We start from the raw sequence: 125,428 nt of genomic DNA on the forward strand, positions 1-125,428 counted from the left end.
TGCTCAGGATATTTAGTCGAGTCGTGCGCATTACTTCACATCTGACTGACACGTGACCTTAAGTGGTGTAGCCAATCACAACCTGCCAACGATGTTGAAAGCAATGACCACCGACTCTTCTGTGATCACCAAGGCCTTTTTTCTTTATTTATGGATTAGGCAAGGAAATAAACAGTACAGATCAAAAGGGAAGATTTTTTTCTTATTTGTAACTTTTTTCAAATTTTATGAGACATTCTTCTGTAAGGAAAAAAAAAAAAAGAATTTATTTAAAGATTTTCTCTGAAGACTAATTTTTTGATCAGTTATTTAGACGAAAGCAATTTTTTTTTTGCCTCCAAGCCGCAGCTGCGATAAACAAGACTGTTGCCAGGCAACCACATCAAGAGTTTACTTCTATTGCCCGTTGTGCTGCAGCCGCGTTGTACGTCACCTTACTTTATCATTTTGTTCTATTTATTTTTTATTCCACCTATAAATTCTCAAGTATTATCTTAAATTACTATTCCCTGTTTTTGAATCTATTAAAATGGCATATCACAATTTTACATTACCTTTGTTGACAGTGTACCTTGGGAAGCCCCCTCAATCAAAAATACGGAAAACATGAAAGAAAGAACAGGATTTGACATTTACGTACCTTCCAGGTAGTCGCCGTCCGCTAAAAGATATCTTAGCCAGTCATGATTGCAATTTAAGTCTTCCTCCATATCCATTATGTTTAGATAAGCAGCTATTCTTGATCTGTTCCAAGACTTAAGCCGAGCTGACGTCCTTACGTCTTGACTGCGAGAAGTGCACTGAATCAACGTGCCTCTGAGTTTGAGCCATGTACTTCAATTTTACTTCCGCTATGCTAATAACGCGAGACACGTGCAGACACGCGGAAGCGTCTAAAATATTGTCCAATTACAGTTCACCGAGTATTTCTGCTGTTACCGAGCTGTCTATGGAAGCACGTAGAAGATTTTCTGTGTTTTTCGCGATCACCGTTCTGCCCTGTTAATTAATCTTTGTTATTCACCAGAGATGCTGCTAGGGAAGTGAATGTTTGGTCCATTTAGTGGGACAACATTTGTGCGTGTTATTTATCCGCCAAAGCGAACAGAAAGCCCTAACGCTTTCACCCAGTTTTCGAAATGATTTCCATTAAAAACTGAAGTTTTTCAGGCTTCTAATTTTTCGAGCTTTGATTATTTTTGGCGGGCAAATATTTTTAAACCACAGAAAACGTGACTTCGCATTCACCCCCGCCACCACTATCAATCATAACATCTCACGGCTTGTCTGAATTCGATCACATGCTTCGAGTGTTTAGTCTACTCTTTCGAGTTTTTATTTGGCAAGTTTCACCGAGCACACACTGGCCTGCAAATATATTCCTATCGGAGTGAAACGAAATATTTTTTTTGATGTGTTAATTTTTGACACATGTTTATCGAATATTAGCACGCGGCCTGATGATTTTGAACATTTGTGTCGGTTTTAAAAGGCTACAAAAGCCATAAGGTTGTATTTACGAACTGGTGAGAAACATCTGACCGGAAGCCGTCGCAGCTTTTGTCTTTTGTGACTATGCAAATTAGTTGTTGTTATGATGTAAAGTATGCTTTGTTCTTACGAGACGAAAATAAATTTCTTTTGTATTTTTTTCAAAATCGCAAGAAAAAACTTTCAATTTCTCTAAATTTGACGCATGGGTTCTAGTATTTTAGAAATACACTCCGGTCGAAAGTCGGCTCGGTTTAAACGTGTAGTCAGAAAGTAATTCACAGATTCGCACTACTAAGCTGAGATTAAGAATATCTATTTGAGAAGATCACGACTGACCCAGTTTTAAAAAGGTTTCTCTAACTTTGAAATGAAAACTTTGGGCGAGCCATAGCTTTTCGATGTCTTGATAAATCAGGTTTTATTCAATGCAAGTGACTATTGAGAATTTGTAAGAGCTAATGTCAGTCACTGCTGTAGCCAGCGCCGATACCGGTTTGGTTTTCAAGAACGAGAAGTAAACTAAATGAAAAAAATTTCATATAAGATATCATTCTCTTTTGTTTTCAATGGTGAGTATCTAAAACAGGCTCTCCATGATTCGATATATTTTTAGGCTTAACAACGCAATGTCGTCAGAGCAAGTCACACGTGAAAGATTTGCTAAAAATATATGTTCTGTTTTGACTTAACAATTTTGGATATGAAAATTGGCTGGTTTTTTTTAGGTTTTGCAAGCGTTTGATTTATGCTGACATTCCGAGAAAAGAAGATTTGCTGTGATTGTGGGAAATGTATTTTTACATATTTTTTGACGATATGCAAAACAGCGCGCGTCACGCAAACCACCAACAAATAATTACAGTTTGACAAGGATCATTATCATGGAAAACAGGTTATGTGAAGATGAGATGAGCTTTAAACGTTTACGATTATTGTCATCACGATCAATATTCCTCTTTTTATGTGTATTTGAAATAAATTGTCCCTCCCGAGGGAACAAAGCCTCAAACAATTTAAATATTCAAAGTGTATTTTAAATCATCAGAAATTACTTCAATCGGCAACACAAATGTTTTCGTAATATTCCTGATGTTTAACATTCCGCCAGGAAATAATCTCAGCTACTCTACTTTAAAGTTTTCTACTTTCGGTTTCTTTTTCCTGGATTTCTTAGAATAACCGGCAAGACCTTTTACCGGAAGTACAATACATTCGTGGCAAACAATCCTACGTGACAAGTTGGTCAGACATTCAACCAGGAGCAAATATAATGAGTCACGGTTTGTTGTTGATAAATATTGCAAACCAGCGCATGACTAAGGCCAACGGCGAAAATAGTACGAACATATCTAAGCTGTTTGAAATATTTCTCTTTCTTCTGAATCAAAATCTAGTTTTTTTATAACTATATTTACGGCCAGGCGTATACTTCAATAAGAAACACTGTAACTTGGAAAGTTTGTAGCTGTCTACGTGACGTACGTGCCGTTTGACCGGGAAGCTGAGTGTTTTGTTTTTGTGTTTCATTTTCGGTCAGGTACCTCGGTTGCTGTCTGGGATTTTGATAATTTCGTCCTGTTTACCATCGACATTGGTCACGTTTCCCAGACTTTCCTTCTTAAATTAAGTTATTTCAAACAGAACAAGACTTAAATATTTAATTCATGCTCACGTATACTTGGGTACGACTTTAACCATAAAGTAAAACTGTAATATGAATATCAGAAATTTTTGTTTGATCTGTTTTTTTGTTTAGATCAAAAATTATTTTACCGCCTGATCTGTAGGAATCAAGTGTCCTACTGATAAACTTCCTTATAGCAATGCAGGATCGTTCAGCTAATTCGAAACCATTGAGGTCTTCTCACTTCCAGTTAAAAGCTTCTCCCGGTTTTGGAGAATTGAAGGGAGTCTAATGTTGGCTTGTGAAGCTCAACTTTGACGCATTGTTTTTCCTAGTGTTATTTCTGCAAGCCACCATTAAGATAGAAGAGAAATAACATGACGCTAAAATGCAAGTCAACATTTTGTATGTTAGTCAACAAATTGATTTGTCTGCTTCGCTGCCGTGCTTTAGTATAAAACGCAACGCTCCGTTGCGTGACATTCGAAGCGCGGTTGAGGAGGAGAGCAAGGATGAAGGAGACTGAAAAACGGATTGTAATGCTTAAAATTTGATATCTGTACACTCTGTCGATTGGAAACATGCAAGAGTTGAGCATGTTTGGTCACCATATCCTGCCTCACGTGTGTGGCAGTGTTTACATGTTAATGTTTACATGTCACTCATTAAAAATTTTCAGACAGATTCTAACCGAAATACAAAGCGTCAAATGAAAATAAACCGAATTAAGCGGCGGTATCAATTCCGAAGCAAAAAAATACGCAAACCGGAAAACGTATCTATAAACTGATTACAGTATTTTGAATGGTTTCTGAACGACTTGCAAAACCATCCTTTAAACCTGGAGACTTAAAGTTAATGATGTAATAAAAAGATAACACTATAGAGGCAATACTGTACTAATAAAGAGCAAGGATGGAGGAGATTGACAACAGATTTAATTGGAATAATTATTTAAGATAGACAAAGTGTGACTCAACAGCTCCTTTGCGGAAATGAATTTGCTAAAAGCATGTATAAAGGAAGAAAGGATTCTGGTATTCTTTTCAGTTTTCGTATTTTTTTTTTCAACCAATTCTTGCACCAAAGAAGACAGGGGCGAAATCAGCAGGTGCACTTTTTAGCCGGTTTCGGCGCTGCCATCATAAATTCACGATTTGTAGTCCCCAAAACTAATGTGATGAGTCACTTTGTATTAAATTTGTTCAAACATTATGTCGCTAATTGACACAGATTTCTCCGAGTACAATCGTTTCCTTAACTTCGTCGCTCTAAACAAGGATGCCCAAACAAAGAGATTGGCATACTAACCCTACCCTGTAAGGAATTTTTCTATAACCTTTAGGGGAAAAATTATTTCTAACGAAGCTATGTCAGTCATGACCGATTAATCACGCGTAAGGCACAGCAGCCTCGGCAACGCTTAGTATTATGAAGGCGTCGGAGGTGAAATCTTTCTGTTTTGTCTGGCAGAACTGTTATTACATGCAAGATTTCCTCAAACGATAAAACGATCATTGTAATACTGAGTCGTGGATGATGAAACATTTTGACAAGAAGCTAAGTACATGTGGCATGTTCGGTTTCCAGTTGTGATTTCATCGTACCAGGAAGTAATGGATGTCGGTAGCATCTGGACCACGGAAAAAATCAGGTTCCGGCCTGTGAAGGAATGTATGTCTTCCCTTTTTTTTTTTTTAATACCCTTATTATTAATGAAAAATCTTTGTTGTTTTGCACACGGTCTGTTTGCTGAAACTTATTTTGAATGTACGGAGGTTTTGGCTGTATTGCTGAAGCAGTCTATTTTTGATGGTGCTGTCAGTATGAGTCATCATCTCGCACCTCAGAAGGCCAAGCAAAAACCAGTATATCATGGATCAAGAATCCCAAAAATTTTAATTGATCACTGTACTTCTGATTCCAAAGTGTTATCTTGTCTGTATGCATGAAAGATGATCGATCTTACGCACTTTCATTACTTGTATATTTTTTCATAATTTTATTTCAGCAACTAGTTAGATGTATGCCGCAGCTTTAATCGTAGACTGAAAGATTAGAGTTCGCTTTGCCAAGAACTGAGGCTTTTTTAATGGCAGACAGGGTGTCAGGATTCCACTGGTGCGGTTATTCAAAGCCCTGTAGTATGAGTTTTGTGATGAAGTCACTGATGTTTTCTTTCGGCGCAGTTGACCTGGAAGTCAGAACTTCTGAGGCCCAAACCACAATGATGCGTTTTCGTTTGAAAACGGTGGCATCCGTTATGTTTTGATCCGTTTTCGCCAATCACCCACACTAAGACGTGTGACATTTTTGATATTGCAGACTTACAATGGAAATGTCAAAATTGAGTGATGACGAATCGTGTTGAAAACAGTTTCTTGTGTTGAAAGGTTAAATCGGATGGTTTTTAAAACACTGAGTCTAGTAAAAAGGCGTCTGTATGCTTTCGATTTCTTGACCGTTTAACTTCGAGGCGTTTTTATGTGGATGATAGCGAAGAAACATCAAAAAAGGTTTCTAAATATAAGGCGTTTTGATGTGGAAAGCTAAAAGTAACACGAAAACACTTGTGTGAATGGAATATTGTCTTAAGGCAAAAACGGATATTTGCCGGTAAACCTATTTTTGTGGTAAACAACTACATGTCTTTTAAAAGGGAAAAGAACAGATTTGCGTGGGTCTCTTATCTTAAATTCGCATATCGGTAGGTGACATTTTGCAATGGACCGTGGAAATTCCACAAAATTAGGAAATATTATGGTCGTGGAGTTCCAAAGTGAAGACATGTCTGGAATCCCACAACAAACAAGACCACACAGTTCCTTCATATAGCAGTTTTGATACATTAAGCTTAGTGGAATTCAGCCATTTACTGTAGAGGAAAGAAGAACAGCAAACAGTACGTGTGGTAAAGCTGCTATGAAGGCTGAGGATTAACGCGGGTTCTGCATTAGTAAGCTCTTAATTAGCTGTTAATTTACAGACAACTTACTTTAGTTCTGCTCATGTAGGATTTCATCTACATGTACAGAATGGTACATTCATAACGCTTTTCAAAAGCAATTCTTTCAAATACGGCTGTTTTAAAATGAATACAAACTTGAGCAGTTAGTTATTTAATCAGGGCTAAGTAAATTCCAAAATACCCATGTCAATTCTGTAACTCAGGTCACAAACTCGCCCACGTATGTGGTGACCGGAAGATGCTAGACCTTATTTGCTAATCTTGGTTTATTTTCTCGAAGACTCATTTTCTTGATCGAATATTTCACCTAGGGAAAATTTGCTGCAAGCAGGTAAAAAAAAATATTAAAACTGTCCAAATAGGTTCAAGGAAAGCAGCTCTCAGTTACATATATTAAGAAGGAAACTGTCGTCTTCCTTGAGAGAAGATCACGTCCGAAACCATTGGACAGACCATCTTCCTGTTTCGGTGAGAACAACTGAACCATGCCATTACATTTGCACACGTTTTGCAAGTGAGATATTTGTGGCCGTTACTAAATGTCTCTCGTCAATTCCTGAAGCAGGCTATTTATGGTAACATGCAGTCTGTATTTAGTATCACCGGTAGTTATGAAAACAACATTCTCCAAACCTCCTCACCACTGCCATTTAAAATGATTTTACCTCTTTATTTACAACAAAATCCTTTAATAAGAGATACATGAAAAAGACTTTTGGAAAGCTGATCCTCATTGTTTAATGTGCAGCTATTTTGACTAGATATTTATGTTGACAATTTGATCACTTGCCTAAGAGTCCCGCCATATTACAAAATTTCAAATTAGGCTTGCAGGAAAATTCATGAGTCGAATTAAAACACACTAAGAGACATGGAATTAGGTGGTCTTTTTGTCGTATCAGTGAAGTTTAGGCCATACACACCAAGGGACACTTAACTTGAAAAGACGGAAACGGTGGTCTTTCGTGATACGTACTCGAGCGGTAAGGGATTTACATATAACATACATAAACACATAAACACACACTTTATTGAGACTCCCTTCATCAGGGCTTTCGGTCACAATGTTAACTATATAATACTGGTAATTAAGAAAACTTATTTACAGTAATTTAACTAAATTCAAAATATATTCAAAATTATTTCTCTATGAAACATATATATTATTAAAAAATTATCTGCTTAAAACTATTAATTTCTTTTAGTGTTCTTAATATTGTCAGCTAGCCCATTCCTTTCCCTTGGATCTCGAAAGTAAAATGCCCTTCGTCCCATTGAAAACATATCAGGGGACCACAAAATTGTTTCATTCCCTTGTGTTCTTGTTGTGAACTGCTGAACGTTTAACAAAATATTTACCTAAATAATCTGGAGCTAGGCCATTTACACATTTAAATGCTAAAACTAAGTCATTAAATGAAACCTTCTCTGTAACATCTAACCAGCTAAGAGATCTCCTTCTCTGGGAGATGTAGTCAAACTTCCTAACCCCTAATACAACTCTGGTAGCAAAATTTTGTACTAGCTGCAGTTTGTGTATATTACGTTTAGATGTGTTCCCCTACACTAAGGAACAATAGAATAGTTTACTAAAAACAAAGCTATTTGTGAGTAATAAAAGTGTTTTCTTGTCTGAAAGGTGTTCAATTCTACTTTTCGGAACTAACTGGTTCATGCAACCAGAGGCTGGTTTAGTGATATGTACATTATAGGTAAGATATTGATCAATATATACCCTGAGATCCTTAGCAAACGAAACTGGTGTGATAGTTTTGTCCTAACAGGGATAAGGAGATATGAAGTAGCCTCCTAATAAGTTGTCTAATTTTGTCTTCTCAAGGTCTATAAGTAGAGAACTCTCTGCACACCATTTACTCATGTTCCTAAGATCTTGGTTTACAGCTGCCATAGCACTTGGTGAGTCTCTTACAGAATATTTAAAGTATAATTTACTATCATCAACATACGTAGTGGGTTGACTGTGGGTAATGACACAGGACCCAAGATTGATCCCTGAGGTACTCCATTTGTTAAGGGTCACAATTCTGAAACTTAATATTTGTATTGTACTCTTTGATATCTACTGGATATATAGGTAGCTACTAAACCGGGAAGTTAGAGAAGCTTTGAGGCCCAGTTTTCGTAATTTTTTGGACAACAGATTACAATTAAGGTTGTCGAAAGCTTTTGACATATCAAGCAGCACTGGTAACAAGGCTGATTTTTCATCAATTGCTTTCAAAATGTTGTCTGTAACATTTATGAGGGCAGTTTCTGTCAAATGCATTTTCTTGTTTTCACTTTGATAAGTCTTTTACCATGTTTTGTCAAAATTCCACAAATTGTTTGTGTGCCAGACTTTCACTTGCTTTTGATAGGATGGATAACAATGAAATCGGCATGTAGTTGGCTATTTCTTCTGAGTTTCCTTCTTTGGGTACGGGTGTCACCTAAGCAATTTTCCATGCTTTAGGAAAAGCAGCCATCTTAAAATGAATTGTTCACCAGTCTGGAAATCACTGCTGCGATGCTCTCACAACTGTCTTTCAGGACTTGTGCAGAGCTTTTATCATATTCTGGTGCTTTTTTCAGCAGCTAAATTTACTCTTAATGACAGACTTGATGTCAATTTCTTTTACATCTTGAAACTCAAATCCTTCTGTTTCAACGTGCAGGCCAGTGTCAATAATTCTCTCCCCAAGACCACATTCTTTATCCAAACCGTGTTCCCTTGTTATCAAGTTCGCCTTATGGGTAGTAAGTCCTCCTTCTGATAAAAAGTACTGTTGAATTTATTTGCCTAAGTCTCATGGTCCTTCAAAGTGCTTGGACATTTAGCTATACCACGAGACATACAATTGATTTAAGATCTTCCAAGTGGCATTTGTATTTCCTCCGCTAGCTGTTATCTGGTATTTTGGATTTGCATTGAGGAAGTCATGATGTACAGCTGTTAGAATGAAATATTCTGATTTTAGCTTAGGAATGTTTCGTTATTTTGTAAGCCATCTTATGAAAGTCTTAAACTAAATTCTACTAGGTTTTCATTTCATCCTTAGGTTTGTATGCCTTTCCCGAACATCTGATCAGACAGCCAGCATGATTTACTTGAAATAGCTGTAAGTTGAGCTCGGAAACATATAATTTCATGGACACAATCTTTGAATAAACTTCTCCCCATCTATAATAAGCCTCATTCCTCCCCCTGAAACTATTTTTCCAGTTAAAAACACAGGGCAGCCTGATAATGCTATGCAAATGGTTTATTTTATAGTATTGTTAACTTTATATTTAGGTTAAGCAGCATTGCAGTTCGAAATATGCTTGTTTTAAAGACTTAAATACTTGTTACCATTCAAAAAATATTTACTGTGGGGTTGTGAGATGAAGAAATGCATACTGTAGATAGCTTTCCTTAAAGCTGTGGAAAATTTCATTAATATGGGAAAGTTATAACATGTGTAGGGGTTCCCAGTGAGCTCTTAATATTAATGATAAGCTCCCTGCTCTCTTGGCCTATATATCTCCAACAAGGCCCCCCTTTCCCTTATCAGGAGGAGTTAAATGTAATAAACTCCTCCTCTAATATGATCATTAGAGCATTTGCATCAAATCTAAAGCAGTGTCTGAAATGCTGTTTGTCATGTTACTGCTATGACATGGGAGAATTAGAGTGAGAGGGGTACAACAGATACTAGTGTAAAAGGGCCCTCATGGTGATAGGAAATGGGGGAAAGCTAAATGTGATTAAAGTGAAAAAAACACAACTCGTGTTATATTATTGTGTTTTAATTATTATTGCTTTTCAAAATTACCAATATTCTGCGGCTTCTTCTTCTCTATAGTTTGTAATCAAAATGAAACCCCTACACTCTATAGCCTTCAATCTTTTTACGTACTGTCAGTGACTTGTAGATTTTTGAATACAGGTGTAAACCATGATAACTCTAACTTCACTTCACAAGTCTCCAACTATGCTTTTGAAAAAGTTCATACTTAGATTTAAATAACAATAATATAAGGTCAGTCTGAAGTTTTGATGGTATCTAGCTTTACCTGCAGAGAAAATTCATAGGGAGATATTTGGCTTTCTTTTGAGATATAGCTTTCATACAAAATAACTAGTTGAATAAATCTTGTTCAAGACAAATGTTGAATGTATTGCCAGGAATATTTAATTAATAGAGAAAATGCCACCTTATTTCCTGAACATTTGTTTAATTAAAGTCCATTTAAAAATCATAAATTTAGATCATAAAAAAATGCATTGCAAGTGTGTGATTTAGTTAAAAATAAATGCAGTTTTCACTTGACTGCCAAAAACTAGACTTAATGAAAGTAACAGGGCCATATATTATAACAAATTGTAATCATTGTAAGCCAATGAGAACTCAGTGAGAAATAACCAAAGCTAAGGAAAGTGCTGGTTACCATTTTTTTGTTTAGCATCTGATTGTTTAATGGGATAGAGAAAGTTTGTAAGACTAATCACAGGGTGAAATAAAGCAATAACAAAGCAATCCTGTGTAGCCTTAACACTTCATTGCAAGTAGCTAAACTATTTATAATTAAAGGAGAATAGGATTGGAATGTCTGTGGTATCTTTCACATAAACTTAAGCTTTAAACCAAGAAAATTTGAGTCTGCAAGATGGGTATTGAACTGATGGCCTTCTGGAACCCAATAAGGCATTACTCTTTTGATCCACATCCTGAGGTCAAGAGAAAACTTCATCTTAATCATAAAATCTAATGGTAATTCCTACCATGATATGTGAATTCGTAAGAGTAACACAGTATGGTAGTTATATTGAACATTTGAAATCCAGCTTAAAAGGAAGACTTGAAAATCATATTGTTACTCAAAACAAATATCAGGTCATCAAGGTTTTAAACTTGTTTGGTTTGAATTTCCACCTGTTCTAGATACATTACTTTACCCCTGAATTTATTTCAACCTAGAATCAGTTTTAAGTCCAACATTTTTTCAAGCTTTCCTGGTGTTAGCATTCATTTCCATCCTTTTGAAGTATGAACATGAGAACAACTGACCTTTTACTCACAGAATAGGATTTTATTAAGAAGAGGGAGTTTATGCATTAAAAGAATGTTACTTATTTTTGCAAAATTAAATCACATTTAGCAAACAACTCATGAATAAAAGTTAACTTAATCACAGTGAGGATTTGAGGTGCTCTTATGGTTTAACAAAAATTTCTCCTAATGAATTTACAAGAATAGGTATGGAAGCTTCTGGGGAGAACTTTATATTAGGACTTGGGAATAAGAGATTTACAACAACAGCTTTGTAGACTTCTAAAACCTTGTTACATGGCTATGGTAGACGGTCATAGCCTCCTTTGCTTTAGTTGGCAGTATCAACATTTTATTCCATTAAATTCACTTTGCAATTATTTGTTTACGGTTCATTAAAAGTTTTATGTAATTTAAGTACTTAAATTCAGTTTAAGTATGAAGAAGATATGGAAAAATCAAGGTACATTTGTGATGACTTCATAGAAATGATATCATATGCAAAGAAAGGATTTTTCCCGGACTCAGTAAGTAAATTAACTTCACATATTTGTAGTTCAAATTTTATGATAGTTACAAGTGTTTTTTTCTACCTGGTGTGTAACATCTGTGTTTTAAACAGTTTCTTGCTCTACAATACCTGATGCTTGTAATTACTGAAATGCAAGCTCATTTGCATTTTTTTTGCGTAATTGGAAACGAACGAAACAGAGCACTAGCGTTAAACGGTAGTTACGGCTCCATCAGTTTTTTTTTTACCTCCTCTTACCCCATTTTTCGCGCGTCCGCTTTTTCCTCCCTTCCGTGTTTCTTAGGGCGTGCATTAGGCTGGGTTTCGTCAGCTTGGGGCACACTTCTTCCTGTCAGGGGGAGAGGGGCTATCCCCTAGATTGGGCTCGTCCATTGCGCACCTTGAAAAAACACTACGTTACGCACATCATTTTGATGATAGTCCAAATGTGGTTTGAATTCACTCATCACTTCTTTTTGTTCCACTCTGTGGCAGACTATGTAGTTAGTAAAAGGTAACGATTGAGTCGCGAGAGTGTGTTTCAATAATCCGCACGTTTTAAAGAGAAGACGCCATTTGTTGAGACTCGGCAAATGAGTTAGAAGAAAGGCCTGTTTTTCTGGTGGAAAACGAAGATGTAAATGTGGATCGACGATACCATCCAGTACGTTTTCTCGAAGAGCAAATTGATTTTCTGGCTCGCCGAAAATCCTGCTTGAGAAAGGTGTACAACAGTGGGTTTAGGAGGCCAGTGCTAAACCTCAAAATCAATAAAATTACATCAGCCCATAATGGGATCCCTACCCTATTGCCTAAATCCTCTTGCAACGAATTGAAAAAATAGTTGAACCATCCCACGATGAAAACGCAAATCATTGCGCTGTAGATAAGCAGGGCTTTCCGTTCTTTTTTGGAGTTGTGTTGCGTGCACTGCGAAGAAATATGAGATACGTCGCGCTTTATTTGTTCGCAGTGTTTCCTTAGAGTGTAGAAAATATGGAAGTACGCCACTCCCATTATCACTAGAGGAACAACGGCTAGTACCGCCAGGCAAACAAAATCGTAGGTGATTTGGCTTTGGCTTGGTGCTTTCATTGGATCGCGCATGAATGAGATTTGGGAGAGTGAGACGCAGAGTGAGGTTAACCAGACTACCAACAGAATTGCCACGCAGGTTTTCTTGGAGATGACTGACGTAGTTCTCATGACCGAGAACACAATTGTAAAATATCTCTCCAATGTTATCAAGAGTAGGTGGAGCACGGTTGATATCGAGAGGAATCTTTGCCCCAAGTCCATAGCCACACAGATATAATAGTTATTATGGGTGGTACAGGCGATAATGAGTGGTACTGCATACAAACCCGATAACATATCGGATATCGCCAGGCTTGCCAGGCAGAAGTTGGTCACTGTCTTCAGATACTGTCTGGTACACACAAGATAAATGACGAAGCCGTTGATAACAATTATAGATAGCCCAATCGTGCACAGGATAACGAAGATAGCTATGATTACATCAAAGTCTTCTTGGGAATGAGAGTCCATTTCGTCATTTGAGGTGTAATTTACATTACTGTCGTTTGACATTGTTGCGTCAGAGAGCGCCATCGAAGCTGGTCTGCTTGTTTATTAGTTCTTGGGTTTCGTTCTTTTGAGGTTTTGCTCCCTGTTTCTGATGGGGTGGAAAAAGATTCCGAGTTAATTTTCACTTCTTCTGCTCTTTAACTGAGATAATAGCATTCACATCTTTAAGAAATGTGAAAAACAGTAATATTCTAATATTTATTTATTGTTGCACGCTAATTGGTCGCTCCTGGACAGCATATCAATCATAAGCCAATGTTAAGAGAGATCTTTCCTTTAATATTTTATCAGGTTGAACAAAAATAGGACGAGAGGTGACATTTTGTTTGCCTTTTTCATTGTACTCGCTCCTGGTACCTTAATTGTGGTTGGGTACTTTTTTTTCTTACATTTCCACAATTGTTGTCGAAAATCGTAAGAGGCAAGCGAACAAAACTGATACAAGTTATGACATTTCGATGCGATGAAATTGTGAACTAGGAAGGAAAGTAAAGTGACGGTTTTTAGCTGCGTCCTCTGATGAATGAGTGTTCCTTTCGAATAAATTAATTTCGCTCTATATGTAGAGCATTTACAATGATTTTAACCTGGGAAAATTTTTAAAGGTGACTACTAGAAGAAGGATGAAAATTATTTTCATGGCTTATAATTTCATCTTCTCATTTTCGAAGCAATTTTCCGTTGCTTTTCTGGTTGCTTTTTGACTATAGACAGTCCCTCCTTTTCGACGAAGTCCGTTGCATGAGTTGAAAAAGTGAAAGAAAAATTGATGTTAGCGAGCCGTGGAGGGTTCTTAGATGACGTCGATGCGTCGTGGGAGCTCTATAAGCCAGGCGCCTCACTCATGGAGCTCCCGTGGCGCATCGAGGTAACTTCAAGAGGCCCTCTTCTATCAATTTTTTTCACCGGTTTATTTTTTTACTCGCGCCACGGACTTCGCCGAAAAGGATGGATTGCTCGCAGTCTACGTTGTTTTGTAAGCAAAGCAACAAGCAGTTAGGATGATAACCATTTCTAAATTTTAAACGTAGCCGCCTCTTCCGTTGGCTTCCACACGGTTTATTTTGAAGCGTTCAAAAGGGTCAAACGAACGAACTAATCTCTACGAGGCCGATAAACGGGAGTTGTGATTAGTCTTCCGTTTTGCGGATCACGGTAACTTTCGAAATAGGTGGCCATCTCTACGGAGAATTAATCAATAAATATAAAGGCTTTCGAAAGGTGCTTTTACCTCAAAATGTTATAATGATTTCTAAGCAATGATACGAAAGAAGTCGATCTCCGCGAAGTGATCACGTGCTGAAGTCACCACATGCTCACCATTTTTGGAGCAATGGGTGTTTCGCAGTGCGTCAGAACTTGTCCGCTCAGACTAGCACCTGATCCCAGCCGTCTACTTAGGGTATAAGTTGTTACAATTGGTTCATTTTCAAACGATTCGTTAAACCGCCAACAAACACATTTTAACAAAAGCCCATTCAAATGACCTTCTTAATAACTCTCATCGTACTGATTTTTTTTACCTCAGAGGTAACAAATCAATAAGATGAGTCATGATTCTAAGTGTTTATGTTTGTTGATGATCCTAGCAGCATGCAGGACGCGTGTCATATGAACTTCGTAATAAACCTCGCTCACCGTGGAGTCTCTGTGGCTCAGTGGTAGAGTATCGGAGCTCTGAGGTTCGATTCCTCATGGGGACTCAAAATTTTTCGCTGTCCCATGCTCGTGACGAAAAAAAGATCTTTCTCTGTTTATGTTTGTGTTAGGTTTAACTGTTTGAGTCGTATGATTTGTTTATGGATATAAAAACGTATAGGTTACTTATAAAGGAAATACTAATCGCTTAATATAAATCATGTTTCTGTTAGAAAGCTCTCCAAGGACTGCCCATGTTTATCAATCAGAGCCAAGATTTTTTTATGACCCAGTGTTTATATTGGATGCAGTGACGGCTCACAATGATATCTTTTGTAAGGCAAGTTTGACCAAAGAATGTACGAATGAACTTCTGTCTGTTTAAGCCTGTAAAGTGAATTCGCTGTTATTGAATTTTCTTTTTGTTTTACAAGCAAGTCTTGAGAAATTGCCACAGCTCGGTATTACTTAACCATAAGATAATTTGGTTTTATCAACCGAGTTGGTAATGTGAATTGGCCATTGTGAAGAGTTTCTAGAGCTGATGTTTCGAGCGCCGGGGTTAGAAGAAAACACGATAAACACCGTGGCGCAAAATCTTTAGTTTCTCTGTCTAGTACTTCAGCCTCAGTGATTTTATCAAGTGTGTCTCTGATTGGTTGGAAGGGGCAGCCAACTGTTTAGTTCGTTAGTGAAATGGATTTTCTTTATTTGCTTAGTGTGGAGGTGGCAACCATGTGCGAATGACATCAAGAGGTGGAAAGTGGTGCACTAAACATATTGTTCCCAATTGAAATGCGATTTCGTGATTTCTTTTACTGTCTCTTCCAGAGGACAAAAAGTGCGCATTTCAAAAATTTTTTTTTCTCTGAAAAATCATTTTTACCTTCTCTTGTATTCAGAAACTGCGGCAGTTGCGCAATCAAAACTGAAAGTAATAAATAAAACAATGCTGTTTTTTTCATCGGAACTTTGCTCACTGAAGTACAATGCAAATATATGACGCCGAGATTATTTTCTTCTTCTATATTTGAGTGCAAGCAAATATTAACAGTTGGAACTATATAACTTAATAGCTTTTACACAAATGGGACTAAGGCTTTCCCTTAATTGTGAATGCTGAAATCATTTAGGTATTTACTGGAAAGACATCAGAACATTGCTCATTTGCCTCATATATTCACCTCCCAGTGACTACTAGTTAGCATTTTTTGGCTTTATAAACAAGTAATACACTTGAGAGTTACTTTTAACTAAAGCTTCTGGGTTTGATGAGGATTGGGCCTTTTTTTAGCCTCATGAACAGGGGACTCCCTTGTAAATTGATGTAAATTTGAGGTTATTTCTTTTTACTAGAACTTTCGAGCAATTTGCCTGTTTTGTCAAAAGTACTCTTCAGCGAAATTTGGAAATGCAGACATGCGATGCATACATGGTAATTAACTTTAAAAAAATTTGAAATACTTTTGTGTGGTAATTTCAAATAGAAAAAGTATTGAGGTATAACGATTGCATGGTCAATTGTCATTTTATGGAAATAGTACAGAAAATAGTACAACCCACTCAATTGTAACAAGAGCCATGACTGATCTAACTCAGGAAAAAATAACTTTGTAGAAATATGTATGATTATAAGCTGTAAACGCTGTTTACTGACCTTAAAACGAGGGATGCCTTTTTAATGCGTTGAGTCTGTCGCTGGCTTAGCGTAGTCCACATTCAATGAGGTCTAGTCAGTGACAATGCGTTGCTGGGATTCAGAACGTATCACTGGTAATGATAAAGGTGTAAATTGTTCTTTTTCGTTGTTTTTCGTTTGTAATGCATTCATCCTTTGTTATTTTAATTCAAAGCGAAAAGGTCTTGAGCTTATCGACTCTTATTGATTTCTTTTTGATATGTTAATGAAATGAATGTTGAAAAACTCAGAATGCTTATGTGAATCTCTCCTAGTTCATACAATTTTTTTCTATTTTAGTGATTGAAAAACCATCGGGAAAATCAAGAATGAAAATCAATGGGAATTGTTTTGCGTTTACAGCTTTAGTGCTCGAGTTTTTTCGCTACGTTACACAACCCTGATTGTTTTATTCAAAGAATCATCTGTTTGTCCTTACCAAGCCGGTGTGCTTTTGCAGCGTTATCTTAAGAGTGTGAAAAATAGAGCTTTCTTTATACCCGTGAAATGTCCGCAGCCGGCAGTCGTAAACGACTCTACTTAGTTTGAATTGTTAAGTAATGATACCTTGAACGTAGATGCTTTACTCCGGAGTAGTGGCATGGTCTAAAATTATCACTGGTAATGATGCAGAGTGGATTCCGATCCAATGGGATCCATAATAATAGGGAAAGTTAACAAAATCAGACGACCGCGAAGCAGGAGTCCGTTTTGTTCATCACTGATATGAATGAACGTGAAATAATGGAAGATAGTGAAATTAGTTCTTCTCTTGAAAAAAACTTGTGTAGATATCTAACCTTTTGGAATATATCCTGATAGGTCGTGGTGCGCAGAAATCAGTTTATATGTTGTGTTTTCGTCTTGTTGTGATGATGTGGAAGAACAATGCAAGATTTTGAGTTCAAGAGCCACTAATAAAATCATTGTTGGCCGAAAACAAATTATTGTACTTACATCACTAACTGAGGGAAAGTAATTAAAAAATGTATTATTCTTAGACTTTTTATCACCTTTGTGTTGAAATTCTATTTTAATGATTTTGACATTGCTTGAATTGTTTTCCAAAGTAGGTCAGCGCATTTATGCAATGGAACGAACCCCTCCTAAGATCAGTTAGAACTGAGTCTTAAATATATAGTGACAAACCTTCATTATCGGATACCCGGCCTTCACAACGAAAACGGACGCTAAAGCGCTTGGACCTCATCGTTTTCTACAACAGCCAATATGGTTAATTATCTACCGAGGAACAGTCTGGCAACCTTGCTCAGGCAGACAATCCTGAACAATTTATATTTGCCAAATGGTCAAACTGTGTTTTATATTTATTTCTTAAGGGCTCGTACCGTTAATGTTGTGAACTTTTCGTTCTCTTGATTAATAATACACATGATCTAATAACACAGTGAAAGAAGTAAATATTGTAGAACACGTCCCGCCGCTTTGCTTGCGCTCTCTCTCGCTCTTTCCGTCTTCAGACAGTAGTTATGGTAGCTCTGAGTCGATTTGTTATTTGACAGCTACGTTGCTCCTTCTGATAAATGTCGTTCTGACAAACAATCGCACTTTAATGTAAAATAAGTTGTCACAGTGTTACATCACACCTCTAACTCTATAATAAACTTGGTATAGATGGTAAAAGGTCAAGGAGACCTAATGATAGCCATCATTCGTGAAAATGATAATGGTGATAGCAATAGTAATAATGATGATAATAACAATGATGATAATTATGATGAATAAGTGGTAGAGACACGATCCATACAGAGTAGAGGAGAAAGATGACATTACATTCATTCATATGCAGTAGAGCCAAATTTGATGTGGCAGTGACAGGGAATGTATTTAGCACGAACACATGCGCGCCGAAATAGCGCAACTGAGTCTTGTTTTTGACAGTTTGACAGTAATATCTTACTCTTTTCAGCTCTCGAACTTTCAATTTTCATTTAGAAACATTTGTAATTTTGGCATCGAAGGAGTTCAGACATCTGTTACACCTGTTAATTTCATATACTATATCTCATGTTTGTCTTTTTTGAGTACAGGCAGGACTAAAGTTGCCACTAGCCCACGGAGGTTTTTGCGCTTGCGTTTGGTTGAGAAACACGTCCCCATTTTTCGCAATAGTTCTTGGTTTTTTCATACCACACAGTTACAAAATGTTTAGCCCTAGTGGTGTGAATTGTGTCTTTACTGCTTATCGATGTGAGTTTGTACTGTGTACTCTCGTGGAATGTATTAAAACTCTCAGGATCACAGTTTTAGATGCACACAGACATGTGTACAGCTAATAAGTTTAACATTGGTGAAACAGAAAGACGACAAGGTGGATGATTCCGAGAACACCTTCGCGACGTAGAAAGAAATGACAAGGACGCATCCGAACCAGTCGCTAGACACTTTAATCTCCCTAATAATTATAACAGCATACGGCAGTTTGCGGCCCTTCCCAACATCTAGGCAGTTCGGAAAGCCGCAAAACTCTACTGAGAACAAAAATTTATCTTCTAAATCGGCACTCTAAATCAAAGAGCGCTCTTCAGTCAACTAATTTATTCTTGTTTTCTCGTCACCGTATTTCCACCAATAGCGTAGCTCCATTTTCTGCATATACACCCACACAAAATTCCTCTGATCGCTCTGACGAAGGGCTAACGCTCGAAACTTCAGTCTTTAAACTCTTTACGGTGGCCAATTTACGCTTTCAACTCAGTTGATAACACTAAATTACCCTGTTATTGCCAAATGTTCTTTCATCGACAGGTGTCATTATAAAGTGCGCCAGGAAATACAGCTTGAGCTCAAATGAACCGAGCCCACTTTGGTAACTAAGTCGTTGATACCGAACACGGTGATTGCAAGGGAAAGGACGAGTCATGAATATTGAGCGATGGTCGTTTCCATCTGTTCATGGCTGAAAAAAACCGCAAGATTGTTTTAACAGTTCTAATTTGAATTTGTGGATGATTAGCTTTCTTTAATGTCAATTTTCCAGACATCTGTTCATTAGATTCTTTGAATTCAGAGGTAAAGTTGACTGGAATGGAATGGATAGACAGCAAATAACTTCAAACTTTGGTCCGCACTGGTCTCTTATGAGAACTTATCGTCTTTTTTTTTCTAAACGAGTGACGTGACGAAATAAAACATCTGTCAGACGCGGAAAACGATTCTGACTTTTCATTCATTTGGGCCCACTTAGCCGGCCACAACAGGCTCTTGCTGCCTACAATAGTATTCCATTCAACTCGTTCACATCTAGCAATGTTAACAGCTGTTTCTCTCATGCACGTATCAGTAATTGTTAAAATATGGTGGCGACGTTTTGGAAAGCCAAAAACTGATATGTTGCTAATTCTGTCACGATAAGTTTCTTTTAATATCATATTTTTTTTACATATTTTAAACAGTAATTGTTAAAATATGGTGGCGACATTTTGGAAAGCCAAAAACTGCTATGTTGCTAATTCTGTCACGATAAGTTTCTTTTATGTCATATTTTTTTAAACATATTTTCAGTTAAAGTTAATCACACTTGCAGTATTTTTTTTAGTGATAGGAATCGGTTAACTTGTGACAAGTTAACGGATGAGAGAGAGTAGTACACCTTTTCTCCCAGCTGCATGTATCAGGATATCTTTAACTCTCTAGTCCCGTCTATTTTCAGAAGGATTTTAATTTTTTTATTCATTAAATTCTTTTCAAAATCACATTGGACTGAACTTTTCTTTCTTGGAACGCTAGGTTCTTTTAGTCTTTTTGTGTTCCACGAAGTCGAAGTAATTGCGACAGAATACAAAACAACAACGGGTGTACGCGCACCCACGGTTCACCTTTCCCAGACATCATTTAGTTTATTTCTAGATGCAGATAAATGAATAAGTGAATTTGATGCTAGATAAACGTATGGATATGTAAAATCTTTCCGCAGTCTCGGTTAGCTTGTAAATTGTGGTTTATTTCAGCTGTTGGCAACCTGTTATTACTTTGTGCTTGAGCAATGACAATTTGATTTTCCGAAACACTTTTGTGTTTTAATTACTTTATAGACTCTCTCTTCACCTATTTTACCGATGGGTCATTTGTTTGTCCGCTTTCGCGATAAGAACGAGTGTTGCAGTCAATACCGTTCGAAAACTGACAAACTGTATAACATCCACTATATTTTTTCATATCAATAAAATATGTATACATTCGCACGTGGCGACTCACCTTTCACTAAAACAGCTCTTTTGCCACAATATTTTTCAGAGGAAATTTAATGTTTTTTCAACTGCTTTTGTGAGTATCTTTATGGTCCCTGTAGGAAAATCACAAGTTAATAAATAATCGATGGTTAACAAGTAAAATTTAGCATTTATTTTGACAATTATTGTGTTTAATCATGAAATATTTATCCTACATATGTTTAGTTTTAGGAAAAATCTTTTAGAGAAGCCGTGTTGCTTGAGTGCAAATTAAATATGAGCCCCTCAGTAAACAGGGACTTTTTTCCAATTTCAATAACTTTCGTATGTGATTGAGAGGAGAAAGCGTAAATTTTAGACAATGGTCAGCGATACAGTGTATCATTATTCCGTAAATGTCCGATTACTCTTTGTATCGTAGCAACATCGCAATCCCGATCACAGCGACATTAGAAAGGCTTTTATTGCGAAATATAAGAAAAGACGATTAACTTTTACTCACCCCTATGTTTAATTGATTGCGACGAAAACGCTGAAGGCAAACAAAAAAGTGGCGACTCTCCTTTATGCCACAACGATCACTGCTCAAAGTTCCTAAACAAGATTGACAGAACAAGTTAAACGTGCGAAAGCTTGGGTATTGAGCTTTTAGTACTGACGCGCTTTATAAGGTAACCCCTTTAGGCTTAGTGTTGCAGAAGAACGAAGATTTTCAGCGCGAGTTAACAATAACTTGATTCACATTTGCAAGAGCCAGTAGAGCAACAATCGGCCATTGAGCCTAGCAAAGGGCTCTTACTATCCACCATGAAAACACTCAATTGCAAAAACGTTGACACCTGAAAAGCATAATCAATAAAGGATGAGACCCAACAGCTTTATGAAAATTTTTTTCAAGTGTTACGTAATCAGTAGGTGCTTTACTTTTTCCCTTATTCCTGAAAAATATCAGTTTACTGCAATTTTTTTTCAGGGAAGTGTGCATGGCCTCTATTATTTACCACGCGCAACTAATGATGGTTATCATGTGCTTGGGTACCCATGAAACCGTGAGGTCTCATCGTTCATTGCTAACGCTTTTTAGGTGTTAATGTTTTTGAAATCGAGTATACCCCATAGCAAGGCATCAAAGCCATAATAAAGCACATCCATTTGTGGTTTGGCGTATCTTGGTAATTTAAGGTATAAAAAGAGATAGCTTTTAGCAAAAAAAGTATATCGCTCACGGAAAAATGAAAACGCTGGGAAGTGCTTCGGCTTTTCTCATCTGCTGTTTTCGCTTATCCTGAATACATTCATTTCGTGCGTATTAATTATTTATATTGTTACCATAAAGACTTACCGAAAACAGACCCACAGAGTGAAATTCATGAATTTATCTACACCTTTCTCTCATGTATGTGAGTGCAATTGGAAAAATATCAACGGGCTACTGCCACTCTTAGATAAAGCACTAAGTGTATGGGCGTTCCTGCAAAGGTGTTTAGACAAGTTTGAACAGCCTTCTGTGAATTCTCTTTTTTTTCATATTTACCGATTCACTCACAACTTAGGAGTTGATAATAAGTTGTAAGCGACAGGCAAGACAGCTGACAAAGACACACTACAATCTGTGTTTACATTTTACGGAGGAAAGGATAAGGCCTTACATAGAATTGAAATTATTTCGATGAGGTAGAATCGCGTCGAAAAATTAAAGATCTGTCGTACGGATATGATTTATCTGTGTACTGAGAAGAGGTGGTTCGTGTTTGACAAGAATATTTCAAGTAAATTCGAATGGGATGCTAAATTGCAAAAGATAGAGAGGCTTCATTCGCTCTAGACAAAGATAAAGGTGAATTTGCTTGAATTGCCAAGGCACTCAAATGGGCTGTGGGGAATCACGATACTTTAAAGATAACATGAAGCTCACTTCTTTGCACCGAATTTTAACAAAACAGCCAAATGAGCACAGTTGCGTACACTGTTACAAAACTAGTACTAGCTATGTTTTATTACTGTTCAAGTACTGAAAAGCAATATCGAACACATCGCAAGTCTTGGTGCACGTGTGTTTGTAAAACATGCCCGAAGTCACAAAATTTCTTTACGCGCTTAATTTATCTTAACCAGTAAAAAAAAGAGACAAATCAAACAGCAAAGGGAAGCGATCGAGGCGCAAAAAAAGGATTGTGACTGAATCACGCTATCTAAAACGTTTCTTCCTTCCCTAAACTCTCAGTTCGACCATCGCTTAAATAAACCTGGACGTAACGTACAAGATAAGATATTCAAACTGCAAAATAAAACCTAACATATGAAACAAACTAAGCACACAAAATAAGATTGATTAAAATAACCTGTGAGAGTGCAAAAACTAAACTAAGCAAAAAACAAAAAAGCACGAGCAAATGCAGTTATATTCTCCTGGAGCCCACAGTATGTAATTTTATGTGCACAGTGCGTTTGCTGAACCGTAGGTGAATAACAGTCTCACAACGGAAACATTTAAGCCAATACATATTTCATAAAATTTCAAATGAGTTCGGCATCGCGTTAAAGTGCATATGATCCAGTAGTACTACGTGATCAAAGAAACCATCATCACTTAATTTCAGCAGTTTATAATGGTGTCTGGAATCAATAATAACTGGCTTTCGTAGTTTGTTGATGTCCTCTTTTAAGAACATTTCCCCAGCGAACTTTATGAATCTTTGCTGGGCTTTTATATGCTGCGTTGTTGAAACTGCGGTTACGAATTTGAATTATAATGGTGTATTTTCAGTCAGGAATCAACAGAAAGGATGATCCATTTAATTTTGCTAAATGCGCAAACAAAGCCGGTAGCACAGTACTAATAGTGACAATTCCTTATCGATGCGAACATGATGTGCTACCGATGAAGACAAAGTGCATCAGTTTTGTCGGAAGAAAGTCGCTGTCAGTTACGATCTGGAATGGGTGTTTGAAATGAAATTTGAAAAATTTTGTGTCAGGTGATTTAGCGGATCGGGTTCGGGTTAGCGATGCAGAGGAGGCAACATTATCAAATTTATTATTAGATAACAAATGATTTCGCCTTGAGAAATCTTCTATAGGCGATATAGGTAATATTTCCCTACACTTTATATCAATTCCATTCATGATACGAAAATAAGGGTATTTTTTTTTATAGGAATACATTATTGGAATAAATTTGAGAAACTTTCTACTCACAGTTTCTAGGACGAAATTGCCTTGTAACGATCACTTTCTTGTGGCTGTTTGATGGATGGGCTGACTTGCTTTAAATCTTGATAGAAAGCTGGGTTTTGAGCGGAATACCTTTTTTTAATTATCTTATCCATTCGTCTATTTAAATTTGCTATTGAATTTGTATTTATTTCTCACTTTTCAGTCAAGTTCATTTCCATACGTGGGTCTGTGAACAATAGGGTCTTAGCGCCACCTTTCACATTTGACGGGATTTCGGTAAATTAATTACGATATTGGATACGATAGTTTGGCTTATGGAGTCTCTTTTTGTGAAAAGGAAAAAAACTGGGAACTGCTATATTTATATTCAATTACGGAAGGTTTCCCAGTGACTTCTTTGTTTTGCAGTCTGGTTATGGTGGCACCGAGAATGAAGATCAGCACTGATTAGTGTGAAAAGTGAGCGGTTAATTTCGCGATAAAAGCAGCTGCTACAGCGTTATGTGATTGATGGGTGATTACAGAGGCCCTTTACTAGAAGAAGCGCTTGCTTCTTTCCTTTAATTTGTGTAATAAAGATTGGCAGTTTGTAGTGAGGGTGCGTTGAAAGAAGCAGTTGGCAAGAGTTTCCAAAGCTGTTTGCAGTTTTGTAAATATTTATATAAGACTCTTTCTTGGTAAAATGAACGCTCGGGGCAAAATACTTTATTCACTTTTGACTTCTATTGAAAAACTGGTGTGCGTTTTATTTTTGCATTTATCTCGTTGCAATTAAAAAAAGAAAATTATTGCGGACCAATCACAACGCGTTGTATTTATTGGGTTTGCTGTGAACAGCGATACGGTGGCAGATCGCTTTATCCCTTGGATCTTTTTAGACTCATGAATTAAGATTTGAATACATGAATTTTGCGGGCTTTAAGGTGAAAAGTAACATTTTGGAACAAGATAACGCTAAAAGATTTTTTGTCATTTTTATTGACTCAGAGTGATATTAGCTACGGCAGAATGGACTCTTATCATGCTGTTATCTCTCGGGAAAGTACTCGACTGACAAATCTGCATATTCATTTGAGGGTGAAATGTGTTGTAGAATCAAGAACTACAGGTCGATAGGTTGGCCAAAGCGATGAGCTGTTTCATAACAAAATAACAACAATTAGGCTAGTAATACACCAAGTTTTTAAGTTCTACCACTCTAAGTGGAGAACAGGAAATTATCGGACCTTTGAATAAGCTCGCGAATAATAAGAACTATCCTCCGCAAATTCATAAACGACCTTGGAAATATTTACAAGAGTATGCTTTTTCGTGCAATAAGTGGACGGGGACTTCTTTCAGCCAAGAGTTATTCATTTTGTATTCGTTTACTTTAATGAGGGAGAGGGTTTGAAATTAGCACCGTTTATAAGGCTGTCACTTTCCTTAGTACCTTGAGCTAAAAAACCTTGCAAGGTTGTGATGTTCAGCTATAATTTCTCAAGGTTTTCCTGTTCTTTCCTGAATTGTCTCGAATTGTATCATAGTTATAGGAACTCGTGAATTATCTTTTAAAAGTGCTTTTCCTTGTATCATAGCGGCTTTTTGTAACATATCAAAAACTTATCTTTTCCTTGAAATCTTTGAGGTATCCTGTGAACGCAAGGTTCTTTCTTTCTTTAGTCTTCTTTCCCGTGAGTGAACTTTACTGCGGCTTTTTTGTTCTTTTTTCGGCGTAACGCATGGTTATTGCACCGTTCACTAATCAATCTATGAGTCAATTTGAGCATATTGCGTCACAGAATAACCATTACTCGTTGAGCAATGGTGCTTGTAAAACCTCATTAACTTCCAAATGTGCAGCTCTTGATAAATGGCTTCAATCCAGAATGTACAAGGCTTTTGGTGAAGTTTTCAGCAAATGGGATTAATTATGAGTAGAATAGTTCGGATCACAATTGGCTATATTTCAAGAGTCGTAAATTGTGATCTAGCTTTAAAGCAAGTTAAGTCCTATAACCATAATAAGTTTACCGGAAAGGGCGCGTAAGTCGCCGGAAGGGGCGTGTTAATCATGCTAGTCTTAAGTACCGCAATAGGAAGCATCTAATGACCTTTTAAAAGCCACGTAGGACTAGTATTTTTTCATGAATCCTAAACTTCCCTTTGTTCCCAGAAAAAAAAAAGTTTGTGTGTCTGTACGTGTGGAATGTTATTTTTATATCTCAACATCGATACCTGTTCTCCCCGTTGTTTTGATTCTAAATTAGTGCCGCGTGGGCAATTCTGAACTCGTTTACCATAGCATTAATGATTTGGGACTTAAGCCAACGCAAAATTAAGCACATCTTCTTAAAATTTTAAATTAATTAGCAGTTTCTCAGTCTATTAGGCTAGATATAATGTTATGTATCGGTGCACCGCCACATCTATAAAGTCTAGTTTCTTGATACGCTCGTCTCTGTGATCCCAGTTTGACAACGATTTTGCGTAGACAACTTAACTTTAACAGCACCTTCCATTTTCAAAATTTTTTGCTATTGAGGATCGAAAAGTTTTGTTAACATGTTCAAATGCTCTCCCTCTGTGGGTGGTAATTAGATAAGGCAAACTCTGAGTCGTGGTTTTCAGTTGCGCCACTTTACCGGAAGGGGTGTGAGAGTCACCTCGGTCAAGTAAGTTCCGCATTAAACATTTGGGGCACAAGGCCACAAAGATAACTACCGTGAATGAAAACTAACTTCCTCTCCTTCCCAGAAAATTGGTTTGAATTGACATACATGTCCTCGATTATTCTTTGCTATTATCCGCCTACCTTATTGTTTGGTTTTGGTCCAACTGTAATAACATTCAAGTTTCTAACTTTTAATCTCATTCTAATCGGTACTTTCTCTGACTATGTTCAAATAATTTGTGCATATTGTGTGACCGAAATTAGTGTTGCCCAGTAGGTTGTGGAATACTCAGTCCTAGAAAAGCTGGTCTTTAATAAACGTGCTTTCTTTGGTTGCAATTACTTATAAGTGTCATTTTTTGTCACGATGGAAAGGGGAAAATATGTTTATTATTTTAATTCTTTTTCCATCGATAACGGAAGGAAATATGTAATTCTCACCTCCTAAAATTCGGAGAAATTGATTCGACCTCGTAATTCACGAATTACTGCTCGTGAATCACAGAACTCTTTTTTTCCTCTTTGTTAGATGCTCATATCGTTGGTGTTTGGTTGCGCAATATCAAAGAACCTCGCTGGAAGAGCTTAATCCACATTTAAAAGAGCAGCCGAGTGTAAAATGCAGAATTCTACAGCACCTTTGATAAATTTGAATTCCACTTACATATTGTCACTGCTTTATAATCTAAAACGAAAAAATCAAATCAAATCGATTCTATTGAGGCTTGCGCTAGAGTTATAAGATTAAATAATGACCGTCATAGAAACAGATAAAAAAGTAGTAAATCACCTCAGAAATCGTTTTTTCTTACATCAGATTAAAGCAGTTTGAAAAAAATCAATAATTAAGAAACAACTATTATGTAACTTTTACACGGCGTATTGCGCTAAAACTGGAAGATTTTTATTGTTTTCAAGTCATAGCTGCAACGAATCAGGAAATTGTGAGAAAACTGCAGTTAAATATGGAAAATCCAATTTTATATTAAAAAATCGGTAGGAACTGAAAAGTTCACAACTTTCAGCCTTTTTGGCCGTAATATAAATTCATAATGGTAATTTTTGGAAAATTTTCAATGGGTAGACAGAACAACTACATGGTGAGGTTTAAGGCAACAACTGATTTATTAGTGTCTCGTCCCATCCAGTGCCCCAGGCATCCATCCTAGTCGTGATATAGAGATAATTTTATGGAAAGTGTACACAAAAGATTTTTACTCATGAGTTGCGATGCATCAACAAAACATATTATGATTTGCTCACATTTCAATTTAAAGATTGGCAGCTAACGTCGTTCGTCCAATCAGGGACCCGAACGATAGTATTTCACAGAGAAACTGTCAGTATGTAGGAAATAAATATTCTCTACAGCACCATAAGTTCACACTGGAGGTGCCATGTGGCTCGTACATGTCGGAAGCTCACCTTGCCGCGATGTGATCAGAGTGCATGTGTTCCGACCGTAATGATTTGCTCTTTTGAGCAAGTCACGTGACCTCGTTAAGACTACTTTGCTTTCGTTATCATCCCGCAACCTCGCCTCAACACGACAGTATTCCAGCGCGACAAAGTATACTTATCATGTGAACTTATTGCTGAGACAATCTTAAACCTCGAAGTGCACAGCAAACCTGTAAACTAAAGTTTAGTGCGAAATAAAAGGGCTTGTATTGTTAATCCTGAACTTCAACATTTATGAAGTTAAACCGCAAATTAAATAAACATTTTAATGATAGGAGGTACGCCTTAGCTTTTAGAGTCTTGAAGAAGCTACAAATTAAATTCGTCATTTTCTGTCCACTTGAATGCTGTTCTGCCATTCGTAATGGTCTTATTATTGTTCCATTTATGTTCTTTATGCGATATTTTACCAGTGTTTAGTGTCATGACATAGGAGACATCTCCCAATTCAGGTTGCCCAGTACTATGTGTTTCCATTCGATGGTATGTTTCTTATTTTATAAAAACTTTAATTAAAGTTGCAAATTTCGAAATTGGTATCGGTTGATACTTGGTTCAATTTGACGTCTTAGGTCCATTGTAATGTCAAAGGAAACTGACAGACGGAGCTGAGAGCATTGGTTTACAGAGTGATTTATTTAGAGAACCGTTTATCAATCGTTATCCATAGCGACTGCAATTTTATCCTCAAAGTGCAGTTGTATATCCAGCTATACTTTAACATGCCCACAGATCATTTGGTTTTACTAACTGAGTTAATGATGTAAATTGGCCACCGTAAAAGTTTCAAAGCTTACGTTTCGAGCGTTAGCACTTCGTCAAGGCGAATGCTTCGAATGATTCACCAAGACAGCACCACAGTTTCCTTAAAAAACTTACCCGCTTCATACTTATACATGAATTTATCAAAAGCCCTATGAACAGAATGTTGCATATCGAATATGACCTAACTTCGCCATCCGTTAACGACCGAAGGCAGACAACCGTCGACGGTCTGTCTCATTCAAAACCTTTAATTAACCACAGGGATTGATATTTGACATCAAAAAAGTGACAAGAACATGTCATTGAAATGGTTCCGTTTCCCTGAATCTTCTCACGTAATGCTTCCTATCTGTCCGCTCAATAATTTATGTCGACTAAGATTTTTTTCAGGTAATGCAGTTATGCTCGCCTGTCGAAGTTATTTTCTGTGGCTCTGCGGTAATGCAGTAAATGATCTCTGGGTAATAAATGGAGAAAAAAGAATCCTAGATTGGAAATGAATTGAACGACTTCCTTTCGGACGAGTGGTATGTTTTAGCCAAAATTGGAGAAACAGGAAAGATTATTCACATAAATACTGAAGATGAACATGTGCCAAATATTTTCTAAACCTCATCAATTTGTTACTCTTGCGATTAGAAACAAAACGAGGGAAAATATTGGGACATTACTTTCTCTAGAAACAAATTATTCCTGTAATGTTGATAATTTTGCAATTATGAGTCATATCGTTTGGGACTTAACAGCATTTCACTTTGAAAAAGCAATATGTGTCCACGTGGTCCTCCAGCAGATCAGCGGGGGAGAGATGGTAGGCGTCCTTAGCCTCACAAATTTCAAAATGTATACAAGTCAGACCTTGACAAAAACATCTCAAAAGGACGCTCGAGCATTAAGAAGAATTGCTCTCGAATCTTAAATGAACAGTAGCAAATGAAGGTTTAACTGAGTCCTAACTACACTGAATCCTGAGTGCAGCTCAGACAGTTCGGGATGATGAGACTAACATGAACGTGACGCGAAGAGTGTAGTTCGCGATTTGATCGTGAAATCTTACCTGCATGGAGGCATGTGAATTTAGACCGATATCCTACTTAACCAGTCCCTATATTTGACTTCGGACGTGAGATCTCGTGAATGTGCGCAGCCACCGCTTCCTATTCTCTTTTTGATTGGAAGGTCTCTGTTTCGGCTTTCTGCTCGTATGTGTTACTTAGTGTATAATTTATCACTTTCTAAAGGATGAATCTTCCACCAGAAGTTTATCAAACAAAAAAACGACGAAAATTATTTATACACAATAGTGCTTGACTCAGGTGTGCAAAAGTGTATATATGTTTCTCTTTTAATGGTTTCCTAAAATAAAAAGCAAATTAAGAAAAGCGAGATTTTCGAGAGAAGGAAGAAGAAACAAAAACAGAGGCTGTGGGAGTGTTTGTTATTATTAAATAATAAGTTTACGTCTTTGTCAGTTTAGTGTATCAATAATAAAACCATAAATACGAGAGGGAGAGGATCGGTGTGCGTCGCCAAGTGCCGACAGCTATCTTACGCGAATTGATTTCTGTTTCAGAGACGCGTCTCTAAAGGTAGCCTGATGATAGATAATTACCAGTTTAGGTCACTGCTCAACAAGTCTTGCAACTAGTCGCATTGAACCGAAAGTTGGGTTGTGTAAAGTTTTCTCTAACTTTGGATAGCTTTATTTAACTTAAGAAGTGAAGAGATCAGGGACAGAAAAATTTCCTTATTTTCAAGATGTGTATTTGTAACTTGTTCAGAGGTTGTAAGATGTAAAAACAAATATGGCAACTGAAACGATTGTAATATTATCTTCTTGCTTCACATGAGACGCTTCCTTCACGGTGACCTCCGAACTCAGCCGGTAAATGTGATGATTTGATAGTCATCTAACATGCCCTGTCCCATTTCGGAAACACATGAAAGTGATACGCGAGTAAACTGATCAGAAAGACAAACACAAAACATGACTGATATATCAATTAGTTGTTACTTACAGTCACAGACCTAATGCACATGAACTTTACTAAAGCAACGCATTACAGCAGTGAAGAACACACCCGTTTGTTGAGATCTTTACGGTTTGATGGTTTTCATTCAAAGAAGAATTAACAATCTTAACCTATTCCTACTCATTCTGATTTGTTTAATAAAAAAAATTCTTTCTTTTCTTAATACTCTAAAGTCTCATGTTGCGGTCTTTTACGACTCCTCGATTCTCCTTTATTGTTGAACTGTAATGAAATTTTAGAGGGAGCCTGAGTTTTTTTTCCCTTTTTTAATTTTTAACAGATATGATTCCCTCTTCTTTTAACTCGTTCATAAACGGACGTGTCCAAAAATATTTTAATGCATTAGGTAGTTTTTTGTTTTAGAAAACCACACTTTCAGCAACGTCCAAGGAACGAAACAGCGCATCTCATTCTTGGTTTAATCACCGTTCGAGCAGGAGAGTGTTTCTTTTTTGAAGCGAAAAAAGAAAAAAAGAGATTTGCACCTCGTGGCGGTTTCAGCTCAAAATTGAGGAAGTAATGATTAAGCGCCTCTTAGCATCCTGAAAGTTTACATCCTGTCGGAGGCTCCCTGCTGGCCATTTTTTGGGGCGAAGAAAATTCAGGCTGTTCGATTCGAGGTGGCCTTTTTCGCTTTTCTTTGCAAGCACTGCCCTTGTTAAACTGAAATTTTGTGGTTTGAAAAGTGGAGTACGTCCGTTCAACGCTCAAGGGTTTTTAATATCTATAACGTTATTCTCAGCAATAAACGAGAGTGAAATTAATTAATGACCAAGAATTTTTACTCTGGCTAACTCTGGCACCAAGTCGGACTTCAGTGATCTTTTATCTATTTTGGACAGACTTCAGTGCTGAGAGCAAACGAAACCAAGCAGTTACGTCTCAACGGTATATCGAGTGCATTGTTTAATTATGAGTTTACTCTACATGTTAACTTTCCCGTCACTGTGGATGATCTAATTAACTTCGGAAACGGTGTTGCAGCTTTGCTTGCCGTAGCTTTAGTATACCTCCTCACAGGTAAAATAAAATACCGAAAAAGTGTTTTTTTTTCAATCACGTTATTTTTTTTTTAGATGCTGTTTACAATTCAATTTCATCTTTCCTTATACGGCTGAAAGGAAGTTCACAGTCGGCTCTGGTTAAGTCTGCCTTTGAACCTGGCTCAGCCCACTGATATCACAATAGAGATAAATTTTCAATCCATTTGTTTTTGTTGTATTGATTTTAACGCGTGATATGTTGATTATACCTTGGGTACAAGAGGGAAAACCGAAACTTTTATATTCCGGTTCAGCGTTTAGGGCTTTGTAGTGTCTCTTGAAACTTTTTACCTTTTTTTAAAGGATTGTCTTAAATTCGAAGAGTAACAGGGTTAAGTAAAACCAACATCTGGCTTATTTTAAGAGGGTTAAACACTTTTATTTGCAGGAGGAGAACGGTGAACTGTGCCAAAATCCACACACACCCTGATTTCCAAATGATCCCTTATTTGGTGCACGCTTGGCGTTTCCGGTCATACGTTACCGCTCCTTTTCCGATATCATTCAACATGGCGATTTTGAGAGAGAATACAGACGGACAGAACATAGAGATCAATTGCCTCTTGAAGTTAGGAAATCGTCATAGATTGCTCTCCACAAACACAACTTGTCATGATTGGACTCGCTTGGACTTTCGTTGTCACACATTGGGATAACGAAAGTGAGAAAGTAATTCTATTAAAAAATTTCGTGACGATACACAGAGTCTCGTTAAGTTTTGCTCCCCGTCTGCCTTTCTTTGGATGGCAAATTGTATTTCCGAAGGCGCAGCCCAATAATCCAAAAGACAGTAAAATCATTGACCCTTGAAAATGTGGCACGGTCACGCAAACAACTGCTTTGTTTATGATTTTCCCGTTGTCGTTTCCGGTCATAATGCAATTCGCTCGAATACGAAACATTTTTAAAATGAAATCTACATGAGAAATGCGAGCGAGCTCAGGGAGATCTTTTTACATGAAGACTATTGGGAAGTCATAGCGTCAAGTAAAGCACTGCAGGACGACATACGGCATGATTGTTTTATGTTACATGAGTGACACGTGGCGTCTTATTCAAATTTACTCGCTTCCTGCTTCACTGATCACATATCAAAACAAGCTGTCAATCAAATGAATGGTTAAAGATATAAATTAGCAAAAGATCGTATACGCTCAAACTCTATCACTGATTCGACAACCTCAGTCTGTAGCAAGCTTCAGAGAAAACTACTGTTGACCCACAGATTTTCTCTCTGAAATTCTTCCATTTAAGCCTGTCACAGAATACTTTAGCAGTGTTGATAGCATTTATCTGAAGGCTGTTAGCCGAGCATCTGAATCACGTTCTATAATTCGCTGAAAAAAAAATTATATATATTACAAAAATGGAGATAGAAGATGGATGCTTTGGTGGTTTTCTAAGCTTTGCAGAGCTGGAGAGATATTTCATCCATGGTAAGTGTAAATGTTGGCAGCAGATTATATCCTACAAAGTAAGTTGATAATTTTTAATCAGTCCTTCTTGAAAACAAACTTGAAAATCAAATTTCTTTGATTTGGCGTTGAACTGAGCAAAACTTGGTTGCCAGCATTTTTTACCTTGACTGGAGTTGATTACTGCCGTTTCGTTGTAACATTTTTACAATTATGGAATTGTGTATCGTTTTAATCAGTAATAAAAAAGCAAATACAACATTGGGAATACATATTCCCTCTAACTTTGAAAATTGGCAACCTTTTGTCGTCTGTGGGTCAGTGACATCAGGGGTTATGTTTTTTTTTTTTATATTTGGCTCTCTATGAAAACGTTTCCTTTAAAGGAAATCTTTCTATGGCAAGATGAAATTAAGGTAGTTTGAAAAAAGTTTAGTTACATTATACAGTGTCTTTTAGTTTGTCAACCCATATCAGATTTTAAGATTCCTTTACAACAAGTTCTTCGGCGATAGTTTCAAAATTTTTTGATTTCTCAAGCGATACCACCATAATTTTTTTTTTTATGAAGACGTGATTCTCATGTAACATTACACAGTAACCGAACAAATGATATAGAATTCCGCTCTTTCCGCTTGTTTGCACCGCAGCCATTAAGGATATCCCACGAAATCAGATATAAAGCTTTTCTCAGCACGCTACAAACGTTATTTCAGCAAAAATCGTAACCCCTTATTAAGACGTTTGGCTTAAAACAGACCACATAAGAGTGATAGCAAATGTGAATGATACTGTGAACAAAGCTGAAATCTCGAGGACACAGTCAGACAACAAAAATTTCGTTTGTCAAACAGATTTTTCTCGTTTTTCCTTGTTTAGAGATTGGTCCTCATTCTTCATGATTGATTAGCTTCTTAGTGCTTAAAGGATCATAGGATTTTCTTGTTAAACCATCAGCAAAAATTTTTCCGGGACTCTTCAGGGTTTTGTTTACCCAAGAGTTACACTTCTTCCGCGTACTAAGGCGATGAAAGTAGGATGATTTCCTGTTCCACTACGTCATATCCCATAGGTGTGCTTTTCCCTTGATTTTCTGAGAAAAAAAAACCATCAGTCCGTAATTTTTGTATTCAAATCACGTTAAGGTTCCTTTGCTTGATACGTGTTAATTAGCTATTCGAGTTCGTCCAACTAGGGTTAATAAAAACATTGTGTCTGCCCCGTGACTTATACTGATAACAAAGATAGTTACACCTACTGTTCTGTCTTGTCAGTGGAAAATCATGAAGAAAATGGTTTCAAATTTAAGAATGGAAGGTTCAAAAGAAAGCGTTAAAGTTTGGGAATGAAAGAGTAAAGGGCCGTTTTGCGATGAGAAAGAGAAAGTGAAGCTGTTAAGGGAAGTAAAGGAAAAAATCGAGCCACCAACATGGAACCACAATTTGCCCACAAAAGGGCGACAAGTGTGGACAAAAAAGCTCTCTATGAAACACCAAATACCCTCAACTGAATTACAAAGAAATGACCAGTAGTTAAAGAGAGGATGACTTTGCTGATGAACGCAGTTGAGAGTAAACGGATACTTTGGAAAAATAACGAAAAGGAAAGAGGCTTTGAGCGTTTTAAAAATCTTTTTCACTATCGATTGCGCTTATATTTTTCAAAGTAGAGGTTTTCTTTATACCAGTATAAATTATCATTCTTTGCAATGCTCAAGTTTTATTTCTGTACAAATACGTCATTGCTTTATTTTTAAAGCTGCTGAAAACTATGAAACGTATCTGCTAGAGGACGAAAGGAAATCCTCTTTCGCTCTAATTAAATCGCCATGCGCATTAACTGATATACCCAATACTGTTCTAATACTGAAACAACCATTGTATAAAGAAACTCTTCTTTTACCCAATTGCTGAAGGAAGTTTGCCGTTCGTGCTTAACAGGAACTCTGACAAAAGTAAACTAAATCAGCGAGATAGTAGCCCCGCAGACCGAGCTACCAATTTATTTAAGATACGAAACATTTTTTTAGGTCTTCGAGTAGGTTTTCAAAGATTTGCCAACGGTTTAGTGAACAAGGAATTATGTCTTTGAGTAGAACCAACTATCAATATTACATTTAATATATAACAAAGTCAGACCTTCTTAAACGTCTTATTCGCATGCTAACCTATTGTTATTCTAAGTCAGTTTTACCACTTCCTGACGACGACTTACAACACGCACTCCAACGCTTGCAGATGGAGTCTAAGATCGTATCACTCTTCTTTATACTTTTATCTTAAGTACTTTATTGTGTGTGACAGGAAAATGTTCTTAAGATAGGTCTGCACGCACTCTTAGGCTGCGCGAAAAACGAGCACCTTAAATCTGCGGTCACCTTAAAATGATTCGTCACTTGAATTGAAACGAAATGAGGTAGGCTTTTTTTATATCAAGCCAAGCTGTTCCTGTAAAAAATAATTTATTTTGCTTGTGCAAAGAGAAAGATAAAAGAAAATTGTGGCCGTTGTTCAAAACGATTACGACTTATTTTACCCATGACATGTTAATTTGCCACGCTCCACGCTTGAATAATTTAACTCAAAATAATACAGGTAATTTAGTGTTAACAACTGGGTTGAAAACGTAAATTAGCCACCGTAAAGGGTAAAAAAGCTGACGTTTCGAGCGTTAGCCCTTCGTCAATCGCTCTGACGAAGGGCTTACATTTTTCTTATTAACTATCTGAAACATATACGCTTTTATTTGAGCGTTTTTACTGCAAATCGACGATCAAGTTGAAATGTTGGATACAATATTCGACAGATAATCACTTTATGTTTGAGAGAAGGAATAACTTAACGAAGGAACTGTCTAAGAGCCGTGAAATGAGTTGGGATAATTTGTTAGGAGTGTGAGGCTGGGGTACTTAATGTTCGCAGTAGAAGTGGCACTCTAGTTATAAAGAGTTTCTATCATCGAAACATCCTGTTGTTGATGATATTTAACGGCGTTGCAAATGGCTTACTTCTGATTTAGCCAGTGCAACATAGGGTTTAAGTAATGAGAATAATAACCATTGTTCCTTATTATTTTTCACGGATGGCTCAACCTAAGATATGAATGGCTTGACCGTTGTAACCAATTATTTCCTAGGAACACATGTGATTGAACTACCCGAAATCTCTTTTAATTCTTTTACCGATTATTATTCAGCAAATAGCTTCAATATACCGCTCAAGTATTTTACTCAGAATACCTTGTTCATAGCAATATTTAATAACAGTGCTTCCCATGGATATTCCATTTTTCCTTGGTTTAGATATTTCTTCCTGTAGCGTTGATGTCACTTTGTATTCATTGCACTCCCCGGAAACTGTGACATAACAATCGTGACAACGCTTCCGGTTGAATCGACTTCCTGTCTTCTTTGAGCACCAAGTTTAAGCCTTTTTTCTTCAGTTCTAGCTGACGCTCTTTGCATAATGGGTGAATTTTATTTTACCACTTTTGAAAAACCTTCGGTGCTTTTTGCAGTGTATCTGGAATATTTTTGAGCCCAATAATGAAGATCAGTTTAGAACTAACAGGAAGTGACCCTGCAGTTTTTCCGGTTAACAAAACAATCGTCACAAATGACTTTTCTTAGACTTCCTGTCATTCGCGTTACTAACGCTAATATTCTTTGCTGGTGGTATTCGTGGAAAGGTGTCTTACTAGGTAGACAACAGAACAATTCTGCATCTTTTCATTGTGAACTTACAGGAGTTGTCTGCAGGTTGAGTAGACAGCTGTTGCTCGTGGCAGGGAAACGTTCTAAGGGGACCGCATGACATTTCTCAGTATTAAGAAAAACACAAGTGAGTCTGGATGGCACGGTGCGCTCGCTGCCAGGGTCACTACACTTTATTGCTTGGTTTATAGTTAAGCATATTTATTTAGAGTGCATTTAATTAACATTCTCGTGAAGCAATTGTTCTAATAACTTTCCTTTAGTCTTAAATTAACTTAATTTTTGTTCAAGGCTTTCTTCGTTTAAGGATGAAAGAGTGAATAACTCCAGCTGAAAATACTTTTAACCCGAAATTCGTTTTGAACAACAACAAACATACCTCGTCGTGGCGTGTACTTCTCAGTCTTCAATTTTCACAATGTCTCAACTATTCCTCCTTAATCATCCGTACATCAATTACATGATTTGATTCTTTTATTATTCACGAACATTTGTACTCAGGGTAAGAATTCCTTCATGACCTGGGCTAAATAAAGGAATTTTCTTTGTTGCGTTCTTAGCTGATGTATTATTTGTTTCATTCGTAGACTACGATCTGGATGCATTCAGGGACATCAAACCATTCCAAATACCCAAGTCCAAAGATTGTGAAAGGTACAGTGACCTACCGACTAACGGCTTCCTAAACTGGGCAGCATGCCCACAGCCACCTCGTTATGCCGAGATGCCCCCTCCTCTCCAGCGCATACAGACAAACAATGCGGAAGAGGTTGTCTTTTTCAACGTGCAGAAGTGTTACGAAAAGGTCCAGTGCCGAAAGAACAAGAAATCGAAACAGCGTGTCCAAGGGGCCACAATCAATTTACGAGTCACGACCGATACACCCATCTCTAAAGTAGAAGTGTACGTAGAGAGGCTACCAAAGGCTGCTGTTCTCTGCGGAGACAGCAATGGTAGAGTCCCACTCAAACTTAAGATGGAGAATCTCATGTATTCTGATGTAAGTATTTATTCTGTTGTATTATTGAATAAAAAAGTGCGTTATGTCATTGCCCGGTTGTACTGGACGTGTAGACAATGCCATTTGAACATGATTTTTAATGGAACTAGTGTATGCAAGGTTTTTTCATCTTCTTTAGATAACACTATATCAAGGAAGTTAGGTTTAGGGTGAAAAAAGCTTGAATATTGTACATTGACCTTGTCGATAGAACCTGGGAAACATATAAAGCCAGTGGCGAGCTAGCAAATAATACACTAGTAACTCATGGAACATTACTAGTACTTGTTGTTACTCACCGTTTTGTTCTATTGTGTCATTCTGCTATAATAAATTACATTTTAGACAGGGAGCATATAGCCTTTAATGACTGGAAGTCTTTCTCGGAATTTTTCGCCATCAAGCTTGCGGTGTCCTTAGGTGAAGTCTGGAGGAACTGTGAGCATCAAAATACTGCTTTCATGCCCAGCTCTTCTAGACTTTATCTAGAGTCTTTTGCTTCTCTTTCTTCTTGGACAATTTTAATGGAACACTTGCCCCAAATTTGGTAGAAGTCTAGTATAGTTAGCTATGGTTGTTAAGTTTGGATATTAGGTTTGTGTGGTTAGGTTATGTGTATTTACTGATCCTTCATTTTCTTTTTCTTTCTTGAAGAACTACCAGAGACAGGATCAATACTTCTCTGTTGACTTGGACTCTGTGTATCATAATCCAATCACCGGTTCTCCAGTATACAAGCTGTCCACAGTGGACTCGGAAAGACGCAACCGCTTTTGGCTGTTAGCTTACATTGTCTACGCCAATGGACGTAAGAGTCAACCATTTTACAGCGAACCCTTTTTGCTTAAAAGTAAGAGAAGCTGTAAGGCCTCTCCTTATTAACACATTCTTAATTCTGACCTCCATGAAAAACTGATACAAGAAGGGTGGAACTCAGAAAGTTCAATTCAAAGTTCTAATCTTTTTCTTCTTTGTACATTCTTTTCCTTCTTGGTTCATAGTTGCCTCTTGCTTTGTACTTGCCTCTTTCTTACTGAGTTGATATTTTCCAGCCTACTTTACGTTCAAAGATAGTCAAATAATCATAGTGCCATAGCTCCCTTAAAGAAAACTTTATATTAATAAAAAGATGGTGTATCAATTTGTTTAAAATGGTCTTGAAAAGATCATGGATTTACTTTAACCGTGACGCAAATTATACATGAAGAACGATACACCTATTTGTTTTTCGGTTCATCACTTACTAGTGCGATTTTTGAAATGTTAGTTGCCTGAGTAATTGTGTAAAAAGATGTAAATATATCGAAACAATTTCTTTCCATGAAGCTCTCTCCAACAAAAGCTACAAAACTCAAACAGTGAAATGTTTGAATCCACGAGACCTTAAGCTTGAGTAGAATTGTGGTTGTACAAGTTCTGATTTGCGTCAAGAAAGCAAAAAACGCTATAAATTTTAAGCTTGGTTGACCGTAAGCGTGGGACAAAGAAATAATATTTTCTACGTCTAATTTTCAAGGGAAAAAAAGCTACAGAACCGTTTGTGGCACTAACATGCGTCTAGATTGAATATTTCTTTGATTCCTGTGAGAATACCATACGTGTAAATATTACTGCCATCTGTGCTACTAAAGTACTGAGTTGTTGTAACCTTCTTGGTTACCTTTTATTACATTGACGATGGTGTTTTCTGAAACAAGACTGAAAGATTAACACACTAGAAGTGTCATTCACCGTCATTAAAAGATGTTTTAATGATACGAGAAAAGATAAGTTGAATTGTATCAATTTAAAAGGTTTAACTAGTGATATTTCATAAATAAAGTAGTAACAGAGAAACATTTGAATAAATAAAACAACAACAGTAACAATTTAATTGTGGATTATGTTTTAAAAAACATTTTGTCATGATTGTCTTGCTTTAGTCTTTTTCCTTGAGGGGAAGCCGCAGGATTTTGATTGTGTCAAAGTAAAATTTATCTGATCTCCCCATAGGGCTACCCTCATTGACAGTCAATTTCCTGTAGTCCCCATCCCCTTTATACTTTGCTGGCGACGACTAATACCTCCTCCCTTGCTCCTGAAAACCAAGTGATTCCCCCACCCCGCAATCCTTCCAGGCGATAAATAAGGACTGCTCCATGAAACACGTCAAAAACGCCGATCACGAAGTGTTCGTGTTGTGGCTAAGTTGGCGCGAGTCCATGCTTTTCAAAATTGTCCACCAGTACCTTTGTGATAACACGGTTTCTCGTTGATACCCTGTGGTTTCCCTGTTTGCTGCTCCCCCCTAAGATATTCAAACATGCGTGATTCTCTTTACGACCCTACTCCCTTCTCCCTTGCTTATCCGCGAGACTGAGGTGTCTTCTACTACTTCCCAGTGCTTTTTCCTTTGATCGTGCCTCAAACGTTCAAGATCATGATTTCAGTTATGTGACTCCTCTCCCAAAATCTACTCTTTACTTTCCCGGTTTTTCTCCCTTCCTGTACCCTGGTTTTCTTTCTCAAATGTAATCCATTCCAATAGATTCCTTTCAATTTTGCCTTGAAGGTTCACAATCACGATTTGAGTTATGTGTCTCGTTCTCTTTACAATTTCACTCGTCATAATTATCATTAAGTCGTACATTTCAATACGCGGCCTTAACGGTTTTCCTAGGCGTTGTCCGCTCACTTTGTACTCCTTTGTACTTTCCAAGTTTTCCACCCTTCGAGTTGCCTGAATTTCTCTTTTGTTTTTTCTTTTTCCAGTGTATTCAATTTCAGTATAATCCCTATAATAGTGTCACGGACATTCACCAACCCCACTTCGAGTCACATACCTCGTTCTCTTTCTGCCCTCTCTGGCCATATGAAGTCGTTCATTTCAAGCACGGTTTTTAGGCGGTTTTCCATGGCCTTGCATGCCTGCTCCCTTCCTCGAAGACTCCTCTGTGTTTCCCAGATTCCCCCTTCAGTTACTGCCAGTCATTTTTTATTTTTTTCCAAAATGTTTCATCTATTTCTTCGATTTTAGGTGTTCACTCGCTTGTGTGTCATTCTATTGCGACATCGTGATCTGTGTTTAGATGAATTACCTGGTGGCTTCCATTTCTTTGATGACCAGTTTAGATTTTACCTTTATTTCTGCAGCGCGGCAGGAGAAATAAAGGTTAGCCATGTGTTGTATGTACGGGAAGCAGTTCGTTTATTATTTGTGGCCGCCAATTAATGCACTTTAAGAGACCGGAATTCTTCACTCAAGTACAAGTCGCATAAAATGGTACAGTTTTGATATGGGACCATGACATCATCTGATGGAAGAGTAATGAAATAGTGAGAGTGGTAAATAACAGACTGATTAGGGCTAGAGAAAGGATTGTCTATACAGCAATGAGGAAATTCCTGTTTATCCTTTTTTTAATAAAATTTGTTTCAATGGACAATTTCCCTTCTAAAAAAGACTTAAGGGGATGTTAAAAGCAAAAATACAAACTAAATGGATAAATTAGGATCCATTAAGCATGTCTACAGATGTGACAAATGGATTCGATTCAACAACTTGATTTCCTCTTGAAGCTGCAAAGGTTCGCACGAGGGTAATTTTCCTCCTGAAACTTGAAGAATATTTTTAGCAGCAGCCGCGGCCGGCCGGTGATGAATTCCCGCCATTTGGAAGTGCGGCCAGGTTACTTAGTTATTTTCAAAATGGCGGAGCTTTGAGGTCGAATGGAGACCATTTCCGAACAGTTAAGCAACTCTTTACAATCTCATGACGTGGTAAGAAGCAAATTTTATTAAGTAATATTTGTAGAATATGATTTGCCATGAAGCCATTGGTTTTGTTGCATTATATTGTTTTGTATGAAGGTATTGTTGGAATTATGAATAACTCACCGTCTAAAAGTTTGTTTATATATTTCTAGCATTGATATCTTCAAGTTCTTTTCTACCAACACAACCCTTCGCATGAATATTATGCTTCCCTTCCATGCTTATATAAAATATTTCGGCCCATGTTTCATGTGGTCAGCTAGTAAATCAAGCAGCTATGGCAGCTATGGCAGCTATGGCAAGCAGAGTACAATCGATCATCTTGGCTGTCTTTATGATCTATAATAAGTGATCGATTATTTCTTGTGCGCCTAGCTTTGCTAATCGAAAGTTTTAGCTGTTGGCAAAATTTTATTTGATCCATTCAGGGTGAATAGACCTTTTTAGCTTCATACGTATGGTCTATATTATCCAGAGATTGGTTACGTGGTCCGAATGAGTAAACAACAGTCACCGCCATAACAAATCAACTACGAAGGGCAGAGAACAGTCGAATAGTCCACGATCATTGCGTCTATAACTTCCATAATATTTCCACAAATTCAGACTTGTCTTTTCATAAATACCCTTAGGATCCTAAGCTTCACAAGTTAAATGTCCATGTTGTAATTCTTCAACTACTAGTCAAACGAATTTGTATTTTAATCTGCACGAGTAAATGGTCTGAATAGTAATATCGTCTCTTCTCGATTTTTTAATGTCATGGTTGTTTATTACTTTCTTTTTAACCAACTATGTAATTTCGGAATAAAGAAAGATCAAAATTAAGTCCGAAGAGTAGCATCCAGTACCAAGGTGTGCTCTGAACATGATTTTAAGTTTGTAGACAGCCGAACCAGGAGATTGATAGCAGCGCTTTTAATAAGATTTGATAAGGTGGCTACCTCGGTAAAGCAACCGTCGGAGACTAAAATGGGAAATAATTTCCCCTTCGCTAGCCCATTTGTTCTATTCAGAATAAACCGACTTCAAATGGAGTTTTCTGAGTTAAACTTCGGTAAATAATAACTAAATATTAGTTTTCTTAATTTGTAACAATTGTTTAATTGACCTTATCAAAATCTTCCATTTTCTGACCTGCTCCCTGAGTTACACACATAGGTCTCCTGAAAGGCCAGACGCCCGGTTACTTGTTACCGAAATTTGAGTCCTTATGTTCTTGGAAATGTCATATATGATAAGACAATATCAGTCATTTTTATCGAAACGTTTTTCATTAAGGCAAAATTCTAAAAGATCCCGAGATGTTCTAGATCTTAATAAGTGAGTTTTCTTGAAAGCTTCCGAAAAGTCACAGAAAGATCCAGAATGATGGTAATCATCCAACATCGCATAATACTAAACACTTTCGACTGGTAGTCTACAAAACCAATACGAGATAATATCCCGTGTGTATCAAATTTCCATATGAACATGTTCTCAAATTTTGCTATGTACCAAACCTTTCTTCGCCTGACCGATCCAGATTCCATTGTTTTCCATTCGACTCACTTGGTAACGCCCTGATCTTTGTTTACAGATTTTTCTTCTGCCTGCAATTGGAAAACAAACCTCTCATTCTCTTGTCTTAAACGCAGAACGATTTTTTTGTGATCGCAAGCTTCCCTTTTTATCAGGTGAAATCAAAGATAAATGGCGGTGAATTCCACGAGTTTTGTTCATGGGAAAAATTATAGGATTACTCGTCTGCGGCCTGCGGAAGCGTTAGGGCATTCGCTATCGTTTACATAAGATACTTAAATTAAATCAATCAGCCATTAAATTCTAACTGCTTTCATGATTCCGTTTTTCGTATCAGCGTAAACATTTGTCGAGCCTCCGATTGCTTCACGAAAAATAACAGAAAGTCACTTACTCATATTCTGGCAAGCCATAACCATACGAACATGGTCTTCTTGGCTTTTTACAGCAAATGCAGCTTTTTTTTTTAATAAAAGGTTAGACGCTAAGTGTACAATGGCTGATTTTGTTCCTCTCTTCATCCATTAGCCTCGGGTAAGCGTTTTTAATGCAAACTTTTAAGCATCTTTGCAAAAACGTGCCGAATTTAATTGTATGTGTTATCAACAAGTACGCTACTTATTGATTTTCAAGTATGGTTTCTAAGTAGCAGTTGAGACGAAGTATTGTTTTATTTGTTAAAAAATATTTGATGATTTTAGTTCAGTACAGAATTGCTTGAAATTTATTTTAAGTAACCGACGATGTGTACTTCTACTAGGCGCATGATGAATTCATGTAGAACACGCGAAGCAAACAGAAAGAATGAATCTAACAATCAAAAGCCACGGAATCTGAAAAATAAATAATGTAAATACTCCAATACTAAATTGACCATCATTAACATAACAATGTTATTTCATTTTATTTTTTTTTCGTTCTGAAGACTCGACTTGAACGTGGCAAAGTATACCCCGCGATTTAAAACAGAATGCCCGCCGGAGCTCCGGCGGGTGCCGACTCTGTTTGAAAACATTGACTTGGGCTGCCATTTTGAGTTGTTGTTCACCCGCCAAGTGACCTCAATAGCTATTTATGTAAAAGGAGTATTTGTCAGGAGTGGGATTCGAACCCACGCCTACAAGAGTAGACTGCGACCTGAACGCAGCGCCTTAGACCGCTCGGCCATCCTGACTTCCGTAACATCATTCGATTTAAGTTATTTGTTAATACTTCAGGGTGGGAGGGGAGGGAGAAGAGAGGGGGGGTGGGTAGTTAAGCCGAGTAAGGCGTTATGGGTCGGAACGAGGTTTATGACTATGTTTCACTCGAGCTGAAACGAGGTCAATCTTTTAAATCAACTCACCACCCGAACCCCCACCACCTCCTCAATTGTTTGCGTGACGGTTCCATCTTTGATCAGTGGCACCCTCGTTAACTCGAATTCCCCGCTAACTCGAAGCAAAACTGATTTCCCTTGAATTTGCCTAATATATTTACTGTAATTTTAACCCTATAACTCAAAACCCCGATAACTCGAAGTGATTTTTACTTCCCTTCAGGTACCTCGATAAGTCGATTTTCACTTTTGTGAACTAATGAGCCATAATATTTTACACCGGAAGATTACATTTAATCTTATTTACTTGTGTTTTCATGCTTTTGTTTTGTTTTGCCATTTTTATGCTCTTACATTGCTAGAAATCTTTCAATAAAAAATGATGTTTAGGCATAAAACCTCTTTAATCAAGTGTTTCTGGTCTTTTTGTTCAAAACCCCAATAACTCGAAGTAATTTCAATTTCCCTTGGCAATTCAAGTCACCAGGGTTCAACTGTACATGTAATGCAACAATTTCCGGCTCAACAATTTCGTCTTGTTAGAACCATATCATTTCATTCAGTGAATCGTGTGTATTGGTTGAAATTTTAAGCACACAGTAACCTCTGGTCCTTTAACATAACTTATTTCGAGTTCAAGAATGACATGTTTCACTCGATTCGCATTGTCAGCTAGATCTTTGAAAAACGAGAAATGAGATAAACTCCTTTCCCCTTCCCATCAAATTGATGGCGCGATAGCTCGATAATGTCTTATTATGTCTGAGAAAATAAAGGTTCCATTATATTCTCTTGGCGTGAATCAATTGTAATTCAATAAGGACTATGTAAAAGAAACTTCGAAGTCCTTCGGTACATCTCAAGTGTAGCTATAAAAAGTTTTGGATGTGTACTCCTTGTTAGGTTTTGCATTTCATAGTTTTGCGAAATTACTTGAACCCAAAGTTATATACGCAACAAAACGCTTGAATTTTGAGAATGCGTTATGTGCCATACTCAGCTCTACTTTACACCCCTCCCCATCCCATGAGGAAGTAACTTCGCGTATGTCAGGGTGGCCGAGTGGTGTAAGGTCGCAGTCGAATCCCACTTGTGACATAAATGGCATTCTTTCAACAATCCATCTCGAATGTTTCAATTTAGTCAAATTTCGCCACTGATTCACACTGTACATACCTCAACCGAGTTCGGGGTCCTTACTTTCGGACCGAGCTATTTCCTCCATCAAGTGCGTGGGCCTGAAATCAGCTCAAATGATTAAAAGGGGAACCCACAGCCAACAGAACGGCCCAAGAAGAGGATATTAGTAAGATTACCATTTATAAAATCCCAGTGGTGGGTTTGTTCCTAGTTGCGCGAAACGGACGCCCATCGAGATCCAAATGAACCAATTTGAGATTTTAAGTCGTTAGTGCTTTGAATATTAGAAGGAATAAAAAGAAGTGGACCTCGACTTCGTATTCTTCGCCAATCGTTAAAATATATTTTTTAAAAACAATTGGTGATCGATGACGGTAGAATTTGGCAACCATAGCGGCTTTAGTAACTCACAATTAAAAAAATAAAACGAAGGGGTGTTATTTCACTTACATCTGGGGTGCAATTCGCTCTCCGGAGACTCTCATGACCTAAAAAGTCAAAACAAAAATAAATGTATTGACTGCTGAATAAATAATGAAATAAATAGGGGCATAGTTACGGCAAACGGCTCGAATTCTCGTTTCTCTAAATGAACGGGATCTCTTATTTGTCTGGTCTTGCTGGTAATCCTTCCTTTCCCTCCCCCCCCCCCTCCCCCTTCACTACAAATTCTACGCGTTCAAATAAGAAGCGAAACAGATGACCTACTGACCCCATTTAAGCTCTGCGGCTTTGTTTGAGTTGCTGTAAACAGCTGAAACAGGAAGTTGAAATAAAAATAGCTCGCTTGATGTGGTTTTACTGGCATTCTTACTCCAACCACATTGATCTTCTTTTCTTTATTTTTCTGACTTCCTTTTACTTACATCACATTTCTTGATATGCCAACGAAAACATGTGAAAGAGATAAACTACATCAAGACTGCTTGTTCTCTAAACCGGTAAAGTGCGAGAGATTTGTTTACATCCGATCGACTGACCGTGACATTCATTTGTGTCACGCGGGTGGCGGCTTGTCAGGTATGGAAATCAAAGAAGCGCTCTTATGTTTTTGAGTCTCTGATGAAAGGCTGTAATTTGCATACATTTTTTTAGTGTCGGTGTTTAGAGTTATAAAAGAAAATGAGCGTCCAATATCGTCGTCACGCTAGTCTGATATTATTTAAAGTATTAGAAGCACGACAACAATTATCATCTGATAGTCTTGTGAGCCTACGAGCATTTTGAACGGAAGAGTTAAGCCGGGAAAGCCCCTTATGTCGCCCTAGTAACGAGAACTACATTATTCAAGTGATGCTTATGTCTTAATTTATTAGCTTGTTGGAGTTAGTCTGAGCTATTGTTAAAAAGGGCCCCGTCTATTCTCAAGGTAAATGGACCAATCATTTGTTAAATAGACAACTACACGTAACAGGTGTCAATCAATTATTGGTGTTTGAACTGGGGTTGGATCTCAAGATCGTGCGTGGTTCCCATCCGACATTTTTGCAGAGTTGTTCCACCAGCTGACAGCAAATATATGGAAGATAAACTTCAAGAATTCGCGCACGGAAGGGACTGTAACCTGATTAGATCATACACTGTGGTCGCGATATTGGAGTTAATGGCGAACTATTAGAACTTCCTAGTGAATCTAGATTTTTATCCTTGAATTCAAGGTTAAATCGAAAAAAATATTCTCGCCTTTACCGGCGAGGATGGAAAAATCTGAACCAAAGAGCATGGATTGTTTTGCGGCCTCTGCAGAAGCAGAGAGAGACAAGTTGCTAAGTTTGTTTAATACCTCGATACTGAGAGATCTTTTTATGGCCAAAAATTTCCCTATTAGTGAAGAAGGTAAGTGCAGCATGAACTGTTCTTCTACTTCGCCCGAATGTGTGTAAAGCGCGCAATCTTTCATTCAGAAAACAAGATGAAAGTACATTAATATGCAAACATTAGGCTTCATAGATGTCATATCAGTTTCTTGATTCACATCGAGGATAGGAAGGCGAAGAAAAATTCAGTTACTTAACATTGGGCTCAGTATATATCATTGGGATTTGCCACTGCAAAATCCCGAAGGGCTGATAAAAATTATTATGAAATCATCAATTGAGCTTTCTTGACTGCGATGCTCAAGATTTAACTGTATTGGGTCAGAGATCAAGCGGAATTGAAAGCACAACCAAAAACGTGAAGTTGAGTTTCCGACTATTTCGGTCGAGCTGAAACAAGGTCAAATGCATTTATCGAGAGGAAACTTTCTTCTTGATGTAAACATGCCAGGGAAAGGCTATGAAAGGGTACTGAGAGGTTAAAATTTGTCTCTACGCTTCACTGCTTTTTCGTTTCAGCGCAACAGGAAGTTGTAAGTCACGTGACATCGTGATAGCTCACGCAATATTTTTGCTTGTGACCGGTTTCTTCCGCGTTACTATGTTACGGTTTGTGATTAAAGCAACTGAGTCTAAGTTTTCCATTGCAATCCGTTTCAATCTGCTCCATTAGTAGTCATCCTTAGTCCTATCAGAGTTTTAAATGACCCTTCTGTGTTTTTCTATTCAGTTGCACTAAAATTTCCGTGTTTTCCTCAAGTTTAAGGTATTTTCGCTCAGCTGATGAGACTTTTTAAAAAACTATTGCAGTGAAGCTCATTTTCTTTGGACATATAGTAAACCAATTTTTACAATTTGTGTTACACTTTTTGACCTATAAAGTACTTTAATGTGACCCACTGGAAGCAAAGTGGAAAATCACGCACCCGTCATGATTTGAAAGCATTTCAGCTTTAATCAGCAACTAGGGTTACTATGTACGAAGATTTGTAATATCTGCCGAGTCTTTTCTGTAGAATTGTGGCCAGTATGATGAAGGATGCGTGTCCTAATACCTGCTTCTTCATTTCGAAATGAAGCAAATTTATTCCAAAATGATTATGGATACCAATTCTAATTTATTCGGTGCGAAATGTGTTAAATTTCATACAACATAAGTAATGTGCATTTTGATCGAAACCGCTTCCAGCTATCGCAATTTCTTCTCCAGATCAGCGCTGGTTATATTCTCAGTTCTTTTTTCCGACAATTTCTCTTAAGAATAATGAAAATCCTGTTTGTACATTTGGGCTTTATGGTTAGGGTACGATCAGTTACTCTGCAGACTCACAACCCATTCCATAGTGGATCTTTTGGATTCAGGATTGTTGTTACTTGCCGCAGTTTCGATACTTCTGTTCAGGAAGTTTAGGAAATAATGCATTGACAAAGGGAGTGAAATTCTCCTAATATGGCAGTTCTTTGTGATTTATGAAGAGGAAAACAATGCAGTCCGTGGGAGATCCAGCTAATCGTGCAAACCATCGCTATTATTGCTATCATCATTATTTTTTATTCCTATCCTTTTAGATGACCAAGATGGCACTAAAACAGAACCTCAGTCTCCCACCAGCTGCTGTCATATATTTGAGAATCTGGGGCTGGAAGGGGAGGATGTTGAGATCAGGGTGGACTTTCCTGATCTGAAGCTCGTCTACCACAAGACACAGTCCCGTGCTAACCGTCAATCCAGACAACGAGTCGTGAAAGGAAAGATCAAGGTGCGTGTGCTCACTCAAGGTCATCAGGTGCAGACCATTGAGGTTTACGTCGAGAGAACTCCCAATGCCGCACTCTTGGTTGGAGATAAATGCGGCAGAGTGTACCTCAAGTCCCAGCCAGGACCCTACTTTCCAAATAAGGTAAAGAAAAAAGGTTACGTTAGACGTCTACTTCAGGCTGGTGACTGTCACAATTCGTCAAATTGTTTCTGGGGGGTGCGGGGAGAGGGGATCACGTCAAACATAATCATCTGTATGTTTTCTTGGCTTTCTTGTGTGATATTTGATTTTTATTGATATAGTTTCGATACTTAAGCTCGTGACAATATTCCTGAGGCGACTCCGTAAGACCTGTTAAATGAAACAGAGGGGCTAAATGCGGTAATTCATGGTCTATACTAAACATGATTACACCTACTTTATTGAGACGAGGGGGAGGTTGATCATTGATTAATCTTCCCTTCCCATTGCACATGCACATCTGTGTTGTTGTGGCAAGTTAGATTTCGGACAAAGACATAGGCATCTGTATCACGGGAAACGTATGCTGGACACTGATGTGACTTAAGTATTTTTTTTGCCTGGCGCTCAAGTAAATGCGTATGCTGGCCTTGCAGTTGATTCAGAGGTGAGTAAATTGTGTTTGCTAATCTTTAGAAAGTGTGGCGTGTCCTTGATAGCGATCATTTTGTTCAAAGCTTTCCCGTCAGAGGTTTACGGTGCAAAGTCTACATAGGTAACCTAAAGGTAAAGAGCGAGTTCTGATCTCAAGATTATCAAGGGGTTAAGTTACATGAGGAGAGGAGGAGGGAGGGGGGGGGGGGGGTCGAGGAGGGGGGGGGACTGGGAAGGGAGAGCCTGAGAAAAAAAGAGAATTCAGAGAGTTTTTAGTAGTGTTTGTCATCGAGTATGTGCCTAAACATTTAGGCAGATTTCGGACCTTCAATAAAAGTAGAGGTAATAACAGAGAAGAGTGCAAATCGTTGTTTCTACAAATCCTACCTTTCGCCCACCAGATATTGACATACGTATTAGAGAAAGAGGCTCAGAGGTCCACCGAGGCTAAACTCTTTCACTCAAAAAAGGGACTGTAGAATATCAATTCGCTTAAAGAAGTCCTTGAATTGCCAATTTAAACCGAGAAAAGGCCTTCGTGCTATCTCGCCTCTTATGTATTCGTAGACTCAAGTACTCCCGGCCCTCTGGTTTTTACAAAACTACTTCACAGGCCTGCTTATCAGAACATTCTCTCCACAGTATTACTTCACGGTTGATTTGGACTCTGTTTACGAGTCTCCAACGAGGCGTGGCGTTCCTGTGTACAAGCTGTCTACAGTGGACGCAGAGAGACGAAATAATTTCCGTTTGGTGGTTGTGGTAGTACTAATCGGTGATCACCGCAGTAAGGAGTTCATCAGTCGACCGTTTCGTCTGCGTAGTAAAACAAATGGCAGGTTCAGAAGCTTGTCATTATAGATCATCTAGTTATGTGCTAATCTGTAAATCTCTGGCTGCACTGATAATTTTGTGTGAATTCTTCAAGAAATTCAGGTGCTATTTTAGCTCTCTGCCATGAGCTGTAGGATCGCAACCCCAGCATACTTTGAATTTCTTAAAGACTACAGCGAACAATTGATACCTATTTTGTCATTAACAAACCTTTTGGTTAAAAATCAGAGTGCAGCCAGAGATTTATGGATCACATAAAAGTATTATCCGTCGAGAAACAAGTCTGTCTTACCGGTTTTCATGAACTGGTTGAGGTGTACGTTAGATATTATATATCGGCTTATATTAAGTTGCAATGAGGTCCACAGAAAATGATTGAACTTTTCATGTGCTTGTACCTGAAAAGTGAAAAGAACTCTAGTAAATATTCTGTCTAACAAAATCAGAACTTCTCCAGAATAACTACCGTCGTTTGAGTTACATTGAATCTCATTCGAAATCAAGGTTTGCTCAGGCCTTGCTTCTACAATAGGAATGAAAATATTAAGGAGCTACTTTACGATCGCATAAGCCATTTTGCATCTCGCAGAGATACCAGAAAATAAAAGCAAGCCACAAAAAAAATACTCATAAAGTTGAAATCTCCAAAAGGGGAAATGTGATAAATTTAAAAGGACCAGAGATGACACTGAAAGGATGGAAGAGATTAAAATGAATTGTGAACTAAAAAATTGAAGAATGAGACTTAAGTTTTCAAGAAGCAGATATTGTGACCTCTCTTCGGGGAAAGTGCGAGATTGGAAAGAAGTATTTTTGAGGCTGTGAACACTTGCTGTTCTTGAAGATCAAATTGAATTGTAATTTTAAGGCGCTCAAAGTATTAATTAATTATCTCTTTCGAGGAGTAAACGAGATTGCAAGGAAGTCGTTTTGAAGGTTGTGAACATATATGCTACTTGAATTAAGCAACAAGATTCTCCTCTTCGAATGTTTTATTTGTGGTTTTTGACGTTCTTCCTAACGGTATAGTTAGTTACTTGCGTCACTCTATAGAGCAACAAAGATTTTAAAAAATTACGTAGTTACAGAGTAGGTATAAGCACATGGAAAGTTCGACATTTAAGGATCCAATGCCTTTTTTCCGAAGACTACTGCTGTGCAGTGCATTTTTGCGTCTAATGATTAACGAGCCAAGTTTGATTTCTTTGGTGATTAGTTGTTTGCAATTTAGGACTATGGATTAAGAGTAACTATCTTGTCATTTTTTGAGGTCTAGTAATGGATAATTTTTTTCCTCTCCCAAGACATAAAGTTTTGGAAAAGTTTAGGTACTACCATATCAGTAAGCAACCTATATAGCATAAACCTTTTATAATTATTGAAATGTTCTAGTGTAGCTTTAATACCTGCTGATCACTCCAGCTATGCCCCTGTTAAGTCATGAGTAATCATTATAGTGTAGTTTTCCTGTATCCATTTAGAGCAATTTTCAATTGAGTGTCGAAAGGAGCACGGTATTGCTATGCTTTTACTTAACTTTGCTCTGTGATAGGTACAAAAAACTTGGTCATCCTCTCAACTAATCAGATTCAAAGCTCAAAACAATTGCAGCCTGGTAACTCGCGTGTTCCCGCGCTTCAAGCAAGTTTTCCAGTTTGAGTTCTCATTGGCTTAGTACTTTGGAAACCTTTGTTCTGATTGGTGTTTGGGACTGCTATAGTTTTAGTTTTTCGACGTTCTACTTAAAACTGCTCTAATTACGTTATTAGGATCAAGTATTTTACGCGCTTCGTATGCGAAACAGATAATTGTCTAGCAATAATACCCCATGCATAGTTCATGGTCTTTTGCCTTCAGCTTCAATAGGATTACAATCACTTAATTGAACTGTGGAAGGACGTTATGCGAGCGATGTCAATCTCTAGACTCTTCACGCCCTTTTCTAAAGAAAATGCTTGTTTTTTACTTTTTGCCAAATAAATTCTTTTAAATTTTATTTCTTTCACTATCTGTTCTGATTTAGCACCGCGTTACGGATTACTTTGCTCTCAAGCTCCGTACTCATACCTCTCGAAAAGAATGAGGTTCAGCCGTAACTAACAGTGCGGACGGAGGAAACGAGGCTAGGGGCGAAGATTTCAATTCAAATAAACGTTTGAATTTAATGAATATGGCCCGTTTAATTGACCAATCATAGTGCACGTATTAACTGAGAGCAAGAGAAAACATTGTCCCATTATTGAGAGATGTAACTGTTGGTGTCTCTTCGCTTTTGTACGCATACTTCTCTACAAGATTAAGAACTACCGCAAATTTCTTTGGAGGCGTCCAAAGTTTACCAACTGCCGTAGATACTTGGCACTGTTACAGCTGGAGCAAAAAATAAACTCGCTAATTGTCCTCCGCTGGCGTTGCTCGGAGATAAATAGGAAAAGATATTCGGAGTTTGATAAGCCAATCAAGGCGCGCCTTCAACGCTATCCGCCGTTTTGTTATATACTAATTCCGGCTAGTAATAAGATGCGTTTCTTGTATTCAATTTCTTTGGCTTACAAAGTCACAGTAATTTGCGCTCCAGAAAAGTACAATTATAGTCAGTTAAACTTTAAGGGTTATTTGTTCTTGTCAAGAATGGGACATGATTTACACGTATTAACGTTTTATGAATCGTTCACTCCTAATGCCCAGCTTTCTAGTTAGCTGTTCACTTTCCCAAAAGCAACACCGCCCGAGTATCTACCTGAAGGCAAGATTTTCTAATTTATTGATCTAGTGAGGATAAATTAAATTTGAAACTGGACACACAAGCTCTCGGCTAGACAAAGAAAGACAGTGTTACCCAACTCCTTACTTAAAAAGAACAAAAAGATAAAATAATATCTTGACGACAATAACAACAATATTGCCCCCTCAAAATCCTTCTAACTTCCCTGTCGAAAAAAACGGATCCTTTCCTTTGCTATCAAAACAACCTTCAAGTCACAACCCCACCCCACCCCCCCCCCCTTTTCACCCAATCACCCATTCCTTGTTCGATTGGTCAGCGGTTCAAAACAGCGACTCTCCATCTACAGACGCGAAACTCGCGAAATTTCATATACAGACGAACTTGTTTGTTAATGGGAACTGTTTTTAGTTGTAGATAGCTCTCGCTATTGCCTGAGCAAGGCAAATGTCAAAGTTCCAAGAGCTTAAGAGGGAGCTTAGTATCCTGGAAAAAACCTTTGGCCCACGGCACGAGCATTTCCGCGTTGAAGCCAACGGCTTGGACGAAGTGACGTGCCGATTCCTCGCAACAAATGGCGAACATGTAGTCCACTGCAATATCTTTGTGAGTAAACTTTGACTAAATGTTACGATCGATAGAATCGTACATCCTTTAAAGAATATGTTAAAGCTGCTCTAATTTTCTTTATGCCGTTGGTTAAACAGGAATCCTATCCTAACCCACCTCCGATGTGGTTTGCTGAAAGCGAAGATGCGAAAATCGCGCAGATACTCGAATTCTTAAGTAGTATTGAGCCTTCAGCACCCAATTTGGTAAGATGAGTTCACTCGTTCTTTAATTTCGATGACATTTTCCCGCATAATTTTGAAGAATGGCCTTACGTAAACTGATGTAGTCTTTTTTCTATATGTCAGCTTCTTCGATCAACAAAATACTTGGCGAAGGAGTTGTATAAATGGCAGGACCTTCCTGTACCATCGCACATAGACAACCTTGATCTTGTACAGCTCATACACGTAAGTTCATTTATCTGATGTTCATAACTTTCCAATCGTTTTGGCTCAAGAAGAAGGGATGTCCTTTCATTTCACCCATTGACCACGACAGCACCTAATTTTTCTTTCAGTTTTTAATTAGTTGCAATCATGTCGAGACATCGCATGATTATTCCTGTGGTTACGTCAAATTTTTAAAGGGTATTTATGTTCAGAGGGTCTCAACCGGAAGTGGACCTGTAAGCTGATGATGTCGATGGAGTAAGACGAGATCCTGTAATAATTAATACAACTAAAGTGTCCTCTAAAAAGTGAGGTGAATGAACCGAGAAAGCTCTCTGTTCCGTTGGAATTATGAGAGCGTTCGGTGGCTGCTAATTAGCATGTATGAAATTTGTTGCTTGTTTACATCTTGGATTTCTTTACCCCTGTTTGACATTGCAACGCGATGCTGCAGTGTGATGCTGCTTGTGATTTCCTCTGTCTTCTTAACTACTCACACTAAAAATTTTCCTGAGAAATATTTACGTGGTGAAGTTTCTTATCCAGTACCAAACCTGGTCTAAATAGAATTGTTGTTCAATTTTTGTAAAGTGGAAAACAATCACTCTATCAATCAATGCTGATGCTTTTTGAAGAGAATATTACAAGTACTGTAGTTTCTGCAACATCGACTGAACAATCACCTAAAGCTGCACTTTAAGATTTCACTTGCAGACACCTAACAGACATGTTTGTCTTGGTTGTACACTTAGAAATTAGTTTGTTTCGTAATTTTTTTTTGGATACAGTGCAATTGGGAATAAATTTATAGTATATCAGACAAAAGCCATGTTCTTGTCAACAAAAAATGTGTTGAATGTGTCATGCTCTCCAAACTAAATTGTTTCGTCTCGACTTTTCAGGAAGATGTTGAGGTAAAGGAGTCAACAACATCCCAAGAAGATGAGGAAAGTGAGGATGAAGGTTTAGAAGAGGTACAAAATGTTGTGTTTAATTCTGTACATGCACATACACAAGTATAGTGGGTATGTAATCCCCTAGGCAGACTGCATAGGTATCATTGTCTCTTTTATTTTTGGGCTCTTTGGCACAACCTTCTAAAACTACAGAAATTTACAATAACGATATTCTTCATCATGGGAGAATTAGAAAAACCAACTTATACACATGGTTGGTACATAGTTTCAGATTCCTGAAATATCTGTAAATTCCACTAAGAAGGTATGCTCAGGAAAAAATATGATTAGGTATTGAAAAATGGGATTAAACCTTCAATTTTTTCTGAGTGGGAACAAATGAGGGAAATCTTTGCGAGATACACTTCTAACTGAAACTTGCCTAGATTAGAAGATAAGCAAATAAGGGCCCATTCCCAAGGCCATGATGGAAAACAAGCATCCACCTCAAATGACCATCCCCTTTAACTCCTAACTCTCTTGAATGAGTATGGATACAAGGAAGACCTGTTTCTGTTGCCAGCTTATTTATAACTGTTTAAGCTTCCACTACTGCTTAATCAGGACAGGAGATATCCAGTTATTACTCCATATTGACTAAATATGTCTGCATTATGTTGTTGTAGTTTTTGTTGTTTCTTGTTTTTATTACTTTCAAAAATATTTAGCCAAATTGAAGTTACAATTCATTGATAGGAAAACTTAACAGGCCCCCCCCCTCCCCCTGCCTTGCTTTACCATCCTCCTTCCAACAAGCACCCCCCCCCCCTTTTTAGCAAAAACTCTGAATAAAATTTGGTATTTTTAAACAGTATTCAAATTGTTATGTTACTATATCTAATCTTGTAAAGTTCTGAGTTTTTATAGTAACTATTGATATACGCATATGCTTTTCAAATGAGGAAGATGAATTTAATGTTCAATTTTGGGATTTTTTTTAATTGATCCAGGGTCATGATGATAGTGAGGATTCTGATAATTATGAAATGGAAGAAGATACAGAGTGAGTATTGTGTAGTACACTTAACTTGTGCTTTTTTCTTTTTCTTTTCATTTTTATTTGTCAAGTCTTGTGGCAAAGCGTTTATTGTTGTAATCATTGATGACAAATGTTTGATATAATTATTATTGTGATGTGCTTTTTTTGAACAGACAAGACTCTAACAAAGAGTTGCAGGAAATTGGTGCAGCAAATTATGCAGTATTGGAAAGGATACGAGTGAATAGAAGGGAAGACCACCTTAAGGTTGGTTTGATTAGAAAATAATGATATTCACTCAAGGCAAGAAACTTTTTTTTCAACTCACCTGTCCCTTTGGACAAGTACAGGGTTTATTTTACTTTTCCAGATCTCCAGCATACCTGTACATGTACTTGTCTGAAAAGACCTTAAATAAAAAACTATTAGGTATGAAGTGGGTTTCGCTTGAAAATCAATGGCCACACAAAAGGATATTTATTTTACTACCTGTAAGTGGTACTTATCTTTATGGACGGCAAGCTATGTAATACATGTATATTTATAAATGATTTATTTTCATGTCCAAAGTCAGGACTACATGTTTACGTGTTTTGTTATTAACTTCATCCAGGGGACAGTGAGTGGATCTATCCAAGCTACTGACAGATTAATGAAAGAACTTCGAGATGTTTATAGATCTGAGAGTTTCAAGACAGGTTTGTTTTACTTTATCGCTTTTTTAAAATATTTTTTCCTTTTTTTTTTAATAATTAATAGCACTGTAACAAAATGTTTCAGTCAATAACTCCATTATTCTTTAATAATAAAAGTAACTTTTTTACAATTCCTACTGCAGTTAAGGTATACAATCATGTAACAAAAATATTGACAGTAATAATGATAACAAAAAACAGCAACAGAAATAATCATTATCATAATGATGATAAAAATAACAATAATTATAACAGTTAATATTACAGGTATATAATTACAACAGTTTTAATAATTAAAACAATTTTTATCTATATTTTCTCTATTGATGATATTCTGTGTGCATGTACAAGTCATGTATCTGGATTTCAAGTACATGTATGTGTGCAGTGGTTATGAGAGAAACTAACAGGATGAAATGGTTTTTTCTTTTGCTTGATTGTGAAGATACATGTACTTATTATATACTCAACAAAATATCGCGTTTCTGATTGGTCAATGATGAATGCATAAATAGGTTATAGAGTGCAATAGAGGTTATAGAGTGCAATACGGAGAAGTTGCCATGGAAACACAGGGGAAGCGCCAAATTTGAACACCAAATTATAAAAAAATCGAGAATATAATAAATAAAAAATCGTATGAACCTGCTCATGCATTTCGTGATTTATTGTCATTCGTGATGTTTTGAAAGTTCTCAAATTGCACTCGCCTACGGCTCGTGCAATTTTGAGAACTTTCAAAACATCACTCGTGCCCATAAATCACGAAATGCACTCGCGTTCATACGATTTCCTATACTTATTGTTCAAAATGACATTTTCCTTTAAGGAACATATTCTGTGTGCCTCAATGATGACAACTTATATGACTGGACAATAAAAATTATAAGGTGTGTAGGCTCAATAATTTATTTAACAAGGCATGTGTACATGTAACTGATCATGAATGTGTATTTCAATTTTTAGTTTTAGTTGAATTCATGTGCTGTAGTTCAATTATTTTCTTTTTTTATGAAAGTTTTCAATTGAAACCAGTTATTAAAGGAAAGGAAATTAAACTTTGAAACTTGTTTCAACATTTATTTTCATTTTTTTAGACTTTGATGATAAAACAAGAATTTAGATAATTATATGTTTGCAGCATTTATGTTTTGGGCATGACTCAAGAGTTTTTTAGCCCAAGTCGCTAACTAGGTGGGGATTAAATTTACTTTGAGAAAGGTCCAAGACATTAATGCTCATGAACAAGAACTCTATTTCTATAATAATTATTACTTTACAGTAGGGCATTGAAAAATAAAAACTGAAAAACAAAGAGACAAAAAAAAATGATCTGAACAATCACACAGTCAGGTATAAATCCATATTAAATTGCCAAAATCTCTATTGCAGCTAGCAAAATGCACCATGCTGCAAACAAAGTGATAAGAATGATTATGAGGTTAAACAAATCACACCAGTGTGAGAAAAACAGAATCAAGAACTTTTAACTATTAGATAACTGAGGAACTAATAATTTTTTCTCAATATAGAGTTGACCCAGACAGTACATTACACAAAGATCTAATGCAGCTTAGAGGGCAAGAGGGTACAGATCATGTGTCGCTAAACATGACTTTTACAGTAAGTATTGTAATGTTTAGAATATTAATCTTGTAAATATGTAATTACCTCTCCATAAGCAAAATATTTGACATTATTACATAGCAGGACAGGGGAAAAATAGGAGATAAAATTTGGTAAAAACATCTTTCACAAATTACATAGGTCATAATTTACCTTCACCGCTGACTCTTTTTTGAGTACAATATCATTTTCAATATGCAGGCCAAGGCTTATATGCAACAATATACTTAAAGTACAGGAATTGTTTTGCAACAAATATTCCAGTTGTTCAGTCTTGCTTGTTCCTTTCCTTCATGGTCTTTCTAGGTGTACAGTACATTTATCTAGAAGGAGCCTTAATTTTTTAACTAAAGGATTTGAGGTAGATACATATCAATGTAACTGACTGTTTTTTCAGGACAAGTTTCCATTTGATCCCCCATTTGTCAGAGTCATTTATCCAGTATTAACAGCAGGGTAAGTCCAATATTGGGGACAATTATCAGTATTTAGGAATAATAACTACATTTTTACATGTACAGTTTTTAAGTATATCCTTTTGATGTTAAGGTTGATGGTGATGCAATTTAGGCATTCTTATTCTAAACACATCAAAACGTAGATGTATCTCACAGTTATTTAATAAACCAACATGTGTGTAGTTAAATGACCATCTGAAAATCAAAAACTGTATTATTTAAGCTCAACTGGTGGGTTAAAAAATGAATATTTTGATACAGGATGTGTTGGAAATATTCATGAGTACTTTACATGCACAGGGGGTAACATTTATTAGAGGGTCTTAGAATGCAATAAAGGAACAATGACTAATCCGTCTTTAGTTGATTTGTGCATAGATGAAAGGGATTTTTACAATCCTTAAACAACATACATCTGTACATGTAGCTAACCCAGCAATTCTGATTGTCACCTAAAGGCACTTATAACTGTACAAGTACATAATTATACAAAATCACTGATGTAGTTGAATTTTATTGACAAAAGGAGATAAATTACCATCTGGTTGTGAATTTTACTACCTTTTGAGAAAGTGACTCAACCCTTTGTTTTAGAAAAGTGTTTGAATCAAAAAAGGAGTAAATACCTGTGACAAAACATCATTGCCTGCCAGTGCTGCCCAACAGTTTCTTTTGATAAGATAGTCTAATGATTTAACTGCTCTACTGGCTTGGTTTGCTGCTCTTTGGAGCTTACTGATGTACATGATGTCTCTTTTTTTCCAACAGTTATGTACTCAGTGGGGGAGCCCTTTGCATGGAACTGCTCACACCCCAGGTTTGTTATCTGGCATCATAATGAATTCAGTTAAGCAGAATGTTGTTGATTTTATGGCATGTTTTAGGATATATTTTCTCTCTACCATTATAAATATAGTAATTAAACTTGAAACAATATGAGATGCTGTACATGTATGAGTGATTACACAACTTAACACTGTACATGCAGGTGTAACAAGTGTGCATGTATGAACAGTCAAACCTCTCTAATATGGTTTACTGAAGGAATAAAGGAAGGTGTCTGTGGAAAAGAGGTGCCATAAACTGTGAAGTGCATCAGATTCTTTTGTTGGCCCTTGTTTCCTTTTAAGGCTTTGTCTTCAGCACATGGAATATGGGATTGATGTGCTTCTGAGATAAGGCCAATTCATGTGTTTTGAGCTAAATTGCTAGAAATACTAGATGAAGGTGAAATAATACATCCCTTATTCAATATGTGTAACAAAGAATAATTAAACATTTGGCATCTATTACAAGTATATGTCAAACCATTTATTAAGTTGTATGTATAACATTACACAGTAGCAAGATTTTGTGTTCTTGTTACAGGGTTGGAGTAGTGCATACACTGTTGAGGCTGTTATAATGCAAATTGCTGCTACATTAGTGAAAGGCAAAGCAAGAATAAACTTCCAAGAAAACAAAAAGGTGGGTTGTTGATTCTTGGCAAACGAATTCACTACCAGATAAGTTACAGGGTAGTTAGTGATTGAAAAAAAAATTTTAAGTTTGGAGAACGTGTCTCGACATCAGTGATGTCATCTTCAGTTACATGTGCTTGTGCTACAAATAATTGAATATACAATGGATACATTAAGGAATTGCTACACACATGTACATGTAAGATTTTGCTTTACAGATTTGTAAACTATTTGAATAGAAATAAAGCAATACTAATGTAGTGAAGTAAAATAATATTATTATTTTTTTAATAACAATAAATATATGATAAAATATGAATTAACTAAAAAGTACATAAATAAGTGTTGCAACTTTTGGTTAGAGTCAGATTCTCCCAGTATTTTACATTAAGCCTCTTCAAAAGTATATTTTTATCTTTTATTGTTTATTTCTCATTATGTGCAAAAATGTGGTAGATAAATATGTGGTAGAAGGAAACCACAATTTGTTGTGTCTTTCAATAACAGCCAGGGGTCTACAGTCTAGTTCGAGCTCAACAGTCTTTCAGGTCTTTGGTCCAGATCCATGAGAAAAATGGTAAGAGATATGAATTATCAATTATTTTAGGTATTCTAGGAGATTACTTCTTACTTCCAAAAGTTGGAGTGGCATTGAAAGGGTCAAGACTCACCAGCTACAATTTGTTTTGCTTTAATGAGAAATTCTCATTACCAATTTTACCCAAAAATTTGTAGCAGCTTGAAAAAGAAATAATGAAATAAGTTCTTGAGAGTTTTGAGGTACAACTAGTAATGTTGAATGACCACTTTGTCTCAATGGCATCATTAAATGTCACTACTACTGTAGACTGTAATCAGCTCCAAACTCTCATCAGCTCTAAACTCTCATCACAATATTTTCTCTCCTCCCAGGTTGGTACACTCCACCTAAACACGAAGGATGAAAGGCTTCAATGTTTGTGATTTATCTTATAGAATACATGATGTCTTTTGATGTCTGTCTACACACCATATTTTTATGAAACCTCAGCCAAATTATAATTAATATGTACAGTAGAAGTAAAGCGTTATCAAAATGGTAGTTGTGACAATTATGTCTTCTTTTTTCCTTTCTTACTTAAATGAAGTTGTATTCAACTTGTTCTGCATGTGCATGTCCTATGGCAACTGATTTACATTACATTATTTAGTTCATAATGTGGATCAATTTAATGTAATGACATAGAACTTAAAGGCAAGGCATGATGTTAAGCTGACATTACATGTGTGAAGCAGATGCCAATAATTTGTTTCATGTCCCCTCCTTCGTCATACCTTAGGGTCTTTGAGGAGTGATACATCTACTTGTTTATCCTCGATGCCCACTGTCTCTGAGGAGTGGTACATGTACTTGCTTGTTCTCAATGCCCACTGTCTCAGAGGAAGGGTGCATTTATGTGCATATCCTCAATGCTCAGTGTCTGAGGAGTAGTGAATGTACCTCTTTATCCTCCATAGTCATGTACATTGTTACTTAGATGTAGAGTTTTGTTTCAAAAAAAATTCATCGAAAGTCCATGAATTGCTATGCAACCATACTTGTACATGCCATCTGCCTTACACATTAGCGTCTCTGCAATGCGCTGTTGTTTTGATTGGAGTAGCAATGATTAGAAGAAGCCCAGCATAGGTAATTTCTTAACTTTAAAGAAATCCATACAGATTGTTGTAGTGATAATGTACTAGTTTGGGAATTATAGGTAATTTGTTGAAGTTTAGCATAAACTATGTAGAAAAAATACCCTGGTACTTTATGTATTACTTAAAGGTTTTTCCTTTCTATTCTATTCTTATAACTATTCAAAGCTGGGTTGTCATTTTTTTCTTTGGTTATGGCACCTTTACTGAAACTGCAGTCAAGGCAAAAATGATTCCACTAACGTGTACATGGCAGGGTTTTTTTTTTCTTTGGGGACTGGTCTTTAGGGTACGTCAGTTATTGTTCTTTCTTTCCTTTGGAAATCGCACTGTTTTGAAAAAGTTTGCCATTCATCAAAAATACATTAGGAAAATAAAATTCTCCAAAACACATTCCAAGAGAGCCCGCCCCCCCCCCCCCTTTCAGGTCAGTGGGGCAGATGTGGAGGTTAGTGCAAAAGGTTTTGTCTTTCTAATGTTTTTCCCTATTGCTACCGCACATGTTTTGCGTGCAGCTGGGAGCAGTTGCATGGTGCACGTGTATTTATAAAACAAGTACATTCTCGTTTTGATAGAAAAATCAGAATCGACTCCACGGTAGAGAATACAATGTGTAACTTAGTATACAGCTCTACAGTCTCCCAACTTTTTGCAAATGGAGAGAGAAGTGTTTTCTGTTAACCTAGAAAGCAGGATATGTATACGCGTACACAGTGCTAGGAAAAGCAAACGGGGAGGAGGGGGGAGGTCTTGAGGGTCCAGTTAGAGGGAGCTGTAGTAAAATTGTGGCTAGAGTGCAAATCCCACTCCCTCCCCTTCCCAATTCACCCTTGAGTATTTTTCACTAAAAGTAGATGGAGAGATGGGAGAATTTTGGTTGATTTTGAAATATTTTCTTTAGATTTCAGTTTCATCTATTGTCATGGCAGTTGATAATTTTCGTAGTTCTGTTACTAGAAGTCTCTTCTAGAGCTTTGAATTTGCTAGCTCTCCAGGTTGTTGGTTGCTGTTAGTCGTATAGTAAGTATTGTATATAGTGCCACCTTTGCTGGTGAAGAATAAAAGGGATATTTTATTATCTTACCTTGTTGTTCCCCTCAATCTCTTTACATCCTAATATTGGCATTCATATTCTCCACACTGTTCTCTTTACATTTGCTCTGGTACTTATAAGGAGACTTTGTTCGACTGTCAGGAGCTTCCTAGATTGATCATCATTTTCCTTTATTCTCGTTACCTTAGCAGTTGATTCAGGGGTGATACTGTAAGGAGAAATGACAGGCCAGTCACTCGTAGAGAAGACCTGAAAAATGTAATCAATGGTTATGGTCAAATCTGTGGTGTTTATGCTTAATTAAACACTGAAACTTTGGATGCAAACACAACGATATTTAATCAACATGCAATACGATACCCCGACTACAGAAAAAACTCCTTTTCTTTTGGACCACGTGCGCATCCCGAACAATGTGATTGACAGCTGTCAGAAACACTACATCTCTCCCCTTCTTGATTATAAACTTGGATATGTGTATATCTAAAAGATCGACTTGAACAACTTATCTCTAATAGCTAAAAACGATAAACTAGAACGTGTTTAATTGTCACAAAGTTCAATTGCTTGCTTCGATTGTCTAGTTCTATCGCACAAGTAGGACAAAATCTTTCAGGTTTAAAAGAAGCCTTGTTTGCCTTTGAGATCGCCGCTGGGCTGTAGTTGAGCTAAGAGAACTTTACTATCCTACACCAACAAGCGTTAATTCCAAACATGAGGCGCTTGTATCTTCGGAGTCCGACGTGTGTGCTGAATGTGGTAATGCAGCTACTTTCTGGTGCCAGCTCCAGTTGGTGGTATCCAGACGAAAGGTCTAACTTGCTGAAAACTGTCGCTCCGTTGAGGTCAGCAACCAGATCGTCTATAGTCGGCATCAGGTGTTTAACAGCCTTGTTGGCCTCTCGCATGTCTACACATATTCTCACTTGACCAGACCTCTTGGGGACTATGACAATAAGGCTCACTCAAGGCGTTGGGCCTGTCACGGTCTCGATGATGTCTAGCTCTTCTAATCGCTTTAACTCCATCTCGACATCCTTTCTGACTTGGAAGGAAATTCGACGGTGCGGTTGTTGCTTGGATATGACGTCAGGGTCAATGTGAAGCTTGATGACTTTTCCTTTTACTTTGCTTATTCCACCGAAGAGCTGGCTTTCTAAATCTCTGAGTAATGAGTGACTAGGGACAGGTCTCGTCAGGTTTGACTTGGTTGATGATCCTGAGCACGCCAAGTTCTGTAGCATTGTTAAAACCCAGGAGATTTCCTGAAGCGCCTTTGCCGGAATGCAGGGTCGACCATGTGCTGTTGGTGTTAACGAATATTTCGGCCTCAATAGTTCCCAGAACAGGTAGAGGTGTGGGTGATCCGTAGGAGAAAATTCTGCGTTTGTTGGCTTCTGGTACCTTCCGTTTGTATAACTCCCTGTAGGTGCGTTCGTCCATAAGATTGACCGATGCGCCAGGGTCGACCATCATTTCCATTTTTTTTCCATCAATTTTGACTTTGCAAGTTTTTTGCTTGTCACCGCCTACCGTGTAAACATATTCGTCATTTTCACCCGTGTCTTCAAACGTGACGTGTTTTGCTGACTCAGGTGGATTTGTTCTGCAAACACGGGCAAAATGGTTTAGTTTGCCACAGGATTTGCACTTCTTGTTTTTCGCAGGGCATGAGTCTTTGTGGGGGTATGGTCTACCACAGTTCTTACATTTACCATCGTCTTCTCGGGAGTTGCTGCGATTGCGTGACTCGTAGCGAGTGTGTAACTCCTGGCGATTTTGATGGCGCTGTTTGAGGTTCCTTTCTTGTTAAACTTTGCCGCGTTTACGGTTTGATCGTGATTCTCCAACTCCTTTGCTTGTATTTCGTTTCATTCTGTTCCGTTCTAATTCTTAATTCTACCAGCTTTTATGAAGCCAGATAAGTCGAGGTCTTCTCGCAGAGCTTTTTGCCGTAGGGAATTTGACTTACAGTTCAAGATGATCTGTTCTTTGATTTCTTTGTCTGGATTTGCGAAATCGCAGTTCTTCGCTTGGCTTCTCAGATGTGTGTGGAAACAGTGGAGGGTTTCTCAATCCTTTTGCTTGGCCTGCTGGAAATTGTACACTTCGTATGTTACTTTGACTTGCGGAGAGAAGTAAGCGGTTTGTTTCTCGACGGCTTTTTTGTAATCTTTGTCTTCACCGACGTATTGAAGCGTGTCGAAGATCTCGTCGACCTCTGGACCGCCGTAGTGCAGCAAAGGGGCTCTTTTTTGCTTGTCATCGGAAATTCCCATTCGAATGGTTAATCTCTCGAATCGTCCTAGCCATTTCTTCCATCTCAGGCCTGCAGTTCCATCGAGGTGAACTTCAAACGGTGGGAAGTTTGGTAGAGAAATTGCCATAGTGTTTTCGCGGGAAAATGCTCCGGAAATCTCTTTGAAATCGCTTTGGAAATTTCTTTGGAAATCGCTTCGGAAATCCATTTAGATCCTTTTGGAGTGTTCTCTGTGTGTTCTATACTTGATTCTCGTCGCCAGATGTGGTGTTTATGCTTAAATAAACACTGAAACCTTGGATGCAAACACAACAATATCTAATCATCATGCGAGACGATACCCCGACTACAGAAAAAACTCCTATTTTTTTGGACCGCGTGCGCATTCCGAACAATGTGATTGACAGCTGTCAGAAACACTATAATCCACGGGCGAACAATGTCGACCAATTCAAATAGGATGCAATCAGATCAAGCTTTAAAGGAAAACACTTAATCGTCGATCTTGTCTGTTTATTTAAGTTTTAAAACACAAACTAGTTACAAAAATTTACTCCTGGTAACATTCCTCAGTTAAGTCATACTCTTTGATGCTTGAGGCATTTGTCTTCACTTCGCAATTCATAAAATTAAGGACATCAGTAAGTAAGGCTATGTAAAGTATATAATCTATTGCAACCGCTACGCGAGCTTCACACTGTCTCTTGAAATATTGTTTTAATCTGCAACCCTTTAAATGCACTGTATTTATTTTCCTCTTTTCCTAACGCTAAAAATGTTGTCGACGGTTTTTTTATTGAACATTCCACGGTGAAGTGGAGGTAAAAAGAGAGTAGCTTCAAATTCACTAATGATCATAAATATGATTATGTTGGTAATTTCACGGTATACATTTCTATAATTTTAAACGTTACGGCTTACACTTCAAACAAGCAGGGACGTATCCGTGGAACAATTATCCTGCAACTTTTTCTAAACTTTTGCCCCGGACTATGAATATAAGTTTGGAAAATCAAACGACAAATCGCAGACTACAGTTTGTACTAATAACTTACATTCATCTAACAAAAGCAAGTTCCCTTGTTACTACACAACCATCTTTCTCTTGAGAACGTTTTAATTTAAACACTAATCACTTAAGTAGCTGGTCATTTTCGGGTTTTGTCTCAGTGTTGGAGGCATCGCTTTCATAAGTCTTTATTCGGATCAAAGTAAGGAGAGTCCCTCGTCATCATTTCTTCCATTCTTGTTACCAGCTGTTTAAATGATGGTCTCTCCTCTGGGTCTGCCTTCCAACAGTTTAACATCAACTGGTATCTGATTAGATATAAAGTAATCTGATCAATGTTGGAGGGATTAGTTCCTTAGTGACATCTGTATTGTCTTGTTGACTGTTCGTCAAGAAACTTGTAACTAAACTGCAGGTAGAAAATTGCAATCAATTTAAGTTCGCCTCTGGCCCTAAAACGATGTATAGGGTCAGAGCGCTTTCACTAAATACATACTCTAAAACAAACCTGATAAGATCCATATCTTGAACCGGCATTTTGGCCAGATCGTTACTACTATGACGATGATATCATAAAGAAGAATTACCCGCTACCTAGTTCAGTATAAATAATTTTTAATTTACCGTTCAAGACACTTATTAGGTCTACATCTTTTTGTACGTTTTGGCCACATCGTTGTCAAAATAATTACGATATCACAAAAAAAAGATTGTTCGCTATCTAGTTATTTTTTTATCCCGATCATGGTACTCTGTTATGTGATTAAATAAGATAAGAGGGACGAAGCATATATTGAAGAAATGAAGAATTCTAACTGAAAGAGCTTTCAGTTTCATGCATAGAATTTGGTCTCTCACTCCCTAATTATAACTATCTCACTTCTCATAAAACCTGACTAAAATAACAGTGTCTATATTAGTATCACTGATGCTGAATTGAACATTTTATTAAGACCTCACAAATAACCTTAAAGAGGATTAAGTCAGTGGAAATAGCTAAGAAGAACGTTTCTTGGTTTGTTACTTTAAATAAAATTATAAATACGTCAATTATCTAAGGTCACTGTCAACAAAATCTGGTCAAAATTTTACAAACTTTCGCTTTTTTAGGTAGAGAAATTATTTATATGTAATTTGCCGTAATAAATGTAAACTCTTAAAAAGGACGCGAGATACGACTGAAAGATCGTTTTAGGGAAACCTGTACAAAAGAGTGAAAGGTGTCAGAATCAGATTGTTGACGTTTGCCGCGGACCTTCGTCTAGGATCATGATTTGCATATTTTATTAACGTCGCGTCTTGCACGTCGAGAAATAAGAGTCTTCATCAACGGCCAAAAGGAGAAAAGTCGCAAGGGAGCCCGAGGCAAAGAAATCGAAATTAAGTTTTCCTTTTTCCCTAGTTTTCTTTGCCCACTTTTCCTCCCGCTTTTCCTGATGAATTTTGGATTTCGTTCAATTCCTATTCCTCGTTCGCGAAATGACTTTTCCCGCGAATTTCAAAGGAGGTCTTTGTCATGAGACTTTCAGGGGGGGTTCAATGTTATGTTTTATAAGTAGGCGGCAAAACCGCACTTACACGCGCTTGAGTGAAGAGCGAAACTGTGAATTTCTTTGGAGGCCAAAACCTCAGTTTGTTTTTACGGGAGTTACCTCGACTTAAACGAATTATCAGGGTATGTAGATTTGTTGGATTTTCATGAATTTTGCCAAAATGTTCATCAGGTATTAGCGTGCAAAACTGTGTGAGGCCTCGACGAAATTCGTAATATTTCTCTCCTTATGTCCCGGAGAGTGACAACAACCAGAATAATTTCTGAGGTCCAACTTCAGAGAAGATTTTCTCAGGATCTAGTAGGATTATCTGAAAAGCCCCACACACTTTGTTAGACTATTATCTGATACTGTCCAGTTTGTTTCGAGGTCCGCGGTAACACAGAGGCTGATAATTCAGTAAAGCAAACACCCTCAGTGTTGTGTTAGAAGGCTCGCACAACTACCAAAACAAGAACTGTGAAAATTTTTGTTGTTTCCATAATCTGTATTTTATAAGCTTTACAGCGATATAGAGTTTGCTATGGTTTCTATAAAAGTAGCGCGCGAAGGAGGATTTTCCGGAAGGCACCCTATTTTGTTGATGCAACAGTAACCTTAAACAAGTGAGAAGTACTGTTGAACGTACAGCTCATCAGAACATATTGCTGGCTTTTCCATTCGATATCCTGACGTAAGCAGTTTGTAAATCTCTCTGTTGGTTATTCCAGGGTAGGGGATGCCACCTTAAAAACAGGTTAGATTAGAAGACGGAAAAAATTGTAGTTTAGATCATTTTTATCAAAACCAGAATAAGTTGAAGTTTTGTGTTTCAGGGGGGTGACTAATAACAAGTGACCTGTTCCTCAGCATTCAGTTACTGAAAGCCTCCCTTTAAACTCCCTCTGTTTTAGACATAAAATATCAGAACTACACAATCTAACGTCTCCCGTATTGAAAGGTAGTTATTGATTTAAGTACTGTCTCAATCCCCCTTTTGTAAGACACTTAATTGAAGTAGGCAAAATGATCTTTAGCAGCTGTAACGGATTAAAAACTGAAAAAACACAAACAAACAAAACAACATGTACTACAAGGTAGGAGCCTCTCTCGGCGTCTGAAAACTACTTCGGATCCTGCCTTTTAGATCTGCTACAGATGGGTTTTATCCGTTGAGATGAAAAGTGCCAAGAGTAATTGTTCTGTTATTTTAGATCTGGCTTTTACTCGCGCTTACAAGGCTATTTTTGAAGCGATAAAGAATAGGGAAATTAGTAGTAACTTAGCATTACTAAGCTGACACATCCGTCTTTCATTGAAATGCAGACTGTTTGCTATCTATAATGACAGGCGGGGATCAAACTATTGCTGTGGTGGATCAGTCATTACTCACCCATTGTGCACAATTCCCACAGAAGTATACCAAAAGACCACCTAAGGAAAAAGAAACAAAAAAATGATAAGTTTAAGTTATTTTGAATGCTTTGTCAGTCTGGTACGTATTCCTTGTCAATCAACTAATCGCAGCCATATTCTAATAATAGTTTAGTTGTATGTTGCTTTTAAGGAATATGCAGCTTATCATAATGCTGAACTGTACGCCAATGATATGTATGATTGAGGCCAATAATTTTGTAGAGAGAGGAATTTTGATCTTCAAGTTCGAATGTTTACAGTTGCGAGATAATTTTCCAATTTTCTTTGATAGACTTTCAAGAACTCAGAATGAAGCATGACGAAATAAGGGACAAGAAAAAATTAGCTCAATGGATAAGTACATATACTCACACATCACTTTTAGAAGTGTATACTGCGCTGTCTAGAGACTCAGGCGCTATCCATTTGATAGGCAGTTTCTTCGTTTTCGTGACTTCATATATGTCTCCATACGTGTGCCGTAACAGGCCAAAGTCAGCAATTTTCACAGCTCTATTCTCACCAAGAAGGATGTTACGAGCGGCCAGATCACGATGAACAAATCCCTTGCCAGCCAAGTACTCCTGTTTACAAGGAAAACAAAAATTAAACCTGACGCCCCATGCTCAATGGATAAGTACATATACTCACACATCACTTTTAGAAGTGTATACTGCGCTGTCTAGAGACTCAGGCGCTATCCATTTGATAGGCAGTTTCTTCGTTTTCGTGACTTCATATATGTCTCCATACGTGTGCCGTAACAGGCCAAAGTCAGCAATTTTCACAGCTCTGTTCTCACCAAGAAGGATGTTACGAGCGGCCAGATCACGATGAACAAATCCCTTGCCAGCCAAGTACTCCTGTTTACAAGGAAAACAAAAATTAAACCTGACGCCCCATGCATCATTGTATCCTTTCTTTTTTTTTTTTTTGCGCATCACGGTCAAAGAGAGTTTTGACACAGTTGACAAGGAAGGCAACCTTATAAAGTGTGGTTGGAGGAAGGAATTCCTTGCGCCTCCTTTTTCCTTACTTAGTCGTGCCCATCTTTTCGTCGAAATACAAATGGGGGCCATAACCTTCACTTATCTCAAAACAGGTAACAAGACGGAAAAGAATTGAGGTGATTTACAAAGTCAAATGTTTGTAATATAACGGCTTAAATCAAGCTCCTGTGGACGAGAACCTCAGAAACAAATTATGTTGCCAGTCTCGATATTTTGGTGAGAGGAAATTGTCTCGGAAGCTCAGTCAACACCACATATGCTATTGCTAAACATGGCCACCTGTATCGAACTTATGGCACGCACGTGCACGGATAGCTGAAAGTCGTTACATTCTCAAGGTAAGCGAAACATAGCCATAAATGAAAACAATTTAAAAACTGCATGAATCAGCAAAAAACAAGAATGTCACTTCACAACACATAATGGCTAAGTAAAGTACACTGTTACGACAGCATTATCTATTGATCAATTGATGATTTTCTGCTCAAAGGTTTGTTTCATTATTGATTGTTTCTCGTATTGTTGGTGTCGTTCAAAGAAGAATTGTCACTTTATTTAACTGACTTCTCTTCCACGTTTTTATTATTTTTCCTCAGGTAATCGTACGTAATTTTTTGTTAACGGCATTCGGCTCTCGAAGCAGGAATAATAGAGAGGCGAGTTTATCTTCTAGACTCCTTTTGATATAAGATATTTTCTAATTAATTCAAGTACTTACCATTCCCTCTGCTATCTGCCATGCAAAACAAAGTACATCTTCAACGGTGAAGTCAACCGTTTGTTCACCATCACTATTTGTTTCCTGTTGTTCACCCATGTTCTCTTGGGGCTGAGGCGTGGTGATTGGTTTTTCAGTAGGCAAAATCTTGTCCAGGCAACACTTTTCATCGAACTGTTTGCTCTGGAATATTTGCCCTCCTCCCTGCCCAGAAGGAAAATCAGTTTGGGAAGTATTAGATTCAGATAAGCTTTCACCTCTCCTTTTCAACTCGGTAAATAGCTGTTCTTCCACATTAATAGAAATATCCGACGTGATGATAAAATCCTGCTCATCGGTAACTTCAGTTAGTATTTCCACTTTTGAGACTTCCTCGGCAGTATCGTTATCAACATGAAAGTCTTCGTCTTCTGTCTTGTCAGCTGAGACAACTTCATTTGAACTCAAAGTGCTATCTGAAGAATTGGCCATAGCTTCAAAAATAGTATCATTAATGCCACTTTTGCAATTGACCTGAAAGCAATAAACTATGTTGTTACGGCAATCTCTGATTTATCAGTTTTGAGAGCATAAAAGCAAAAGAAGGTGTGACTTTTTTAGTTTTAACCCTTTCACAGGTAATTAATGCGTTTTCTTTTGTTTTGAGCTCTATGTTGGGGAAAATGAATTGTATCAAAATGACATGGGTATCCGCTAAAAAACCCTTTGCTGATAAATTGGCATTAGCACATTCCAAACAAAGCCGACTTTGATCAGTAGTTTTCTACACCCTACTTCTGAATCTGCAGAACAGTTTTACCTCTTGTCTTCTTTTTCTCAGCCACTGAAGAAGATCTCCATGTGGAACATACTCCATGATCAGCATTATAGGTTCTGACCTGTCCCAGTACCCAATCATGCTCAGCACATTCCTGTGACTACCAATTTGCTGCATCAACGAAATTTCTCTGTGAAACTGGTCCTTCTCCTCTGTACCAGCTCTTTCTAAAAGGGGGTATAATAAACAGAGAAAACCATCTCGCTAGTTTATTTAACTAAAGGCTATCTTTGCCCATTTATCGCGGAGAGTGGTCTTAGTCGTTTCAGCAGTTTAACCGGAATGAGGAGGTTGAGGAGGCGATAACTGCGATAACGCGCCCTTAATTTTCAGCGTAGCTATGCTTATTCCAATACTGTGATATCAATGTTCCCGCAGAATTTAATCATAAGAAAATCTTTCTTTAGAGAAATTGCGAATCGCTTCATCTTCTCTATGTGCTTCTCGATATTTCCCATATGTGCAGTTAAAGCTTGATGATTCTGTTTGTGAACAGTAGGAATAATAAAAAAAGGAAACACATGCTGATCCTAGCAGGTAATTTAGTGTTAACAACTGGGTTGAAAACGTAAATTAGCCACCGTAAAGGGTAGCTTTAGCTTTAGCTTTTTTACCCTTTACGGTGGCTAATTTACGTTTTCAACCCAGTTGTTAACACTAAATTACCTGCTATACTCTCCCACCGACGCAGCACCACAGTTTCCTTAGAAACTTACCCCTTTATTCACATGCTGATCCTAGGCGTGGTTGATACTCGATTAATTCAACGGAAATAGCGTTCGGTAATTTAACCCTTTAACTCCTATAAGTGACCAAGACGGAATTTCTCCACACAATATCAACACCGAATCAGCAGAATAGTAAGGAGAATAAAGAGGAAAACTCAATTAGGGGATTACGAGTTGATCCAATACCAAATTCTCCAAATTGAAATTATAAGTATTTTATGACAGACAATAGAGAGAATTATTAATGAGATCTTGGTAGTAAAAGGGTTAACACCTTGCTAGCTTCATAAGTCCTAACTAATGAATGGCTGAAATCGATTATATATTCATCGAACTCTGCTTTTAATGTTGTTTTCATCATGATAGTTTCGTCAAACCAGCGTGCAAACCAAATTTTTGCTCTCTCATTGAAAAAGGTAAATGCATCGATGTGTACTAACCATGGAGGAGTTTGACAGCGACCATTCTTTCTTCGTTGATATCAATTCTTTCCTCTTTAGCCTTGAAAAACACTTCAACCTTCGGCATTTCTTTTAAGATTGCTTTATGTACTTTTCCAAATGCTCCTCTACCCAGCTCTTCCATAATTGTTATACGTTCCAGGGGAATCTCTTTTAACAGCAGGTGAACAATGTCTGACTTCGATCTAATGAAACATGAAAGAGTCTGAGGCTCTTCTCTCTTGTTTATTAAGATATCACATACGCTCGAAGCGACTAATGAAGACTTGTTTCACTTGTGACTAAGCACTAGAAAATTCATATTTACATCAGTGTAGGCAAAATTTTGATTCTTGCTTCAAATACTTTGAGTGTAATGAAAAGGTGAAAAAATGTTTAATACAGCAGAAATATATTAGCATTCAGAAAGCTGGGACTGTGTCAGCTTGATAATTATTTTGTAAAATTACATTATGCCCAACCTTCCTTTCGCGTGGCCTCGCATTGCTTTCTTTTTTCCCTTTCTGACACAAAGGATTCCCACAGTAATGATAATAAGGAAGCCACATCCAACTGGTACAGCAATGCTGAGTATTCGTCCGATAGAATAATCAGTCAGAAGCCCAGTTTTTATTGACCATTTATTTGAGACATCACCTTCTCCCAGTTCATTCCAAGCAGACACTTTAAAAAGGTATTCAGTGTTACACTTTAGCGACCGAAGATCCATTGAAGTTTTATCCACGGTGACATTGATTTGATGCCAGGACTTATCTTTGTTTGTAAATTGGTCCTCACTGTAGTATACTGTGTACAAGGTCAGTGGACAGCCGTTATCTGGTGGAGAATTCCATTTGAGATTCACATCACATCCCGGCAACTGAACTCCTTCGCTCTGTATAATCGGAGCTGAAGGTTTATCTGAAGCAAAAACGAGCGAGAAAGCTTTGAAAAAACAAGAACTGAGAAACTGACCAACATTTTTGTTGACTTTTTTGTGATTAAGAATCTATCACGCCGGTTTCGTGTAGTGATAAGCCTTTAATAGTATGTAACCTTATTCTATAATGTAAACAACCAGATTAAAGGTAAATTTGCACATACGAAGACAATTGGCACTAAAACAAGAAAGCTTATGAGTTTTCAAGCTCATTAGCTATATACGAATAATATTTTGTTCCTTAACTTCTCGTCTACCACGCGATTTTTTAATTCAAATTTGTACTATTACCTCCCAATGTTCTCACTCTCCACAATTTGTTATGGTTTAATAATGAAATCAGTGGTGTATCTGCCGTAGAATTCCAGGCTGTTACAGCTACTTCATACTCCTTCTGGCAAAGAAGGTGTAAATCATAACTTGTTTCATTTCCCGACACGTTCGCAGCGTTCCAATGGCTTTTACCTTCTGAAAGTATTTCTCTGTGGTAGATAGTGAATAAAAAAGCAGAACACGTTTTCCAGCGGACCGCCACAAGACTCCCTTTCACTTCTTTAGTTCGGTTGAGAATTACTGGGTACCCTTAGGAGGAAAAAAAAGGAAGAAAACAGAATAAAAAGAGGGGATTAATCTCGAGTTGCGAGTTACAGGGGATGAGACACGTAAGGTAACAATAACACAAAAGAGCGTCATTGACAAAAAGAGATTGGTACGCAGCAAAGTCGTGCGAATCACCATCTTGATCTGTGACGTGGAGCCGTCTTGTTTCACTGAAAAAGTTTTGTTTTCACACAGCGATTCCTACAACCAATGACAATCGATGTTGTATTATTTCAGGAAAAGTAGATACAGGAAGACAGATAGAAATACCTAAAATAGATTTCACACGCCAGGGATCTGATCGCTGACTTTCTCCCACCTCATTCCATGCGGACACTTTAAATTCATATTCTTCGTCGCAGTCAAGCGGAAGGTCTCTCAGCTCGTTTGCACCCGATGATGTATTGATATGATACCAGAAATTATCTTCATTTTGCGATTTGACAATGGCTTTATAGTACACTGTGTACATAGTAACTGGACAGCTGTTGGTATTAGGAGAACTCCATTTTATGGAGGAATCAGGAAATGAGATTTCCCTCTCTTCGCTTTCAATAACAGGATGAAAAGGAGCACCTGTAGAAAAGATGACTTCGGTGTTATCTTAGCGTCGGTGGTAACCTGCTTCATGCGACTGTGATAACTAAAAAGCTGTAATAAATACATTCTATGGTCCATACCAAACTGTTTTATATGCTGACTGAATGATAGTTTGTTGCGCTGAACGGCTTCAAATTAAAGACAAGAGTCAAACAAAACCAAACGAGTCATAACGAACCCTTCATCACACTATTTAGAGGAAATTAAAAAAAAACATTTGCAGCTTCATTTCTCAACTGAAGTCAATAAGAAATGGTGGAGATAAATCACAGAAACAGCTCCTCAATTGTTTAGATAGGATATTTCGAGGAAATGGAAAACCAATCAATGTACAGTAAATCACTTGCTCTCAAAGACAAACTTCATTAAAAACTATAAAACTTAGATAAATCATTTCCAAAGAAATCAAGGTTGTTGATAAAAATTTGATTACTTAATTTGCTATTTCTAAATCACGTATTTTTTATTTTAAGCTAGCTTATCGCCGACGCATTTAATGATTATTTTTCGCAGATAATGGATTTTATTTTTTCATTCATTAATGAAGTCGACTTTTCTTGTCAGTAAAGACCTAATTTGTTTATGTAATAAATACATAGCTGCTTGTAGATATGGAATTTCTCTTCTCGTGTTTAACTCGAAATCTTACTCGTTCGATTCGCTACTCTCATTCGCGAGCTGTCGAGTCGAACACTCGAAGAGAAATTCCATACCTATACGTGCACCCATGCATTATTCTCCAGATATCATAGAAATGACGTAAACAATGATTGAAATGAAAGTGAATCCACGGAGCTTAGCCGAGTGGTTTCGTTTCGGTTCAGTTTTAAATCAAAAGTTCCCGTCTTAAGATCAAACGGTTAACATGGAAACTTTATGTACCTGCTGGTATTTTTATCCCATACAGTTCTACTCTAAGAGCTTTGTGAATATGATAGTCAATTGGCTGTAACCGAACGATCCGAGCCCTTGCCACTTCCAACAGAACGTGTTGCACTATTTCATCCCGGTGTGAGTTGCCCCTGAAAATCTGTGAAAAAATATTAGTCTGGCAAAAAATATGAACAAAAACTCACTGTCGTATCTCATTTATATGGTGTATTAAAGTCTTCCTTCTATAACCTGGTGTAGTCTAGATTTGATTCCTGCTCCTTAGGAAAACTCTGCTAAAACTTGGTCCGGTTAGAAAGAGTCACAGTTACCTTTAGGTGCGTGCAACATAAACTGCATAGCTTTTTCACCAACAGAGAAATATTTCCGCCCACTAAACTGATCTGCATACAGACTAGTCAACAAAAACATTATCTCCTAAGACCAGTCGCCGGGAGATTGGAGGTTCTTATTTTACTTAGGGAACAATGGAATGTTATCATAACTTTCTTTCAAACCTTTTGCGTGTTATTCTCTTTATATCTGATCCAATATTCGAGAAACAAATACAACTCATAACTTTTGGTCCAGGCATCTTCATTTGGATGTCCTTGAGTAGCTACAGCACAAATGAAGTACACGTCTCCCAAGTTAATTTCCAGGTAATCATCAGCATTTTCGTCATTGCTGGGTGACCAGGCACCCGAACTACTCTTAAGTCGTGCTTTGTAAGGTTTATTATCACTACGAGATGATGAGGCTGAGAAACTTTTGTCTGAGAAGAAGTAAGGGTTGGCCACCTCAACTGCTTGTGCCTGACACGCTTCAGAAACATGAATAGAAAGAACAAATTAAAAGAAACTTTGCAAAGTCAAACCTCTATAAAAGCTTCCTCCAAAAAGCAGACAGTATTCTATAATGGTCACCGAACCTATCTCTCCAAGATAAATTTTGAAGAAAGGTTCTACCTAGTACAAGGAAATGATGGGAGAGTCACATAAACATTGTTTGACTCTGAGTTCTTTTTCCGAAACACCCTCGATTTGACCTTTTATTGTCCCTCTCCAATTTCCTTTTAACAACTTAAATCAATATTTATCAATTGTGTATCTTTGTAGTCTTTGTGAATCTTTGTAATCAGAACTCCAAAACGGGCAATCCCGAGCGTGTAAGATGCGCCCATCTTGCCCACTCGGGTAGCCAATCAGAACAGAAGATTTGCTTCATATTCCAACGAGCACTGCCAGCGTCAAATGATGAGTGTTATAAACTCGATTAAAAATGTTACAAAGATAAAACCTTATAAAAGTTTGTTAAAGTATGTTGATGGGCCTGTGTGACTCTTAGCTAGAGCAGAATTTCCGCAATTTGCTTCTCTTTCAAGAATAGATTCTTTGGTGAAACTAGCGTTCATCTTTTCGCACTTCTGAATCCAAAAATATAACATGTTTTTGACATTACAGCCGTTTTTTGTTTCATTTTTTTTTTTTTTTTGGTTTTCTCGTCAGAAAATTATTTAATTGCTCTTTGTCGGTCTAGTGAGTTTCCACGAGAGCATGTCGTCCATGAATTTCTTCCACACTAGTTGTCATTTGTTGCTATGCCTGAGTATTTTACCTTTGACCATGGCATGGCCATGACGTATCCAAAGTTTCCATACTTTTTTTCCTTGTGTAGGGCGGGATCGCTCGTTATTCTATCATTTGGCTGAGCTAGACCTCAAGTTTGCATTCTCTGAACATTATGGCAGTTTTATGTTCCCTATCGAATTCTCTGGTAGCTTTGTTTTTGTCGTGCCATAGTATAAATGTATAAACATATACTTTAAATAAACAACAGTTGGGTTGTAAAAACAGTCAAAGTGGATAGTTCCTCAGTTTATGAAATATCATTAAATCATCACAGAATGTATCAAAATCAAAAATTAAGAAAACAAAACGGAAAAATATCACAGGAATAATGAATAATCACGGTACAATTATTCAGGCCCCATTCCCAAGTTGAAAAAGCCGCTTACCAGTGCTTGTCTGCTTCTCAGAATAGACCTGCACTTCGCATATGGTGAGTTTCCTGACTCCAGGAGCTTTAATGACAATATAAACGAATTTACCGACAAGTTTAGGAAGACAATATACGGTCAGTCGTGGCCCATTCACAGTGTCTTCGTAAGTCCGTTGGCCTCTACAACGCAAGTGTGAACTTCCTTTCTTGACACCGTCATAATCTGTTAGACAAGAAGACAGGATACACAGTCACTGCTGAACCTGTGACCTGTTTGCCTCTTGTGTCTTTTTCTCGGGTACTGAATGACTTTCTAGTTTATCAGGAATTTGAAGGGTTCAGTTTTAGATGTATTTCCCTTTCTTTTATTTTTGTGTGAAAAAAATACAAACGGTCCCGAAAAACGAAAGTAGTTTAGGTTCCTCCTTTTCTTTTTGCAATGTGAATTCTCCTCGGGTTTACAAGTACAGTAATTGCCGAAGGGTCTATTTTTCTCGGCCTTTCATGATTATGATTTTAATGATACCATAATTTAACGTCACAATTCCCTGAACTCACCAATCCAGACTTGAAATTCTTCCATACTAGAGTTACTCGGCAATCGGTAATTAAGGATGACCATAGATATGATTTGCGATACTCCCAAGTCCACTCTCCACCAGGGGTTCTGCTGGAAACGGGTTTCAGCACAGGAAAAAATATCTTCGTCTATTGCTTTGTCGGCCGTATGGTTCTGATGCCACGTAGAAGACTGGTTAGCAGATTTATGCCAGGCAAGGTCTATCATAAAAAAGCAACTCGTGGTAAAAACATACATATGTCTTGTTTTATTTTGCTCTCGAGGAACTTAACCTCTGTGCTCCAAACCAGATAATTGAATTATGTTGTGCTGACACTAATCTGTGTGGTCCCCGAGGAAGAAAATCTCAAACTCAAAATTTGTGAAACACCAGAAGTATCCTTAAAGTGCCCATGACGCGATTTTTTTGTTTTGTTTTTTTTTGCATCTTCTAGTTGATAGCTGTATTTAAAATAAGAAATAACCGACCCTAGCGCCTAGCGAGTTCTCCTTAACCATTTGGTTTGTGCATTGAAAGTACGATTTGGCAGCCAAAAAGTGTGTATGACGTAGAAAACTGTGAAGACACGTCGGTAACTATGGCAGAGAAAGAAAATATCTAGAAGAAAGGACGAACGTACTGCGTGGCCAAAGCGCCAAATGATTTTAGCCCCAAGAATAAAAGACATATTCCGGATATTTCTATGCACTCCTTTTCCAAAGGATGTAGCTGTATGGTCAAAATGGACGCGTTTCGATCGTCGACATTGAGGAAATTTTACCAAAAGTAGCAACAGTAGCAATGTCATTGTGATGAGAGCACTGCATCCATCCGCCATCGAGCGGAATGGGTCATAAGGCAGTGCCGCACTACTTCACTTTAACTCTGGAAGTTTTTCTTTATTAAAATCCCTATTTGAGAGTAACTTGAATCAGATGACTTCTCGGCGAAAAATCACCGTGCCTCGTGATACAGCTGATTTTCTTTCGTCAAAAGTAAGCTTTTGTTTTGGTAAGGGATTTACTCTACAGAAACGAAACTCTAGAGCACTGACTAAGGGGAACCTTCGCCGCACTTAGTGCGAAGGAATAAAATGTTATGGCAACAGAAACGAACACAGCTATCCATTCTTAACATAGATTTCGCCATAGAAAACAAAACACAAACGCAACAAACTAAACGTTTAGTAACGGTGGTTTTTGTTATAATCTTGACCTGAATACCGCAGGCGACAAACCGTCTTTGACACTCTTCGGCGAAATCTTCGTTGATGCACGCGGCTCTCCTTCGTAGGGCTGAACCGTACTAGCAACTTCCATTTCTTCTTCGATGTATCAAAACTCATGGTAGAACTTGCTGAAGGTAAAGAGATATCGCTCACGGATAAATTTTCAAGAGTTTTTCGTTGCTGATTGATACAAAATCACAAGAGATGTGAGAGATTTGTTAGTGTCAGCTGACAGTTTTCCCAGTTTTCTACGTCATCACCGGTTAGTTTGTTACATGTCTACGAGACACTTTTAAGACAAAATAAGAGCACTTTAGGGCCCGGAAAAACCGAGTTTTAAGTTTTTTGAATTTTTTTTTATCGGAACTGGTTTATACATATGATAAGCTAAATATTTACGCAAAAAATTTCGTGTTATAGGCACTTTAATTTCCTTTGCTTAATTCCTCTCCCATATTTATTTCTACACCGTTCATGGGATCTTGTAAACGATTATAAAAATGGGTAGGAGAAGTAATAATATGTGAGAGGTAATAAAATGTGAACTCTAGATACTAACTAAACTACTTAAAATTAGATCTCACCCCAATTTTTCATAAAATTTTTTAGGAATTTTATGACAAATCTCCAAGATATTGTTTATGTTACGCGAAGTAAAATGCAAATGACCTTACTTGATACAACTGTGGAGTAAACCTCAACTTTACAAAGAGTCAATATTTTTGATGATCCAGGTAACCTAATGAATAAATGCCTGCCATACAGCGTCATATGACATCGGATAAAGTTTCCCTTTCCCGTAGGGATGCTTAGACCACCGGCACAAAAGCTGTTCTTTGCTCCTTCCTCTGTAGTTTCATTTCCTCAAAGTAACAATATAAAACATAAACAGTGATCAGTGCCCAATTGAAAATCCATCAGATACAAGGTGTTATGAAGTATTTAATTAGTTCAGTATGATTTAGTCATTCGTCTATGTTTGGCATGTGATTACTATACGAATTCAAAGTTCGAAGTTCTTTAGGTATAAGCTATCACGACGAGTTCAGTTCCAAATTGTGATTGTCTTTTTTAACTTCACTGAGTGAATGAGCTTAGTTTGTCATGTGATCTTGCTTTAAACCCACACGGAAGTTCTTATTTTGCTTTCGCAGTCGAAGATTGATTCGATTGACCGGAAGCATTAAATGCGGTGTTGTGTTGTTGTTCATTTGTGAGATTTGTGTAAAAGTGTTTCGATTAGTGTTCTAAAAACTAACGTTTGATCTTCCAAGGTCAGTTGGCCAGCGTGCCGACTCGTGCCTTTCGATAGCAAACATATAAGCATGTGCTTTAGTGTTTAATAAGTAGTCAGTGAGGAGTAGGAGTCAGTGCCGGAGAGTAGAAGAGTGATAATGGTTGAGTGAGAATCAAAGATCGAAATGCAGAACAGAGTTACGGTCAATCAGAAGGCCAGAGTTACCTAGATTGAAGTGAATTTGATGTAAGTAGAATGTTTTATGAGAGAACCGAGAAATTAAGGACGACTGAAAAAGACAAGTACTCCTGAGTTATCATTTACAAAGAAAGTATCAATCCAGCTGCAATTTTCTTATAAGTACTCACCAACTCTTATCTCAGCACCATTTAATCTTTCTCCACAACAGTCTCCTCTATTGAGAATGAAAACCTCTGAAACAGGCACCACTTGCTCAAGGTCTACTTTCCACCAAGGTTTGGTAGACGCCCTTGTGTGTGTACAGTGTATATTCAATTTTTTCCCATTAACAGCAATACTTGCGTATTGGAAGTCGTACAAACTTGACTGATCCGTGGGTTTTTCTAGGGCCAGATTTTCTGAACAATGCAGAATTATAATTACATTTCCCAAAGTGCTAAAAAGAAGCTTAGTGTTACGATCCTCTTTTTCAGTTAAGTCGATACTGTCCTCACCAATCTACACGGTAAATATTTTGCACACTCTAGATGCTATTTTGCCAAACAGATCAAAGTGATGAAATCTTCAGAAAATCAGTTTTATTACAAGAAGGAAATCTTTTCGGTAACCGTTATAGTAGTGGGATGAAAACATTCTCATTTCTAAAAAGTCATTTTACGTGAGTTGCATTTCCTGTGCATAATTTAAGCAGATATAAACATGTTAAAAGACAGAATCGTTTATTAGTTAATCAACTTTACTAAACAACGTATTTCTAAACTCATAGGGATATCAACGTAGGATGAAAAGGTATGGTTTCTTTTCTGATTGTAGTGCGGAGTGTTAACCAAGCAAATCCAGCCGATATGAACATAGAGTACAATTTACCCCGTGCCAGTGGTATTCCAAATATCTCAATCCTCATGCAACAGTGGTCGTGGTGGTCGTGAGCAATGATGCGCAAATGTCTTGCCACAATCCCGCTGCACAAATGTTTTGTTACTATTGTGTTTCGGTCAAAATTTCCAGGAAAGATCTGAAAATGAAAGAAATATCAGAGTCTCCAATAAGATTCTTCAATCCCGCGATCCCGACTTAAATTTAATCTCAATCCTGTATTTCTTGACCGTTCATACCGGCCGATCCCGATCCCGATCGTAAATTTTGGTTTTTTGGTTCATTCCTCAACTTAAAAGGACCTTTTCAATGGCTGGTGATTTTCTAAACCTGTATTGATCCATTGAAGTCTTTGCTCACCGTAAGGCGTAAGTTTAACTTTTTTCACACAAACGATCATCGTTCATTTTAGAAGTTTTCTAAGTTTTGCTCGAATAACGTAGACTAGTCATCGTAACTACTTCCTTCCGTTTAACTTCGATCACGAATAAACATATTAGTAAAGACAGGTTAGTATCAAAAAAACGAACAACAATGTCAACAAGTGCATAAAACGAAAAAAGATGACGGCAATCCCGTTGGTTCCATAACATGGGAAATAAAGAAAAATTCTGCTGTTGAAGCGAGTACTTCTTCCGAAGCAGAAAAAATCTTCCAGGGAGAAAACGAGTCTCTCGCTCCAAATTGAGTGACCATCATCACATGCGGTCTCGTCGTCCGGAAATGACTCATTCGATTCTTCATCACTGCTGGGGAATCGTACTTAAATATCTCATTTTCCTCTTTATTTTTTTTTTTGCTGCTCCTCTAGGTCAGAGAGTTCGAAGCTGAGTGGTTCACCCAGCTGAATTTTTCTCTGATCGAGGAACGACAGGAGAGTTCCAACTTTTTACATCTGATGCACCGTAACACCAAATGTTTGTGCTCAGTCCCTCATCTTCTGTTTGTGCTATGGTGCTATCGGTACAGGTGATAGAATTTGAATACTGGTATGGCCGACAGGATCATGGCACGTTTGTGTACAGGATACCAAGACTTTGGATTTGTAAAATAATACGCCACCCACCAGGTTGTCCTCTTTGCATTTCCAAAGTTTCTTGCGCAAATTAACACCGTGCAAAGTGGATATACGACTCATCAGGTTAAAGGAGTTTGCGGGAAGAAATGAAGTACGATTCCATAAAAACGGCTGCGTGGGAAGCTGGGCTTTTTCGGACTTCACGTAGATCAATTTCTTTAAAAATTCTCGTCAACGAACTTCCTAGTTCTCTGTAGGTTTAAGTGATGGTTTCCGAATCCCGCCTCTCAATTGTTGATTCCAGTGTCCCGTTCATAGCAACAATCCCGCACTTCGCTCCCTTAAGCTTCTTACTCTAATACCCGGATCCTGGCCTTCAAATAAGCCCAATCCCGGATCCCGAAAACCTATTGGGACCCCTCATAGCATACATCATCACTGACTAGCAAAATTTAACGTATATCTATTGAAAGCGAACCCAAGAAAACTCCTGCAGATTTTTCCTTCAACTGAAGGATTTCTTTTAAAGACCAAGTGCGGGTTTTCTCGACTGAATCTCTCGTTTTTTATAATTATAATAAGGAAGAGGTCATATTTCAATTTGCTTTCTGTTTAAAAGATTCAACCTATCCAAGAATTTATTTCAGCTTCTTTTGCCAAATTTGGCGGCGAGAGGATTTTTAACAGATTTACTGTTAAGATTGTTTATGTTAATCTTGGATCCCGACCCTCATTGTAAATAATTAGTTGTTAAAATTATTAGAGTTTGGTTCTTGCTCAGTATACGATTGTTTTAGCCACATCATGCTTGCGCAGAAATGTTAGGCTAAGTTAACTTAGACACCTTTTTTATCGTATCCTAATAACGACAGTTGATGTTACAAGGTCTTACAAGTACCAGCTGATTATTTTTCAGAAACCCGAAATTGACAAACCTTTAAAATTCCCGCCTCGTGATAGTCTGTCCAAGTGGTCCCATCGTTGGATGACTGCAGTGTGTACTTTTTCACCCATTGATCCCCTTGGGAATTTCCCTGGGTTGACACAGCACAGATGATATAAAGCTTCTCAAAGTCAAACTGTAGATATGGCTGACTATCATTTGTTGCTGCACACCATGATGATCTTCCAGTGTAGTTCAATCGACCATTCTTAGCAGGTGTGTTGGTATTTAGGACAGAGGACGAACTGATGTCTCTATCCAGGATGTATCCATTGGCAACTCCTAACTCCATATGCTGACAGAATGGGACTGTAACTATGGAAGCATTATACAACGGTTATCGAAAAGCTGATGCAGTCAAACCTCTATTAAAAGTTCTCGTAGTCGTTCAGCTACTCGATGAAAGTTGTCTTTATATTCTACTTATATCAAGAACTCGGTAAGAATAAACAGTGCATGATGACAATATGGTTTTAATTCTGCATGCGACTCACATTTTGGACTTTGACCTTTTAAAAGAAGTAATGCGTCCACCAATTCTCTTTTAAAATAATTTCTAGAGAGGCCTCTCCTCGCCATCATAATGATTATCTCTTTTTAAGAGGTCTTATGGGAGTTCGACTGTAAATTTGCTCACATCGCTTTTGTTTTTTGAGTTTAAGGGGGCTCCATGGGGTTTTTGCTCAATGTTGGCGCGCGCGCCAGCGTAATGTTTTTATGGAAAATTTTTATGTTCTCGCTTTTCAAGTTCACTAAAATGCCAACTAAAGGCAATGGGCACGTTTGGGACTCGTTTGCTGTAGTGAATATTATCAAATGGTTTTCGTTATTAAGGTAAGGCTTCACGAAGGCAGGCGCTCGTCAGCGATAATTTGGCTTTGCCTCTGATTTTCTTCAATTTGCTCCAGTGAAATCTCTTAAAATTTCACAATTTGTGAAAATTGTCTTGCGATAATTTAAAAGCCGAAAAAAATAGGGGTTATGAAGGCAGTTTCTACGCTATTTGAAATTTTGTGTTTTCTTCCTCCATCTCAAATTTAGTCATGATTTTTTTTTATAAAAGGCACGAGGAAGGGCACAAATATGTTTAACGTTACAGTAAATCTCAGGAAATTCCACCGCATGAAACCTGATAAATCTTACTCGAAAGATCTCTATTTTCTTTGTTGCAAAACTTTACTTAATGGTTACAGAACTTCGCCAAGATCGTGTCTGAGCATGCGTTGACTTTCGAATCTTTCGCCATTTGGCAATATTTCCCACGATGTTTTCTTTTCGGTTGACCTTCTTTTTCAGGGGTTGAAGGCCTGTAAATATTACGGGCGCAGTTACTGGAAACCCTAGATTCCATCAAATACAAACTGTTCTATGTTTAACTATTTTTAAAACACCTTTTCAGATGACAATCGCGCCACCTTAATGATTTTTTTGGAATTATCTCGAAGTTTGACTGAAAATTTTGAATGGGACGTTATCAGTTCTCGTTGTCTTTTGTTACCATAATTTTAGTGATGATGTAATAGCACATGCTGAAGTTTAAAACATTTAGGTTCCCACTTCTTGCCAAGCTACCTGTTTGTATTCATGATTTTGGAAAAACGGTATTGGTATTTTGAGTAACTCTACATTATTCACTCACTTTTTTCTTTGTAAATCTCAACTCTGAGGCAGTTGTGCTTGTGACGCTGGGTTGGATGAAATCGGAAGTATCTTGCATACATTGGCAGTGATAACTTGTGCTGGTCGATTATCAAACTACTTCCTTTCCTCTGAAATTCCTTTGATACAAATATGTAAAGCATGGAATATTAATTCGTTTAAAAGGGATGAAAATCCTTGAAAATTAACTTTTTTCCGAAAGCCAAAACAGCAAAGCAAAACAAAACAAACTAGACGCTATTGAAGCATTAACTCGAGCTTGCTTTGGGATTTGTTGTTTATTAAATAGGCAATTTTACATGCGAAGTTGTAATTACTAGTGTAAGTGGATAGCAGTTTTGTTTCCCGGGGAGCGCCTGAGCAAGTTGTGAGGCCACGAGGGAAATGAAAAATAAACACGTGATCCGATCTGTGATCAGATTCGTGATCCGAACCGGTCCGATCCAAGTTTTGTCAACGCTGTTCGTTCTCCTATTAGGTTAAATAATGAAAAAGCCTATTCCTTAAATCTCACCATTTCCCCACCAGTTTCATTCCGGTAAGTTTCCCAGTTTGTTCCATCCAAGGAGTAAGATAGTTTGAAAGCTGTGACCCATCTGCCTTTCAAATTCCATTCTTTGTCCCCTTGGGTAGCAAGACCACATGCTTGAATTATTATTCCGATGTCAACCTGGAGCCATTCGTTGTTACTGTTAGGCAGACTAGAACACCAACCATTACCGTACTTAGCGTTTAGTCGACCGTAAAACGCTTGGCTATAACCATTGCTTTCAGAACGCGCTTTTATCTGATTATTGGAGATGACACTGGGATCAGCAACACCGACAGGATTACTGAAGCAATCTGTAAATTGATTGCATGTAAAGAGTTTCAAAACCTACAATAAGTACATTAGGTGACGTTCACGTGCAGTGACAGCTGTTTTTTGCATCACTGATGGAAACTGTTAAAAAGACTAAGTGTAGCGCCTCAGTTATCGACAAAGAGTTCTATCAGGTGGCATACATCATGCGACAACAACAATAAAAACTTCTGTAGGCGCCATGATTACAAGTTAATACGTAATTGTCTTTTGTCTTTGTTCGTGACTTTCGTTTTTGCTTGTCTTCGTCGCTTTTGTTACCTTTGTTAATTAGTCTTTTAGCATAAGCCAAGTTTTCTTTTCGATGCGATGAACTATCGGTAGCAGAGTGTTAGAGTGCCTTCCGAAGGAATTCCATATTAGTTTATTTTTGGTGTTCCGTCCGACCAAACTTGGTATCAGAGCGAGGTTCTTGTTTGAATGCCGGAACCATGGAGATGAGCGAATCCAGAGAAAGTGCCGGCGTGGACAGCTTGAAAGAATCCGATGCAAATGAGGCTGTGCTGGATAATGATGTTATTTCCTTTTTGGCTCGAAGATCGCCGTCTAAAGTTTTTCACAGGATAAGAGTGGTTCTAGTGAGTGCGAGTTTCCGCATTATAGGAAAGCAAGATTCCCATACCTTCTTCTCAGCCTGGTCGGTCTCTGAGTTTATCTGTATAAGGTCTATTGTAAAATCGTCATTGCGTAATGGTCTCGACATATTACGAAATAACAAATTTAAGTCTTTTTAGTTGACCATTATATTTTTAAAAAATAGAAACGTTATAGTGCTTGTCTGAAAGTCATTTTTTGCATCGCGTTCAATTTCACAATATTCATGTATAAATACTACAGCAATACACGAAATAAATAAAGTGAATAAAGGTCACTCAATTTTTATTTTACTGTCTTCTTCATGATCCGAGTCCAAAAGATGTAATGTCGAATGTTTCCTCGACATCAGAACTGGTACATTCAAAAGGATTTGTGTCTGGTTCATTCGAAGCATTGATCGTCCACTGCTACAACGCTGTCTTTCCTTGAGGCAATAAATCATTTCGGCACAATTACCCGTTCGATTTTTTGGACCGCAATGTGTAAGTAATGCTATCTTCGATGTGGCACTCGAAGGAGTCTCAGGCTAATAGCTGTATATATAGTCTGTATATCATTGCCTTAGTAGTCATTGATCTGCTGTGCTTTTTGAGTTTATTATTTGAATAAACGTGGAGAGTGAAGAATTAGTTCTTATGAGGCATAGCGCTTCACCTTTGATGAATCCTATATTTGCGCCTGGTGGATGACACGACTACCCCAAGTTCGTGTATTAGAGGTCTCCGTCTCTTTGTACTGTGTTAGCACATCAAGGGTCGATTCCCTGTGAAATAACTCGCGTCTAGGAATGTAACTCTGACTTTGATGTTATTCATACAGCCGTTGGCTGTGAGTGTGACAACCACCAGTTGTGTATTTTGCAAAATTTTGAAAAACCAAGGTGGTTTTAATTACAGATTTATGGGCAAAGTTTGAAATAGATAAATTTTTCGAACCGAAGTGCACCAGACCGCTTTTAGAGAGACTGCGCCCTAAACAGTACATGTATTTCCTTTATCATCTTTAAAATTGTTCCACAAAACGTTTTTCTCACCTGGTGACCCTCCCGAAGTGTCAGGATATTTACAACTCTACGAGAAAATGTTACAAATTAAAAAGTTGGAACATCAATAAAGGAAAACGCTGTTCATGTATTTAACCATGCTATATAATGGTCCGGTATTATCGTGTTAAGGATAATTTTGTTCGGAACATTCTACCACGTAGGTTAGATATCGTGAATAAAAATGCTCACCAGATATATCAGGACTTTTAAAAGACAAAGACGTAATCCCATGGTATATTATATTCTTCTTTGTGAAGAAAGTCTGAAGAAAGAAGAAACTTTGTAATTACCTACGGGCCTGAATTTTTTTCAGGTCCTATTTTCAACTACTCGTTTCAGTAGTGTTCTTAGCTGCGAGGATCTCTTAATTTCGTTTCTTCACCGCAGTGCAAATATATGAATTTCATATATCTAAAATCGTCATTCATAACTGTAATTCTTAAGTCAGGACGAAGTCACTCCAGACACCCACCTCATTTTGTTTGTTGGCTGCATTTTCTAGAATAGATTTTTTTTAACCGTGTTTTTGAACTTAACAAGTGTAAAAATTAGTAGCTTGCATTAAACACCAACAATTCAAATTTACTCCTCATTATTTCTATTATTTGGTGCCCGAAGGTCCTTATAATAATTAAAATAATCAAGGACATATTGAAAACCTTCTATTGAAAGTTATAGCTTACTTAGTAATTTCTTGTTCTTATGGTCATGATTAATACATATCATTGCATAGCTTTTGCTTCACCTCAACATTCGTGAAGGTAAACCAATACAAAACAATAAATAGCTGCAACACTGCCGTCACCTTTCTAATTTGCAAATACAATTTACGTCGAGTCACGTTATGACGTTTTGGCGAAAAATCCTTCATGCTGCACGAGGCGAATTGTGTCAGTGAATTTTTCTTGCAATACATCCCTAAAGCTTTGGTCTTTTAAAAGCTTGAAGCTCAGTAGATTCTGTCATATCGGTCATTGTTAAAACTGTCTTTGTTTTCATGCTACTTTTCGACATAGGAAAAGTATGTCGGACAAAAATATTCACCAAAAAATTAAATATCTCTTTGCCAGCTTCAATAACGACAGGGGATTAAGTTTAGATGATAAAACAAAGGATTATGTTAACAGAAATACCGTAAGTCTAGTACATTCGTCACATGAGGTCACACAACTCGGGTAATATTCACGGTGAAAATTTGCATATTTGAGCGGCCGAACGAGAAAGGGCATTTCTCGAAAACTGAAATATATCTTCACAAAAAAACTACTCCACAATTATTAGAACATATTGGGCTACAAAATATGAAAGTAGGAGAGAAAACGAATTTTGGGCGACTTGCCACAATATTTCAAATTTGTTCTATGGATGCTGACTTCCTCTCTTAAGAGTAAGTCTAATCCCCTGGTGGCCATGAGGCCTTCATTCATCGTGGGATTAAAGTTCTTTATCTCAAAAGCTTCAAAAAAATTCAGGTGCGAACAATTGTAATTACCATCTATAATTCACAATTAATGTAAACTGCATAACAAATTATGAAACATCTAATATTTTCAAATTAAGAAGGAAAAAAAACGAGGATAGGAATGGACATAAATTGATTATGACCTTTACAAGCCATAGCTTTATTTTCTAAACACATACTTTAGGAGAAAGCTTTGGATACACCGTATCTCTTTATCAAATCGAGATTGACGCTTAAAAAGGTTTATCTAGATTGTTTAACCGTCCAAGCCTGAGTGGTAAAGGCATTTAATACAGTAAACTGCCACCTGAGACTAAGCTCCTTACATGTCGCTCTGCTTTCTCTCTCTCAGATGAGAAAGAGCTTCTTCTAAATTGCGTCTTTTAACGCAAGGAAAAGTACGAGTAAGAGCTTTGTAGAATTCGTCATATCGTAAACAATACACCCACGGGTTAATTCCTGACGAAGTAAAAGCAAGAGCTTCCACTGATAACCACACTGTGTAGTATAACAACTGTCTGGTCAGGCCACAGTGATGCGGGGTAAAATAATTCACCAAAGATGTGATTAGACTTGGTAACCAGCAGACAACAAAGAGTCCCACCACAATGCCAATTGTCAAAGCCGCCTTTGAGTTTCTCCTTCCTCTTCTCAGAGCCTCTTGACTCTGCACTGTGTAGTTATTTCTAATTTTTTTCGACTGTTCTGCGGCTGCTTTCAATATTCTGACAGAACAAAATATGATGATCATCATGGGAATTAGAACTGTGATGATTGTAAATGATAACCACAGTGACACTGAACCATCCTTGACAAAGAACCTGGAGCACGGGAGAATGAAAGAAATGAACCAAATAGTGACAATGAGTATGTAACATCTCCTTTTGGTGAGAATATCTTGGTAGCGGAGAGGATAGAGGATCGCCAGATACCTGTCCATAGTAACACAGCATAAGTTGAACGTGGTGGCCACTGTTGTGTGGATCCAGAGATAATCGATAACTTCACCATACGTCTGCACGTGACTATTTGCATCATATCCCACACATCTGGTGAAAATCCAGACTGGATCTATTACAAGTCCTACTACAAAGTCTGCGGCTGCCAAAGAAGCGAGGAACAAGTTGGAAATTGTTCTGAGAGACTCGTTTCGAACGACCAACCACAACACAATCGCGTTACCAATAATGGCCGCTAAACCTGCAAGGCCATACCATGATGACAAAATTATCTTGGCTGCCAAGTTCAGCTCTTTAAACTCACTTTTGCATGAGTTGTCCATTTTTTTCTCTTCCCTTTTTCACCGTGGCCGTTCTGCAAAATCCGCCGACAAGATCACGAGGCGGCATTGAGTTTTCGACAACGAATGAATTAACGATATCGAATCCTGTTTTTAAATGTTATCGCCCAATCAATAAATATTCATCAAAGCTGTCAAAATCCAAAGAAATTTTATAGATTAACTGGGCAATTTTTATCGCACGGATTTTCGCGAATGACTTTTTTTCTTTTTGTAGTAATAATAATGAATATGTCCATCCCCTTATAGAACTACTCTAGTTCATCTCGGTTTCACTATTTTGCTTGTCACAAGATGGTAATTTTTTGTTTTAATATTTGTAATTAAAATGCCACCCGTAATCAGTCGCCTTAACTCGTTATCTCATAACGCAGTTTGTAAAAGCTCGTAGGAACTGAGATGGATTCCATGTTTATTGAATGTGAGGTGTTGAAGGCTTTCATTATTGAAACTTTTTCACTTTTAAAATAAGATTGCAAATTTTTAGGCGGTGTGCAGGTGTTATAGCTTTATATTTACACAGCACTATATGGTGCCCACTACAAACAGTATTTTATTTTGGTCACGTTTCATTGCGCTCGAAACCTTAAAAAAAAATTTAGTAGACGTTTTAATAGCGCGTATTCGTGACTGTTTCCGTCAATATTTAAGTGCTACATGACCATGAAACTCCTCTATTGACACTTCAATTGCGTGCAAGTTAACACTACCTGATAATTTGCATATTCTGTTTTAACGAACATGTCAAGAAGCGTAAGTATTCCCTTTCGATCAGTAGTTTTCTGATTGGAGGAAAAAAATCGGTCCTCTAACTGATACAGTGTATAAAAAAACCCAGGAAATTCTGTAGTGCGATATCAAGGACACTTCTCACGGCAGCGTGCACCTTCACACGAACTGGCGTTAATGACTGTTAGGATTTAATCTCAGATCAGGAAGTTGGTGGAAATGTTCAATCAGAATTACACGCGGTCTTTCTCTCAGAAAAAATGGTTGTAATACTTAGAATGACTTTTCATTAAGTTTTGCAGTAAAATACAACACATTTTAAATCCCAATTTTGTTTTCATCAAGCAATTTGCAATGCAATGATAAAACAGTCAGACGAAGCTGTAATTTATCTTGAATGTCAAGGTTTGTTTGTTGGGGCCTTGTTGGGCAACATGAGGCTAACTTTTGGTACTAGTTCAATTCTCAGGTTGTGCTTGGACACGCTAGAAACTCAATCTTTAAGTATCGTGGCTTAATTTTAAAAGAAAAGCAAAGAGCGAAAGTACAAGCGCTGATACTTTATCGTTTGGCATAATAACGATTTCAATGGCTAGAGGGCTAGATGGCTAGATAGCTCACAATGAAAATTTCGATGGGGCAATGCGGTCCGCCTTTAAATCAATAAACATGCTTTTAACTGTATAGGCAAACGTGTTTTTCGAAAATTAGATTTAAGACCAGGAATTCGCCTTCAAACGCAGTTCTGGTAAAAAAAAATACGTACTGAACTGCCACCTATGTTCAATGTTTTTGAACGATCGGGGTTTATACTCGGAAGGGGGAAAGATTGATTGCAAAAACAAAAGAAAACAAAAAAGTTTTAAGAGTGAACAATTAGATCTTAATGTTTTTGGTGGTGTTATTGTATCATAATCATTCATAAAGTTTGGTTTCACTGCAGCTTTATTTTTTACAATTGTATATGAAAATTACTTTACTTTTATTACTAATTTTACTTACAAATAAATTATTTGTCACTTTATCTTAAAAATATATATGTATACATAAAACACTATAATATCAAAGATTAATTGCTTGTTATTAAGAGTGAAGGAAAACGCATTTTCTCTAAGAGTAGATATACCATAAAACGTAGAGTTTTTGATTAGTGTTTCAGCGGTTTAGTGTTGAAGATGTTTAAAGCGACGGCTTCCTGGTGCACTGCTCAATGTTTAGACGGCGAGCTAAATTAACAACCAGAAATTGTGTAACTAAAAATTGCTCGAATATCAGTGGTTATGAAAAACCCTTATTCGTGGCTGAAATAGCTGTTTTAAGCCCAAACTGTCCGATTTCACCTGTTCTAGTACAAAATCCTGTAATCAGCCAAGCCAAATCAGACGGCTAAGCAACAAATTAATTTTAAGCACTTAAAGCCACCAGCCGATGAAACTCAACTAGCTAGCAAGTGCTAGCCAATCAAAATAAAGAAAACTTCCTTATGAGTCACTATATTTTTTTTAACAGTATTTTTGCTTTAGAAAGTTGAGCTTTAGCCGATTAGTATATCTGTAAGCAGTATTTGTACTCTGACATTAAAATTTTCAGTGCGTAGTATCTTGAATAAGTTTTGCGTTTACACAATCAATAATGCTAATATGACCAAGTGGAGTCCAATTCGGTCTGTAATCAAAGGAGTGGTTAACAAAATCGGAGTGCGAGTTGTCAGTCACGAGTATGATTACAGACGGAATTAGACGACACGAAGTCCTGTTACCAATTAATCATAACCGTTACAATTTCCGAAAAAAACAAATACATTTAGAACAAACATATGCGGTAGAGACATTGTCTCAAATAAAAGATTTCTTCATTTTGGAAATTCCCCACTTCTTTTTTTTTTTTTTTTTTTGCAGGATAAGTAGTTATCACTATGGTTATTGCGATCAATACTGTGATTGGTGGATTTAGCTGAGTGGACTGAGTAAAATTGACTGCTTCAGCCCTCTGATTGTAGGCGTCCGACCACAAGCAACCGTCCAATTACACAGTCTGATTACAACTGTGCAGAATGATTAGTTGACGATAAAGCAGCCAATGCACCAATCACAGTTGAGGAAATTGTAACGGTTATTATACGTGTCATACAATACGGGGGTAATCAGCCTCTTGCTATCACCCAGCCGATTAAATATGTCGTGGTTTAATATTTTTCCTAATGGTTAAAATGAATTCGAGGACCTTTTCTTTCTTTCTCTTTCTTTCTTTAACAGAAGGCATTATGCTCTTTGCTGTTGTAACTGAGTACACGAAGCTTGTGGGCGCAGCGTAGCTTCATAAGGATGCGGCACACATCGCAAAGGCTATTTAAATTCGTGCTCAGTCAACGGGGCTGCTTCACAAAGATCTGGGAGAGGTTTCGTAAAACCATCCTTTCCATTCAGAAAATGGGTTGTTATCGTTCCCTTGCCCTGTAAGGAAGAAAGTTTTGAAGAAACGTGATTTTCTACCATAACAAAACTCATATCGGCAACATGAACAACAAATCAAAGGTCATGGCTGTATTGTAAGGGGACATGTAGTGTGTAAGCCTAGATGTGCTAACACGGAAATATATATTTTCCATTTACATTGGTTTTGCATGTTTTCTAGTCTTTCATTCTACAAAATTTTCCAACGCTTTATACGCGCCTACGGCAAAATCAGTTTGATGTGCTCCTTTGGAAAGTTAACTGACTTTTATCAAAATTTCCTATTCTTTTGATTTAGTCAATTATTTTTGTAATCTCATACCTAAAAGAACATATTATTTTATACAATTTGGATTTTACTCTTCAGTCTAACTTTTTTTAAAATTTTACACATCATTATGTTTGTTGTCATTTTTAATACTATTTTGGCATGACTAGTTCGAGAACGACAAGTTATTGCTTAGCTTCATGACATGACCGCTTATAAATCAAGTCACTTACGTTTGACTCGGTTACTTACCTTAATGGAGACAGGTCCTCTTTCTTCAAGGTGAAAGCCTCCAAGTTGATCTAAGGCTACTTTACATTCTGGGCTCAAGTGGATTCTTAAGGCTGAAGTGTCAATTATGTTTGAACTATATCAGGATTTTTTCCGCCAGATTTTATTTTTTTTCGTCGCTGGCCTTTGGCGAACTGATTTGCTCAAGATCGTTTTGTTTTTGAGTTCAAATAGCCCGTCTGTACTAGTTGAAGCTGACTAAGAAGTTCTTTTTTGATAACATTTTTTTAAGCTAGCTATTATTGGTTTTATCATCTTTATCACCCCTATTATCATCATCATTATCATTGTTGATATTATTTTTTATCGTCATTATTACAACTACTATTGTTATGATTATTATTATTATTATTATCATCTTTGTTATCATTCCAGCTGTTATTCGCTGTTATTCCATTAAAGCATACAGTACGTTCCGTAGACAAAAGACGTTTGGACAATATGGGTAATGAACATATTTTAATACTGCTATAGATAAGTTTTTATACATACAGTTATTGTAATCAGAATTTTGATAGTTGCGATTATAGAAATAATATTATCCTTACAATTGATCAATTCCTATCTATTTAATAAAAGATATATTTTAGAAAGAGAATTTTAAAAAATCTGAACCATAGCATCATGATCAACAAAAAAAACAACTCACCAAGTCCACTAGACTCCATTCTTGACGCGTAGTTCACAGTGTCTCCAAACAAACAGTAGCGTGGCATTTTGAGCCCTACGACTCCAGCTACACACGGACCTTTAAGCAGACAGAAAATATATTGTGATACATTTTTTTTGTTACATCTGTATCCTCTTTCCCTTTGGCGTTGCTTGGTACATAAATTGTAATTGTGAACAGTAGAGAGGCTTCAATCTTCGAGTTTTCTACTTGTACGTACTTTTTTATTCTGTGGAATACACTTTTTTGAACCACAACTTCTGAAGAAATTAGCATTTTCCAATACAGGCTATAAGAACATTATCCGGCAAAACAAGCATAGTAAAAAAAAAGTAAACGAATTTAATCCTATTAATTAACGAACCTCAGATCTAGAGACTCTTTTGGCTGATACACGCACAACCGACGCGCCACCAGAAAGCTAAGCTGATAGAGACCGGCATTTCATAACCACACTCGCGGGGTGACGCTGTTTTCTCAGCAAAATTCCAGAACAAGTGCATATCACACGAACTTTATCATCTCCTCATACATACACTCGTAACTTTGGCGAGATTCCATAGTAACCCCATGCTTCATTCTCTTACGGTTAATGTATAAAATAAAGATCCCGCTTTTTTGAAGCGTACTGTACGCTGTGTTTTCCGAGCCGAGCTCTAAGCTTTCTCTAGCATTTTAACGAATACCTCAGCCTCATATTCTACGTAGATACTGACCTGTATGAATCCCAATTCGTAACTGAAGCCTTTTATTTGGCATGTGTTGTATGGTAAAGTCTCTGGTTGAGCTGAGCAGGTTTAGCGCCATCGTGGCGATCTCACCGGCATGTTTGTTGTCGTTTCTGACCGGCAAACCTGATACCACCATATACGCATCACCAATTGTCTCAACCTATTGTTTTACAACAAAGATTTGTCTCACACCTTAACAGTTAAAGAAACAGAAGGAAAGGTAGGTACATCTCTCCTTAACATGCTGTCCAAAAGCAGCAGGATTAATTGCAGAGGGTGTAACTTGTACTCTAGATGACTTATTGAACAGATTGATTTGTCAAGGGGCAGGCTTGAAGCAATTACACGTACTGCCTGTTGCAGGTCAAATATAAAAGAGAGCTCACCTTATAAACATCATGAGAGTCAATAACATTATCGAAACAGGTGTACAGGTCATTCAGAAAATGTACTACCTGCGAAAAACAACCATATAGCAATGAAAGAACAATTTTCACCATTATTTAGGTGTAACATCAAGAATTCGATACGATCTTTATCAAATTTACCACTCCTCTACTTCGGCGTAGTACTGAAAAAAACTGGCACTCTCAGACAACAGGTTGAAAAAAGCGTCCATTACCTGTAATGGTGTACATTGAGCAGCTATTGATGTAAAGCCCACAATATCGCTGAAATAAATGGTCACTGAGGAGAAGCTTTCTGCTGTCACTGATCTTCCCAGCTTAAGATCTTCTGCGATCGGTCTAGAAAATGAGAAGCAATTGTAAAAAAAAAATCATTCAAATGAACAGGAACGAGCTCTAGGGCCATAGGCTTGGTGGACTGCGTTGACCCGTTCACAGGGTGCTCTTACATTTATTCTCGTGGATCGTGAGACATCTCAGTCCTACTTTTTCATTTTGGAGCAAGTTGTCAAACAATGAGCACAGGCTGTATCCAATGCTAAATACTCAACTCGGGGGGGGGGGGTTTCTAATGCCACATTCACCGCAGCATTTCATGTTTAGTTAAGCCAGATTTAATTGAACGAGAATTTACGATACAAAACTGAAAAATTTAATTTTACGTAGTGTTTAAGTAAAAGCTGACTTGTATTTTCATTGTTCTAGTTATTCCGGCTGTTATTCGCTGTAACACTTAAAATATATAATATCGGGTAATATTGCCTATCTATTCCATTAAAGCATACATTACCTTCCGTGAACCGTGAAAAGACGTTTGGACAATATGGGTAACATATTTTAATACTGCTATAGATAAGTTTTACACATACAGTTGTTGTAATCAAAATTTTGATAGTTACGATTATAGAAATGATATGATCCTTACAATTTATTTCAAAGCTTTAAAAGCTGTTTTGTTAAACACGGTTTATGTTTGTTTTCTATATAGAAGTTGTTTAAACTGATGTTTGACGACTCAATAACTAGTACAATGAAAATACAGAGAATTAAAAAACTGAATTTTTCACAGGTTTCAGGTAGCCACTGACTCAATGTGCTACATTTTAAGTCGACAAACATCAGCTGAAGCAGTTTCTATTCAGAAAAAAATTTCCAAACGTGCTAATATTGAAACAGCTTTAAAACATGTTTAAGCTCTGGTGAGAATGGAGTATGAGCAAAGCGTTCTTACACTTACTTAGGAAGCATTTTGTAAAGAAGCTCGTCCGTTTTAGCTTTTTCTTCTGCTAGTTGCATCGTTCTCTCGTCTACGAGATTTTCCAGCTGGTTTGTGTAGTCCTCCATCATACGTATCATATTGTCTACAATGTTAGCATTCCTGAAAAATGGGAAAAAATCGTTTTCACTGAGGCTATGATCTCTCATATTATCTCGTTTGATTGACGTAATATTTCTTTTGTTATCTCCTGTTTCATTGACAAGCGCTGTTAGCAAAAAGGATTCAGTACCCAAAGATTTGTTTGGAAATAATTTCATGGCGACGAAATAAACTTCCACGATGAGCTTAAACCCTTTTATGTGTTTGAATGATCAAAGTAACTAATCCAGTGTTGCATTTCACATGCGTGCATATTCGTTATGCTCAAGAAAGTTGTTCTGCGCGGATATATGTGCACTGTGATTTCGTGTCCTTCCTTGGCTGAAAATGGTCATGTCAACAACGAAAACTGGTGTGAATCTAAAGCCCTTTCAAGTTTTATCCTACCATCAGCTGATTTCTCAGTCTGACAACTTAAAACGTCAGAATTAACATGATAAAATCTTACTTTCCGCAATTGAGAGACTTTAACTTTGACTTTATTTCCGAAAATGCTGGCCTCATTGAAGGATCGTTATCCCAACATGTTTCCATCAAATGGATGATGCCTTCGTTGTCTCTGATTTCACTCGGTAGGTCAGGCCGGAGAGGAGGAACAAGACATTTCCTCACTTGGTCGATGATATCTTAAGAAAAAACAAAGAGTAAATAATATTTAAAAGATAATTACAATTAACAAACAACTGCAAACTTTTACGGTTTCTTTATTGAAATACTTTTAATTTAAAATCCGTTAGCCAGTGAAATGCGATAATCCCTAGAACATCTATTTTCTTAGTGCCCTTCTTGCTACTAGATCTGTTTTTGATCTCTTTTGAACATGGCAACCAATTTTGACAACAGTTACTTTAATTTACTGACTCCTTTGTTTTCTCTCAGTTTCTACGACCTCCTCTGATGTATTCTTTCAATAGAAAATTTTAAAAAGACTAAGAAAGTCAATTAGACTCCGTTGTGTTTCCATAGAACTGCATTGATATACATCCTCCTCCCAAATTCGGTTTTTGGCTACAGGGTCGACTTCACGAAGGAAATTATTTTTAAGATGTTTAGATTGCGCAGCCAGGGTGAAGTCCTGCTGCAGGTTCTTTCAGTCACCTTTGGGATCCACGCAGTGTGAAGAATATGGTTCCTCTCTACTGAGAAGTTCACTGAGGATAATTCCATAACTGTATGTGTCACCCGCTTGTGAACAACGTGGAATGGCATCTTCGCAAAGGTGCTCCGGCGCGGTCCAGAACAATTCTGAAGCAAATATGAAAAAGTGATTGTCACTCTTCATACTTAGAATAATATCTCAATTTAAAAAGCTCTTAGACTAATGTAAGAAAAAGTGGCAAAAGTTGATTAAGCTTACTCCTGTACTTAGCATGTTCGCTGATTTCATGTGCTCTTTGGCCAATCTTTAACAAGCCAAGCCCATAGTCAGATACTTTACAAACCCAACGACTGTCAATCAAGCATTTGGATGACCTAAGATGACCATGTACGTGTACAGGGGAGGCGTGTAGAACCCACAACCCCTGTGAAAAAATGTTTAAATTATATAAATGAGACGAGCTGAGTTTTCGAGCGTCTTCGATTTATTAATTTCAACAACTAATATTTGCAGCCAGATAAAATTCAATTACCGAAAATAGCCAGCGCTAACTTATAGAAAATTTAGTCAATGGGCCAAAGTCAAAGATGAGTTCGGTCTGGACTTAGAGGGTGGCATTTGCGACGCATTGTTATCTAATGTTTGACGAAAGATGATGCCGATTAATATAGATCAAAATTAAGTACTTGTATAAATCCTTATGAAAAGGGGGTGAGTTTCTAAAGAAACTGTGGTGCTGCGTCGGTGGAAGAGTATAGCAGGTAATTTAGTGTTAACAACTAAGTTGAAAATGTAAATTGGCCACCGAAAAGAGTAAAAAACCTGAGGTTTCGAGCGTTAGCCCTTCGTCAGGGCGATTGTGGCTTGATTGAAAAGGTAAAGAGCACTGACAATATATATTTGGCTAAAGAAACTGTTTTTAAATGTTTTAAACTGAGACATTTTAAACGAATGTTTACTTTTAAATTCAGACATCACAAGTTAAATGAATGCAGTTACCATGGCAATGTCCTGAGCAAAAGACGCTCGGAAGAACCAGTCGAGTTTTATGTTTTGGTTGGCCAAAATTTCCTGGAAAATAAAAAAAAAAACAGAAATCAGTCAAAACTGAGAAGAAACATCAATTGCATGGACGGTTGACAGCGAGAAAAGGCAGAAAAAATGAACTGCTTCTGTTTCAAACAAATTATTAAATTGATGGAAAGTGAAAATAATTGACCGACTAATTGTTCAACGAATTTTGCGACGTAAAGTTTGGTTGCCCGTTAAGTGCAAAATTTATTAATTTACCTTGTTCGTGGCTATGGGGATTTTAAGTACCAGAATTGAAATGTGGTTCTCCCCTTCACCGTTATGAGATCGTTTATGTTAAATTTTCCTCGTAATTATATTGTCTAACTGATGCCTCACCTCTAAGCTGCCACGGTAGCAGTAATGGGAAATGATGCTGACATTTGGGGATGCGATGCACACTCCGATATAAGGATTGAGATTTGTGTGGACAATATCTCGTACCTGACAATTAGGAAACACCACGGAACGGATAATTTTACCCTTTTTTTCTGCACAGACGATATACTAACACACCTAAAAATGTGTTTAAATGATATTTATGATTCATTTCATTAAAAATGATAAATATTTATACCAGTTTGGACCTCTGTTGGATATTGGCTAGCTTCATAAATAATTTTTCTTTTGGTGGAACATCAATTTAACCCACAGTCTCCCCAAATGAATTAAGGGGGTTAGGCTTTAAAGAGACTGTGGTGCTGCCTCGTTGTGGGGTGATATAAGAATATTTGGTTGTATCAACTGATATGATGATATAAATTGGCCACCAAAGAGACATTCTAAAGCTGAAGCTTCGAGCGTTTGCCTTTTGTCAGAGCGGAAAAGGTCTAATGCTCAAAAAAATGGCTATAGAATCTCTTTTCGGTGGCCAATACCCATTATCAACTCAGTTGACTTAACTGCTCGTTGTGTTTAGCGTAGAAACGGAGAAAACCAGTTCAACCAGCAATACCTGTATTTGTCAAGCGAGCTAAACTTCCACTCAACCGTAAACTTATCAAAAGAAGCCAAACTCACCCGAGTCATAGGTCCACGACGGGAGGTTTGGTTTCAATGTTTAACGGATAATTAAAACTCTCTTTAGTTGAAAGGGTCGTCAGAGTGGAAGTGCCAATCGAAAGGATATCTGACATTTATGGCACGGTTATTGCAATTAGCGCATCAAGCCTGAATGTCACCTACTCACTTTTTTCATCTCTATCAAAATGTCACGTGTCAGGTGTACGGAGTCCCTATGAAGCCTTTTAATGGCCACCAATTCTCCCTGAGGACGCAAACCAAAGGAAAATCGTAAAAAAATATTTAAAGATATTATCTTCGATCAATGACACTCTGAACGGTAACCTTCTAGTTCCCTCGAGCAAAGTACCGTTGAGTACCGTAGGTATGTAGTGGCAACTGAATGCCATCCACATATCCGACAATGAGAAAATTACGCTTGTTGATCCATAGAAACGTATACATCAATTAACCTGGCCGTAACTTCGGAAAAACGATTGAAAGACTTAATATCTTTTGTCCACTACAGACGCCTTTTTGACAAACTTAAACAGAAAATATCGACGATTACCGCCCAACGCTAGCATTGACATCACTGCATCCCAACTACATGTATTTTTGCAACGAAATACAGAGTTTACTGTCAAATTCCGGCAAGTATGCAAGGGAAAACTGTTTAGCGCAAAATATATTTAGTTCCTCTGTTTAAGAATGGTCGGTGATTAACCTCTTTACTTAGGTTTTAGGCTGGGCGGAAAACCACATCACTTCTCAAGGTTTTCAAAACTTCCACCAGTTTTGTATAGTGTTGTTATGGTTTCACAGGTAAGCCGGTCTGACAGGCGCAGACGTTTTTCAGCTCTGTTGCGTGTGCTCGGTATAATTTCCAATTACCTTACTAGAAAGCGAATCTAAAACAACGTTACTTTATAACACCTGAAACAGTAAACAGTAGCATAGAAACGACAAAAATGCATTTGAGACCTTAAAATTTGGTAGTTCACCATTTACCTTGTATCGACCCACATTTGAAAGAAACGGTTTTCCATCACCCACCCATTCAGTTTGCACAGATTGACGAGAGTTCAGACTTTTGATAACCTGCACCAGAGAGAGAGCGAAATAGGTTTTGTCACCATTTAAAGTTACTAGGTCAAAGATTAAATTACCGCACATGCATTTGGGAACACTATTCACTCAGTATACTCAAGTGACGGTACAGCTAAGGTAACTCACACTTTATAGCACATAAATTTCGGTTCAGTCAAAAGTTATAGCATTCTGACATGATGGCAGCGACCAAGGTTATTTCCGATAAAAGTGTCTGGTGTAAATAAAGAAAAATTACGTTAAAACTACTTTGCCTTTACTTTGTGAAAATTGTGAAGTTCTTTTGGTTTCAGTAAGAGCGCTATTCGATTGAATGTTGTGGCACCAAACCCCAAATTTTCATAACGACCAGTCGAAAGAGAGAAAAGTACCCTTAGGAACCAATGAGCACGAGGGCTCAAACTAAAACAAGCAAACTGTCCAAAGAGCGGGAAAACGGAGGTGACTTGGTTTTAGCCTGACTGGTGGAGAGAGTGGCTCGAGTTTTTTGGGCCAATCAAAGAGCGATGTAGAATAAAACCAATGCAACCTCGGATCACTTTTGGCATTCAATTGAAAATGGCTCTAGTGCAAGTGCTGCCTGAGAACCAGAATTTTTTGGAAACAAAGCAATTTTTCTGCCGACCAAGAGCAACAAAGCGTGGAGAAAGCTTATCGTTTTTGAACTCAATCAAATACATTGTAAGGCTTAGACTGTCTACTGCCACTTTAGCCAAAATAATTCAGTAATTATGACGCCTTGTGATTGACTGCTCCATTATCTGCTCAGATCTCCCAGGGAAGTATAATTAAATTTGCAATGTTTAAAAGTATCTTTTGAAAAGTAACTCCTCACGTTCACCCGTCAGCAGAAATTAAAAATGTATTGCATCTGTCAAGAGCTTGAGTCATAAAACTTGGTTGAAGTTTCTAGACGATCATTTGATTTTTTTGCGATTCTTCATAGTCTAATTTCTTGTTTAAGTTGAAAGATTGAGCCAGAGGATAATAAAAGTTATGAGTTATTTTAAGCTAAAAATTTATTTGCTTGGAAATTAGATTTTAAAAGTATTTTAGCATCAGTAGTTTGTTTGTTTGTTTGCGTTTATTTAAAAACATCAGCTTTTGCTGTTCAGTTACTCATTTCTATAAGTCAAAGATTCATCTGTTCATGGTGTCTCTTACAAATAACCAAAATCATGATTGCCGTTTCTGATGATGATATTAGTGCACTTATGTCGGGTAAAAACGAAATGAAGGGAACTTTGGTGAAACTGACGTTACTAGCTGTTTGGAAATAACTTTTACTCTTGTAGTCATAGCTTTGCATTTTAGCCCGAATTAGCTAGAGAAAATTGATAGGGAAGATTGAGCTAAATGTTTACTGGAGTGGTGGAACTTGTCTTAGAAAAAAGCAAAATGTTAAGTGCAATCCTTCGCCAGAAGTCTTGCGGCGATAATTTAGCAAAATGCCCGCGCGAATAACACGCCGTCTTCGCCGTCATTTCCCTTTATTCTCCTATGTTGCAGATTTAAACTGACCGGGCTTGAATCAAATGGCTTGTATCTTAGAAATGGTTTGAAAGTTGTGTAATAAGAATTCATGTAGATCTTAAGAAAACATATACCTTGAACGCAGAGTTTTTGTACAGATTTCCGTATTAGCGTGCCATCAGGAACACTGATCATCCTACCGATTTTTATAGGCAAAGTAAGCCCGGTACTGATATTTCTCACGCAATTTAGTAGTGGTCAATGATGGATTTTTGCAAGATTCACTCAACTCGGAATCGTCTAACTTCGGGTCATTTTTTTACTCACTGTAAACTTAGAGCCAATGCTATTGTTGAGAGTCCTTGACAATCTCAGGTCTTTGTCTTGAATGTTGTCATCCACATCGAAGATCCACTGTAAACGTGTGCAAATTAAACGAGACATGCATGCGTTTTTAAACTACAAACTCGGTGGTTGAGAACACTTAGTTCTAGACGAATAGCTACTACTATATCATACATTCTGTTTTGATTTCTTAGATGAGCGTGTTAATCTCAATTACAATGTCAATCAAACTAAAGAAATCGTTTTTCTGAAACTGATTTTCAGTTCAGTTTCCTGTAGTTTTCGAATATCATATCATTAGCTAATATTCCACGCAGGTTTAGATGGAGAAGGGATAAGTGCAGTTGACTCGGTGGTGCAATTCACATAATCCAATTAGTTTCTTTTTTGATCTTTTTAATAACGAAAGCCAGAAAAGAAATTTGAATTAGCTGGAAAAGCCACAAACTCATCTCCTAATATGACTTTTTAAATGCATTAGGAATTCTTTTGGGCTCTAACAGCAAAGAACTGGTAATAATTTCATCATGTTTGTAAACTACCGTTGTGCGAATAGCAGTAACCTCTTCAGTATCTGATGACTGATTATCAAAGACCTTTTCTTAATGTCTGCTCAGCGATCAGTAACTTTCTCGTTGTTTCAAGATTATGCCATTATTGGGTCAAGTGCAGGAGTGCTGATCATAAACCTCAACACGAAAATCATTTATCTGAGTTCCTTCAGTGATGGAAAACTCACTGAAGTAGCAGACATACAATTCATAGGCTCAAAACAATGGCAAATCCGATAGAGACCAAAAATATCAAATGTAACATTTTGGACGTCACCCTCAAGTTAATCTCTATTCAACAGATCTTTTTTAAGAAAATGGTCCACATTCAAAATGATGTTGAACACTGAAGACAACTTTAGTTGTGCGATTATTACAACATACTTCCTTACCTTACTTGCGAACCTGTTATCCACCGTACCTAGTGTGATTTGGCTAAAATCTATGATCCAAGCGTCATTTAAAAGGTCGTTCTCGTACATTTTACGCCTGGAATTCATAGAGAGAACATTGAGAAAGACTAAATCCGTCGCGTAAGTCTAAAAAGGTAATTCTTAGCAACCCGTACGCATAACTCTGGAATAAAATCACGCCATCTCGGTGTTTTTTGAGTGTGTTTGTGAAGAAAATTTCAAGGGATGTTCACGTAAGCGACTGTACAGCGCAGAATTGGCTATCAGTAGATCCTCCTAGGATCTCCGCCAATAGAAGTGATTTGAAAAGTAAAAAAATTATTGGAGGGGAATATCGATTGATGGCGATCAGACATGTTGCAAATTTATTTATATGATAAGCTCAAATATGCACGCATTCTGATTGGTTTTCACTTATGATCTATTGGAGGACAGACGTATAGATGACGTCATCATTAAAACTTTTTTTAATTCTTTATTATATAAAACAAATAGATTCCAAGTTGCCGTGCGTCTGTTCAGTCATAGATCACAGAGGACGTCAAAATGTGGTAAGAACATCAGTGACACACGCGGCTGCGCCTCGTGTGCCACTTTTTTGTTCTTACCACATTTTGACGGTAATATATATTTTGAAAAATATATATATATTAGCAGCTTGCAATCGTTGAAAAATCTCATCGACTGCCTCAATTATAAGACGGTGATGATGGAAGGCTTTGCTGAGATCCACGAAGACTTGGTAGAGCTGAAAGTTTAGGTTAAAAACGAATGTCCGTAGGGTGCAGTAAAGGAAAATTAAATAATTATCATACCTGTGAAAAAGGTAAGAAATAGGAACCAGAACAACGACAAAGGAGGAAACAACGATAACCACAATTAACCAGTCTTCCATATGCTCATCAGAATCTGCAATATACAATATAACCGTGACATCAAGTCTTGAGTAAGCATGGTACTCGTCCAGCCATGATGAAAAATGTCAACAATTTTTGGAATCTTATGCTGAACTATGAATTTATGGCTTCAAGCCTACTTCAAGTACACGTATAGCAAAAACCTTTGTAATTCTCCAAATCTATGGACACAATTGAAGAAAATTTGTTTCTTTAAATAGATTACCTTATTCTGTTTACGTTACTGTAACACTTGTGCCTGTTGTTTTCCGTTGTTATTTGTTTGTTTGTTTGCTCGGTTGTTTGGGTCCTTTTCCATACTGTCTTTTGGCACAGACGTGAAAGAGTTATCCAGAAATGCCCTTTATCGACCCTCACTACTTATTTACCAAAATTTACCTTTACACGAATCATCAAACACACACTCGGGTTCGTCATCAGGAATCTTAGTTGATCCCCCAGGCCACACGGGTCGTACGTTGAAACGCCTTATGACAGTTCCGTTTGAATCCAGCTCTAGCAATGCTGATCCACTGCTTTTGTGAATATTTTCAAATACAAAATGTGGCACACGATTTCCTTTCTCATCAATCTTCACAGGTCCAGACATGCCTGCCAATTCATAGAGACAACAAATAACTCCTGCGAATTTCTTGAATACGCACGATTAAACCCAGAAAAGTTTCTTTTCTTCACCCTTTCCCAAGTGAAGTGAAGAAAGGAAACTAAGTATTTAAGCTTTATACTGACCTAGATGACAAACATTATATATATGATTGTATCCATTGAGTACCCAGGAGGGAGAAGATATGAATAGGCAGTGCCATAGGATACCTCCATCAATAGATACCTCTCTCAAAAAAGGAGACAGACCTTCTACAGGTAACATGCTTACACACTCTCAAGCTCCCTTACAATGCATAAATGAAGTCTTTTTTTTCGGGGGGAAGGGGGGGGGGGATATGTTCTCAGAGGTCCCTTATGGACCCAGAAAGGAGACCCCTTTGTAAGGTATTTACTTTTGTGAATAACATCCGAGGTAGAGTTTGACTGAACATCCATATGAATCCAGTGCAAAAATGTAAAATCTCATACGGCCTTGGAATTTTTATTATAGTTACTTTATATGTGTTGTATTAAACAACTGTGACTCTCAGCCTCAACCTCCCATCATAACTGTTTGAAACATCGCCTATAAAATCAGCAAAAAAAAATGCTTGCAAATCCCGTTGAAGCTTTGTTGTTTACCTGTAAACAGCCGAGTTTTAGTGACCATGTTCTTGAATACCTTTGTGCCATTGGATATATTACCTCTTTGGCTAAGAGTGCGATTAAGAGCATGCGCATAGAGTAAAACGGCATCGTAGAGGTAAGGAGCAGTCTTCGCTGCCTAAAAAAAGAAACAATGTTGGTTAAATGACTTCTTAGCTAATGAGAGAGCCACAAGACAAGTAAATGATAGGAACAAGCTTTATCCTCACACAACATCTAGAAAATATATTTTATTTTTCGGGAAAATAAACGGGGTTGACTGATATTCTGATTTATATTTTGAGTGAAAATGAAACAGCATTTCTATCTGGGAAGTATAAGCATTCATAATAGTCAGGGTCATTCTGTCTTTTTTCAGTACTGCGATGAAATATTAATTTAATATGAGTTACTGTGTGACAAATTATTCTGCACTTTATGCCGAGCTTATCTATAATCGAGCGCCTCGCTAAAAGTGCATGAATCCTCTCCATTACAGTGCAAAGGTGTCAACATCAAGCAAAATCGCAAACTTATATCATAGATATATAACTATTAATACGATTACCACTGCAGTGAGATTTTGAAAGACAGGCATGTCCTGAAGGCTTCTATTTAACCATTTTGTGATATTTTGTAGCTCCAAGCCACTGGGTTTTTTAACAGACAAAGTTATGAGCCCTTCAAATATCTCCAGCATCTTCTCCCAACTCAGCGACCACGTTTTCTTAGCCAAAGATGTTCTTAGAGATTCTGATATGTAGAAATCCAAAGTGACAAACGCGAAATCTCCCTCCAGCATTCCCAGCTCCTTAGCGATTAATAGCAGACGCGCAACCTCATTCCTATGGGCTAAAATGAATATAACTAAAAGGAAAAAAGTAAAAGGAATGTTAAAGTGATGTGGATTGTACTCGCTTTTCAGCTTGATTTGTTGAGGAAATTTTTTCTAATGCTTTTACGTCCAGACTTAAGTCTGAACGTTACATTTTTCTAAAAACTTCTCAGCATTATAGACGTTTGTATATGAGCCGCTAGTTCAATTTCTCTTGCACTAAGGTTTGTATGAAAATGAAATCCTTTCTGGTAAAGATAAACAATTGTAAATGATCGACTCAGAGAAAGCAATTTTCAATGAGAAAATGTCCTTTCGTGGTACGTTATTTCCCGTCAATCTTTATTTTGAATACTATGAAGCAGTAACATTGATGGTACATCCTCACCAACAATATTTTGCTTTCTTTGACAATTTTTTCTGTTCTACAATAGCTTACCACGAGCGTGTTTCTGTGTTTCCTCAAGAAGCTTCTTTGCATCTCTATATTGCGTCTCTAAATCATCCATAACCTTATAAACATTATAATATGAAATTGTTAAGTTGCTACTTTTGAAATAACTCAAAACGTTGTTCGCAATTGGTGCCCAGATACTCGTGAGGCCGTCATCTTTAGCAAGGATTGCCGCCCTTCGCCATTTAAACCTGCGCATGATCTGGTATAGAATTAAAGGTGTACTTTCTGAATACGTGCGGCTAAATGGCTGTGTTCTTGCAAAAGTGGAATATTTGTCCCTGTCCTGAAGGTCCAGTGATGAACACGAAAACGATATGATAGGTTTATTCCAATATTGTGCGAGGAGACCGGCGGAGAGGCAAGCTATCGAACACCCCGGGCCTATGTACGCATCCACAGATGCTGATGATTGCATAAGGTCAGCGGTTATCCCAACCGCTCTTACTGGGTCACACGCGCTGTTTTGGACTGTATACGTCAAATTGACACCAACAAGTAAATTCTCATCGTTGTTTACATCATCAAAAGCCGCTTTAATCACAGGCCTGATACCATCTCCCACTTGAAATGTTCCTGTTATTGGTACCAATACTGCCACACGAATTTCTTTACTAGCCGCACAAGATAACCATAATTGAACACAGGTCACGTACAAGGGGAACATCGTGACTTATCGAAGCGTGCAGCACTCGGAGATCAAGCAAAAGTCTGAAATACAACAGGTGCACTTATTACAATCTTGATGTACGCATAATTAAAATTTGAAGCATATCAGGTTCTTCGAGAAACTTGTTTGCCTAACTCGGACACAGTTATTCATCAAAAAATTTCCATGAAACTCAAATACAAGTGACAACAACATTGTGACAAAGAAAGTAAACTAACCGAGAAAAAGACTCATTTCCGATTTCCTCGATTTAGAAACAGCTTAAATGTTATGAACAGTTGAAGTAAACACAGCGCTAATGGGATGTCAATCCAGTAAGAAGATTAAGACTGTTATGCCAATTGCACCATTTAATAACGGAGAGAGGATCTAAGGGAGACTAGGTGCAAAACTTTTTTCGATAACGCCAAATTTTGGCGTCATCAAATGAATAAAGAGGGTACGTCTCCGAAGAAACTGTAGTGCTACTTCGGAGCGAAGAGCGAAAGTCTAAAGACGACGACGCTCTAATGAAGGGCTACCTCGAATCGTCGACTTCGGAAACTCTCTGCGGTGGTCAATTAACATCATCACCTCAGCATAGTAATACTTTAACAGGGCGACCTGCTCTATTTTAAAACGTGCTAAAAATAAAACGAATCTTTAACAACACATTCAATTTGTTATTTTCTTATTCTGAATGCATTACCTGGTGCATTATTCTGTCTAAATAAAAATTTAATCTAGAAATGAATAACTTATTTGAAGTCGAACGGTAATTAATTACGTATGGTATATATATGTAGGTTTCACACTGTCCAACCGTTTTTTTAATTTATTTTTGGCAGGAATTTTCAGTTCACGATGAGGACTTTGGAAATGAGCCAGTTTTTAACCCGAAATTATTTGCAGCCCGACAAATGTCAAAACACACTTGAGAAATGTTTACCTCATTGCCAATGTCTTCCATATCACTCTCATTTACAATATAAAACCGTGATAAACTCGTTATGTTTCGTTTGATTCCTAGGACCAAGAAAGGCATTTTAAATTTTAGTTTTTGTTCTTTAATTCCTTCCCAGCTATCGTTTTATTTTGAGTCGTTCGAATTATTGGGCTCGCAATTCTTTTAAGAAAGACCAATACAATAGTAGTATTTACTAATCGCTGCTATTCATCGAACAAAAATATTACTCAATTTATTACCCTACCTTGACCGCTGAGAAAGCTTCAGCGCTTCACGGTTTTTAATTCATCGATGCCACCGTGTAGCTTAACTCGATTAATAAGATAATCAACAGCGGAAACTCAAAGTTCAACCTTTAAAAAACTAACCCACGCTTTGACAGATAATCGGTTGGGTGCATAAGAGTTAGATTATAAGGGGCGGAGCCTGAAGCCATTTCCAAGAGCTAAAATAGTTTACATTTCAATATTTGTTTCGTCAGATAATTTTATCTTCTACTTTAGGTGAAGAAAGCTCCCGAAAAAGGTTTATAATTAAAATTCACAATCTATAAATGCTACGAGTTCTTTTTTTAAAGTATTTCTTTGCGAAAAGCGCCATAAGAAAGCTTCTTGGTTTACTCGATTATATTCTTTCTTTATTTAAAAAGCGTGTTTCGCCCACAAAAGGCTTATTGAATATTGATTTGTGATACATAAATCCTCCTGATATATCCATAACAAGGCCGGAGTAAGTCAACTCGGTTACGAAGTTTCACAAATATTAAAATTTTCTGGCTTTCCTCTCCAGATACAAATGCAAAGAGATTTAGTTTGGGAAAAATATTCTTCTCGTTTGACATTAAACGGATGATCATGAGACAGCAGATTATTCAGCTGTTATTCAATTTTATTAAGCCCTTCCGTTTGCTTAATTGTAAAGTTTCCTATGTTTGTTGCTAAACTGAATGATTCGTACCTTAAATTGAAAATATAGATTAAATTGTTGCTCAAACCGTTGTTACGCGGATAAAAAGATAAAAGGTAGCGACTCGCTCGCGTTGGTTTTACCTGATATGCAATACTCTTCTGGGGGGTGGATTATATCAATAAATCTTAGCCTAAGTTATTCGATCAGGAGTGACTGACGCCAAATGACAGAAAATAAGTATTCTAATTATTGGTTCAAATAGTCTTTCGATGATTCCGTTCGCGTTGCCATAGTTTCCGTTGCCAGGAGATCGACTTGGTTATTAATGCAAATACGCCACGTTTCTAAGAAGAATCGTTGCGTTGTATTTGTAAAATTTCTGTTTGTTGGAACAAAGAAAAAGAACTGTTTTGGTAGTTCATTTTCTTTCTAAAATAAAAGTTACGTAAGGTTACCAGCCCCGAAGGTAGGAAGGTAGTTGATACGAAGATGATAAAGTGGTTCTGTGAAATCTCATGATAAGGGCTTTAAACTGACAAAGTAAGAATTGATTGGTCCTTACCATAAGAAATAAATGTAGCTGATTTTTTAATTTGTTTTGGTTGTTACTTTTCTTTCATTTCAAAACAAAACAAAACAAAACAAAGCAAAACAAAAACCAAGCAAAAAGGCAAACAAATCTTTAATATAAAAAAAAATAACGTTTTCAATTTTCAGCCGCCATTAAGGACAACAGTCCCCTCTCCAAAAATTTACAACATCTACATTTCAAAGTCCAGTCATTTTTTCTAAAAGCATCGGCCAACTGATAAGATATTTTCATCCAAAGTTATGTTGGGGGAACATATTTCGCCTTTTGATCTCCTCACTCAACCCGCTACATTTAAATAGCGTCTCATTTTTGATCTAGGTAAAACATTTTCATCTCAAATTTCGCCACACCAGCAAATGTTTACTCGTTTAGGGGAATGCATGGCGTTCGAAGTAACAGTTGAGCCTTTCTTACAATAAGGTATAGTTTCTGTGTCAGTGATCGCTTTGAAAAGCAGTTGGAAACCTGCAGCGCTAGTCCCATCTTATTGTATTCATCCAACGAAGGTGCACCATGGCACTGAAAACTAAAAAGTGGAACTCACCATGACAATGGTCAAATGTCACAGAAAATTGTTAATTTTGCAATTTTAATCACTGTTTGTAGTATCTTTTTCAATGAGAGAAGAGCATCCTCCAATTTTTGTCTGTGTTTGCAAACCATTCTATATGTAAATGAGTAGAGTGAACGAAATATATTTAGCAAGTTTTGGCTGTGGTTTGTTTCATATTCTAAATTGATATTTATGAAGTGTTTTGAACAGAAATATTTGATGATAATTTCGCCTCTGTAAAATCATGCTGTCCCTTAACTTGGTCTCTCCAACTTTAAACTTCAATAAATATTTCTTTCATGGAACTTATAACGGAACATCATAGTTACCGCAAATTTTCCTGCTATTGCATATATTTATTGAAAATATGGGTTAACTGAGGAAAAGGTTGCTCACGAAAAGACAATTCTCGACAAAAAAATCACTAAAAGATGTTGACTATGGATTGGAACTCGAGTGCGCCGTCTTATCTAATATATTTGAAAACCTAGGGTGTCTTTCAAAACCACAAACAAGGAAGCAAACAATGTAGATATAGAACTAGAGGAGAATTTCGTGTCAAATAATTTGGCAGCTCATCGATTTCTCCGTAGTAACTGAACAGAGCTGCCATGCTGCATGAATTAGTAACAGAGATATACCTTAATTACCGTATCATCTCAATCATACGCTATAATCAGTGATGAATCGATAGAGGAACAACTTTCTTGTGACATTGGATTGCATTAGTACTCACAATTATGGTAAAACTCCACAGTTGAATTACAAGAAGCCAGACAGCTTGTGATAAGAAATTCAAGAACGTGGAATAACTATATAACGCCATGGATAATCACTTATATTGTTTATCCTAGTTAGCACTGAGTCAGGCACAATTTAAATGGATTGCCTTATTTTGGCTCATGGACTGTCTGCATTTATACAAAATGTTATGTAAACTTTTCGAAAGATGAGCAGAAAATTTACATACTATTAACGACCACGCAGCTGCGTGAACGCATCGAAAACATTAACGCTTTTACAGCTTACTCAGTTTAACGCCCGGTCGCCTTGAACTGAATTGACTAGCCATCAATTGTCCATTGCTTTAATTTAAGGGCAAAAAACTTTATCCGACTCATCAAGTATCCATGCATGCATAAGTGGAGGATGTCTTGAAAGCTCTTTCAGTTAAGATTAATCTAAATAGCTAAAAGCGCATAACATTTTGGAAGAATAGAGTTACTGGTGGCATCGACTACATTGGCTTTTGAAAGAAAAAAAAACCAAATTAGTTCAAAGTTCAGGGGAAGTTCATCCATGGCAGCTCTGAAAAATTTCCTTCCCGAGGTAATTTTTCCTTTTAATCATAGCTCAAATTCTACTCACTCTATTAATTCACTTGTCAGCACAACGTCACTATCGTGAAACTGAATTATTATTATTGATTTTAAACGTTGCAGATTATATTTTTGAGCTAAAAATAACGAAACGTTTCTAAGGCTAACTGGGGTAAAGATATTAAATCACTGTCCTAAAACTAGAAAGGATTATAAGCAATGAAGCAGTAAAATAACCAGAAGAGTGCTTAAGAAACGTAATTGTATTGGAGCTAAATATTCATAAATTCGAGAAATGCAATGAACGTTACAGCTAGACAGGGGGTGAGTTAAAACCAAATTCAAGGAAATATCAAGTCAAGGAAATGCTTGATTCGTGAATACAATTTACAATAAACTTGCATAGACTTTTTATGTGCTCAAAGTCAACCTTCTTGTGTGTTTTGTGTTTAAAAAACTGGGGAAGTCTAACTCGGGTGAATTTCAAAAGTTTCGAGGTAAAAATTGATAAATTGTTGGGGTTCATATTTGGACGACCTGCGGTTCATATTTCGACGACTTGTGTATTTCAAAACATTCTTCATGATTCGGCTCAATTCAAATAAATACTGAAAAAAGTATCATGTATTGCATAACTCTTTGTTCATACTCGCAGCGGCCGCGCATGGGAAAACGTTATACCAAACAATGCGCTATTACTTCTCCTAAGAATTTCGTCAGCAAATACCGTTTCTACCCGTGCAAGATCTCCCCTTCAGTATAACTCGCGAATGCATTTCTTATTTGCTTTAGGACGTCTAAGAAATAAACAAAAGTTTAAAACAAAAGTGCTGAGCTACTGCTCTGCTTATTTTGCTGAGTAAACGTTGCCGTTGCCGTTGTTGCTTTTTCAAGCCCTTAACGACACTCACGTGTCACTGCAAAACATCCAACATCACAGTGACTGAAAAGGTTTCCTGGATTCCATCAAGTATACAGTTTATAAAAATGAAGTTCTTAACCTCCGTGTTCTATCAATATTTATCAAAAAATAAGATATGCAAATGCATGTAAATTGGTGATAAAGCACCAAAGCACAATTCTACGGCTGATATTTTGTTGCTACTTCGAGCTCGAAGCTACAAAAACAATACTCAAACTGCAGTTACGATGCATATAAATAATTCTCACTAGACCGCACTTTATGACAAACGGACCAAACGAGTCTTCCATAACACAAATTAATCTAAAAGTTCAGCGGTGATATGTCACGACTCCGTCGTCCTGAAACATCAACTTATTTCATGATGGGGAAATATTTGTAAACAGTTAACTTGACACCTCTTTAATGATTACGAAAAACCAAGAGCCCACCGATATTTTTCAAAATTAAGAAAAAACATATTACAGACCTGTTCCTCTTGGAACCAAATCGCATCAAAGTTGGTCTTCACTTCAATTTATCTCTTTGTTCATGGTAGAAACATTTCTCTTGCGTTGACACTGCCGAACCATTTGGAGGAGCTCATATGCAAATTCATCAACAGATTCGTTTTTTCCCCCGCTTGTCGAACTAAATAATCTTTTATGGTAGGGAAGCACTCCGTCAGTTCCCAGTGTCATCTGCAATGTTTAATATCAAGTAATGCATCGTGGTTTCCCTAACACGAATTTTAGTACAACCATTCAAAATGATCTAAGATTAAAACGACGCGAAATTGTCCTTGTTTTCAAAATAGTACAACATGCATGCGATTTGATATTAAGCTTTCAAAAGACCTTCGAGGAAATAATGTAAATATTACTTCCCAAAACAAAAGAGATAAATTGGTTTTGATATATTTCTACATCGCAATATGTTCCCCACGGCATATTTCATGCGACAGCAAAAAATGCTTAATTTTGCGAGAATTAGAAATTCGAAAAGCTTTAGGCCAGGTAACGGGTTATTGCAGATAAGGTTTTAGCAAAATAAACAAGTGACGTGGATATAAGAGGGTACGAAATTTTTTAATTACAGTCTTTATTATCTGAGACTAAGCGTAGCATTATTACATTGCACCAGCTTTATGGAGAATTGACATGACATGTTACCCCGGCAGGGTTCAAGAGAATTACGATTTCGTACCGACTGTCGCGTATTATGCATTAATTTTTTTCGACTACCTATAAAACCAGGTATTCGACTTTTCTTTAGACGTGTGTCTTTTAATCTAGAGCAATTAACACTGCGCGACCACCTACTAGCCAATATTTCAAAACTAACCTTACTTGCAGTCAAGTGATCCATAATTCCGGTTTCGAATAAAATAGATTATCTGCCAAAATCATTATTGGTGCTTGTACCAAGCCGATATATGAATTTTTTTAAATGCGTTCTGATTAGCTGATGAAAAGATGTGGTCAGGGAACTATCTATGATCATCCGTGGTAAAAGGATGGTGAATGCAATGGTAGCGTATCATAGCACGTCTTGTGAGCGTTCCATAAATTAAGAATCTACCGTTGTTTTCGGCCACATCATGATGGTAAAAGCGCAGATCGTTTGAACAACCCGACGACGGGGACGGAAAAAACAAGTGATGACAAAGAGAGATAAGGGTTAGCGCATGTGCCTTGCCATGGCCCCTGGATAACATGGCGGAACAACAGGAAACAGATGATGATGGAGGGCAGGTGTTTGACTTCAATGTTAAAAGATGTACTGGCATGGCAGGTACATGTAAAACTTTGCCCATTGTTTTGGTTCGGATTTTTTAAGACAATGAAGTTATTGTTATCTGTCCTTAGGGATTTTTTATCCGGTGACGCAAACTTAGACACGGGTTTAGTCGGCTCTAGTTCGCAAATTTTTAATGATGACATTTTGGTTCCCCACGGGAGTCTACTAAGGAAAATATAGACAGACTAGCAGGGTAGGTCAAAAGTTTAACATGACGCGTCTGTCGGATGGATGTTGATTTACACGTTGTTTCACGTAGGTTGATTCACACCACGCGATTCGAGTTGTAGTCATGGCGTAAGCTTTCATTCACGTCTTTATCCCTAGTTCAAATATATGACTTTCATATATTCTCAACCATTTATTCATCACTTCACGGGTTTATTTAGAACCAACTTCATGACCAGCTCCCAGTTGGCTTGTTAGCTCAGTTGGTAGAGCGCTGCACCGGTATCGCAGAGGTCATAGGTTCAAATCCCGTACAGGCCTGAATTTTTTTCAGGCCTTATTTTCACTACTGCCTAAGTAGTGCACATTACTGCGAGGATCACTTTCATTCACGTCTTTATCCGCAGTTCAAATATATGACTTTCATATATTCTCAACCATTTATGGCGTAAGCTTGTCGCATGCGATAGTGTCCAACCGTGTAATGGTCCACTTCAGTACACAGTAAATAAATAAAATATGTATGAAATCAGTAAAAGTAATTTATTTTAGTCATGTTATTGCGAGCAAGCGTTCTTGGAATTCGCGTTAAATTTGTTTTGTTCTAAAGTTGTTTTTGTTTTGCCAACGCGACGCCTTTTTAAAATAAACAGAGGGCAAGCAAAATAAAACTGATCCTGGAAATTACCTCTTTGAGAAAATAAAGGAAAGAAAACTGCGTGCATGTCTTTATTTAACCACTGACGCAAGGAATGTAAAAGAAACAACGCTGTTGTTGTCAAGCCTCAGGAACAAAGAAGTGTGATTTCACACCTTTTTACGTTTGAGTGATGTCGCTTTTTTAGTTTGAAAGAACATATATATCCTTCGTTTCGCGCGCAAAGCGACAGATGAGAACGCGAAAAACAATGTGCTCATCAAGTTCAAAAAAATTCTCCTACCCACAAATTAAGAAAACCACTAAATCATAAAGAATGAACTTTTACCCTCACACTTTGCAATGCTAAAGGCGTCTTTAAAATGAGAGTGTTATTAACTATTGCCCCTTAGGCTTTGTCTCCTTAAACGTCAACCAACAACTTAGTAAATGCAAATATTTCGATTCCGCTAAACAGTCCACGCGGTTTTGCTTTATGGATTATCAACCATTATTTCACGATTATTGACGAAAATTTCAAAATTAAACGCGTGCGCCGCTAAGATGGTTTTAAATCAACACCCACCCGCCCCCCCCCCCCCCCATCGCGACCACAACTTTCAAGTTATCATTCTATCCGCAACGTAAACTAGTAATTTTTAGGCATTTTTAAGCTTGCTCCTTAATGCATTACATGCTTAAAGCGTCTTAAGTCGCGTGTCACTAACCTATTGTCTATTAGGTTTTGTCTCATAAACAGTCAACTTACAAATATATACAATTATTTAAATTCGGGTAAACTACCTGTATCCACGCGACCTGACAATCACAACCTTCGATCGCTCAGTGCAGAGATGTTCTCAAAGATTAAATTGCAAAAACTCGGAAATTTTAATTACAGACGGGGTTCCAAGTGTTATGAAAAGGAACACCCTACAGATATTGTCTCAGTTCCACTACTAGAAGGTAAAGTATTCGAATTTAGAAATATCTTGGATCAACCATGAGTCTACATGCAACTTGCTTCTCTAATATCCCAGCTTCTTCAAGAGCCGACTGCTTACGAGTAACGGAGCAAAATACAAAAAATCAGAAAGAAACTCACAAATGTGTGATTTGTAAAACATCAACAAATTTTCTCTCAACATGAGAAACTTACTGATAAAACATATCCAAAAGCTATTGATTGATAGATCATGCTATCGTAAAAGTCTAATTTATTCAGCAAACATAGTATTTTTTTTTTAAATTCAGACATTTTTACAAGTGTTTTCATTTATTGTTATATTTTGTTTATTCTTGACCACACATGTTCTTGCCAGAAGTTCGATACAGTTGAACAAATTTAGAAATAGCAAAAGTGGTAAATAAGTTTTTGAGACAACTTGCTCCATAACCGAAAATCCAAGAATAGCGACATCATGTTTTGTGCAGTTTTATTTTATGTCAAAGGTCTGTCCGAACAGCTTTGCAGTTGCCTAAAACAACAAGGCGTACGCACTGTTTTAAAAGTCGGAGACTACGCTCAGATCTCAGTTAGTACGACCAAAAGACGCTGTCGACCCGTCTAAACAAGATGGCATAGTTCACAGGATTCTATGTGAATGCGGCAAGGTGTACATCGGAGAGGAATACAGAATTAAGGAGCACGATCGAGACATCCGACTCGCCTGTCCGTCCTTCGTTCCAGAGTGGCTTGTGTCCGGTGTTGTGGGCATGCTCTGAAACGGCGGAGGTCTTGTTACGGGCGAGTCGAATGTCTCGATCGTGCTCCTTAATTCTGTCTTTTCAACAGCTCTGATTGGTGCATTTCGATCCTTGCTGTTCACTCAGTGATTTGCTCCCTCTGCGGTCCGCTGTCGCACGGTCTTTTGGTCGTACAAACTGAGATCTTAGCGTAGTCTCCGACTTGAAAATAGCGCGTACACCTTGTTGTTGTAGGCAACGGCGAAGCTGTTCGGACAGACCTTTGACATAAGGTAAAAAACTTATTCGATCACAATCACAGCAGAGCATCATGTTTTATAAGATCATGCAGTATGCAGTCGAAACGTCGCGATCTACATCATAGGTGACTTCATCGTGAGACAGACGAAAAACTTACTTTATTGTTATTCACCACAACCTTTTCTACGAAATGGTAACAAATATATTAGGAATAAAAGATTGATCTTCAAGGTTTTACCAAAAGAGTTGATTTTAGAAATTGCTTTGTGTTAAACTCGTATAAAAATTGAGATTGAAAATCAGTTCTCTCCTTTTAGCATCTGACTACATCCCGTTAAAATTTGTCTCCAATTTTTCCACGTGTCACAGGTTCCGAGTTTTCTCTAAACATCCCAAGTGGGTTATTACACCAGGTAACCCATAGAAGGAGAGGTCCACTATCTTTTCATAAAACAACTGTGAGTTTGCCAGTACAATAAACCATGGGCAGGCCACACTATATGTTCGCGGCTAATAAATGTTGACACGAGACGAACAAAATCTATGAGGGTTATTAATAAAGCCCTGAAAATCTAAATTACATCGCACTAAAGTGAACTGTACTGTTAATCGAATCATTTGTGGTATTTTTTGCCTTTTTTGGGCCGTTTGATGCGTCTTTTAACGAAATTAACAAATCGAGACAAGGCTTGCAAAGTGGTGGTCGCCAGCCGCAACCTCCTACACTTCAAACTGAAATTAGCGACAAACAACTGAAAATACGTCCTGACTGGCGACGGTTGTCAATTAATGAGATGTTGCTTTTTCTCCCCGTTCGATTTTGAACTTTATCCCTCCAATATCCTCCAAGAAAATCTGAATTATGAATGTAGCTTTCTCAATATGCCAAACTCAGCGACCGAAGGAGTTCGAAGTAAGTGTTCTTCTTACTTTCTCGGCCTGTTACTGAAGGGAACAAAGGTCTCGGTCTATTGATTGAAGGGAACAAAGTTTATCTATTGATCGTGATCGCATTAGGATACACTCAGAGTAAGATAGAGGGTTTAGATAGGTTCTCACTCTAATGCCATCAAAAGGGGCACTGGAATTTAAATCACGGAATTATGCATGAAGACCACAAAAAAAACAAACAAACAAACAAACAACAACAACAATAGCAGCAGCAGATTACTTTGAAATGCGCATATGATTCCTATGAAGACATGTATATTCAACGGACCTTTTGGCCTGAAGAAGATTCACCGTTCCTAAGCAGTTGGAATGACGCGATCCACATCGGAAGTGATACATACGATTATACTTCATTGTCAGTATAATTTTATTATTGCATGTAAAAGATACCTTTTAACGACGTGCCTTCAATCAGACGACAAATTCATCTAGAGTTCATTTTCTTGATCTATGTCAACCAGTTCTTGGCTTGTGCTTGCTTTTAAGTTTTCTTTACCCCTGTCTGCATTCTCAATCGTAGTCACAAGCAGATGAACCTTTTTTAGGCGGGTGCCTTCCTCGACCGCCTGACCAAGAGCGCAGAGCATAGTGGACATCATAGAGAATCCTAAAATAACCCCAGCTGCCATCATTAGATATTCGCTGACCTCAACTCTTCCATCCTCGAAGGGCAAGAAATCTCCCAATCCTATGGTACTAAATGTTATAAAACAGAAGTAAAAACTCTCTAAGTAAGTCCAATCTTTTCGTCTCAAATCTGCCATAAAAGAAATCACAGCAAGAGTGAAGATAGCCAAGAAAGTGGCGACCAAGGCACTGTCAGTTGCTTCGCCGTGTATCGTGTCTCGTCTGAGAAATTTGTTTTTCACAGCCCTGATCATTTTCGTAATACTCTCGTTGATATTTGTACCCACTACCTTGAAAACCACACATGTCAGTGGTATTCCAAACAGTGCATACACAATACAAAAAATCCTGCCCCATGAAGTCAAGGGAACTATGTGGCCATAGCCTGCAGAAAGAAAGTCACAGTTAATTACAAAAACTGAAACCAAAAAAAATGAAAGAAAAACGTCATCAAATCCTATCTTACCCTTTTCAATAAATTACACAACGACTAAGCCAAGATGATCGATTTTAATTATATTTCCGACTATGTATATAATAACTCACAACTTCGCTTCGCATGGGTCGCCTACTGTGCTGTAAATGCTGCGTTTACGTCCGTCGATGGAAAAAGGCGAATGCCTTACCTTCATATTCACTTATTTCGTTCCATTTTCATGAATGTGGTATGCTGATTGCACGTGCTTTGTTCAGAGGGTGAAATATTACAATTCACTCAAATGTAAATCTGACATAACATTTATTACTCTCATGTCCTAAATAAAGTTCAAAACTGTAGGCGACATCGAATACGACATGGAAGAATCAGCAGGAGTCACAATAGTAAACATGGCGCACTTCAACAATGTGTTTGAAAGTTGTAAGACCATCAAATTGTGCCGAGTATCAGGAGTATCCTCTTGGCCTTACTCTCCTGGACACAAACAGCGTAATGAAATTAAATTTAATGATTCAAATAAGCTTCAAAGAAAATTGATTTAAATGCATGTACGACTTAAGTTATACTATGCACTGACGCCTTGTAAAACAAAGCCAAGAGACTCTGTTTTATGGGGATTCTCAGTCTTCATAAATCTTGGAGAGTATAAACTAATTAATAACATAATTATCAATGTCGTTCTTCAACCCTTATCATACTCACCGACAGTGGTCAATATTGTCCCTGCAAAAACGAACGCATTGCCAAACTTCCATGTTTCTATTTTTGTCGAAGCGTAAGGACTCTCGAAAATATCCCTTAGTTTGTTCATGTCTTCTTCTGAAATGTTGTATTTGCCTCGCAATGAAGCGATCTCGGATTTTAAACGAGTCTTTTCATTTCTTTCGTTTTCCTTCTCAAGAGTCTGGAAAATAATTGCTCCAATTCCAAGGTAACTGACCCAAACTAAGCATTCCAAGGCAAATTTGGCGCATTTGCGTAAACTCATGTTGGTTGTGTAAAGTAGGGTATTTGATGCGATGTAGGATGATGCTGCGAAGGGAACCACAACAGTCCTCAGTAAAAATCCTTTCCAAATTGTCATTGTTAATAATCTGAGTATGATATGTGTCAAACATGTAAAGTTTATGAAATTAATCTTTTATGAGGTGCGATTGGCTAAATAAAGCACCAGCTGCCCTACACCATGGATACCAATCTTTTTTTCCTGTACCATAAGAAAAAAACCGAGACACATCTGAGGACCTCAGCCGTTCAAAAATAAGATCAGTCTTTACTCTAGCGACGTAACATAAACCCATCCCGAAACTGAAAAGGGAAAATGTATTACTTTACTGTTCCTTATTTTGCTCAGAAATAATCTTCATGCATTCATAGCGTTTAATATAGTTAGTCATAATTACAGTTAAACCTTTCAAACAAGGAATTTAAATACTCAAGTAGGGACGTTAACCAGTCAGAACTACAACGCCGAGGAAAAAGTAGATTCCGAAGTTCATATTTTTATTTCGAGTTTTGCGAATGGTTTTGAGTTCGCCTTCTCTTACGGTGCCATATCTCATCTTCAGCATAAAATGGGAGCACAATGCTGATTTTAAAATAGAAACTTGAATGATTCACCGACTGAGTCTGGGCCCTCAAACAACGCAAATTTCGGTGATTCACGCTGTTGTTTTGCGGGAGACAGACAAAGTTTTAAAACGCTCGTGCTGAGCTATTGTTCTATTCGTTAGATCTTTTGTTGTGCCTCTTCCTTGTTGCCGTCGCCGTAGGGGTAAGTTCCTTATTAATAATGAATTATTGTCTCAGAAGAGCGAACGCCAGTAAACGTTGGTTGAGAATCTTCTAAACTCTCCCACGAGCATTACACATGCTGCATTGTGTGTAGCGTGATGCTGTTACAAATCAAACTAATACAATGATCACTAAAATTAACTTTAAGAACGCCCTAAAACCCGGAAAAGAGAAAAATATTTTTCAAATGGACTAAAAGAAAAATCCGACGTATCCTTACCACCTGCTTGTTGTATGTTCTGGAAACATAAGATTTGGTTCTACTTACTACTTTACTCATACGGATTGACATATCCTGATGAAATAGGAAAAAAAACATATGGGTGTTAAATAATTTATAACTTTATAACTGCTCCGTCTATGTATGCACATAAGCATAATGAGGGTTGGCCACGTTTTTGTTGGGCTCTTATTTCTCTGGGCTTTACTTGTATCGGAGCGTCCATTGAGCAACGTCAACTGAAACAAAGGCCTCATTTCACTTTATTGTAATAGAATGTAATTATAAACTGACTATACCTTAGCTTGCCAAGGTCACATTTTGTTCCCTTTTGTACTGGAAAGCATACTACTTACTTACTACTTACTTGTACTGGAAAGCATACTACAGAATCTACTTGTTCATAAAAGATGGAAGCTGGAACCTTAAGTGGAATCTTTTGAGGGAGATCACAGTTAATCTAAAAGCAATCTTAACTGTATGAAATTATTGAATATTTACTTAGTAACCAGCTGAAGTTTAGAAATACAGTCGAATATTCTTATTACCACAAACTTTTAAAAGCAATTAGGACTTTCCTCTGTGTAAAGATACTTACTATTTCTAATACGATGCTCCCTTTACTTGAAATTTCTTGAAACAAATCACGGGAATTTGAAGTCGACCCGAAAGTATCTGTCAAGTTCGACTTGTTACGTTTTCGCTCATGCCTTTCGAAAGTTGAACGTGACACGAAGTCATTACAATGAGCGCAGTAAATATATCCTTTCTTGTCATCGCACTCCATGCGTTCTATAAAGGAGATGCGAAAATGAAAACCCGTTGCTTTCAATTCAGATATTTTGACAAAATTTGCTGCTGCACATGGAACAAAATTTGCTATTCCTGTCCGACGCAAGTGCTGGCTAATTTGTGATGCATTTCCTATTGACAGTTCAGATTACAATTAGACTATCTTTAGTGCGTCAATTAAAGATGTCAAAACAGCGAGACTCGTTTAATTCTTACCTCAAAGGTTAATTAAATGTATATTAATTAAAAACCTTCTTTTGTGCCAAAAAAGAGACCACTTAAAGGATGCTAAAAGATTTACGTTATTAAAGTTCACCTTATGTTCAATTAAAGATTCATGAAAGGTAACTGTTAGCTTTTGAATATTTCGGTTTACAATTAAAGACGCCTAAAGCTTAAGTCAACCTTTAGGGATGCTTTCCGTTGTGCCTAAAGGCACTGAAATAAGAGCATTCGTCCTGTGAGACTCACCACGTGTTGACCGTTTCCTGTCTGACCATGGTACGGCTTTGTTCAGTCTCAAGTCAATAAAACCATCCTTATTAGAGAAGACTATCTCCTACAGAAAGCTTAAATCTATCGACTTGAATTCTTTCCAGTCCGACCTGGCTGCCACTGATTTATGCAGAAATCCTCCTGAAGCCCTGGAAGATTTGGCTGACAGCACACTGAAAGTTGTTTTGGATAAACATGCTCGTTTGATTACCAGGTCTATCAAAGAGAGACTTCGTGTTCCTTGCTTCAATGAGGAGATTAAGATGGCTAAACGTAAAAGAAGAAAGGCTGAAAAGAGATGGTGAAGAATTAGGTTAGACTCTGACCTGGCTGCCTTCAAGGTGAAGAGGAATGCAGCAACTGCTCTGATGAACACTAATTTCATTGAGGAGAATAGCGGGGATCAAAAGAAGCTGTTTGCCGCGAGTAATCGCTTACTAAACAGAGGATCTGCCGACTGTCTACCTCCCACTATTGATACGGCCCAATTCGCCGAGGACATCGGGAAGTTTTCTATATAGAAGATAGTGCATATTAGGAGTCGCCTCGATTGTCATGGTGCTGTAAACTATCATAAACCCGACATAGAGGGCACTGAGTCGTCTTTCGTCCACCTCACTGACCCTATGCCTTCAACTTTGGTCAGCCGATGTGATGTCCTACTTCCTGTACTTACAAGATTAATCAATATGTCCTTAAAGTCTGGTAAATTTCCTGTCGCCTGGAGGGAGGCTTTAGTCTTACCGTTACTTAAAAAACCTGGCCTCGACATTCTCTTCAAGAATTTTCGTCCCTTTAGTAACTTGCCATTTGTTTCGAAGCTGACAGAGTCAGCCGTCTATAACTAAACTCATAGTCACATTTGCATGAACAATCTTTACCCGGCCAATCAGTCATCTTATAGGAAGAAATATAGCACAGAAACAGCGTTTTTGGTT

At 37.5% G+C, this 125,428-nt stretch overlaps 9 protein-coding genes, 2 long non-coding RNA genes and 1 other non-coding gene across 26 annotated transcripts in view; 3 read left to right on the forward strand and 9 right to left on the reverse strand.

Moving 5' to 3' along the window:
* The window catches only part of LOC131778101 (uncharacterized), a 3,195-nt gene extending 2,325 nt beyond the window's left edge, over positions 1-870 (reverse strand). The window contains exon 1 of the mRNA XM_066165962.1: positions 641-870. Within this exon, the coding sequence (XP_066022059.1) occupies positions 641-716 (76 nt within the window). The 5' untranslated portion in view covers positions 717-870. The remainder of the gene's footprint in view (positions 1-640) is intronic.
* Positions 871-10,458: 9,588 nt separating this feature from the next.
* On the reverse strand, positions 10,459-29,953 carry LOC131778134 (histamine H2 receptor-like). Of its 4 annotated transcripts, XR_010717333.1 has the most exons (5): positions 23,925-24,110; positions 21,229-21,320; positions 20,752-20,839; positions 11,879-13,305; positions 10,459-10,797 (listed from the first exon to the last, which is right to left on the reverse strand). XR_010717333.1 is itself a non-coding variant. In XM_066166025.1 (4 exons), exon 4 carries the CDS (start codon positions 13,239-13,241, stop codon positions 12,189-12,191), a length of 1,053 nt encoding a protein of 350 aa, XP_066022122.1. In that variant the 5' UTR covers positions 13,242-13,305; positions 20,752-20,839; positions 21,229-21,320; positions 23,925-24,110; the 3' UTR covers positions 11,309-12,188. The 4 variants fall into 4 exon arrangements, 3 of the variants coding, with proteins under 3 accessions (XP_066022122.1, XP_066022123.1, XP_058950499.1); XM_066166025.1 differs by lacking the exon at positions 10,459-10,797 and having other exon boundaries at positions 11,309-13,305; XM_066166026.1 differs by lacking the exons at positions 10,459-10,797; positions 20,752-20,839; positions 21,229-21,320; positions 23,925-24,110 and adding exons at positions 16,513-16,625; positions 17,334-17,386 and having other exon boundaries at positions 11,309-13,305.
* A 3,078-nt stretch (positions 29,954-33,031) lies between these two features.
* Positions 33,032-39,853, forward strand: LOC131778137 (uncharacterized). Of its 2 annotated transcripts, none has more exons than XM_059094520.2 (3): positions 33,032-33,294; positions 37,573-37,985; positions 38,640-39,853. In XM_059094520.2, the coding sequence occupies exons 1-3, from the start codon at positions 33,225-33,227 to the stop codon at positions 38,865-38,867; spliced, it is 711 nt and encodes a 236-aa protein (XP_058950503.1). In that variant the 5' UTR covers positions 33,032-33,224; the 3' UTR covers positions 38,868-39,853. The 2 variants fall into 2 exon arrangements, with proteins under 2 accessions (XP_058950503.1, XP_058950504.1); XM_059094521.2 differs by lacking the exon at positions 33,032-33,294 and adding an exon at positions 36,933-37,112.
* Positions 39,854-39,921: 68 nt separating this feature from the next.
* LOC131778138 (uncharacterized) lies at positions 39,922-46,338 on the reverse strand. Its single transcript, XR_009339674.2, has 4 exons — positions 46,168-46,338; positions 45,754-45,815; positions 43,241-43,330; positions 39,922-41,278 (listed from the first exon to the last, which is right to left on the reverse strand). It is a non-coding gene; the product is annotated as an uncharacterized lncRNA (long non-coding RNA).
* On the reverse strand, positions 44,350-44,433 carry Trnal-cag (transfer RNA leucine (anticodon CAG)). The gene has a single exon. It is a non-coding gene; the product is annotated as a tRNA-Leu (tRNA).
* Positions 46,339-46,579: 241 nt separating the features above from the next.
* LOC131778111 (uncharacterized) lies at positions 46,580-52,739 on the forward strand. Of its 2 annotated transcripts, none has more exons than XM_066166193.1 (3): positions 46,580-46,737; positions 49,104-49,435; positions 50,552-52,739. In XM_066166193.1, the coding sequence occupies exons 1-3, from the start codon at positions 46,599-46,601 to the stop codon at positions 50,768-50,770; spliced, it is 690 nt and encodes a 229-aa protein (XP_066022290.1). In that variant the 5' UTR covers positions 46,580-46,598; the 3' UTR covers positions 50,771-52,739. The 2 variants fall into 2 exon arrangements, with proteins under 2 accessions (XP_066022290.1, XP_058950480.2); XM_059094497.2 differs by lacking the exon at positions 46,580-46,737 and adding an exon at positions 47,039-47,553.
* A 1,054-nt stretch (positions 52,740-53,793) lies between these two features.
* Positions 53,794-63,402, forward strand: LOC131778112 (ubiquitin-conjugating enzyme E2 Q2-like). The gene is made up of 14 exons (XM_059094498.2): positions 53,794-54,074; positions 54,176-54,283; positions 54,386-54,487; positions 55,372-55,443; positions 56,376-56,428; positions 56,578-56,671; positions 57,018-57,102; positions 57,929-57,989; positions 58,632-58,722; positions 59,123-59,181; positions 59,952-60,000; positions 60,552-60,650; positions 61,151-61,220; positions 61,556-63,402. The coding sequence occupies exons 1-14, from the start codon at positions 53,916-53,918 to the stop codon at positions 61,585-61,587; spliced, it is 1,134 nt and encodes a 377-aa protein (XP_058950481.1). The 5' UTR covers positions 53,794-53,915; the 3' UTR covers positions 61,588-63,402.
* A 2,731-nt stretch (positions 63,403-66,133) lies between these two features.
* Positions 66,134-69,072, reverse strand: LOC136276766 (uncharacterized). The gene is made up of 2 exons (XR_010717335.1): positions 68,825-69,072; positions 66,134-66,951 (listed from the first exon to the last, which is right to left on the reverse strand). It is a non-coding gene; the product is annotated as an uncharacterized lncRNA (long non-coding RNA).
* A 930-nt stretch (positions 69,073-70,002) lies between these two features.
* LOC131778106 (uncharacterized) lies at positions 70,003-89,297 on the reverse strand. Of its 4 annotated transcripts, none has more exons than XM_066166032.1 (21): positions 89,225-89,297; positions 88,731-88,803; positions 88,530-88,566; positions 86,552-86,880; positions 86,018-86,156; positions 84,371-84,693; positions 82,409-82,556; positions 81,709-81,939; positions 80,778-80,966; positions 78,874-79,095; positions 78,332-78,538; positions 76,833-77,137; positions 76,327-76,474; positions 75,115-75,420; positions 74,710-74,826; positions 73,787-74,225; positions 73,305-73,510; positions 72,119-72,303; positions 71,320-71,832; positions 70,243-70,454; positions 70,003-70,175 (listed from the first exon to the last, which is right to left on the reverse strand). In XM_066166032.1, exons 2-21 carry the CDS (start codon positions 88,770-88,772, stop codon positions 70,097-70,099), a joined length of 4,377 nt encoding a protein of 1,458 aa, XP_066022129.1. In that variant the 5' UTR covers positions 88,773-88,803; positions 89,225-89,297; the 3' UTR covers positions 70,003-70,096. The 4 variants fall into 4 exon arrangements, with proteins under 4 accessions (XP_066022129.1, XP_066022130.1, XP_066022127.1 ...); XM_066166033.1 differs by having other exon boundaries at positions 71,320-71,523; positions 74,536-74,826; XM_066166030.1 differs by having other exon boundaries at positions 74,536-74,826.
* An 814-nt stretch (positions 89,298-90,111) lies between these two features.
* Positions 90,112-91,508, reverse strand: LOC131778130 (beta-1 adrenergic receptor). The gene has a single exon (XM_059094512.2). The coding sequence runs from the start codon at positions 91,283-91,285 to the stop codon at positions 90,326-90,328; it is 960 nt and encodes a 319-aa protein (XP_058950495.2). The 5' UTR covers positions 91,286-91,508; the 3' UTR covers positions 90,112-90,325.
* A 1,477-nt stretch (positions 91,509-92,985) lies between these two features.
* LOC131778094 (atrial natriuretic peptide receptor 1) lies at positions 92,986-116,264 on the reverse strand. 7 transcript variants are annotated; one of them, XM_066165692.1, is made up of 24 exons: positions 115,965-116,264; positions 115,111-115,321; positions 110,329-110,405; positions 108,716-109,441; positions 108,010-108,308; positions 107,439-107,580; positions 106,590-106,802; positions 106,110-106,203; positions 105,274-105,370; positions 104,313-104,399; positions 102,414-102,503; positions 101,590-101,667; positions 100,740-100,844; positions 100,329-100,400; positions 99,588-99,753; positions 99,329-99,475; positions 98,679-98,856; positions 98,090-98,230; positions 97,068-97,191; positions 96,832-96,900; positions 96,431-96,605; positions 95,694-95,792; positions 95,006-95,097; positions 92,986-94,485 (listed from the first exon to the last, which is right to left on the reverse strand). In XM_066165692.1, exons 4-24 carry the CDS (start codon positions 109,395-109,397, stop codon positions 94,378-94,380), a joined length of 3,258 nt encoding a protein of 1,085 aa, XP_066021789.1. In that variant the 5' UTR covers positions 109,398-109,441; positions 110,329-110,405; positions 115,111-115,321; positions 115,965-116,264; the 3' UTR covers positions 92,986-94,377. The 7 variants fall into 7 exon arrangements, with proteins under 7 accessions (XP_066021789.1, XP_066021790.1, XP_066021788.1 ...); XM_066165693.1 differs by lacking the exon at positions 110,329-110,405; XM_066165691.1 differs by lacking the exons at positions 115,111-115,321; positions 115,965-116,264 and adding an exon at positions 110,591-110,710.
* Positions 116,265-120,551: 4,287 nt separating this feature from the next.
* LOC131778120 (potassium channel subfamily K member 9-like) lies at positions 120,552-122,273 on the reverse strand. Its single transcript, XM_066165361.1, has 2 exons — positions 121,892-122,273; positions 120,552-121,135 (listed from the first exon to the last, which is right to left on the reverse strand). The coding sequence occupies exons 1-2, from the start codon at positions 122,271-122,273 to the stop codon at positions 120,552-120,554; spliced, it is 966 nt and encodes a 321-aa protein (XP_066021458.1).
* Positions 122,274-125,428: the final 3,155 nt, after the last annotated feature.

This window comes from Pocillopora verrucosa, chromosome 4 (assembly GCF_036669915.1).
Source record: "Pocillopora verrucosa isolate sample1 chromosome 4, ASM3666991v2, whole genome shotgun sequence".
NCBI lineage: Eukaryota > Metazoa > Cnidaria > Anthozoa > Scleractinia > Pocilloporidae > Pocillopora > Pocillopora verrucosa.

What these genes read in the sequence shown, in the direction of transcription:
- LOC131778134 (XM_059094516.2), bottom strand. Translation starts at nt 13,241, where the DNA reads ATGGCGCTCTCTGACGCAACAATGTCAAACGACAGTAATGTAAATTAC.
- LOC131778120 (XM_066165361.1), bottom strand. Translation starts at nt 122,273, where the DNA reads ATGACAATTTGGAAAGGATTTTTACTGAGGACTGTTGTGGTTCCCTTC. An exon ending in GACAATATTGACCACTGTCG is followed by an intron (nt 121,136 to 121,891) that starts GTGAGTATGATA and finishes TTCTTTCTGCAG; the next exon opens with GCTATGGCCACATAGTTCCC.
- LOC131778137 (XM_059094520.2), top strand. Translation starts at nt 33,225, where the DNA reads ATGGAGATAGAAGATGGATGCTTTGGTGGTTTTCTAAGCTTTGCAGAG. An exon ending in GGAGAGATATTTCATCCATG is followed by an intron (nt 33,295 to 37,572) that starts GTAAGTGTAAAT and finishes TTTCATTCGTAG; the next exon opens with ACTACGATCTGGATGCATTC. An exon ending in AGAATCTCATGTATTCTGAT is followed by an intron (nt 37,986 to 38,639) that starts GTAAGTATTTAT and finishes TCTTTCTTGAAG; the next exon opens with AACTACCAGAGACAGGATCA.
- LOC131778094 (XM_066165693.1), bottom strand. Translation starts at nt 109,397, where the DNA reads ATGTTCCCCTTGTACGTGACCTGTGTTCAATTATGGTTATCTTGTGCG. An exon ending in TTGCTCAGGACATTGCCATG is followed by an intron (nt 99,754 to 100,328) that starts GTAACTGCATTC and finishes ATTTTTTCACAG; the next exon opens with GGGTTGTGGGTTCTACACGC. An exon ending in ACTCTCATGATGTTTATAAG is followed by an intron (nt 96,606 to 96,831) that starts GTGAGCTCTCTT and finishes GTAAAACAATAG; the next exon opens with GTTGAGACAATTGGTGATGC.
- LOC131778111 (XM_066166193.1), top strand. Translation starts at nt 46,599, where the DNA reads ATGCCAACGAAAACATGTGAAAGAGATAAACTACATCAAGACTGCTTG. An exon ending in CGCGGGTGGCGGCTTGTCAG is followed by an intron (nt 46,738 to 49,103) that starts GTATGGAAATCA and finishes CTATCCTTTTAG; the next exon opens with ATGACCAAGATGGCACTAAA. An exon ending in GACCCTACTTTCCAAATAAG is followed by an intron (nt 49,436 to 50,551) that starts GTAAAGAAAAAA and finishes TTCTCTCCACAG; the next exon opens with TATTACTTCACGGTTGATTT.
- LOC131778106 (XM_066166030.1), bottom strand. Translation starts at nt 88,772, where the DNA reads ATGGGATTACGTCTTTGTCTTTTAAAAGTCCTGATATATCTG. An exon ending in AGAATTTCAAGTCTGGATTG is followed by an intron (nt 78,539 to 78,873) that starts GTGAGTTCAGGG and finishes CTTGTCTAACAG; the next exon opens with ATTATGACGGTGTCAAGAAA. An exon ending in CGAGGCCACGCGAAAGGAAG is followed by an intron (nt 73,511 to 73,786) that starts GTTGGGCATAAT and finishes ATGTTTCATTAG; the next exon opens with ATCGAAGTCAGACATTGTTC.
- LOC131778130 (XM_059094512.2), bottom strand. Translation starts at nt 91,285, where the DNA reads ATGGACAACTCATGCAAAAGTGAGTTTAAAGAGCTGAACTTGGCAGCC.
- LOC131778112 (XM_059094498.2), top strand. Translation starts at nt 53,916, where the DNA reads ATGTCAAAGTTCCAAGAGCTTAAGAGGGAGCTTAGTATCCTGGAAAAA. An exon ending in AGGATGAAGGTTTAGAAGAG is followed by an intron (nt 55,444 to 56,375) that starts GTACAAAATGTT and finishes TAATTGATCCAG; the next exon opens with GGTCATGATGATAGTGAGGA. An exon ending in ATCTGAGAGTTTCAAGACAG is followed by an intron (nt 57,103 to 57,928) that starts GTTTGTTTTACT and finishes TTTTCCTTTAAG; the next exon opens with GAACATATTCTGTGTGCCTC.